This window comes from Fringilla coelebs (genome assembly GCF_963513975.1).
Source record: "Fringilla coelebs genome assembly, chromosome: 5".
Classification (NCBI taxonomy): domain Eukaryota; kingdom Metazoa; phylum Chordata; class Aves; order Passeriformes; family Fringillidae; genus Fringilla; species Fringilla coelebs.
Genome location: NC_140033.1, coordinates 41,771,665 through 41,915,843, shown reverse-complemented (window position 1 = coordinate 41,915,843; position 144,179 = coordinate 41,771,665). Strand labels below are relative to the sequence as shown.

The 144,179-nt window shown below is 35.8% G+C and overlaps 4 protein-coding genes across 8 annotated transcripts; 2 read left to right on the top strand and 2 right to left on the bottom strand.

The window, feature by feature from the left end:
• Nucleotides 1-28,869: 28,869 nt before the first annotated feature.
• TMTC3 (transmembrane O-mannosyltransferase targeting cadherins 3) lies at nt 28,870-58,678 on the bottom strand. The gene is made up of 15 exons (XM_084206068.1): nt 58,608-58,678; nt 50,976-51,092; nt 50,164-50,380; nt 48,850-49,068; nt 45,036-45,135; nt 44,224-44,339; nt 42,407-42,579; nt 41,318-41,570; nt 38,403-38,551; nt 36,440-36,560; nt 35,721-35,832; nt 34,903-35,006; nt 33,560-33,729; nt 32,495-32,721; nt 28,870-31,033 (listed from the first exon to the last, which is right to left on the bottom strand). Exons 3-15 carry the CDS (start codon nt 50,350-50,352, stop codon nt 30,222-30,224), a joined length of 2,745 nt encoding a protein of 914 aa, XP_084062194.1. The 5' UTR covers nt 50,353-50,380; nt 50,976-51,092; nt 58,608-58,678; the 3' UTR covers nt 28,870-30,221.
• A 186-nt stretch (nt 58,679-58,864) lies between these two features.
• CEP290 (centrosomal protein 290) lies at nt 58,865-104,953 on the top strand. Of its 5 annotated transcripts, none has more exons than XM_084205894.1 (54): nt 58,865-59,031; nt 61,037-61,093; nt 61,594-61,721; nt 61,860-61,937; nt 62,267-62,336; nt 62,540-62,586; nt 62,883-63,026; nt 63,228-63,281; nt 63,954-64,106; nt 64,445-64,627; nt 64,986-65,075; nt 65,151-65,273; nt 67,109-67,232; nt 67,762-67,934; nt 68,349-68,511; nt 69,159-69,259; nt 69,352-69,439; nt 69,909-70,021; nt 70,770-70,854; nt 71,975-72,117; nt 72,286-72,450; nt 73,364-73,513; nt 74,519-74,634; nt 76,089-76,191; nt 77,514-77,744; nt 78,890-79,063; nt 80,222-80,333; nt 81,113-81,318; nt 81,850-82,001; nt 83,011-83,122; nt 83,894-84,349; nt 85,428-85,592; nt 85,816-85,923; nt 86,002-86,136; nt 86,749-87,012; nt 88,125-88,232; nt 88,814-89,004; nt 89,647-89,860; nt 90,051-90,188; nt 90,303-90,524; nt 91,071-91,187; nt 92,300-92,445; nt 93,287-93,442; nt 94,043-94,166; nt 96,421-96,549; nt 96,827-96,913; nt 98,592-98,756; nt 99,082-99,204; nt 99,489-99,649; nt 101,295-101,436; nt 103,078-103,151; nt 103,293-103,396; nt 103,786-103,889; nt 104,187-104,953. In XM_084205894.1, exons 3-54 carry the CDS (start codon nt 61,620-61,622, stop codon nt 104,370-104,372), a joined length of 7,374 nt encoding a protein of 2,457 aa, XP_084062020.1. In that variant the 5' UTR covers nt 58,865-59,031; nt 61,037-61,093; nt 61,594-61,619; the 3' UTR covers nt 104,373-104,953. The 5 variants fall into 5 exon arrangements, 3 of the variants coding, with proteins under 3 accessions (XP_084062020.1, XP_084062019.1, XP_084062018.1); XM_084205893.1 differs by lacking the exon at nt 58,865-59,031 and adding an exon at nt 59,778-59,852 and having other exon boundaries at nt 77,535-77,744; XM_084205892.1 differs by lacking the exon at nt 58,865-59,031 and adding an exon at nt 59,778-59,852.
• Nucleotides 104,954-104,989: 36 nt separating this feature from the next.
• On the bottom strand, nt 104,990-111,460 carry RLIG1 (RNA 5'-phosphate and 3'-OH ligase 1). Its single transcript, XM_084206650.1, has 7 exons — nt 111,330-111,460; nt 109,488-109,605; nt 108,786-108,881; nt 108,319-108,435; nt 107,755-107,949; nt 106,469-106,638; nt 104,990-105,915 (listed from the first exon to the last, which is right to left on the bottom strand). Exons 1-7 carry the CDS (start codon nt 111,417-111,419, stop codon nt 105,727-105,729), a joined length of 975 nt encoding a protein of 324 aa, XP_084062776.1. The 5' UTR covers nt 111,420-111,460; the 3' UTR covers nt 104,990-105,726.
• Nucleotides 111,461-112,296: 836 nt separating this feature from the next.
• LOC311153511 (uncharacterized protein C12orf50 homolog) lies at nt 112,297-124,952 on the top strand (the record flags this gene model as incomplete). Its single annotated transcript, XM_084205442.1, has 10 exons — nt 112,297-112,305; nt 113,735-113,858; nt 115,955-116,131; nt 117,320-117,397; nt 118,912-119,031; nt 120,204-120,311; nt 121,565-121,672; nt 121,898-122,095; nt 124,206-124,297; nt 124,890-124,952. The coding sequence occupies 10 exons, from the start codon at nt 112,297-112,299 to the stop codon at nt 124,950-124,952; spliced, it is 1,077 nt and encodes a 358-aa protein (XP_084061568.1).
• Nucleotides 124,953-144,179: the final 19,227 nt, after the last annotated feature.

Below are 144,179 nucleotides of genomic sequence, written 5' to 3'. Positions count from 1 at the left end.
TATGGATCTGTGTCTGACTGTATTCTTTTTCAGTATGCATTTTATTAGTCTGAGTATTTTCTTTCTGTCAACCTCTGACACTGGGTTATAAGCACTAGCAGTTACATATCCAAATCCATATTTCATTGTAAACTGCTGAAATCATGCCCACATCTCTCAAAAAATAGACCCCTGTGAATATAGCATGACTGAAAAAAACAAAAACTGAAACACATTATCTACTGTTTATCTAATACAAGGAAAATAATTAAAGTAAATTAATAATTAAGTGAATTCAAACCTGTTTATACATATTTACTTTATTTACTCACAGTTTGGTGTATACATAAAAGACAAAATTCCCTCAACATTTCTGGTTTTAGGGGTGAATACACTACTGAAAGATGTGATAAAAAAAAGAACATGGCATGCAGAGAGACTAGAAAACCTTGCAACCTCTCTTCACAACCAACCAAGAATGCTTAGTGCTGTATGTTAACTGGTGTGCAGGGAAGGTCAGATTTTCTAATAACTAAGGAGTTGTGATCTTGAAGCTGTCAAGTAAACCACTCCAGTGAACTTTAGCCTTCTTCTGGCCTGCACAGGGGTCTGTTTGGAAGACTCTTCTGGAAAACTGTCCTGTAGAGGAGAGAGTTTCAGGAGAGCTGGTGATTTTCAGGGATCATCCCCTACAGGAACAAGAAGGATCGATCTTGACGAGTCAGAAATCAGGCAAGGGTGGCTGGAGGCCTTCATAGATACCCAAGTAACCTCTAAAAATCCCAACTTGAAAAGCAGACACACAAGAAATGGAAGCAGGATCACATGACACAAAAGGAATACAAAACCACTGCCCAGCTGTGCAGAGGTGGTGTTATGAAATACCCAAAAGGAGCTGAATCTGGTAAGGGTCATGAAGGAAAACATGAAAGGCTTCCACGGACAGACAAGCAGTAGAGTAGGACAAAGGAAAACAGACCTACAGCTGACATGGGTAGGACACCTGGTGACAAAGAACATGGAATAGGCTGAGGTATGCCGTGTTTTCTTTGCCTTGGTCTTTACCAGTTAGACTAACCTTCAGTAATCCAAATTTCCTGAGACAAGTGAGAAAATCGGGAACAAAGACCCTTGGTGAAGTAACAACAGTTTTAGGGGGTGCTTAAACAAGCAGCACATCCTTAAGTCCATTGAGCCAGGTGGGATGCACATTCTAAACCATTCAACACCATAAATCCAATCACATTCAGTAAGATCCCAGATGCACCCAGTAGTGTGTATTATGCTATATATGTTTGCTCTCATTCATGACCACAGGTTCACATATATAGTGTGGTTTACCAATTCAACACTTTAAGTCTGGTTGAGTTCAACAGGAATTTTCATAAGCACAGATACACAGATGGTAGGAGCAACAGATCATAGATTCTTTTAGACTGATGATGATAAATTCACTAGACTTGCAAAATATAAATGTATAGTGCTGTGTACAATTGTTCCTGAGTACAATATTCTGTTACTGCCATCAGAAGTGTTAGAAATATTAGAAAAAGAAAGATTACAAAGGCTGTGGGTCTTGTGCAAGGGTGGAACAGAACTGTGACATCTTAGCATCACTGCCTCATCCAGCTGGCTGATTGCACCACCAGGGTTGTCCAGCCTCCACCTGGCAACCTCTCAGACCACCACATCCATGGGAATCCTATCACCACATATCTCACAGCATATCACATGGCTGTAGGCCCCATTCCCACGGGGCTGTGGAGTGTCCACCTCCATTTTACTACATGCTGCTGTGAAAATTACCTTTGTACTTTGTTTAATTGCATTTTTGCGAGTTTTTTTAGAGATTGCGTCAGCGACATGCATTTATTTTCTATCTGGCTTTAAACAGCAGGATTGGTTTATAATCTGATCCATACAGACTTAGTTAAAAACATGAAACTTTCTCACATACATTGAGTCATCTGTTCAAAATAATTTTTTTATATATATATATATATATATATATATATATATATATATATATGTATGTATGTATTTGGAGGCACTTAAAGTAGGTGGAATATGACCAAATCCTAATAAACAAAAAATAAAGAAGAATAATCAGGCCTGTTCTTTTCCATTTTCTCAAAGGCCATCTTGTTCAGCACAGATAAAAAGAATTGCAGTGTGGAGGTTTCAAAGTACAATAATAAATACCTTAGGATGAATTATATTTTCAATTGTCATTAGTGCTCAGAATTCCTAAATCTCTACATTTGCTCCTAATTCTTTAGAAGAGAACTATATCTCTCCATGGAAGTACCTGTGGGGAACTAAATTTCATAATTCTGTCTGACTGGGAATTTTGAACCTTTGTAAGTTTTCATTTTTTCAGTCTTTTATCTTCACTGCATGTCTGTGGAGAAACATTGCTCAGCAGCATTTGCAAGACACCAGGTTAAGTAACAAAACTGAATAAAGATTTTCAAGAATAATCTGTGTCATGGACACTCTCCTCACCAGTAAAGGCAGACACGTTGGTGGTGATCTCAGCTGTGCTGTGATCTGTGTATACATGTCCTGCCTTAATTTCTTTCAGCTCCCTTTTGTCTGTATTAAGGGTTTCTCTGTTCTCTGGGAGACATTTTTTAACTACTTAATTGTCCTGAACCCCTGAACCCACAGTGAGGATATCCTTCTGACAATAGCACAGACCTTGGTGCTTGGCCAGTCCAATAGGAGTCAGCAGCTATTTTTCTTTGTACTACAATATATCTCTTTAAATGCATTATTCACCAATGTACATATTTCACATGCTCCTTTGGGAGGAATGTGCACATTTCAGCTTCTATTGTTTTAATCTTTAAATATATCAGTAACTCAAGCTGCTGTATTCATTCACTCATTATGATTTTCATAGTTTGGAAACTTTATTTTTTTTATTTTAGGAATTAGTTTCAAGTCTTGCAGCAATCCTCCCCTCTCTAAATTTGTCTAGACTGACAGCTGCCAAGAAAAACCAAAACAGGAGAAACTAAGACTCTCTGGAGAGGTTGTCTATATAAAGGTGTGGTGGGTGAATATCTACTCCACAGTGGATCTCCACAGCTGCCTCACCATGGCATTCACCACGGGCTGCAGGGAATCTCTGCTCTGGCACCCATAAGCAGTGACCTTGCTGTCTGCAGGGCTGTTTCTCTCAAATACTTTTACTCCTTTCTCTCACCCGCTGTTGTGCAGTGTGTTTTTACCCCCTCTTTGGAATGCTATCACGGAGATGTTCCCTGCATCACTGACAGGATCAGTTTGGACAGCTGGCTGCATCCGGCTCCGTCCAATATGGGAGCATCTTCTGACGTCTTCTCACAGAAGCCACCCTTTCAGCTCCTTCACCATCAAAACCTTGTCACATAAACCAAATACATTTTGGCATGATCCAGCACCTCAATGCCCTGTTAATTCACAGAGGGTCCTACCTTGAAAGTACTTGTACTTAGTCAGATGCAAGTCATAGTTTTGTCTTCCATAAGCCTTGGTGAGTACGCCTTGGTTTTGCCAAATCTAGCATACTCAAATCATGAGTGTTTTCTACTGAGTTAGCTAAAACTTTGAGAACTGAGTAAGGGTTACATGACAGTCAAAAGTAGAGCTGCCTCTTTCAGCTGGCCAGCCATGATCTGTTGGACATCTCTTACAACTTCCAATAAAATCAGTGTTGATGTTTAAGTCACTGTATGCCATGATTCATACAAATTACTCCTTCTTTGTTCTTAAAAAAAGTTTTTGTATCTATTTTCACAGTTCACAAACATTCATACACACACACACAAATATATACATACATATATATTTTCTTTATAACCAGATTATGCTTCGCTAGGAGAAAAGCTTTCACTCAAGAGAATTATAATATATATATATTTGTATATATATATATACATATGCTGAATTAGTTCTGGCTTAGCCTTAAGCTCTTTAGAAATTGAACATGTTTTAAAATAAGAGTTAAGTATATGGTTAAAGTATGAAATGTGTGTGAATTAAGTCAAACACCCCAGACAAATTCTCAGTCAATTATCTTCTATTGCACCTTCTGTTTCAGGCCCATCTTTTTATGCCTGAGTGAATGATTATGGAAAAGGTAAAGAAGTATTTGTAAAGTTAATTGCAAGCACATCTTAAAGGCTAAAGATAGAATTAAAACTGCAAGGCACAAAAGGGGCATTGACATAATATTGCAAAGGCAAATTTATTTCCAGTGTTTCCTAAATTTTAAGAGCATCCCTTTGCAATCTAATGATGATGTATGAATGAAGCTGCATATAGGTCAATGAAATATAAGGTAAAGATGACCCTTTGATGCAGTTAGATGTGAAAGACCTACTTGTCCCAGAATTCAAACTGTTTAAATTCTCTGACCAGCTTAAATTGAAATTGGAAGTGACAACAGGGACATGTTTTGTGTTTAAAGAACAAAGGCAATGTTAGCTTTTAGAACAGAGGACAAGGTACTGACTACACTAACTGCGTCTTTAAAGATGCCAGACAATTCTAGGAAGTTTATCAAAAGTATCCATTTTTAAAGAACAATAATATATAGAACATCAAAGAAAAAAATCTTGCCAAGATTTTAATTAACTTCTGGAAACAACAAAACCTGCATTTAATTCAGATATTTTTAATTTGTCTGTTGGTCTGCTATTACCCCAAACAAATATATTCACATATATACACTTGCCTGTGTAATTGCTTCTGCATAAGTAATGGAATATCTGGCCATGGAATATCTGCATGTAATTTCAAAATAGAAGTCCTACCATCTCAATTATTTGTATTAATTTTCACATGAGAGCTATACTTGCTTTTCAGTTTTCCCATAAATAGAAATTTGTTCTTTAAAGGGGAAAACATTAGAAATGCTTCAATTTCTGCAATTAGTCTGTTCTCCATTCTCTAAAAAGATGTCCTTTCCTGTTGACAGTAATGGAATCCTGCTAACACAGCTTCTAGACAAATTTGTGAAAGAAAATTAGTGTTATATTTGATGTAACCAAAGAATGATTAAACACAGAATGGTCTATGTGACTTGATAGCTTGACAGGTTACAAGCAGGGCAGCTTGTAGATGTACATCCTTTCTTAGCACAGAACATTGAGGGGAAAATTACTTTTCTTGAAGTGAAATTTAGACAACTGTTGACTCAAACTCAAACAGACACCTTGGACAGCAATGTTTAGCCACCAAATTTTGCCTCATTCAGGTAAACTGCGGGCTTTGATCACTTCTCAAATGACACCTGTCTGATTTAATTGCTTTGACATAACTCACCTGTACATTGCTTCTTATGTTCAAAACATATCAGGTCTACCATCCACTTCTCATACCACCTTCCCATTAAAAAACCCAAACATCAGTAACACAGAGGTTCACAGAATCCTAGAATGCCTTGGATTGAAAAAGGCCTTGAATATAATCTGCAATGGGCAGGGACACCTTCTGCTAGACCAGGTTACTCAAAGCCCCATCCAACCTGGTCTTGAACACTGTGAAGAATGGGGCACCCGTGGCTTCTCCAGACTGAAGAGCCCCAGCTCTCTGTTCCAGATTGCAAGGCAAGATGTATTCTATTGCCATCTGCATGGCAGTTGTCTGGTGTCAAGTCGGCAATGCTCCTTATCTCTCTTCCTGAGTGATTGTAATCAGGGCCCCTCAGCAGGGGACATCTACTGATAAGGGGCTATTGAATGTCACCTCATGACTGATAAGAACTAGAGCATCCCATGTGAGATGCTCCGCCCAGAAGGAGGAGCCAAGCATTCCTACCCAGATATAACCTGGAGGATTCTGACACACCAACACGGCTCCTCTCCACTGGACTCCCCAGAGGAACAGCAGCTGCTTCTACTTCCACGGATCTGCGGAGGAAGAAGACACCCTTTTCCTACAGGACTGCCCTGCTCCAACAGAACCACGCCTGACACTCCAGGAGGACTGCAGCCCCTTTTCCAACTGGACTGCCACCAACACCCTGACCCACAGGGTGTCAGGTTGTGTTCTGACTCTGTCAGTGTTGTTCTAGTGTATTGCATTGCTTTTATTTTATCATTTTACTTTTTTTCCTTCCCTATTAAAGAGCTGTTATTTCCTGCTCCCATATTTTTGCCTGAGAGCCCCTTATTTAAAATTCATAGCAATTCAGAGGGGTGGGAGGGTTTGCAATCTCCATTTCAGGGGAGGCTCCTGTCTCCTTTAGCAGGCACCTGACTTTCCAAACCAAGACACTCTCTCAGCCGGTCTGCATAGGAGACGTGCTCCAGCCCTCTGATGAGCTTCATGGCCCTCCTCTGCACCTGCTCAAGCAGGTCCATGTCCTCCCTCTGCTGCAGGCCCGAGAGCTGGACACACTATTCCAGGCAGGGACTCATAAGTGCAGAGAAGAAGGGGAGAATTACCTGCCTTGACCTACTGATCACTAATTCTAGTTCTACCACTTACTACTAACAATATTCTATAAACCTGGCTGTCATGTTAAGTTTTGTTTTGTTTGTTTGGATTTTTCTGAGTGAAACAGAGCCTTAATTTTATTTAAAGACTGACCCAGTAACCAAATTAAAAACCAGTACAACCAATAACTAGAGCTTAATGCAAGTATTAAATTATCATTAATTTAATTTAATATTAATTTAATTTAATATTAATTTAATTTAACCTCATTAAGGTTTTCTAAGGAGGGGATCAAATTGTAATTCTTAGGCAAAGATCATTTAAAAATCAAATATTATGAAGGAGATAAAGCTCTCATTACCAGGGCTAATGCAGTCTGCTTTTGACTCAGTCATGGCAGTGCATCTTCATCCATCTAATCCTCTAAAATCTTTCACAGGAACACCTACATTAAAAACAGCGATGAATCTTTAAGTTCACAAATTCCTAATTTCATAGAATCATATTGCTTCAATAATTCTTAAGTCTTGTTTTTTTAAAACAAAATCTGTATTTTTCTTTTCCTGGAAAACATGCAAACAAACAAAAGAACTGTAATGTGTCTTCATACAGAAACATTTATTATTATAAAGAACAGTGCATATTTTATTAAAAAATTAATAAAGACCTCTGAGTGCAAGAGATAAGAATTTAGCAGTGTCAGAAACAGTAATTGATGTCCTTGTTAAAAAATTAACCAATAATAAGTAAAGCCGGTATGGGTTTTTAAAGGATTTTCAAATTATTTCCTTTTGGTAATAGTTAGTGAAAATCCTGACAAGAATTTTTTCTCACATCTCTTCCATCTTATTTCCATTTATTCTGTTCTCATAATATTCATTAAGGCAGCACTTGAATGTGAAAAGGCAATTTAAAGCCTTGCTTCCTCTCATCTGCACAGCTACCTATGATTTTTCTTTTGTCAAGAAATGAGTGTGTCAGAGTGCAGCTTTTCTGAAAAAGTCATATATCTTCTCTGAGTTCAGGAGAATGGAGCTTATGTGATAAGCAGTCCTAACATTTTAAATTAATTCAGAATACTGTTCAGAAAAACATATAGTCTGTTTTTAAAATGTCTTATTAATTTACAGCATAATATTTTTTAACGAGATCATCAGATACAATTTTGATAAAATCCATTATATTTCACGTGATTACTTCTTTTTTCAACACATCAAGTCATCAGTGTTTACAGGGAGGAGCAGCAGGCGAGAATAAGGTAAAAGACATAGAAAATAAAAGGAAAAATAAAATGCAAGAACCTAAAATAAGAAATTGTGTCATTGTATTTAATAAAGTACAGTGTTTAAGATTAGAAGTACAAACCCCATTTTTATTTCATAGCATGGAAAAGCAAAATTTATCTTTCATTTTCTAAAAATAAGGAACGGCATCAACTGCATAATTAACATGTAATGCAAAGCAGTCTCAGCTCTGTTGTCAATCTGCTCATCTCTGGGAGGTCATTGTGTGCAAGCCCACTACAGTCTGCTGTAAGAATTTAGTCTCAACATACTGGGAGTACTGAGGTTCCCTGTGGGGGTCCCAGTTATTGGTTTCCCTGGGTCTGGGTTGAAGGCACTGGAGACTGTAATTCATGTTTGGACTCGGGTGTTTATTATTCCTTATCAGAAAACAGTCTCACTACTGTGAGTTTGGCAGCTTTTCATTAGAAGGCACAAAATGGCTCACAATCTCTTGTCACAAGGTCTTTTAAGACTAAACTGTCCAGTTAAGAGCTAACACCTGGATTATTTTCCCTTTTAACCCAATAACTGATCCCAAAGAGCTGCAATGTGGGCTTTTCTGCCCAATTACACAATGCCACCCAAACCCACGGAGAAGAAGGAAGAAGAAGCTTGAAGAAGAAACCCAGGACAACACCCAGTGCCCTCCATCTGTGCCTTCCATCCACAACAAACTAAAAATCCCAAGACCTAAGTTTCTCTCCAAGTGATACATCTCTCTATAATCTATTTCACACTTTTGTGGATTCTAGTCTGTCTTGAAGTCCAGGAAACTTTCTCCATGGATGAGGGTCAAAGTCAGTGCTCCCCTGGGGGTCAGGGCACCCCAGAGCACACAGAGAAATATTCCCAGTGCCCTGGGTTTCCACAGTTCTCACATTTTCTTAGTGAAGAAAATTATAAACCTGAAGTATTGTTTGTAATGCAGCCACAGTGCCAGCCTTTGCCAGTTTGTGCTTAGTGAGGGGTTTTCTGCACCTTCTGAAACTGTGGCCTACAGGAAGTAGCTCTCATTAGAACTATACAGCAGATTTCTTTTTTTTTTTTTTTTTAAATTCAGGCTTAATTAATTGTTCAGTAAAATAAGCACTCTTAAATGACCTTTCTAAGAATCAGATAAATTTCTGATTCCTTTAGAATATAAAATTCAGAGGGATTGGGTAGTTTTGTAATACTGCTTTTCTTTAAAATTTCCTTGAAACTAACTTATCTTAAGAGTCTTAACCCAATTTGGTAATAATATGCTGCATGAATGAACTCCTTATTGACAGCTGATTGTGAAAGGTGATTTCTAATCCTCTTTCCACTGATTGCTTATGCTGAAATACTGAAGCATTCCCTAGAAGCAAGCATTGGTCTAGTTTATGGTAAGTGAATGTACTGACCAGCTGAATCATCATGGTTCAACCTAATACTGTCACACACGAGACACAATGCAAGAAAATATAGACATTTTTTCCTATTCCACCAATTCCCTCAGTTTGCAGGCCTTAGTGGTGTATTGCACTAAATAGTTTATTTAGTTATTGCACCTTAGTGTTTTAAATCTGTCAGGGCTGAAATTTGGGTTTGTTGGTGAAAGGGGAAAAGGCTGTGAAAGGTTAAAATCTAGCTGGAATGAGGATGTCCACGTGTTGGCCATAGCACTAGAGCGGAGTAAGCCATCAAAAGAACCTGTATTGGCTCTAAGACTGGAGGAAATTAGATATTTGCTCCTCTTTATCCCTTGTACACAGACACACTCCTTGGAATTTGACCTCAAAGTGAGGATCTTGAACTAGTATCTGCACAATACTTAATATTATTTGGTATTTGACTGAGAATTTTTGTTTGCATCCTTCATACCAGATGAATGTGGAACACTGAACTCATCAATTTATTTCAACTTTTTTATTTTGAACATTATCTTCTGATATTAGAAAATTATGCCTGCTGGACTCACATCATTAATTTCGATTTTGCAGAGGAAGTACTTTGTTTCCCTAATAATCTTGCAAAAAATATTAGTCATGGTTAAAAGCACAATGAAATGCTGCCAGGAAAACTCAGGCAATTTAGATTTCTAGCAGGGCTAGATATACAGTACATGGCATTGAGAAAGTTGTCTAAACTCTACCTGCACTTTTTAGATCAATAAGACAGATTTTACATACATACAAACCACAAAAAGTAAGTTGGTGAATTGCATAATTACTGCTTTTGGTATGAACTGAAGGGTGTTCAGTTAGAACTTCTGATCCATATTTCAGTCAGAGCTCAAACTCTGTTAACAGAACATTAGGAAGTGCTTTGTAGTAAATGTAAATACTATATTCTGATTTGGTTTAGCATCAACATAAATTACACAGCTTGATTTAATGGCTGTGCAGGAAGGTCACCTTATCTCAAAAGTCTATCAAACCCATTTGTCTATTTGAAGTAGAAATTATTAGCTTCAGTCAATAATAATCAATAGGCCTAATATATGTTGCAAAAGTTTAAAAACTGCAGAGAATTGAAGCTGTACAGAACACAGAGAAGAGAGTAGAAATCCAGATGGATGACCTCTGATGTTTGGTATACTTACTTTGTTCAGTGCCCAAAACCCAAATACATTAAAATAAATAAAAGTTCAAAGATATTGAGAGGTACTTCTGGAAATTAAAACAGACCAGGACATTTAAGAGAGAAGCAGAATTAAATTAAATATACCACATGCAGAATTGGTAGAAAAAGCAAGATCAGAAAACAATATCATGCATTTGCTCAACTGAGACATAGGATTCTCACCAAAAAAAAAAATTATAGTTAGTTAAAAGAAAGGTTATATCCAGAAGGTGAGATAGGATAAGAACGGCCAAAGAAATGGACATATTCTAAATTCATATAACAAAATCTTTTGAAGAATGAAACTGAAATTCTCTAATTTCTAAATCTCCTCTGAAAGAGGGTAGAAATACATGGCCTAAAGTGACTCAAAAGATAAATATTTATCAAAACCAGAAAAGAGCTTCATCTGCAAAACTTGGGAGTTCACATCTGTTGGGAGATGAATCAAAACAAATCCTGTCATGCTCTGAGTGTTTCCTGTAAAAGTGGAGTATGAGCCAGGTTCTCTCTTACAAATATCATTGCTACATGCTACCCATGGCTACAGCTTCCTCTCAGGTCTGCCTCATCAGTCACTTATCAGAAAGTGCTGTAGAAAGAGACTTTTTGCTGATAAGCACCAGGTAATTTTGTCCCCCTAATTATTTCTAATACATAGTCTACAGGAAAAGAAAAGGCAGGCCATCCAAATATTTCCTGAAAATAGTTTGGGAGTTGGAACAACTGGGAGCAGGTCAGGGAGTTTTCACTCTGAGAGGAATAGCAGATTTGTCTTTACAAACAAGCTGTGGGTCTGCTGGTAGATAAAACTAGCACTGGGAGATAAAAGAAACAACGGGAAGGATTCCACTGATTGATGAATGGATAAAGATATTTGTTTTTACAAATAAACTTCAGGTTTGCTGGTAGATGAAATTAGACATTGAAAGATGAAAGAAACAATGGGGAAGAAAAACCCCTAAATTCCATATAAATTAAAAATTAAAAGGGAGGGTTATACGTTAGAGGGAAATCTTTGGTATCAGGCATATCAGGGAGTCTGTACCTCTCAGGTACCTCAGCCAGTGGGGAAAGAGAGAAGGGAATGCAGCTGGGAAATTGGATAAAAAGGAGGCTGCATCCTCAAAAAATTTGAAAGATCGTAGGGGAATGCCCTGTGGCCTCTCCCTTTATTCAAATAAAGTAAAAGGACTCCTCTGTCTCCTTTTTGGACATGAACCTCTGATGTCTGTGGGTTTATTTTCCTAACAACTCACCTACACTGATTTAAGAGAGGCAGCACAAAGACAGGTAAGCTACATACCCCTCTTAAAAATAGCTACCTTACTCATAAAAATAATTAAGAAAAGGAAATTATCTAAATAAATGCAATAAAATTGGAACATAGAAAAAAACTTCCTAAATTCTTAGTTAACACTTCTATGATAATTTCTGATTTTCCAATTCACATAGATCAACAGACATTACAGTTTCAGGATGTTAGAACAATAATTAATCTGATTTCCTACAAAAGAGAGAAGATCAAAATTTATTTCTCCATGACTCACAGCAGGTCTTACCTAAGTGCAGCAATTAAAAGGTTTGAGCATTAAAACTAACTTCAGGCTTGTTTAAGAATTATTGATAGAAAAATTAAAATTAGTATCTCTGTAACAGCACTAAGCTGAACATTGTATCACTAATAGGAAAGCCTCAGTAAATTTAGTATGTTCCAGAAGCTCCATTAAACTAAATGCTGATTTTTGGTACTGTACCATGGCTTCTTTCTTCCTTTCTGTTGTTTTGCTACTGCTTATAGTTTGCTAATGAAGACTGATCTCAGCGCTGAAAGAGGACAAGAAAAAATTGTACAGTAGAGAAATCTGGAAATCAGGAAGCAAAACCAGATTAATTATTCATCTTTCTCCAGGTCTCACCAAAGATGGAGGAGGTTTCTCAACTTAGTTGTACACAGCTAATAGCCTTCAATGTTCTTCAGTTTTCAAAACTGTAATCAAAATAAGCTTTTGTGTATCCTTGACTTCAGTTTTCTTAATACAAAATCCTCTACTTCATTGCTCTTTTTTTGTTGTTGTTTTGTTTTATTAAATATCCTTAATGTTCTAGCTATATTTGTTTCATTGGTGTTCTTGTAATTCTATTGGGAGGTCATACTAATAAAAACTTTCTTTGGATCAAGAAATAAATATATTTTAATGCAAAAAAATGTAAAAGTCTTTATGTTTTTCTTAGTGATAATTAAATAGAGAACCTAAGTATCTTCCTATCTTTGCACATCAGCCACTAATTTGCACTTAAAAGAGCTATCAGGCTTGCATTGCACAAAGATTTACATTTAAATACTTGTAAATAAATATAATTATATCGATTTGGAGAGAGAGGTAATCAAATACTGGTAAATGTCATGATCTTTGACTCTGTACTTAGATAGTATTGCAGGGTATTATGGGTTTATTTCAGAAGAAAGTGGGCCATAATTTCCTATGACTACTAAAATCAAAACATCATAAACAGAACAAGAGAAGTGATGCAGGTTTGTTACCTCTATTCACAGACAGAAATTTGTTTATCTATTTAAACCTAATTTTTGAAATGGAAATATATTTCCCAAACATTTTTTTAATCCTTACTAGCCACACAATTGATGATTTTTTTTTTCTTCTTCTTTTATTAAATTTTTTTTTTCCAGATTTGGGTCACAATGAATGACTGTACTTTTATATATATATATTCATAGCATACTTAGATTACTAGATAAACCTTGCAAATGGCCCAATTCAGTGTAACTCAACTTACTTCTTTTGGGATTTTTCAGACTAACAGGCTTTAGAAGAAGGTGGTAGAATGTAACCCAGACTAATGAACCTTTTACAAAGACAACAAGTATTTCCATTTGCAAGCAGAAGGTGGGCTGGACATTACCAAGATATCATGTAAAATACTTCAGTCATGAATGTTTTACTGCACAGCAGTGAGAGCTTGTGTGCCTTCACAAAGAACCTTTGTGCACTGAGAAGCACGTGTGCCTTCAAACTACACTCCAGTCTAAGTACCTTTAGAATCCAGATTTATAACCAAGGGCTATCTCTCAGAGAAGGCAAAAAATATTCACACATGGTATTTCTAATAAACATACAACACCCCTGAAGACTAGGATTCTGCTTTGACAGAATTTGTTTACTTTTTGAAAGTACTTTCCAGTAAATTGGAAGATTTTGGCCCTGACTCTCCTTCTATGTTCTTGGCTACCTCACTGCTAAGAGAATTGGCAAATCTCCTAAGACCTAATTCACAAGGTCATTTACAAGATTACTCACAAGGTCAATTACCAGGTCATTACAAGATTGGTGGACACTGCTGCTTCCAGCAATGCAGCTTTTCTCAACCTGCTGCTCATCCACCAAACATCCTGGCAGATTTTTCCTATCCCAAAGAGACTGCTGTGTCAACATTGCCCAGAATTTATTGGATCCTCAAAAGTTCATTTGAGCAATACACAATGAAGCTCTATAAATTTGCTTTTTCAACAATGCTTTACTTAAGGATATTTATTACCCAGTATACTGTTGAACCACTCAAATATGACTCTCAGGAGTAGCATAAATGATTTTCCTACGACCCTTGATAAAATTAACTCTCCTTTTAATCATAAATTTTCTGAAGCATGGGAATAATTACTAAACAATTTATATACAAATATCTATTTTATATGGGAATATTTATTACAATTTAGATTATTTATTTTTATTTACTTATTTATTTATTTTATTTATTTTGATTTGCCTAAATTATTCTTTCCTAAGTTTATCTGCCAGCTCTTGTATGATGGCAGTGGTCCACTAATAATCTTGGTGTCTTGGGTTGGAAACAGAGTATTTTAAAACCTGACTTTAGAATACATGCATAGTATCTGTCCTGTGAGATAGAAGCATACATCACGACCACCAAGAAAGAAAGACCAGTGGTAACTGATGCCACAGAGATTTCTTTGGAATTTAATTATTTGATCCTTATTCCATTGTGAGTTGAAAAATTCTAATCTCTGAAAATTCATTGAAACAAAAGTCACAAGAACTTCATTTTTTGTACAAGTTTTGAAGTGTTCAATGGAAGTTCATACTTAATGTGTACATGGAATTGATTTCTGCTCAGAATATATAGACATTTGTACTTCATTCAGTTCACTACCCAGCATTTCAAGGAGAAGTGTACTGGAAAATATTCCACCAAAATTTTCATGGAGGGCAGTATTTCAGACTAATTTTTAATATATTTTTCACCTCAAAAGCTAAGAATTTTAATTTTAGTCATATAAAAATGCAAAAAGAAAGTAAACCAAAAGTCACATCTTCAGTGTTTTCTTCTGATCACTCAAAAAAAGAAAGCCAAGAGTTTATTCCAAAAGCATGAGATCTTATAGACCTACTAGAAAAAATGGTCTGGTATGCAATCAGAAGAGCTGGCCTCTACAAATGTAAAATAAAAGCTGAATCTCCAGTAAGGTCAAATAAACATAGGGATTATTGGCATAGTCTGAGGAGTTCAACATTTTGCATACTGTTAAATACCTATTATTTGCAGCATTAATTAAAGTTATTTAATAAGTTATTAACCAGCTAACTGCAACAAATTATTAACCAACAGGTTTTCAGCATTCATCTTTCAGGTCACTTTGAAAACTATTCCTCAGATTCTCAGTCTGTTAGGTTTGATTTCTGATATGTACCTTCTAATACACAGAAAAGTGTGTATATTATTATTAAAGGCTTTACAAATATTCTCTTTTTAAAATATTGCTGTCATCAAAAATCCCACATCCTGAAGTACAGGTCTACAGAATTTGTGATTAGCCTTCTCAAAATTATATTCCCTCCACCAACATTACTTATGTTTTTAAAATCTCAGGACAAATTTAATCTTTAATCAGGATTTTACATCAAAGTTAAATGAATTCATTGCTGACTCTAACACTCAGGTACCTGCAGAGTCAGAATGTATTAAACCCACATGAATTTCTCTGGAGTTAATGTGCTTTTTCATGTATTTAATTCATTAGAGATTTAAAAATCCAAACAAACACTATGGTTGGTTTAAGAGCAGAACAGTTTATAAGCACTTCAGAGTTATGAAAGAGAAGATTTAACCCCAGGATCTCCTTTTCTTTCAAGTCCTCTTGCTCTAGATCCCACACAGTTTTCTTCCACATCTGATCTCACTTATCTCTCTCTGTGTGATGTACTTACACAGATTACCTGAAAATGTGTGTAAAAATTTCTGTTATTAAAGGAGTTCTTCTATTTAGATAGCATTATTTCCAAATGTAATTGCTCAAGAGGAATAAAAGAGGAACTAAAGTGTAAGCAGAAGCACAGCTTCCATTTTGAATGTTTTCAATGTGTTTACATAATAAACAACATCTGTGAGAATAGCTGTGATAATGACTTAAGAAATCTTTCTGGAAATACTATTTGAATAGGGAATACAGTGAAAAGTCCACATTCATTATACAAAATTCCACTTAATCAAAGTAATATCTTGCACAACAAATCTACTGAAATATTAGGACAACATATTTTTTAGTTTATTTACTTACTAATTTGAGTGATATGGCAGGCTGACAGTACTGTTGGAGTCCTGTCCTCCCAGATTTCTCTCCTCAATTCACTGTTGTTTATACTTTTTGTGGCTGAAGCTGCAATGCTGTCCTTGGTTCTCAGGCTGGAATAGGATTGTTTTGTCTAACTAAACTGTGAAGAGAATTTGCTAACACTCTATATGAAGTTCAGAGTTATATACTATATGCAGTACAGAATCTGGAAAACACAAAAGCCAAAATTCAAGGCATCACTGTAATCAAAACTGTTTTGGCTCTCACTCCCTTGTGAGAAAAAGGCAGGCTATGAATCTGTAATCCATTAGTTGATTGGAAACTGCCACCTTCAGCCTAGTGTTACATTCCTTTCATTTACTGTGGAAAGAAGACATGGGCACAATTGATTAGGATGGGGTGAGCACACTACAAAAATTTCTTCAGTCACACTAGATTTCCTACTTCAGTCATACAATAGCTTATCCATGTGGCCAATTAAAATCTTTCTGAAAATTTCAAACATCCCCCCACCCCCTCCACCCAGGATCTGATCAAATGTGCTTTCTGCCTTAAAAATAGGATTCAGAAAAGGATACAGAGCTATGAAAAATAACATACAGGCATAGCCTCTCCTAAGAAACTCATTAAAATGTATGAATAACAATGTGGTAAAACAGCCAGGAAACTTTTAAGAACATATAAATTATATAATATATAATGTTTAGTAGACAGTATTATATACCAACAGGTAATAGCATGTGTAGGTACATACAAATATTGCATATACATATATAATATATATGTATAATTTCCCCACTTCCTTACTCTCATGGGTCTTCTCAACATATTCCTTTTAAATTACACTCCAATTATATTTTGGAAGTAAAACTGGCTCAATAGATTAATGAGAGTTTCTTTTGCCTGAGACTTATTTGCCCTATTATCATTATCCTTGTATTACCTTTAACATTTCCTATTGATGCTAACCTTAATAAAATGTTCAGTGTTCAGTGATAATGGCTGACCATATCCAATCCATCTCTCTCTCTACTTCATATGTTTTTCTATAGTTATAGAAGAATGCAAATTCTTCTTTACACATTGAATCAGTTTATTCCTGAATTAATTGAATATGTCTTCTACATTATGAGATAACTTACAAGCATTGATCTAAACAGACATTTTTCCTGAAATGAAAATGAAAGCAAAACAATTTTTCTTCGCCAGATTCATAGTACAGAACAAAGAAACAAACAAAAAAAAAACCCCAAAAAAACCAAACCAAAACAAAACAAAACAAAAAAAAAACCAAAAACCAAAAAAAAACCCCAAAAAACAAAAAACAAAAAACAAAAAAAAAACTACTCTGGAATAGAAGTGACAAGAGGAGGGGGAAACATTTTTTTCCATAACTAGCCTCATTTATCCTAGATTGGGGAAAAATCTAATCAAGATTCTTTTCATGTATGAGACATACCTGGGGTCTGAGTACAAAGCAGAATAATTTAGCACTTTGTTGTAGGTCAGAACTCAGAGATATTTAAAAAGCAAAATCCTTATAGTTTTCCATTAGATAGTTTAAACATTACTTTTCCTTTCCTTTACAAAATAGATCATTCTAGCTAGAAAAAAAATCCACACAAACAAGATTTTCTCTGTGAATACAGCAGAGAATTAAATTTAAAAAAAAATAAAAAAAAACCCCAAACCTCAAACTGTCATTTTCAATAAAGATGAGCTAAAGCAGTATGAAAGATGATGCAAGAATTCTGATGTACTGTGAATAGGTCCAGTGTCAGGGGAATTCCTGACTCCTAGCAGCTTGTGTCCTAATGAAGAACCAAACTAAATCCCTATTTCTCTCAAAGGGATATTCTCAGGCAGAGAGTATGAGAAGCTTGCCTTAGAACAGAGCCCCTCTGCAGGCTGAGGCCAGTCTCCAATCAAGAGTCTACCTTTATACCCCAGACTTCTGCATACAGAGCAAACCTGTACTAACAGTTGCTAGATGCAAAAATAAAAACAACCCCTACCCCCCCAAAAAAACCCAAAAAACCCCAACACCAACCAAAGAAAAAAAGAAACAACCCAACATTTAAAAAGAATTAGATGTAAAAAAATTAAATGCATTTTTCTTGACTTATGTTTTGGGCAAAGCTGAATCTTCCTAATGCATTTTAAGAATGGCCAAGAGAGTAAGTGTCCATAGGAACGTGAGCTCACGTGTTTCCCCTTCCTGCAGGCTGAGAACTGAGCACCTGGGTGCCTTCAAGGACATGGGAACACACAAGCATGTAGTGACAGAAACATCACCCCAAAAGATCTTGACAAGCAGGAGCTGAAGGTGCTCTTGAGGTGCGTGTATGAGGATACCTGTGCAGGGCAGCAGAGCAGGGTTACTGAGGACTGGCACTTCAGCCTTGTACCCCCCAGGACAGACATTTAGGCACCTCACAGGTCTAGCACATGAATGTACAGAATTGCTCAGAAACAGGTGAAACCATGCATCTTCTAAGAAATAAAAGTTTTGAAGGCAGCCAAGAGTAGCTGGAGTGATTGAAGCTAAGAGAAGAATATGATCCTCAAGGAAGGAAAAAAGTGGGAAAAGCTACAATATCAGAGTAAACACCAAAAATGCCTCTTTAGGTTGTTGAATTAACTGTGTAGTTAACTGTTTTTGTGCAATAAGAATCTGAAATGAAGCTATATTTACTTCTAAGAATTTGTTGAATAGGCATGGATGACAAAGTGCCTGTATCCTTTTTTTTTTAGAATACAGACACACGAGGATTTGACTCTAGCACAGCAGGTAGAGACACAGAGGGACCTGTGCCCAGAGGGAAGTAAACTCTGGAAAAGAGACTTTTATACACCAAGAAGGCACCGAGGGATGAATACTGGGACACGTTCCTAGGTTTTGGATTAAACCTCTGCTGCTCAGGAAGATTATTTTAAACGAGGCATAACGTTTTATATTCAAGGATACATTCTCTGTGTTCTTTGGGATTGTCATTCCTGACTTCTGAACTTAGCCTTGCTTTCACTGCTCTTTTTCTTCTTTTTTTTTTTATTTTTGTTTTTTTTTTTTTTAATTTAACAAATTATTTTAGCAACCATTTCTTCCTTATTTCTTGAATAACAAAATACAGTAAATTCTACTATTGCATTGTAATTATTTTTTACCTCAAATAGTTAAAATGTTTCTGGGAAACAATTCTGTGCCTATAATTTACTTTTCATATAAAGTCAGAATTGTAGATTATATTAGAAATCAAGAATATAATCCAGTACTAATATTTTCTTTTTTTAATTTACAACCAGTTTTGCATCATCATAATCATATTCTTATTGTTATTATTATTGATATTATACTATATTATTTAGAATAAATAACTTTCATTATATAAATATTTTTAGCAAACTAGCCTACCAGGTAGAAGGTGTGGAAGCAAAAAAAGGAGAGCAGAGAACTGCATATTCTTCTCTACCTTCACAATACTGATTCACTCCAATCTTTTGTAAGGCTTTCACTACCATCTCCAACACATATAAAAAGGCAATTATTTGCACCTTCAGAAAAAACTGAATTCTACTGCAAATTTTCAGTTAACCTCTTGTTCTACCCCATGAATTGCACCAGTAATTTGGCACACACAACTGTGGGACTTGTACATCAAGGGATTTGTCTTAACATGATTGAGTTGGCTCTTTAAAAGGTCATTTATTTAACCTGTAGAGAGAGCATCTCAGTACAAAGGAGTAAGATGGCAAAATAATTCCAGAAGACAATAAACATGCAAGTTTAGACAACTCTTCACTGCTACATTAATATTTCAGTAAAATTATAACCACTGAAAACAAAACATTTTAATGTGATCTATTTCTGTATTGTTCTGTGCAGAATGATTTCACATGTCAAATACATCAGTTTGCAATAGGCATTGTTGCTTTCACAAGAGTACCTCCAATTTAAACATATGCTTTAAAACAAAAAGAGGCTAGGATGCAAATTCCTATCATTTCTTAGCTTAGAAGGCTTCAAGGAAGGACAAAATTAGAATAAACTTCCTGGATCACAAAATTTACTTTATTATTACAGGTAGCATTTGATGAATTCACTTTCAAAACTGTTCGTAGCCTCAGCTTAAAATAACTTTTTTTCCTTCCCCAACCATTCTCCTTCAAAGACAGTCCCAAAATATATTGTTCCAGTAGACTGGGCCTTTTGCCTCATTTCCAGCTTGAGTGTATTTATAATTGTTTTCTCCCTTTTTGTTCTTGTACAAACATTGGCTTTTAGCCTAAATGGCAATATTTCTTCCAGTTTAACCCTCCTACTGAATATCTTAACAAAGACATGCCCTTTTGACTTGTTTAGCCTCAGATAACAAGCTCTGGCTCTTTGCAGAAGACATTCCTCCTTCTTTACTTATCCATCCAGCAGAGATTTTGTGTAATTATTTTAGTTTTAATTTATTGATCTTGGACACAGACAATCAAAACTAAGAAAGTATTCCAGATAAGCATCACTGGAGTCTTTGTTTCTATTCTTTGTTTCTATTGTGCCTTTCTGACACAGTCATATCATTTTTGGGCCAAATTAATTCACTAATTTTTAATCTTGACAGCCAAGTACATTTCCACCTTATTTCTTTGCTAAATTCTAGCTTTCAACAGAAGTGGGATACCAGTAGCAGGGTTGTGATGACCCACCCTCTAGGGGAAGGGTGCATCACTTTATATTATCTATCATTGAATTTAATTTGATTTCTATTAACCCAGTTGAAGTAAGTGATTTTTATACAATACCATACCCTATATTGACAATGCTTACATATTTGTATCATCAACAAACACAATCAGTGTTTTTACTGTATTTCCACCATGGTCATGACTGACATTATTAAACAAGTTCAGTGACAAATTATTTTTGGAACATCTCTAGTAACCACTGTGCTACCAGATATTGCAGAGCTGTCTTTCCTTCTTGGAAAGCTCTCATCCATCTTCTAATAATTCCATTAATTCTTGTCATTTGTAGTTTAAGTCTTAGTTTCTCCTGAGCTCAATTTCAGGAAGATTGTATCAAGGGTTTTACTCATCTGTTAAATCAACCAAAAAATAGCATCTCAATTTACATGGATTGAGAACTTGGTGTTTTACTTCCACATTTTTCTGTGGTTCATTGAATTGTCTCAGTATATCTGTGCATAAAATCTGCCTTTGCAGATCCAGACATGGATTACAGTAATTTAATTTTAAATAACTTCTTTTTTTTTGGTATTTTTTTCATGAAAGCCTGGTTATAATATGCTGGGATTTTTTTATAGCCATAATGTTGTTTTATCAAAAATCATTTTAAATAATGCTACTTTCTTCAGGTTCATAACTTAACTAAAAAACGGCTGGTCAGCATGCATACAAATATCCAGGTCTTATCCTCAGCATTTTTCCCCAGTCTGTACCTGCAAAGTCAAAGTTCCCAAACATTTCTCTGGTCAAAAATATTACAGACAAGACCTTCATTTATATTGATATAGCCAAAGCTCAGTTACAACAGATAACTGTTCATTCTGTGTTGCTCCAAGTGAAACATTTCTACTTTTTTTCTCTAATGGTTTTGTATTTAAGAATAATATATTTTTATGGCATAGGACAGATCTAAAGTCCATTTATCTTTATGGAATCCCTGACTGCTTCTAATGCCAAGTGGTCAGGGGAAGAGTCTAGGAACAAGTTTTGGAGCTGTGCATGGTGGATTCCTCTCTTGGTACGTCCTGTGATGTTTTGGGAGTTTGCACACAAATACCTTCCTGAATCAAAAGTTGCATGGCATTTTACAGATCCTCATTCTCATGAATGTAGCTATGTGGCTCTTGTCATCTTTTATACCTCACCAACCCTAACAACAAACAACAAAACCAACAACAAAATTTGCAACAAACAACAAAATTTGTGTTCTGTAAAGATATTATTTTTACCAACAAAATTTTCATCCATTTAAGTCATTCAGCCTTCTGTTAAGAGAAACAGTGTGTCACTTCCTACTCACCTGTACTGCAAGTTGCATGATTCTTCCCTGGAAAAATCCTTATATAAGTAATGCATGACTTTGCAATGCCCCTGCATTAATTTAATTGCTGTTATCTTTCTCTGTACATTTTTGAATTCTAAGACATACACCAGGAGTCAACTCCAGTGGTATCTGTCATGCCAAATATCTCACTCTGGCTCTGCTGAAGTGGTTGGTCAGCACAGTGCTGTCCTCACCAGGGCATGACTGCTGAGAGGAGCCTGAAAAAGGCAATATGCCAAGGGGTGACGAGCCTCTGAATGGCAGGATCATGTGCAAATGGGAATGCTGAGAACAATTATTTTCTTGCATTTATTTAGAACTACCCTTGCTGCAGCTTGTGTTCATTACCTTTCAAATTATTTGCTTCTGTGCAAATACCATCCCAGAGTTGAAGATGGCAGTAAGAAGCCCCTGTAAGTCCTGTCTCTTGAGGCAAAAATGAATCAGCTGCTTCAGCGTCTCTTCACACATCACACCCCACAGCCCCTGACCCCTTGGATACGCTGCAGAACTCCTTCTCATATAGCCACACCAAATGAAACCAGCCTATGTAACCCACCTTCAGTATCAGAAAGCAAACGCTTAGAAAAAGTGTAAAGCAAGCTGGAAGTGATATTAATCTAGTGTTTACTCAAGCATCCAGTAATCTGTGGAGTATACATGTCTTGACTCATTGGTGGTACCTTTGTGTGCAAAAATCATATTCATTTTTTATTATTCCTCTTAAGCCTTTCTAGTCACGTTGTACCTGCAGTATTCAAAACATGGTCTCCACAGCAGTCTCACTATTTGGTGCTATTGTATGTACATATTCTTCAGGATCTACGTATAATCATCTTGAATTAAAACTAGAAAACTTTGATATGGAAATTGACTATAATATTTAAAAGCAAATTATATTTTCTCTTTAATTAAGCAGTTGAAGAAAAGCATTAAGTTCTTCAGAGGAAAATCACAGGCTTGGAGGAAGGTTAACAAACAATACTATGAAGACTGTCATATTTCAGTAGAATTAAGAAGCTTTGTAAGATCCTAGATGCATTTTTGCTAGTCCCAAATATATAACACAAATGCCATTTTTATTTATTTCCTGGTTTAGATCATCACATTCTTCCATGATGATAAGCTTCGCAGGTCAGAGGCCACATCTTACAGTGGTGTTATTTAGAGCACTGCAATTTATCCTGTCACATGGAGAACATGGGTTGGATTGCTGCTTAAGATTTATAGTTACTGGCCTAAGGTATACAAAAGTTGCTACTAGGACTATGAAGAAAACATTCTGTAAATAGGTGAATTCAGGACAGAAACACAGAACAATTCTGTTTAATTTTGTCCTCATCTGTAGAGTGATACAATCACGATCTTCTGCAAATCGTGTTCTAGTTCAGCCTGTTGAATGAACCCTCTGTTTCACATTTTAACGAGATCCTTACCAAGAAGTACAAAGATAGCAGCCTTCACCTCTGAAGTGATAATGAACAGCAGATAACAACATTTTGAACAGCTGCTGCCCTTGGAAGCAGAAACTCCCACCTTCTCAAAACCCTGCCAGATCACGAGCAAAAGAAATCCAATCGCAATGCACAACAGCGAAAATCAGCCACACGGTGTTATGCTCTATATATTATACAACTATACTGATTTATTTATGTAAGTCTCTGCTTTTAGCTGATCATTTGTGTGATTTATGCAGCTGCCTCACAATGGGTAATAACCTGAAGCAGTTACTTGGTCATCAGTCCCTGCAGGTATTTTTCTACACTGCTGTTCCAAGTACAACAATGAAAGTTTTGAATAATAAAGCAAAATGAGCACTTTTCATAGTGAATGTTGAAATATTTGTGTTCCACTTTTTTAGGAGACTTACATATGCAATTTATATACATTTATAAATACATATATTCATATGTATTTAACGAAAAACAAAGAACAGAACACTGAAGATGCTCATTAGTTATATGTAAAGGCTTTAATCCTTCAGTTACCATCTCTTTCCAGGCCTCTGTCCTGGAACATTAGCAGTGTGAGAAAGTATCACTGCCACAGAAATAAAACAAAAAAGACAAGAGAACAAAGGAAAGAGATCATAAAGACATCAAAAACAATACATAGACCGTGCTATTGAAATTCAATCTCACTTCCAATCCCTTTATGTAGGTTCATCTAGAGCGGGAGAAGGAGCAGCATAAGTACTAAAAACAGCCAAATGACACAGCTTTAAACTCCAAAGTTGAGATTGTCAGTAAATGATGAGTTAAAAGTTTGCTTTATTTCCTCATAAACCAAAAGGCTCTTAAGACACCGAGACACAAAATAGCCTAAGATAACAGTGTTTGTTTTTCTGTTATTAATTTTTAAACTAAACTCCCCCATTTGCTTTCTTGTATTTCAGTTGCTGTTCTATGTGGTTTTCTCTTTTTCTAGTCACAATACGTCTTGTGTTTGTAAGCTGAAGGATCATCAGTCAATTTTATACTCAGAATTTTTAATAAAGCTGTTACTTAGAGGAAAAAGCCTTACAGTCAAATAATCAAAATATAAAGGAAATAAATGGAAAGAAGGATCCTTTTTAGTACAAAATAAACCATTGCAGATAATTGGAAAATCTTTGAAAAATCTTTATGCATCTTTGTAATGTCAGTGGCACTTTTATCTTCATGCAATACATCTATTTTTTGGTCAAACACATAATTTTTCATGTATATTAATCAGAAGGAAAAACTCCATAAACTCAATTATACTTATTTTTGCTTTTCCAGAACATGCAAAGTAGCTCCTTTGCAATATCTGTTAAACCGTCTGAAGGATTATCTTTGGAATGGTAAATTTAAACCTAAATATTTGTACTAAAACTTTGACTATGTTCATCCAAGTAAGGGGCAGAAATACAGTGTGAATTATATAAATAGTAGTCAATGTTACAGATCATACTGTAACTTCATGAAAACCTTCCCATATAAATACATCTAAAGAAGTAGTACAGAATTCAGCTTCTTTTATGTTTTTGCCCAGTATTTGAATTTCATGAGATTTAAGCTGTCACATTCCTTCCTATTATTTTTTTTTATGTGTTTGCAGCTATTTATACTGGAAAACTGATAAAAGTATATGCATAGACTTGAAGAAAACCCAGTACTCCAAACCTGTTCAAAATTTGTTCACGGAATGGAAAGGGAGTTCAGAAGCTCCCTTTAAGCCTCTTTTATCAACAGAAAAATTACTGCATCTTTCAAATTCAGATAATCATCCCTAATGTCTGATATTCCTGTACACGAAATGAGCAGTGCACCCAAACAAACAAGCAAGCCTTGATTATTCAGCTGGAGGCTGAGGAGTGGTAACAACTAATCCCCCAATCTGTTAGCTCCCGTAGTCACAATCTCCTGCCAGCTCTCAGTGCTGGGGAGCCGGCGCCACAGATCGTGCTCCAATGATGCTCACGTACAACTAAAGTGTAAGGCTGGGTTAACAACTGCAAATGAAATCAAGGTGAGTGCATGTTCTAGATGGTATTTTAAAAAATCAAGATTTATGACTTCTGCTTTTGGTAAGACATCCTGTAATTGTTATATTTTCCTCCTCCACCTACTCTCATTGTGAGCAGATGAATACTCATGTAATTAAAAATACCTTGCCATGCCTATTTAAAAAGACAATACCCTGATAATTACATGTGAGCAACAAACATAAATGCTAAATAGGGGTAGGATATCTGAACAACATGCTTTATTCCAGTGCTTTATTCCAATGCATAGAGTACTATGTGGAGTCCTTCAGGGCTTCACATTCACTACAGTTACAGAATTCACAGCCTCATATAAATCTTCTAAGTTGTATCACCGGAAAACTATCAAATAACCAAATGGCCTGCTACAGCGATCTATTGTAACTTAAAATTTTGGTAACTAAAATTTTGGAAAGTATATATACATTTTTCCTCAATGCCAGGGTGTAGTCATGCATGCAACACCCGAAGCCAAGCTTTTAATTTCTTTGTTTCTGTCCATAACCACAAAAGACTGAACTCACCCATGCAAGTAAGTAACCCCTAAATTTGCTGTAATGTTAGTGCCTCTGTATGAGTACTTAGCAAAAGACATTTACAGCTCTGTAAGCACTGGTGAAGACACAAGCTGAACAAGGAATTTTTACTCCCTTTTTTTTGGTAGTGCCTTTCTTATACTGGTAGAGATGTAGCAGCTAACAGTTCTTTGCATTATGCTGGAGTAATAACATGATACTAATTTTATTCTAAACAGAATTCCTTAGTTGATGGTATCTATAAATTCCAATTCTCTTTCCAGCAATCTTTTAAATTATTACCATGCCAGAGAAGGTTAAATGTGTTTTTCTGGGATGATTTCCTCGCCCAGGAAAATTATGCAGTTTATTATGTTGCTCCCAGGATAATTATGCATTAAATTCTCTGATTTGTTTGCTTGGGTTTTTTTTTTCTTTTTCTGGTTTGGTTTTGTCATTATTGTTTTTAGTTAGCTGATATCTGTATGTGATTTCTTCTGGCTGTTTGCAAGGGACATATAACCCACATGAAGAACCACTAGTTTGTAGACAGGCACTAGACTGTAGAAAGTAGTTTTAAAGTTTTTCTAAGAATATTAACTGCACTACCACTCAGAGCTGTAAAAATGTCATATCTATCTAAGATTATTTAAAACAAAGCATAGCATTGCAATATTTGTAACATGCTATGTTATTTTGAATTAAAGAAGCAATGTCTTATCTTTTTATAAGCTCTGTTGGATATTTGGGGGACAGATTCTTCTTGCTGGAGTTGAAACACTGCACAGTGTTTGTTTTTGTATGGGAAGGAAGTGAGGAAAAGGATGGGTGGAAGGTGTATTACAGCCTTTCTGTTCTCAAGGTTTCTGTCTAACAAAGCAGGATTCCTAGGCTCAAAGTCCAAGCATAGTTTTGGTTACATAGCAGGTGAAGCAGGACTTTCCTGGGACAGCAGGTTCTGCTGCAATTCCAGACATTGTGCCAGGCAGAAGTGAATTACAGAACTTGCAAGGAAAAGCCTAGCCATGTACACTCACCCAAACAAGGACCCTTCCTGGAGATTTTGTGTAATGCAGTTTCCAAGAGACTGGGATGGGCTGAAAACTTCCCTGAATTGCTTTGATCTTCACTGAGTCTTTCTATAAGAAACTTCACGAAGGCACAAATACCCACATTCTGAGCCCAAAGGTCCACACCCCTGAAGAAGGCATGTGAGCTACAAGGCTGTCATAGTTTGACACAGGAGGAATTGAAGTGAAGGAAAAAGTTTCTGTGTAACAAAAGTACTTTTTTGTGCCCCTCTGCAACTGCACAACCTCTAGGTATCAGAGTGCCCAACTATATGCATACATATCCAATTAATCCATATGTTTAAGACTCTATCTATGTATATACTCACCTGCAAAAGATCCAAAAAATCATCTGGCAAATGTATGCATCTGTACTCAAATCACATGCACAGATTTGTGTAATACTTAAAATGCTTACTCTGCACCTGTATGTGTAAGTAGGAAAAATTTTGCATATGGATGCAAAGATGATATATGACATCCATTCAATTTTTCAGCAACCACAGTAATTGCACTGTATGAATAGAGAGCTACAAATTATTTTAGAATGCCTGTCCCACTCTTAGAAATTCCTACTTCTTGCATGTTTAGTGAAATTGGGGAATTCTGAAAAGGGATGATATTTATGGCATTTTGCACATCATGATGGCAGGAAGAGAAAAGAGGGGTTGAACAAGAAGGGGGAAAATGCCTGTTGATTATTCTGTTCTACCTGCAAGCAGAAAAAGCTAAAATTACTCTTTTTGATAGTTTTCCTATGTGTAAATGCTATTTTGATAGTTTTTCACAAGCTATGTCACTTCAATTTAATGAACCATTTTTCTTGTGAAAGCCTAATTTTAAAATGGCTGAGCCATCCTAACAGGATAAATACAACTTGTTAGTCAAAATACTTGTTTTTACTAACATTTCTTTGAGAGAGACAAAGGGGGAATAGAACTTGAGAGCAGACTTGAAAGACATCCAGCAACATTCAGTTTCCATCCATCTGGTGATTTTAGTTAAACCTGATGGCACTTCTTAGCACCCATAAATCTAACAGTTCTTGCTAGTACCTAGAGCTACTTGGATGGTCAAGATGAGCCATGACAGAGGCTCAGATGCAGAAATTGAGACTGCGTCTTTACTCCCCTCTTCAATTTACACACGAAATAAAAATGGTGGGGCAATGGAAATAATAGGAGATGTTCATATAGGAGAGTGGAGAATCCTGACCTTCTCTATCAGAATACCTTTTCATACTATCTAGTTCCTGCCATTTTCACTTGAATGCTCCTTCATCTTGCCCAGAACAATGGCTAATCCTTTTCTAAAACAAAGATTTGGAGGAAGACTTAATATGCAAGTTAATGTTTCTATAAAAGTCAACGTACTCTCTATTTTAGGTGCAAGTATCTGAGTTATTCACAGACAAGTGATTTTCAAGGTGTGGTCAACAGATTCCTGTGAGCACTTCTTTAAAAACAGCACTTAAATATTCTTTTGTATGATGAACAGCTGCACACCATATACTTGTTCCTGTCAGCTGCTCGTAAATAACGTTTTTAAAAACACACTTCCCACCACCCCCCCCCCCAGTTATTACCATGCAAGCAATTGTTGTGCTAACATTAAGAATGATAAGCAATAAATAAAAGGTCTGTGCAAGGAAGCCGTTTACCCATTTAAGATCTCTCCCACAGAGAAAATTATTACACCTTACACCTGGATTACTGCCTGAGGCAGAAAGTTGAGCAGGTACGGAAAGGATTAAGTTTAAATGGTAGAATTGTTAAGGAATACTTCTACATCATGAAATAAGACAAAACATAAAGAGTAAGAGTTAGATTTAATGATCAGTGAAAATTATGAGTGAACTCATCTCTTACACTTATCTTTCTGAGGATTAAGGAAAACATCAGATTTAGGTAATCAGTAGCATATTTAAACAAAAATATATGCATTGCATAAGGATAAAAGCAATACTGAAATTTGAAAGATTTTTGTTTTGTGTAAGAAATTAAAATGATGCACTAGTGAAAAAGTGTAAAGGGGAATATTTTAGTAGTCAAAATAAATATTTAATAAAAACCACACACCCAAGACAAAGTATCAAAACAACAGAACTTAGTATTTGAAAGGATACTACCTACATTGTCTTGTGTTAAACATGACTAAATTCAGTGGTTTAATTATTATCGTACTGCATTGAGCAAACATTGCTAATATTAGTGTTGTAAAAAGTCATGAGAATAGAAATACTGTTGCAATGACAGAAATAGTAAAACCAGATTTCTATAAACAAGGAAGAATTTACTACACCAAGGAGTCAATCCACAGCCATTGATACAAAGTCAACAAAATGGACTACTGCATAGCATACTGGTTACTGTACCAAAGTGCATTTATCAGCATTCAATGAACTGGGGAAGAAACCACCCTTTATAATATAATTTTTAAAAACAATCAGATGATTGACAGTTGAAGAAACCCTACACATTTCCTTTAAAATAAAAAAGCAGAGTCTAAAGATCTTAAGAGCACCGTAAGACTTCTTACCAGGTAAAAGAGTAGAAACCATTAGCATTGTGAATAAAGAACATCTAAAAGTTAATGTATCATTCCATTTTAGAATGCAACTGAAAATTTTAGTGTGTTGTTGCATCCTCCTATACTACATCTGGTGGCATTTTGATGAATTTGTTAAGTTCTGGAAACAAATAATGCAAAAAAACCCTGTTTTTCTTTTACAGCAGAGGTCTAGAAAAATTTCAGCTCATGTTTAAACTGAAATGTAGATAATGAGAATACAAATGGATTTTTTGGGGGAATGGAGGAGTGTCTGGCTTATCCCACTAATTCACCATTCCGTTCTTCCACTGAATCTTTGAAAGTAGCATTACTTAATATCCCTGACTACCAACCACTTTTATGAGTGCTATTTTCTCATTATTAAGGATTCTGCATTGAAGATTTTTCTCAACCCTTTATCCTTCAATTCCCACCCATCCCTCCATCGTATTTAAAAGCTGTGGTTTTCTCACATAGAGCATTGTAATGCCTTCTGCTGCTTGATAAGTGATATGCAGTCAACATTATTTCTATTTTCAAAGCACTGAGAACACTTTCCAGTTGGCTCACAAATTAAACAATAATTAAAAATAGTATTCTCCCCTTATTCTTTTGTGACATGGTAAAGACTATTCACCATTTAATATACGCTCAATTTCTTCCAGTCTTTTCAAAGCAGCAACTCTCTTTTTCTCAATGTCTTTGATTTCTTTTGTAGATTTTTTGGGAGTCTCTTTGTCCACACTGCTTTTCTCTGTTGGTTTCTTGTTTTTTGAGTGCTCTTTATTATCAAGTGTTGATTGGGTGGTTGTCTTCTCACTTTTTGCTTCTTTCAAATTCTGAAATGAATTTTTTTTTGCTTCTGTAGCTGCAGTCCCATCTGATGGAAGTGATGACTGTTCCACAGCACCAAGTGATGCAATTTTACTTCTAACTATGTTTAGATGACGCTGAATATACTCTTCATGAGGTGCCAGCGCTAGTGTTTCAACCAGACATTTTTCTGCCTTTATTAAATCTTTTTCTTCAAAATAAACCACACAAAGATTATGTTTTCCTTGTACATTGTTGGGATCCAGTTCCAAAATTTTTTCAAAACACATTTTTGCTCCAACAATATCCTTCTTTTGGTTCATAAGGATATCACCTTTCAAAATCAGGCCTTTGGTATGATCAGGGTAGTATCTCAGTAAGTCTTCCAAGACAGGCAAAGCCATCAATTCTTTTCCTGTCTGAGAATAAAGCAGGGCCAAATTGAACAAAGCACTTCGGAAGTTGGGTTGTAGCTTTATAGCTTTCTTCATCCATGCCTCTGCTTCCATGTCTTTTTTGTCATCCATTGCTAGCATACCCAAATTGAAGTATCCATTTGAATCCTGCGGTTCCTCTTTCACATAATGTAGCAGTCTTTGCTTAGCTTCAGGTCGAAGTCGAGCATCACCTAAGTGAAGAAAATGCAGATATTTCCTGAAACATTTATTATGAAGGATTTTTAGACTGTAAAATGCTAATCTTTATACAATTTAAAATGCAACTGTAAAAGTGAAAGGGTTTAAAATGCTATTTTTCATCGTAGCTGTGTAACAGCAAAACCAAATGTTATCTACCTCCTTTATAGAATAAAACTATATACAGTTGACTTCTAGCCAAAGTCAGCATCATTACTCTATTAGATGCTGAATGATATTTAGGTTTGGTATAACAGATACAAGAGGTGTCTCTACAAGCATAAGAGAAATTATTTTCATGCACAGTTGAGCAAATGGAATGCAGAACAGACATCAGTTCTGACAAACCAGCTCTTACAGAGGCAAACTTTGAGTGGAAAATCTCATTTTATTAAAAATAGATTGAAAGAGTTTAGACAGAGAACACATAGGGTGACTTCTAATGCAGCAAGGCTAAGATATCTTTTAACTCCACAACAATAAAATCTGTAACCCCTATATTTTAATTTGCATCAAAGTTTAAAAAAGATTTAGTAAAACAATTTTATCTGATAATACCAGGATTAGCTAGACATGCTTGTGGTCTGTGCTATTTTACTGAATAATATGGTGAACATATTTTAGTAACAAATTCTAGACACAGACTTACTGAAGGATAGGGGAGCTGCTTTCATCTGCCCTTTCTCACCCCCTGAAACAATACTGCACCTTCTAGTATGAATGAGTACTAAATAATTGATACTTCTGCTTGTTTGAAGCTGCTTGTACTTCTACAGACAAGGAACAAGTCATGTCTTGAAGTACCTAATTTACAATGTGATAAGAGATGGAAAATTATTAAGTGTCTTCAGCTTCAACCAACTGTTTTGTCTTTCTTAGGGGCAGTTTACCATCTTAGCAAAACAGAAACAAATCTTAGCAGCTCACCTGCCAAATATTCTCTGCAACAGCCTTAATTCACTAAGGGCTCACCCTTACCCATAGAGCTATACATATGAAAAAACAAACTCAACTGAATTCATCCTTATTAGCAGTATCACAGAAAAACCTATGAAAACATTTATATTTCTAGAGCAGGATTTAAACCCATAGACATTAGCAAGATTTTTGAGTCAATAATTAAATCAAGCAGTATAAATGCAAACCAGGCATTAAATGTATTTTGCTAACTATTATTAAAGATTATACAGGCATTATTTTGAAGATGTTTGACTAACACTATTCTTTATACATGTGAGATATATTGCAAAATCGCGCTTGTATTGAAGATGCTGATCAGCTAAGGTGTATGTACTTCGCACCAATTCCATACACTACAAATTACAAAGCTATAATAGTTTCCTTTTTGGTGATGCTATGCAATTCTCCTTTCCAAAAACAAAAGAGTTAATAAAAAAAGTATGGATCCTGTAAATGCAAATATACAACATGCACAGGAGGGACAATTAACGTACCAGATTCCTGCATTAGCAGCGCTGAGTTGAATAACGCCAGTTTATGCGTTGGGTTGAGTTCTAGTGCTCGGTTGAAATTCTTCAGGGCTTCTGTTGGATCTTTCAGTTCAATGTAAACAATTGCCAAGTTGTACCACAGGTCTGCATTGGTTCTGTCTAGTTCGAGAGCTCTAAGGTAAGCTTCCTTAGCTTTCAGAGGTTTGTTCATTTTTAAAAGTAATTCTCCCCTGTTGAAGAACCATACTTTTTTGGTCACCCATATGAAAATTGACAGGTTTTTTTAAAGTTTGTCTTCCTACAGACAGTAGGTGTCAGATAACAGTGTTTTTTTAAATTTAGTTTTAAGCACAAAACAAAGACCCTATTCTACATTCTATTCCTAAAGCTTTCTGTTCTCAAAAACCTGCAGGGCAAGAACAAAAAAGGAACTGATCAAGGGTGCCTGATTTGGCTCTGCAACTACACAGCAAAGCTTTAGTTCAGACATCTTTGAACATCCCAGTGGGAATCACAACAAACAAACAGTGGACAGAAGCCTCAATACCCACATACACATTACTCTAAACTAAAATGCAATAATGTCAACTGTAAAATGCTAATCTTTACACAATTTAAAATGCAACTGTAAAAGTGAAAGGTTTTAAAATGCAAGTCCAAAGTAACCATAAAAATGGTTACTTTGGACTTGCATTTTCTGGACCATCTTTAACAAAAATTATAAAGAAAGCTCCATGATTCATACTAACCAAAAGCTTTTTAGTTCAAAACTAAACTATGAGGTTGGAAATTAAGAGTTAGAGATTCATAAAGAAATCTAATGGAAGGGTCTTTCTATATGATGTTTGAATACAGAATCTACATGGAAAAACGCGATTTGAAGCAGGAATTTAAAAGAACAGGATTTGTAATGAATAACTGATTATTGGCCCAAATCCCCATCTTCTTACTCGTAAATAAAACAATTTCAGAAGCTAATTGAACTGTACAAACTAAATAGTGCTCATAGTACTACAAATATAAAAACGTTAATTCAAGGACATGTATCTCTAAAATTAGAAGATGTACCTGCTGATGTAAGCCTGCTTGAAATCCGGCCTCATACTAATTGCTTGTCGATATAACTGATCCGCTTCTTCAAGGCGAGATTCGTTTGCTCGAATTAAGTTTGCAAGATTGATATAAACATTTAGATGGTTAGGAGCAACTCTTGCTGCATACTTTTTCCCTGGAATAATCTGTCAAAGACAATATATGTATCAAACACAGATGAGGAAAAATATGAAAGATGATCAGTATGGAACTCCTTCTCACTCTGCCACATTTGTTTGGGGTACTACTGGACATTATTGTGTAGGCTCTTGAAAATGACAAAGAACAGTAATTCTTTTCTAGAAAAATCATATCAGAAAATAAATAGAATATTATCTAGATTTTCACAGAAATAAAGAATAAAAATCTAGTACAATATTTAAGCTCTGCAACTACTTAACTTGGTTCATGTAGATAGCCAACTGAAAGCAAACAGACCTGGTAAAACTTTCCCCAGCCAGACAAAAATATTTCCTAAAGCCTAAACTGACATTCTGTCAGACATTTTAATTCCTTTTTATGATCCTTCAGCCTAAGAAAAGTGCAAATAAGATTTTATAGCCAATGATTTACCAACTGATATAGAAAATGAAAAGTAGTGAGGAGAGATGAAAATGCTATGACATTGCAACTGCTGCACTGTTTATACTTTATCCATTTAGAATCTTCATACTGTTTCACAGAACAAACTTCTAAATGCCATGCTTCTACTCAACAGGCTTCTCATTTTTGTTGTCAGTCTCATTTTCACCACAGCTTTTATTACCTTCACATATTCTTCAAAATACTATTCTCTTTTTCTCTAAACAGCTTGAACAAGTAAAATTTCCTAGGTAGAAATATAATTTAACAAATGGAAAAGGAAACAAAACACATGTTTATAAAAGTATGCTCAGGCAAAATTTTTTTGTTGCTGCTGTGGCTACCTTCTCCAACCTCCAATGCTGTATTTAAGCCTTCTCTGAAGGGCTCAGAAACTCAGTCATCATCAATGTAGTAGCTGTGAGTGAAAATAAACCAATTGTGACTAGAAACTGTATGTTTTGGCTGTTGCTTTCTTTTACAACCTCAATTTCAAAAAGAAACCAAACCCCAAACACAACACAGCATTATAAAAAGTAAATTAAAACAGTTGTAGCAGAGTTTCAAGTTAGCATTTTTTTAACAGCCATGAGTGTATACAGCCTGTTTTTTTCATAGACAGCTTTTAAAAGAACACTAATAAACTATAAATATACAGATCCACAGGGAAAAAAAAATAAAAATGTATCACAAATATAGGTGTTGTGCTGTGGTGATGAGATAAAGTTGCTAATTACCTGTGGCATCAGTGATTTAGCAATCATATATGATTCTTCAGCTTCTTTCGTTTTGTTTAGGTTCTTGTAAGTTCTTCCTACATTCATGTGGGCACCAATATCATCTAAATAAAGAAATAATGAAATTGAAAACATTTCCATCCACTGAGTATCATGAAATTAAACCCTTCTGCTTTCAGAGTAGCATGAAGTACAGATGTTTCTGATGAAACATCGCCATCACCAAAAGAAGAAAGCAATTCTATCAGTTCTCATCTCACTTATGAAGCTAATAACTTAACCAAGAACTTCTTAAAGAGGGATTATAAAATTAAAACTGTAAAAAGTTTAAGGTCCTATCATACTTCTCTGTATCTAGTTTCTTGCTATAATGGAGGCATATAAATGGAAGGTTATTTATTAATCTTTGAAAAGGAAAGATTGTCCAGTAGTACCTAGAACTTCTTTTGGAACAATATGTAAAATGGATTAAATATGCATTTTGATATTATCGAGATTTTTAAATTTTCTTTCACACTTCCTTAGTTTTGAATAAAAAAAGAAGCCATTTTTATACTCCGTAAGAAATCACAGTTCAAGTTAATACATAAAGAATGTCATACAAGGAACAGTTTTGGAAGTATTTGCAGCTTTTTATAGATAAAAACCCTCTTCTGGAGGACTTTTTTAGTTTATTTTCAAAAACCCTGGATCAATTAACTTACTATGTGACTTTGTTTGATGTTCAGTTGAAGCAAAACAGTCCACTGAGAAGCTGTTAGTAAGCCAAGTATATTGAAATACCAGGAGTGAAGAGATGGCAACTAGTCAAACTTTACCTGGTTGCACTTGTGTGGCCTGTATGAAAAACTGCAGAGCTCTTTCAAAATTTTTTTCATTTTCTAATGCATGCCCCACATTGTTCCATAATTTTGCATTGTTCTTATTTACCTAAAACCAGGAAAAGATATCAAAGCATCAGGTATTACGTTGAAATTACTTAACAATTGAGTTTTTCTTAACAGTATCTTAAGACATAAAAATGTATTGCAAATGAGAAATTTCATCAAGCTTCTATATGCAAGGAATAACAGAATACTACATACAGAATGATTACATTGATCCTTTTGTGCAACATCAATTTGTTAGAGTCATTTGCTCCTAGAAATACCAAACATCTTGAAATTAATTTTAACTGTTACAGGATATTTTGCAAACTGCCTTATCATGCAATATGAACTGAGAAGAAATAATTCTATGCCTCAAATGTTTTCTAGATTTTTGTGCTGAAACGGCTTTTATACAGACAAGAGAATAAATTCAACTGCTCTGACATAAAAAAAAATATCATCTATTTTCTGCATATGAATTTCTATGTGTGCATTACACTGCTTTTAAAGCGTTCCCAAAAGTAACTAATTAGATGCCAATACTCTCAATATAGAAATTAACGTGCTGAAAAAGGCATCATTTTTTCAGTTTTTATCATGTTCCACTACATCTTCTTAAGAAAAGCAACAAGAACTTCCCATTAGCCTTTCCAAACAGAATACAGTACCTTTAAAGCAGACATAAACAAAGTGTACTCCGACTCCCAATCCCAGTTTCTGTGCAGTGTTTTCAAGGCATGAGTGAATAGCACCGCAGCCAAACAAATCCAAGAAATTTTTCTTAGCACACTATTAAATAAAACAAAGACAAACTGTTGTTGTAAGCACACCAAGAATTCTTATTTTTATTAGAATAAGTATCTCATATGCTAAAAGGCAAACAAAGCACCACACATTTGTGATTAGCACACTCCGGAGTCTGAAAGGAAATAATGTTCAATTTCAAATTAATTTTGTTTACCTGCTTTTGTTGTCATGCCCACGCAAGTCCTTTAGTAAGAACAAGCCCAATTCACACAACACAACAGAATTTGTATAGAATGTTTACAGAAATTTTACTTCTCTTAAAACTTATCTGTAATTTAGGACAATAAATATGATGCCAAAAAGTTAGGTTCTCCAAAACACTATACAAAATGCCAAAAAATGAAAAAAGCAACTAAAAAATCCTCTCATACTTTTGTTTCACATCAGACATTTCCACAGATACTCTTTACTGCACATAACGCAAATTTTTCCCACACTGCAGAACACACCTTAACAGAGAGGTCAGTGGAGACTACACAAATGTAATCCTAGTGCTACTGTAATATCTAAGTAGGGAAAAGGCTTAGTGCCTTTCTAGCAATTTTATTTATAAAGCTGCAAACTGAAGCAAAGGTCACTCTGACGAGTTTGTCAGGAATAAACTTCATTTTGTGCAGTTTATTTTTCTGGAGCTTAAACATGACAGATATAAAACATACACATTAACATGCTGATCATTTGGTTTTTGGATTCTAATTCAATTATGAAAAAAATGTCAAATATTCAAAAGCCTTCCCATAATTATGAATACAACTTGTTTAAAAAAAAAATCTCATTCTTGAGTGGACATACAGGTGTTCATGCTTAATCGCTATTTATCACATTTGACTTATGGAACAGTTGTTCACTCTGCTACCTACTTCACAAGGGTTTACTAAAAACTGCAAGGTTTTTTCCCCATCCACTTCTAAGATAAATAAAATGCATGCTTTGTCTACCACATTTGGCTTTAAAAATGCTAAAAAAGAGGAACTGTAAAATTAAGAGTAATTTTAAAACACTACCAAAGTGTTCAATAAGAACTGGCATAAACACTAATCTGTAAACACAGCAGGCTTTTATGAATGTTTTCTTCTTTCTACTTATTTCTAAAGCAAGAAACCTTTTCTTTCTCATTTCAGAGAACTGATTTCCAGTATTATTGTAGTAAATGACACTAGAGCCACCTAATTTTTCTCCCCAGCCATCCTCTTCTGGTTCCTCGCTTTCTTTCACATCACTTCTATTTTTACTGCCTCATAGTGGGATTTGTGAGAAATCCACACTCCCACAATATATCACTAATTTCTCTTTATCCAGTGCTGTCAGCTTCAGCAGCACCAGTTAGTGTAAATTTTACTGCAAGGCCTCATCTCTAACAATAGCAGACAACGCAGACTGCAAATTGCTGCCTTTCCATTTGTCTGAACTGGCATTAGGATACCAGTGGGCTAAGGGTAAAGCATCCACATCAGAGGGAGGTATGTCCAAATCAATGCAGAAGATATCAGAAAACACAAAAGCATGTGCAAAACATGCTTTTAGAGAAGAATTTTTAAGGAGAAATTGTTAAGCAAAAAATTGTTTTGTTTAACAAATACTGAATGGCTTTGATATCCACTCCTAGCATGGCATTTCTAAAAATTTAATTTTTTACTGATTAAATTTTCAGCAACTTTAACTGGCTGACCCACATGAATTGTATAAACTTCAGTCAGTAATCAACTTTGAATAAAGTAAGAACAGTTTTGATTTATACTCATCTATTATTTTCATAGAAGATAACCATATTTATGGCTATGCAAGCTTTCCCATTGGGGCTTTTATCAATTTGAATTTATTTACCTTTTAGTTGATAATTTCTTCCATCCATGTGCTACTAAAATGCAGAATCCCATGCTAGGAACATATAACACTCGCTCTGCTACTACAAATCCAACAGGAAAAAACAGGTTTGATGCAGGAATGAATGGTAGCACTATTAAGCAGAGAGCCTGGAAAGGAAATACAAATTAGTAATCAAGATATTGGCGACAAACTGTACCCAAGAAACAAGTTACAAATTACAAAAATAATCCCATAAAACCAGACATAAATAGCAGATGTTTGGTTTTTTTTAATATTCAGATCTGTTTTACATTGAGATCGCTCTGAATATGGCAAGTAGTAACCTGCAAATGATTCTATTCTTTACTGAAGGGCTTGGTAGTCTATTTGCTTTACTATACTACAAAAAGAGGACAAATAAATAGGATCAACAGATTAATTAAATTCAAAACAATGTTTTAGTAAGAGTTCCAGATACAGAAACAAGACAGTGTAAAAACCTTGGACGTTATCTGACAATTAAAAATTTGTATCAGCTCATTTGAGGCATAAAGCAGCTATTTTAACAGTACAACAGAGTCAATTGTGTGTTTCTGCAAGAAATGTGAATAACAAAATCAGAATCAGTCACCAAATAAACACCAGTTTTTGGACAGAGTGCTAAGAGTCCCCCAAAGTATCTGAAATTACACTGAACTTAAGAAATGCACAATAATAGTACTTAGGTTGAGGACGGACTTCTTATCAAAAATTGTGTTTAGTAAGTGACAAAGAAATCCATCTGTTGCAAAGAAAGTGGACATGACCAGTTGCTTTAAGTCCTGGATGACTGTTAAGTAGCAGATTTCCCATCTCTGGTTCCAGGAAAGCCATGAATAATTATTTCAAAATATCTGGCCTCCAAGTTTCAAAAAAAACCCACAAAAACATACCTACAGAAATGTGATTTTTCTTTGAAGAAAGAGGAATTTTCTAGAAACTTTCAGTACAACTAGTTGTCTAGAGTTAAGCATGACATTAACTGCCTCTTCCATGCTAAAACAGTTAAATAACCCAGTTTGAAAATCAACCCAGGATTACGTACATAAAAATGCAACACATTTAAAACTTCAAGTAAGATTTTATCTCGTATTTCAAGGATATTTCAGGAATATGCACATGGATCTTTAACACAGCTCAGCTGATGATCCACAGGATTCCATTAAGCTCCATGAAAACAAAAACACAACTGAGCCTTGCAACATACAGAATACATTGATTATTGGGGATATTAATGGCTTGCTGGAATGCAGCAACAGGCTTTGGCCTATCATATTGTTTCATTGTGCAGCACATAATTAATATTGAATATAACATATTGCATTCCTATTTCCTATGAAATTTGCTTCCAGGCACTTCAATGCTGAAGAAAATCACCATAATATTGAAAGTTATATACACAGCATAGATATAAAGGAAAACAAATTGCATTAAGCCAGGACTATACTGTGTCAGGTGACATTGAGGCTTGTGTGCTGGAGTGAATGATCTCAGAAAATCCTTCCAATAAAACTCACTTGGAATAAAAACACATGAAAAAATACCACCCTCAAACAAAAACTAACTGATTTACATCAATATATGCTAACAAACCCATTAACCCTTTCCTCTTGTAAACTTCACCAGGTAGGGAATAAACAGAAATGCAGGGAAATAAACAGCCTTAAAATTCAGGAGCTGTCCTGTAAAAAAAGTCAACCACACCCCACACACATTTTTCCTGCTAACAGTGCAGTAGAGAAAAAATGATGCCTCAGCTCATGTAAGGAGGAAAATGCAACTACTCTGCATATTTGAAGTGCTGCAAAACTTATTTTCCAAGCATGTCGCCTTGCACATTTATGATATCAATAATTTCTTCTCTTCATACACAGTTTCCAAATTCAGGACAAGAAATTTCATCAGCAATACTAGATATCATTTTCACTGGTCTTCTAGGGAAATATACTGCCTTTCTCCAGTGACAAGACAAGAAAAAACATATGAGTCAGAACTATAATGCTAGGTCTTTTAGAAGATCATCAAAATTTGTCAGCTGCTTAGCAAAGAACTTCTTAAATCTTAGGTTATGCATAAATATTTCCACCCATCTGAAACTTTTGTTCACTGATCAACATAATAAAAATGCATTATTTCTGAAGCAGACTAAGATAAATGCATGGAGGTTTGTTGTACACATAACTTCACCATTGAACTAATAAAAAGTATGGTATCAGGTTTTCACCTTGTAAAAATTTGTAATGGAATCAATAATTGATGACTATTTTTTTTTCAAAAATACCAGCTCCTTGGATGCTTTCCATTTCTTCCAAAATATTCTTTTCTGTTAATCCAGCTCAGTTTTAAGATCATATATAACAGTGAATAGACACAGGAACTGATCTTACAGCTTGACAAAACTAGTTTTTTCATAATATGAAAACAACTTACAGAAGAAAAACAAAACAACGGTAACAAAAGTGGAAACATTCCTAAATGCAAAAATATGTCCTTTCTTTTACACCTATGAGAAAGAGAATCAAATCTCTTGCTAAATACACATCACGACTACTGACATTTAAATAAAGTAGACAGCTTGCAGGATGAAAATGCATTCTGGTCCTTGAAGCATATTTAAATTCTATTGAAAGCCCCCATGTGCCAGTTGAGCTCTGAATGTCTGAGAAAGGCTGCAATACAGTTTACAAATACATAAGGGGCATGTTTATTCTCATCTCTAACAGAATCACATACTTAATTGCAATTTAGCAGTTTTGTTGCTAGACAATTTTCCTCTTACGTGCTCATTCTAGCCTAAAAGGAGACACACATAGTATCTCTGGGTCACAGCACATTACAGGTGTGACCATACAACCTGAGGCACTCTTAGCAAAAGGACAAAAACAGATTCATACCATCAATACTGTCTTGGAGGAGTCTCCGGGGTATCGGAGACTGAAGACCATCAAAGATCCCAGAAAGCAAAAGAAGGTAAGGGTGGCAATATTTCTAACATCTAACAAAGACTCCACAAGAGGAATAGTTCCCATCGTCCAGTCACAGCATAATTCTGAGGGATTGAGAAGAAGCCAAGCATTTACAGGGAGGAGGTAGTTGAAAGTCAGCTGTCTTGCTGGGGATGGACTAACTGCGGCTGGGTTATCAAACCTAAAGCAAAAGAAAGGAGAAAAAAGAGCTTTTAATGAGGAAAGATGTGATCTTGATTCACTTTGTGGCAAACTTTAGAGTCATAGCTAGAACTACTAATTACAGACATGTATAATATCCTAATCTTTCTGCATTTGTCAGGTGTGAAACCATGCACAGTGATTCATTGAGGAGAGGGACAGAGCCTCCCCCATGTTTATGAAACTCTTTTGGGATATAATCAACATAAGTTTGAAGAAACAGAATGATTTACACCTCAAGTTGAGTTCAGTGGTCCTTGTTCATGTTTTTAATAGTTCATCTCATTTTTTCAGGGACAATTTTAGATTCTTGTATTTCTACATTGCTCAAGTTTAAGATAAATTAGTTTTTCAGTTCTAAAATCATTCATATACATCTTCAAGTAGTCTATCTGAAGACAACCATGTTTTCTGCATAGTACATCCCAAAAATGTAAAAAATATTCTGTATGTAGAAGAGGAAAAATTTAAGAGGCTTGTAGAATTCAGACAAGGTTCAAATAAAGAGACAATAAAAAATACTACAGCAATAAGACATAAAATTTCTGAATTAATAGGATGAACTATCAACTGTTAACTTTTTTAAATGGCTGCCTGCTCAGATACCTCAATATTTTGAAAACTTTATTCAACAGTTGCTGAAATATATAATTTAGCAATTTCACAAAAAAATGCAATATTGTACAGACACTGAATAATAATATTAAAACAGGTGAATAACACTAAAGTTCATATATTTTTGGCAATTTCATTCCAACTTCATTAAGTCACATCTTATTTATAAACAACTATAAATAAGAAGCACTTTACAATTACCTTGTAAACACTGGAAGCTGAGACTGGATAACCTGGACTCTGACAACTACAAGCAGGAGTGTACTGAACATTAGGACTATGAGTTTCAACAGTGTTTGGAGCATAGAGAAAGGAATACTGCCCTTTCCTCGAAGAATCTGTACAGCTGTGTCCAATAATGCTGGCAAGGTGTACTGCAAATTAAAAAATGGTTTATAATCAGACAGGGTACTCATTAGTTCCTTAGATAAATATGAGCTATCTAATACTTTTTTCCTTGGTTTTCTGTAAATGTCTGCTCCCAACAGTTAATTAATTCAGCTTCTTAGTGCCTTCATGACAAGTCCCCAAAATAAGGTCTCCATTCTAATAAATTAGTCAAGTATTCTTGCTAACACTATCACAGCTGAACCTGTACACCTGTAGCTATTTTGTGCTGACAGATCAAAAAATTGTACCATCTTCAGCGGCTTGAACGAAAACCATGAAAGGAAGTCTCAATAAGAAAAATCACTATTTTCAGAATTATCAGCCCCTCTGAAAACTTGCCCTATAAACAAAATTCCTTATGAATGACAGAAATACTATTTGCTTCCTGATTAGCACTGGCTTTCTATTTTATGCCTCTACTGCAGAAAGTCATCCCTCCTTGCCTCTTGAACATCATAATCCTGCACAGTTTCCCATTACATAAGCTAATTTCTTCTCAGTGTACCTCTTTCCCTTTACCTTCATGACTTCTGCTGGTGATGATTTATGGCTTCACGTATACTGGCTGGCTAAACGACAGAAACTGAAAGGTTTTTGAGGACTGGTACTCTAAGTTCATGTGACACCTGTGCTTTCAGAAGAAGCCTCAGTTTGCATTTTATCTTTCCTACTTAACTGACTTACATAATCTTATTAAACTTCAGGGAAATTGAAGAGCAGATCAAAAGTTACTAAAAGAAAAGAAGAGTGGGCTAAAAACCAGTCACGTACTGGTGATTTCCTTAAAAATCCAGCTAGAAAATTGTATTTTAATTCACTAGACCTGCAAAGGCAATAGTTACAACGACATCTATGTCATTTTGGTATTTCAGCCTTGGTTATACGTCCCCAGGATAGACAATCTTTTGGCTTTTATTGGTGCATTTTTTGCAAAATTTTCCTGCAAGCAACTAAGGAATAATAACTATAAAATTTTCTTAAAATATGGAATGCTAAATTTTTAATTGCTACATTTTAATTTTTAATTTATTTTGGTTTTTAAAAAGTCTAGAATTATTCAATTGCAGGAAACTCTTGTTTCTTTAAGGAAAAGTTACTATTAATTTAAAGGCTTATCAATGCTTAAAATGAAATATAACAGATAACAGTATTCTTAGAACAACAAATTTCTTAAGAATATTACGTATTCAAATAGGACTACTCTAAAGCATTTGGTTACTCAACAGAAAATGATGAAATGAATTTGTATATAATATGTTCTCTATTTTTACTACAGGGATTAAAACCAAATAATCCTCCACCTTTATGCACCTCAAACTTTAATCAAGACTGTTACAAGTTAGGATTTGCAAATCTCAGTCAGCTTAAACCATAGGCTTCCATTAAGACCTGTCAAGTCTTTATTGAGTGTATTTGCTAACATCTCTGCATGGCATGTAATGGACAACTTGGAAGTTATTTGATTCCCTCACTGTCAACTGTCAAAAGAGAACTGACTCAAAAAAATCTGAAAAATATAACAGAACTATTGAGTTAACCTTAACTGAGAAAGATCAGTGCTGAAATATGATGCTTCAAAGTACTTAATGTCTCATAACAGAAATTCACTTTATTTTTCAACAGCTTACCCCTTGAGCAATAAAGACTTCATACACACAGCATATCCCCACCACTGTTATTCCTTGTTCTTTACACAGTGTTGCAACAGCTACTAGAAATACAGTCACTGCAATTGGTGTCCACACTGCAAATAAAGAAGATATTACTGAAAATATTCCATCTTACAAAAAACACATTTAATAGAGTAAATTACTTTAAAAAGTGAAGGCTTTGGCTCCTCACATCTTAATATGCCATGTTCTGTAAACTTGTTTAGTACATGTAATGTCTTATGAAAGATGACCACATTTACTCTACAGAAAATAATACACATGCATCAATGTTAAAATCGCCTCCCTTAAATTGAATAAAATAAATGAAGGGTAAAAGACTAATTTATAATAAGTAAAACAAAATATCTCAGTATTTCCTAAACCACCAGAGCACTTTTTTGAATGGAATACTTTACAGGGGTCATGACTTTTATGTCAATCTGACTCTGGCAAAGATGGAAGCCTCCTTTATCTGCACTGAAACTTTGGCGTTTACTTGTGACTGATCATCTGAGGCACCTCAGCACACTTCCACTTAAATTGCAGTAATAAAAGTCAGTGCAAGCATATCCTAGGGTAGGTGTTATAAAACTAATCAAAGAAATGCCTAAGTCTTGGGGGAAAAAATGCAATTTATAATGGAAAGTAGTACTACAATTGGTATCTTGGCTCTGAAGAAGTTTTGGTACGCACTTGCTGAATAACCAGTTCACCTCTATTATGGTTTTAAGAGCGTTTATTTCAGTGGTAAAGAAACTAACTTATATCTCTATTTGTCAATCATTTACCTATGGTATTATCTGGACCTTTAGACTTTGTGTATGACAAAAAAGCAGCTAAGAAAAAAATAGATGATAAAAGCTCTGCTCTGCCCACAACTCCAGTTACCTGCAAAATAAAAGAAGAAAAACCTTAATTAATATTAAGTATGTATTATAATTTGGTATTTTAAGATACCATTTGTTGAATTTTTATTAATAATCTAGGTATGCCATTTATATGTTACTAGATATTTATTATTATATAGATAGCAGATCTCTGAGGAAGTATCCCATAGAGCACAGGAATTACCAATCCCCAGGAGCAAGAAAATGGGTAAGGAAAGCAAGAGGTCAGGGTTGCTGAGCAGAGAACTAAAGTTGGTCAAACTTAAGTAAAAGAAGCAAATGCCCAGGCAGTGGAAACAAGGACTGGTAACCTGGGGAAAAAAAACCTGGGATAAAGCTCAGTTGTGCAGAGATGGGGTGTGGAAGGCCAAGGCAAAGCTGGAACTGAATGTAGCAATGGACATAAAGAATAACAAGAAAGGTTTACTACAGACAGGTTAACCAGAAAAGGAATGTCAGAGATATACCTCACCACACCAACAGTGCTGAACAACTGGTAACAATGGACAAGGAGAAGGCTGAGGTACTCTTAACCTCACTTCCCTTGATGAGACACAGAGGAGTGGATTTTATGAAATTCAGAAAAGAGTTAAAATGCATATGGCAAAGGGTTGTTTCAAAATCCCCGAAGAAATACAGACTCATTCCCATTTCAAGAACTGTTTTTAAAAAATGCTTAAGTGAAACCAACAATCGGATATGCAAGACAGGTCATTGTGCTCATGGTTATTGCAGTAGGTGCTGCGTTGCCTACAGTACCTTCTAGGACTACCATTCTTCCTCACTTGTCCTCTTCTGCAGTGCCTCTGACTGCTTCCAAATTTTTACAAGTAACATGGCTGAAAAATAGCATGCTGTCCTGAGGTAGATGGTTGCGTTTACCTAAGGAAACCGCATAGCTCATGATTTAACTATGACAATGCTGAAAACTGACTTTTTACCATATGGACCCAGGTAGAAAGTTTTATTGCTAGCACATTCTTGGTCAAGCATGATTGATCCAGCACAGCATAAAATGAGAAAGTAACTCAGTATCCAAGGTCACAGTGTAAAGAAAAGCATTCTAATCTGAATCTGAAATCATACTCTAGTATTTCTCTTGGGACTACTGCATGTTTACCAAAGGATTCACTGAATCACGCACAAAGCATGTTTCACAGTTGGTAAGCCACCACAGGTTTGTGTTAATATTTTAAAGAGCATCTAAGTATTTGTTTCCAAAATATCTTAAGATGTTTCAAACATTCCTGGTCGGGATTCCAAAATCGTCTAGCATTAAGACATTAAAGAGAACTTTATCTGCAGATCAGTTGAAAGAGAACATGAATAAAGCATGTTGGTGTGCCTCCACAGTTGACTGCCAACAAAAAAGAGGTTCTATTTCTGGATGCAAACGTGACTTATGAGGGAAAATTCCAGCACTCACAAGGTTAGTTGACATCCTGTAGTAATAAAGGTGGTTTACATACTTCTGGCCAGAACAGTAGCAAAGTAGCGAAGAAGACTGAACGGGAATTGTAAAGACAGGGACAAATGCAATTATGATGCTATTATTCGACTCATTTCCTAAAAAACGTATTTCTCAGAAAAACAGATATCACTGCAATAGCCTAGCTTCTTTCTGAACTGAAGCAGAAAATGATCTACTTATCCTGCTCTGATAACTCTTCCAGGAAAAATCTGTATATCTTAAGACAGGCAAAGGTTGAAATATTTATGGATTGTATCTGCTGCTTCAAACTCTTGTACAAGTGATTAATAAGTAATAAGTAGGAGATCAATTTGAAGGAATTAGGACAAGAGACCTTTTTAATTATAGTTATAAAAAATATAAAAATTCCTAGTCCTAATATACATCTCATTATTACCTTCTCTTATCTGTGTAAGGAAACTTCCACTTGTTCTTTTTACACACTGGAAGAGCTGAGGGTAAGAAAGCAAGCCCTTATCTGACTCTTCATTGAGTACCCGAGTACAGCAGCAGGAGGATGTAACTAGAATTGCAGTTTCGCAGCGTTTCCAGGCCAGTACCAGATTGCGGTGATCCTTGTGTTGCAGTGCCCTCACGTGGCGACACCAGGCCTTACACACGCTCTGCCAAATCGCTCCAGAACATTGCCTTACACAATTAGCTTCTGTTACACAACGGGCTGTTGATTTGCAGGTACTTCTTACTAACTCTGATGCACAGTACTAAAAGCATCTGTGCTACTTGCCATTTCGGGCAGAATCTGGAAGTTCAGGCATAGTAAAGAATCACTGAAATTTGGAATGAAAGTGATAAAATTACACGGGCTGATCTAACCTGTGAGCTACTAACCTAAGTCACTGGCGACTTGTGAACACTGCTGCAAAGATCCTATCACATTTACTACAAAGAGGTAAAGCCAAGTTTGGCAATTTAAAGCAAGCTTTTTCAAAGAACCAGAAAGCCAAATTAAATAAAGAATTTCAATTTTTTAAACTCATATTTTACCCAAGTTTTTATAGGTACTTGTGCTTTGGAGCAAGCAGGAATTTTAAGTGCTGAACTTCCTCATTTTAAACATTCCATTAACCTCTAGCAAGGGCATATTAGTAGCTTAAGTAACAGCCAACTTTATCCACTCAATTCCTGTAAAATCTGCTCAAAATACAAGGATGCAGGCTTCTTAATTATTGCTCAAAGGGATCTGTACTACTAGTGAATAAGAGATAGATGCAAACTCATTACCCCCAAAATCAGGACCAAAAAAATTAGAACATAAAGCCCCTCATTTTATCAAAATCAAAAGACTCTACTCTCCCTCTCCCACGCAAAAAAACTCCTTTTACTCAATGAAGTGGTATAATCTCCAAAGCAGCAAAAGACTGAAATGTTTTCAGTTTTCTGAAAATAAGCTAATACTATTAAAAAAAAAAAAAAAGAGGGCTCTGCAATACCTGTGTACTGAAATCCAGGAAAGCAAATTGAAGTGGAACAGAAATAACAGCAGAAAATGCCACAAATCTGCTTTATCAGATTTTCTGGCAGAAAGAAATCTAATGAATGGTGATCACAAGACTTCATTTCCTCCACAACATTGCAAGCCTGGTTGGCCATTAAAAAGTATATAATCAGACACTTGTACAAACAAAGCTTTTTTAAAGAGCAGTGAAGAAGTCCTTCAGAATCAAAGAAAAGAAGAGAGGACAGAAATGTATTTCTTCCTTGTATGCTATCAGTTAAAAAAGTGGAAGGTTCAAACAGAATTGGGCCTAAGCTGGCTATAGTGTAGGAACAACAATCATAGAGAAAGTTCCACTGAGACCGACAATTGACAAAAAAGAAAGCAGACAGAACAGACACAGTCATCAGCCACAAGGGATTCTGGAAATGCATTAAGAGGCATTCATAATATTTGCAAAATAGGATACTGTATGAATCACACAGAACACAAATTCTACGTAAACTGAAGTCATAAAAGCCAATGTGCATAGCAGAGGCCTAAATTATTTAGCAACTAAATTCATGTTTCTTTAATTATTTTCCAGTAGCTGCATGTAATATAAAACAACTCTTGAGCACGGAAATTTGTCCACCACTCACTTCCACCACTCACTGCAAAGGAAAGAGTAAGTATGAATAAAATCATACTTTCTGAAGTTATATATATACAAGCAGATACAAACAGCAGGAAATTTAAGTTTAATTAACACAGCTCAAACAAATTAAGCACATCACAGCTGTACCTACCGCTTCAGTATGTATTGGGTGCACTGCAAAGAGCAAGGATGCAACTACACTGCTCCTGTTGTCCAGGAAGAGCTTACAGACCTTGAGGAAGACTATGCAAACCACCACATGAAAGACCAGATTTAGAAAGTGGTAAGAAACTGCATTTAACTCGCTGAACAAGTAGTTTAAGCGAAACGTTAGAACTGTAAGGGGGCGATAAGATTTATGACTCCTCTCCTGAAAGAAAACAAATAAAATCAGTCACCAATAACTTACAAAATTACTTTCACTCTAAAATACCTTCCTAAACACCTATCCATACCTGAATCCCCTTCTACTGTCAGGCATCTACCTTCAAAACAAAGATATAAAAATCAGTGGCCCAACAAAAGGAAAAAAAAAAAAAAAAGCTCTTTTCCACTGGACATGGTTAAGGATTTTTTTCAGTAAAAACTGTAAAAATAAAAAATATACTATTTGAAACTTCTCTAGGGGAATTTGGGAACCTGTTTAACCCTCAATGAATACAGAACTAAATGGCATCTGGAAACTTTGGTTACAGGGTTATATGAAAATTATATATCAGAGTCTATTTGCAGAGCTATCAAATAGTATGTCACAAGGAACTAACCCTGTAGGTTATGAACATAAGAAAAGATTTATAAAGTGGAATGCCTTGATAAGCAGAGAATGTATGAATGGGAGATAATTTTTATTGATTTGCTCAACAATAACACCACATGTGACTTTTAAAATTGTACAAAATACTTTAGCTATTGCCATTTAACAATGTTTATCAAGAGCTTCAATACCAATGCAGCTTTTCAGAAAATAGACAGCCACTTTATATGGGCTACAAATCAGAAACTCTGAATTCATATCTATCTATCTATCTATCTATCTATCTACACACTTAAATAAATTTAAAGGAATCAATATCCTAATTCCAAGCTATGTTGTTTAAGTGTTATTTTTCCTTCCAGGTTGCATCCAGAAATAAATGTCCTTGCATGGCAATATCTATTTTTTGCAGGAGAAAAGAAACTGGTCAAAGTTGTTCAATTCTGATATTGCGACTACATAGGAAATAACATCATGCAGATGTGTGCTGTCAGTACAATTCATTTTCTTACCAGTGCTTTTATTGAACAAAGGGAAAGAATATAAGCTATGTGTATTCCTTATATTATTGTACAAAACACTAACACCACCAAAATTCCATCAAATCACAGATATTCTGTTAAAACCACACTAGAAAAAAGAAGTGTAAATACACTCTGCAAGGTTTTTTCAATTTCCTAAACGTTTCAAAGTGTTTCACAAACCATTTACCTCAGACATTGGAGTGCCCCAGAAGTCATTCTGAAACAGATTTCTTAATGGAGTAGAAGGATGCAAATCTTTATTGTCCAAAATTGCTGAAACATCATCAAAAACAAACCCACAAAAGAGACTGTTCCAGTAGCAGGCTGCCACCACACCAACAATAAGTGCTGCTTCCTTCAGGCTTACGTCAGCCATCTTCTCAAGGAGGTTTCATGGACAAAAGCTGAAATATACAAAGAGAAACTTGAGTAGTTTTACTTACTAAACTTGATTTAAAAAGTCAAATTAAGACATCAAATACTTTAAAAGTTAATGACGCTCCATACCTATAACTCAGTGAGATAGAAAAGTTTCCTCAAGTCACACATGTAACATGGTTTAGTGTTTAAAGCAAATACTCTCATTAAAATATCTTACCCTTAAAAAGACTTACAAAAGGTGGATACACTGCTACTTTTCATGTTTTATTTGCAGGCAAAGAAAAAAAAGCATTGATAATAAATTGTGATATTGCTTTCAGCAGACAGCTATTGCAGTTCAAGAGAACGCTGTGAACTGATAAGCTATGAAAAATAAGTTCTCTCGAATCCTGAATAATTTAACATACAGAAAATTCTAAGTTAGCAAAGAGGCAGATACTGTGTCAATTACTTATGGGGTTTACATTTAAAGGTGTTTCTCAAAATATTTCAAAATCAATTAAAACTAAAACAAACTTCAAACATTCTGATGAAAAAATGGGAAACTTGTAGAACTTCATAAATACAGGGGTTCAAGGACAGGTAAAGGACATTAATAATAAAAAAAGTTAAACTTACCATTGAAAGTCACACTAGCCTCATTTGCATTCTTTGTAGAAGTTCATGAAAAGGTCATTTTTTTTGCTCAACTCTGCCAGTTGTTCTGATGTCATTGACTGTTCATGAGATTACTGTCTAAAAAAAATAGTATGCAAAAAAAACCAAAATTAACTTTATCTTATTTTTTCTCATCTTGCTTAACTTCCTAAGCCTTAGAAATTATTATTCAACAGTTTTATGATTATTTACATAACATTATATGGGTGAACTGATCAAAAGGTGAAATCACAGTGTACTGGATTGCTCGAGAATACTGTTCTGCCTTGGAAAAATAAGAAGGTAACTTACAGGTGAAAGGTATTTCTTTTGACCACTAGTTGACTCTGCATAGATCACTGACAACTGCTGGGACTGAAGAGACTGAAAAGTTACAGACAGTTGAACACTGACTTCATTTTGAGAATACGGACATGACTGAATAAGAGTATTTTCCCCCTGAACTGTAGAGGGGGAGCATCTGTAAGGACACAGAGCAGCTAATACTAGCTAGATAATGTGGATGCATGAATACATAATGACTGCAGCCTTATGTTTATCACAGTTCACACCTCAAAGCTGATGAGCTATTTCAAAGCTATTTGAGTCTGCTTTATTGTCCTAAACCCTGAAATCCTCATGATTTTTTTTTTTTTTTTGGCCTACTGGGCTTTTTAAAAATTGTGTTCAGATTTATCATAAAACATGCTGAGCTGGAAAGGACTCACAAGGATCACTGAGTCCAGCTTCTGGCACTGCACAGGACAACCCCAAGAATCACACAACGTGCATGAGAGTGTTGTGCAAATGCTTCTTCAACACTTAATACTCCACACTTGAACTCTTAATACTCCACTCTTGAACCCTTAATACAGGCCAGAAAGATCCAGATAGGTGATCTTGTTTGTAGTTTGCAGCATGAACCTGAGAGCTCACAATCACTCACCACCACAACTAGTGGCAAAGGAGCAGTAGGTACAGGAAGGAATACACGTGCAAAAAGATGCAGGTGCAGCTAAACTGAAAATGAGGACACATATCATTTCAAAGAAACCAAACCAAACCATTTGGTGTTCTTGACATAATGTCATTTAAGGGCTTTTGTAGTACTTGGAGCACTGGCTATTGATGCTACTTCAACAAAGAAAGCCGTTTTTAAAGCTGCCACCACCTTTGTAATTAACAAAAACAAGTAAAAAAACCCACCACAATGTTGAAGGATGTTGCTACACCTTTTCATAGAATCACACAATGGTGTGGGTTGGAAGGGACCTTAAAGATCATCTAGTTCTTATCCCCTTGCCATGGACTTGATCTGAGTACTTTAAAGCTCTACTGAAATATCTACAGTCCTCTTGGCAGCCAGAGAAATCCTATTAAGAAAACAAAGCATGCTACAGGAATACACTTTGGAACTTGAACTCATCACTTTTTTAGATCCCCCTTCAAAGAAGGTGGATATGAAACATATGCTTCTACCCTGCCAGAATTTGAAATTCCTTTTTTTGCAACAGCTTATAAAGAGTCCCCTTTCTTCTTCTTGAAGTTCACCAATTCTACTGAAAAGCAGTGATATCTCAAAAGGATCTACAAGAAACATGTCAGGATTTTCCAACATACAAGCCTTTATTATTTTAAATACTGCAACATAATAATATTACCACACAGAATCAACTGTAAAATTTATGTAAATTCAACCATTAAGAAAAGGCTTTGTTAGGTGACTAGGGTTTTGGTGGCTTCTAATTATTTAACAACACTTATTCAGAAACAGCTACTGTTACCCAACTAGCAAAAAACCCAAAATTGATTCCTAAAGTAGTGCATCTTATCAAAATGAAAAAGCTTAACCAGCCTTAATTATTAGCTTTTTCAAATTTTAGTAGGTATTCACTTTTCCACACGTGAAAAAGTATGTCAAAACATCTACTATACTTATCCCTTAATCCCAGGTGATTCTGATGCTTTTCACAAGCCTTTCATTTTGCTCTGAATTTCTAGTATTCCTTTCACTCAGAACTCCACAGTCTACACCACTATTGACCACGCTGCTCCCTGACAGAGCTCCACTTACCTACATGACAGCTGTAGGAAAAAAACTGATTTCATTTGAATGAAAGGGACCTCTTAAGCATAAATAAATTCAGATAGTAGATAAATCCAAAGTTCATGTTTTAGTGGCTAGCCCACCATCAGAGAACTCCAGAAAATATCCACATTTAACACTGAAAGCTTTTATTGCAGTTCACCTACTCCTTCATATGCACATTTCAATCACAGATAAAATCACAACATGCAAATACATGGCTATACCTTGGTCTTTCAAGGCAAGTATTTGAGTCACAGACACTGCAGACAATCCTGAACAGTTTTGCTAAAATTACTGTAAGCAATGAATAAATGCAACAAAATGCACTGTTCTGGTTTTAGCAGCAAGTCACCCAACACACTGCTTGAACTGTATCAAACTTGGTAACCTCTAAAGCATCACACCCTACCCTTACCAAATTTTAGCTGTGTGCTAAAGCACTAGATCTTGAAAACAGAGAGGCATAATGGAAGTCTGGTAAAGCCCCCATATTCAAGCACAATGCTTCCTGGCTAAGTACAAAGAGAAAAATGAACCTGTAGACTGCAAAAAGTGCAGTACAGGTACTTTACTACTTCTGACTTGCACTGTGGCATTCTAAGGTCTTATTTTGCTGAAATGCACTGGGAAGATACACAGAGTTAGGAAAATTACTTTTTTTCACCTGGTCTGATTACAGGGTACTTTTAATGTTCTTGCTGACCTAAAGCATAAATATAGAATATTTATGGAATTCCATAAATATGGACTATATATGGAATTATTTATATTATGTCCTTTATGTTAGCATAACAATGCAGATTTTGAGCAAGTCTGTTGTATTTACACAAGTCTTGCCATCAGAACTACTACTTCCTATCTGCTACTGTAGCTGGGTCCACCCTCACACCCCAAGCTCCAAACCTGCAATGATGATCAACATGTTGAGAATGCAAAACTAAGGCAGAGATCTTATAAAAGATGATCTGTACTTGGTAAGGCAGGCAAAAGTATGACTGCCCTTAAACTCAGTGGAAAACAGCAACAGCTTCTTGATAACCAAACTAATCTATTATCAGTTTGATGTCCATGAATCCATGTAAGGAGTATGTAAGACTGAGAACCTTGCAAATCACAGACACGCAAGAGGCTGCTGAAGCCTTGATATGACTGGGCTGCTCACATGAGTGGATGTATTCTCCTTCTTACCCAAATGACATGTTCATCAACCCAAGTATGGTATTGCAAGTGCCAGTACTTCACTTCCAGTGATGGATGTATTTGATGCTGTCTAACAACTTCTTTGTTAAAACAGACTTGCTGTGAGGGAGAACCACATCACTGCCTAGTCGTAAAGATGCAAACAGACTGACCATCCCTCAGGTTATTTTTTCATCTCACCTACCTGCTACTTTCATAGCTAGTAAGACTGCCCCTGAGACACCTTAACCAACACTTGGGCTGTATGACTGCCAGCTTGTGGTTTAGTGCACAGCCACAGAGCTACCATTTGACTGGATGAAATCGGGACAGACATGTACTTCACATACTTTATTACAAAGACTTCTGTTGGATGCTTTAATTTGTTACAATATCTGACCATGTCATGAAGAATATACAGCTGAAAACAATGAGCAGCAAGGTAAACCTTGAGTCAGAAAATTCACAGTAGTCATCAGAGACAACTGTAAAAAAAAAGAATAACCAGGCTGTGCAAAACAGCCTATCGTTGGACTAAATCTCTTAGGCTGTTTGGCACAGAAATCTGCACTTGGCACTGCACCGTTTTCACATTTGTATGGAGACATTAAATGGAAAGGACAGGAGAGAACCAGAACTCTCAAGCCCATTTGGCTCAAAGTGCATAGTTTTCCTGTTCCAGCTTTTTGAGATGACTCTAACAGTTCATCCAGTCTTCAAGTATAACAGACAACAGTAAAACATAAAGTCTTACAAAACTGAAAAAAATGCATGGACAAAAAAAACAAGTAACAAACACCAAAGCACTTTTAGAAGGTAAGAAAACACAATATTTCTCAAGGATTGCTACTAAACCCATGACACTACAGATGGTTTAGCACACCACATGTTGCTAGATGCGGTAGTCTGCATAAGAAAACCTCTGTCACAAATAAAAAATGCATAATGATGTTCTAGGAGTATCCTCAGTTGGGAAATTTGGGAGTGCAGAAGCTATTTTCTGTCCATCAGAACTTAAAAAAAATTGGCAAGTGTGTATCTTGGCAAGAACATAAATGCAATCCCAAATACATGCAAAAGCTATTTAGCATTCCATAATTAGCTCTCTGCCACCTTACATTAAAAGACCCTTGTTGGAACAAATTTGTTTTTGTCTGCTAGACACATCTGACTATCAAACTTTAGAAACTTAAACATTTAAATTTTTTTCTTCTACTGAATAATGGCACTTGCACAGATTGAAAGGCATTAATAACAACGTGTTATGCCAATTTACTAAAAAATAACCAGGCAATACTAGAGATTTATTCACTAGAGACAGAAACATTATTTATCACTGAAGGTTCTGAACTGTTTAGAACATTATTTACAGTTCACAGAGAAAACCTTCAAATTATAAAAGGTGGAAGAAAGTGAAAAGCTGTTAAAACCACTCCTAGGGTTATTTTTATTTTTAAACAGGTGAGCAACTAGTTAATCTAAGAGCTGGTAACTGAACTGATGAATATCAGCACATATATACAAACCAATAGCACTTAATAGTCACTTAAAAATAGCATTTTTAATTCACCTTTTGAGTCTCTGCTAATGTCCTAATTTGTATTGCCTACTTGCTAACCTTTATTTATTTTTAATCTGAGTAAAACTGAACATTCTTTCTGCTGATTTAGTACAAGTGTTTACTAACAGAGAGAGATCATAATTTTTTGTTTTGCCTTTCCAACAAAGCCTTAAACTTTATCTACTCATGCCACTCCAAGGTACAACTCCAATATGAAATAACTTAGATGCACAGCTGAGATTTAAATGATTGGGCTTGAATCTGATATAGAAAGCAAGAAGTAATTGGAAAGATGAGAGGATAAATAATACAAAACAAACCTGAATTTCCCTTTCGTCTTGCTGAAATCCTAGACCAGGAAAAGTTTTATTGTGAAAACTTTCTGCAAGGTTTTCACTACCAGCTCAAGAGGCATGGGACTACTAAGAAATACTCTTCACCACTCAGGAAAGCCATTAGGCCTCCAGCCCTCTCTTCACATGGTTCTAAAGGATTAACTAGAGGAGCACTGGCAGTTCCGATACAGAGTCAGAACACGTGTTGCAGGCCAGATGGAAGATCTCCCATGGGGAAAGGACTTGCTGGCAACTAGGTGGCTGGACTAACACTGGGGACATTTTAGGTTACTCTGATACAAACAAGCACCAAAATGTAACAAAATTTAAAATGGGTGAGAAGAAGATCCTGGTTTAGCCGGTGGTTCAGCTTCAATTTGTTCAATGCAACTGGTACATGCCAGTTGAAATACAAACCACGCAGGTCTAGCTTGTACTTTATAACTTAGAAATTTAAATCAGTAACAGAATCTCACATTCCAATGTCAAACCTTTAGGGGTTTTTGCTACATTTAAACAGCAGCAAAATAATACCTGTTCTATTTAGAGCAACTACATAAAACATCTTTTGTGGCCTCACTGATGCAAAAATAGGGTCTCTAAAATAACTCTTATCACCACTTTCAGTGTTCCAGAAATGCAACAGCAGAAACTGTATGCTTGTTTACTCCAAATAATAAATGAACAAAAGCTACATGTGAGGTAAAAGCTGAAAACACAGCTTTAGACTCTGCTACTCTGTCCTTACTTAGTATGCTGGGTCTGCATAAGATCTCTTGTGCACTTGAAATAACATCCCATTAGGCTTTTCATGGTGCAGTTTTTCTATTAGGTCTTTGCAAGGGCACACTGTTATCAAAGCTGTGATTTAACATGTATGCCTAACTCTTCTATCAGAGTAGGTCAAACCATTCACTATGGAGCTGAATTGATTTCTTGGCTCCAGAACTGTAAGTATCTACTCCCACTAAAAGAAGATTCACTTACACCAAGTTCATCACGTGAGGTGATGCAAAACATACTAATTCATTTGGGCCAAGCCATGCTGTATTTTAAATGTTTTCTCACTTTGTGTGGGGTGAATACTTCAATTCCCTTTACTCTTTTTTCACTTTTGGAGTTTCCATGCCCACTTCAAATCCAAATACCTTTTACTTCTGCACCAATGGTCTTTACTAGCTGCACTACACATTAGAATCCAGATATGGTTTCACAACCAGTAAATGTAATAACGTGTTCTCTGCTGATTCTGCAACACAACACTCAAAAATGCTGATGCATATTAAATAAAGCACAGTAAATAGCTATACTGGCATTAACAGCTGGTTTAAATGATGAAGATGATTTTAAAAAAGCCTCCTATACAGCAGCATTGTAGCATCAATGGATTATTTTCTCTACCACAGAAGGATTCATTTTGTGGAGGCTTAGTTTGTGGCTAAAGTGCCATTATTCTCTGTGTCATTTCCTACACCTAAAAAAGTCCCTGCTACTAATAAATCATTGTTTTACACCTAACCATAATTAATTTTATTTTTAGTAACATTACCCATTCATTAAATATAACCCAGTCTCCTTCCCTTCCCTAACTACACAGTTTTCCTTTTGCACCCAATATGGAACTATAATTAACCAACCCCTGGCTGAGATACAGAAGTCTTTGGAGTTGTGCTATGAGTGGAACAAGCTGCATAACTATAAGGAGTGCAAGGCATCTTGTATCTTGTCAGTCTCCATTATATATCAACACTGATCAAGACATAGCAAAATATTGAAATCAATTATTAATCCAAAAAAAGGACCAAACTACAAAGATAATGTTATCACCACCTTTCTTTTACCATTAAAAACAAAACAAAACAAAACAAAACAAATCCACTTCAACTCTCCAGAGTTGTTGAACAAATACAAAGAGATAAACACGCCTGGAATGGTTACTAGTTTTCTTTTTTTATTTGAAAAGATGCCTTCACACCCATTTAACCAAAACACAGGATCCCAAACTTTCTCGGCTATCAGACCTTTACCAAAACTCAGACTTGCTGGCTAGCAGTACCCAAGGGATGCAGGTAGTTTATAGGTGTGATTTTCCCCGTGCCTTCTGGCCCCCCACTACCTCCAAAGCACACGCGTACCCGGGCAGTCCCGCAGCCCTCCGGCCGGCCGGGCAGGACCCAGGACGCTGCCCGGGCAGCCGGGCCGGCGGAGGCGGCAGAGCCAGGGCGCGGTCCCGTACACCGCTCAAGCGCTGCAGTCAGCGGGCGAGGCCGCACGGCAGCCCGGCAGCCGCGGGGGGCTCACCGACGGGGCACGGCAGGCACGGCCAGCGGACCGACACGACCGGGGGCAGCAGCTACACCAGACCCACTCCTTCCTTCCTTCCTCCCTTCCCCACCACCCCGGCAAGGCCCGCCGCGGGGCGCGGCCGCAGCGCGCCGTGCCCGCCCTACCTGAGGCCGGCACCAAGGCTGGAGCCGCGGCCCCGCCACCGGAGCCGCCACCCACCGCGCGCTCCGCCGCCGCCGCACACGGCGCACGCGCACTGCCCCGCTCTCAGCGCCGCAGGGGCTGTCGGGAAAGAAAGTCTCAGGGCGGCCAGCCCAGATGCATGCCGGGAGCTGTAGTCCCGGGGAGCCCGCCCGGCGGCGGAGGTGGTACTCGGGGCCGTTGCCCCGGAGAAGCGGCGCTCTCGGGCGGGATCGCGCCCTGCCCGCCTAGCTGCCCTTCGGGATTGGGAGAGCCCGCTTGGCACCGTGGGGCTTTGTCTGTGGGTGCCACGGAAGCGCTGGCTTTCCCTGCGCCCACGAGTATCCGGGTCCGCGGGAGAGTCTGATGGCGTCGCCTGGCAGCGGCCGCCGTCATCCTCCGGGAGCGGTGAGGCCACGGGGCGGGGGGTGCTCCGGGCGAGGAGACCAAAAGCTGCCCCCGGCCGGAGCGGCCCGCGCTCCCCGGCAGCAGCCGGGCTGGCGGAGGCGGCGGGGCCGATCCGCTGCTGCGGGCCGGCCGCGGGTCCCGGGCAGGCGCGTCCGGGGGCGGCGCAGGCTGAGCCCGGGGATGGAGCGCCCCGCTGGGTCTGCGCCTCTGCTGCGCCTCGTTGGGAAGGCGGCTGCAACATAAGGCAGATTGTTAGTTCAGCTGAGCTGGAATGAAACGGGGACAAAATTGTCTCAGCAGCATCCTGGAGGGATCCCGGGCTGTCACTATATCCTGTGCCTAGGATATGCCAGAGAGGAGAGAATGGAAACCTGCGAAGATCCTCTCTTGATTGAGGCTTTGTAATTAAGATCTTGTGCTTCTCGGAGCTACTCCGGGTAAATGCAATTTGAAAGTCAAAAGTAGTTTAAACTGGATTACGCCAAGTAAACAAATGCGGAGTTAGCAGAGCGCATCTCCCGTGTGACTGTGGTGCTTCTTGATGTTAAATCTTCCTCGTGCGCTCTCTGTTGCCCATTATACACACACTGGGGGAAAAGATCAGCTCTTCCCAGTGGTGCTTGATCGCACTGTGATGGTAAGGTGTCAGCATGTGAGCTTGGCTGCCTCTGCATGGTTTTGTGTAGTCAGACCGGGGTATTGTTGTTTTTGGTACTACTTTTCCAGTATGATTGTTCTGTAAGTACTCCAGACTTCCTTTTCCAGCTGAGACTGCTGAACTTTACAACATCTGGCCGTTTTATGTATGCTTGATTCTCTGAGTAAGTCCCGAAAATCTTGTGCTAACTAATACCAAATTGCCATCTATTTCAAACATTTTGTAGACCATGAGCTCAGCATCTTGCCTCATGGATGATCTATTTACTAAAACCATGGCTTTTAGTTAAGCAGATGAGCGAAGATGAAAAACTTTTCAATTAAATAAATTCTCTCCAGTATGTACATACTTTGGAACATACTCTATGCATAGGTTGTGACTCCCGTTGGATTAAGTTGTTTTTGTACAATCCAATTATATTTTATCTTTTTGAATAAAATTTTAGGACTGTTTTTTTCTTAGGACATTATTTTGTAAGTTAAGGGAAAAAGATATATGAGAGATGGAAGGGGGAAAGGATTGACAGTAGTAATGTATTTGCTTTCAGAATAGTTTTGACTGTTGAGCATTTAAAACTTCTAACAATTCATTGCTTAAGAAAAAATAAATATGTTTAAGAACTCTGATCCTTAGACAAGTATGTTACCGAAATCAAGTAGTATTCCGTTGACTAAGTCAAAGAGCCAGTATTGTCCTTGTATTATCCTTTGCCATTACAACAAAACAGAAAAGCAATCATGCATATAAGGTGTCATCCTTGTGAAGTCATGGATTCAATGTAATGCTTATTTATTGTTAGCAAACATTGAAGAAATATAATAAATATAGGGCACCTTTTGAGTAGTTCACCTATTCAGAAAGGATGAAGGTAATTTTTATCCTCCCTTAAGCGTACAATTGTATTTCTGAGTCTGACAGCTCTTCTTTCAGAGTGCTTGGGCATATTAGCTTTGGAAAGTAATATGAGTTTCAGCCTTTTATTAACGAAGGAGATTTCAGTTGTTGAGTCTTTAAACTGCTGAATGAGGAACAGGGTGCATGATGGATCAGATCTCAAAATATTGTGCTCAGCATACAACATTGATTTTTCTTCTATAAAATACATACCCCTGCTGTGTCATTAGTTTTTTGAGTAATACTGCATTTACTATTCTAGTTAGCTTTATTTCCTTCTTAGTTTTTCTTAACCATTTGTGCTATGTTCATAATTTAGGGCAATAGGTAGATTAAAAATGTTCTGTTCTAAACTTGGCAGAATTTACTTTTTGAAATATTGATCAGAAAGTCTAGAGACAGCTCCAAAGAACAGAATAATCCAAGATTTCCAATCCCTTCTGCCTTTTTCAGATATTGCATTGACTTTCAGGTATGTGAGAAATCACCGTGGCCCACAACAACCAGTAGGTAAGCAGTAGAAAAAACTTTCCACCACTTTCTTTTTTTCTCAGTTTCCAGGTTGATTAATGTCCTTTGTCAATTCTAGTATTCTAATCAAAAAGAGATGATGTTTCATACAATGTCAAGAAGTTGGTGCTCATAGTATGAAAGTGTTGGTTGTGTTTTAAATGTTAGAAATTATGATTTTTGTGTTTGTTCATTGGCATAAACATACCCCATTAAGAGATGGGGAAGAAAACGAGGATATTGAAATTAAAATAACAGGTTTCATGAGTGTCCTGATCTTCACTGATAGTTCTAAGAATTCATTGAGTATGCATGGTGTAATTCTTAAGATAAAGAAAAAATGGTTTTATTATAGCCTGCTAGTTTGCAGCAGATCAAAATGTGTTACAGTTGTTAGAATCATCTGGTGTGTTCAGTGGCCAGCCTCCATTAAATCATTTGACCTAAAATTGGTTTGCACTGGTAATACCTGATAACTGTTATTTTAATCTTTGTTCTAGGAAAAAAAAAAAGTCATACAATCAATATGGCACCTGTTTTAGATTGGAAGAAGCTCATGAAAGTTGATCCAGATACTCTGCCTCGTCAAGAGGAGCTAGCGGACAGTTTGCTGGATATCATGATCAAGGTGCTTGAGAAGAAGGGAACATGAGGGTTCTGTCATTCCTTCTTCCGTAAATTGTCCCTGGTCCTTCACATACGTGAAAGATTTATTTTGTGTATTTCATTGATATTGGTGTAAAACCACTTTTGTCTCTTTTGTTAGATTGATGGGAAAGACTTAAAAGCTGAAACTCCAGAAAAAATGATACAGCTTTTTAGAATTACTCAATCACTACTGAAGGTTTGTATGAAGGCTTAGTTTCTTCAATTTTGCAGATGCATTTGTTTTGCTTTGTGTTTTTTTTTTTTTCCCTGTTCCTGAAAATACTGCTTGCTCCTAAGGTAATTTATGTGCCAAATGTGTGCTTGCACCAGGGTACTTTCTTGTGTAGCTGTTGGAATTTAGCAGTGGGAAGTGAAGTGAAATGGAATAACATAGTTATATTGATGGAAAATGGAAATAAATTTCTCAAAATAAATATGCTTTAAGCATAAGGTCTATGGAACAATCTTTTAATTTATGGTAGTAGTAAATATTTCTTCTTTGCTTGCTGTGTTTTTTTTTCTCAGATGAAAACTCAAGAGGTGGAATTGGCACTAGAAGAAGTTGAAAAAGCTGGGGAGGAGCAAGCCAAATATGGTAAGCAAGCTTTTGTATGCTGCTCTTAAAAGATTTGTTAAATGTGTTTTTAGGTTTTTGTTCTTGCTGTTTGGTGGCCTTTTTTGTAAGGTTTAGAGAGCTGGACAAAATACCAACTGCTCTGAAGTCAGTTGCTTTAATCTATTGTTTTATGTGTTTTTTACCTTATTGGGTAATTCACTGTATCTGTTCTATTTTAACAGAAAATAATTTTAAAACCAGGCTGTTGAAACTTCAAAATGAATTAGAGGTATGTTTGAAAATTTTGTTAGTGCATAGACTGAGGTCCTTTGTTAGTGCATAAGGTGGGGTCCTTTAATTATTTTATTTTAGACTAGTATTTAGCTTGGACTTGGAAAGTCATGAAATAGCCCTACATTTTAAAAATGCTTTTTATTGTTTTTTGAATATGCACCAGTCTTGGATGAAAAAATGAGTTTTTTACAGTTGAAATCCCATTTGTTTTAGTCTTAGCATCTGCTTTGGTTTTTTAGTTGTTTCTACTTTGAATATCTACTATATTTATGTTATTTTAATGCTCATAAGATGGCACAAAAATCTGCTGGTGGTCGTGATACTCGTTTTTTGCGTGATGAGATCCGCCAACTGGAAAAGCAATTGGAACAAAAAGAGAGACAGTTAACAGATACAGAAAAAGAGTTGGAAAAGGAGAAGAAAGTGAATGAACAGGTATGAAGGACTTGAGCTTGATGTCTCTAGAAGCTGTTCTGTCAAATATTTTGAAGAGTTGATGTTCTGAAAAAAACACCTGAAAAGTTAAAAAAAAAAAAAAGAAAGCACTGATGACATAGGATTGCTGTGCATTTGTTTTTTTGTTTCTGGAGTTCTTTGTGGTGTCAGTGATGCTTATAAAGGCTTTCTGTCTTGTAGCTTGCTCAGCGAATTGAAGATGCTGAAAATGAAAACATCAGATTCAGGAGAGAGGTTAGCAAAAATTATTGCTGATTTACTGTATTTTCAACTTTTTAAATAAATATACTACTGTATTTCTGTATTTATAATTTTTGGTGTGATGTTTAATTTTGGAACATTTCCTGTGTACTAGTGTAAAGTAAATATGTGGTATATCTGCTCCAATGAAATATAGTTAATTGAGGTCAGGAAGTCTCTACATTTCAATTTGAATAGTCCTACTGTGCATTAGCTTGGCCTGGATTTTGGGCTTTGAGTTCTTAACATTTTTGTTAAATATTATTTCCAAGTAAATTTGTTTAATTATTGTCCTGGGGTAAAACCTTGATAATCATTTGTCAAAATACCCTTCTATATATGTGTGTGTATGTTTGTATATGCCTGCAGAGGTATAACGAAAGCTATTTTATTTTGTCTCTATATTGATTCATATTTAGTCTTCCAAAAGCAAAACTAATTCCTAATATTTTTCATGCTTTGTTCTCTTGGTCTTGTTTTCTCCTTTTTAATATGAAGAAAAAGCGCATAAAGAAAAAGGTGAGGCTTCTAAGACTTCTAAAAGCAGACTGTAGGCATTTGGATGGGTTTTGCGTGTCTTAGCTCTTTGTGTTAGCTTGCTAGAAATGCAACAACTTTTTCTTCAACTCTTAGAAATGGATTTAAGTTTTGATTATTTTTATGCAGAATGAGCAATTGCGTCAGGATGTGGTTGACTATCAGAGGCAAATAGATTCTCAAAAAGAAGCAGTTCCATTACGGAGAGGAGAGGTGTCTGATTACACATCACAGCTGTCCAAAAGAAGCTCTGAGCTTGTCCAGTATTTGGATGAAATTCAGGTAAAAGTCTATGCATTGTATTGAGCAGCCATTGGAGTTTTATGGGCCATAGTGTCTTTCATGACATTATGTCAATTTACAGATAAAGTCATGTGGTGTAAGGGAATGCATAGTAAGGATTCAGTCATACACAGAGTTTGCATCTCTGAATTTGGTAAAGGTAATGAAGTTACTGGCAGGGAGAGAGATATGTCTTTCTTGCTGTTTGGCTTTGTTGAAATTGATAACCTAGAGGGGAAATACTCTATTCTGTGCAAATTTTGTATAAGACTTTCAAGTTCTTATGCAGATATTAAGACAGGCACTTTCTAAAAGCAGTTTTATCTTTATTTTTGCAGAATTTGACTGAAGCTAATGAGAAGTTAGAGATTCAAAACCAAGAAATGAGGAAAAACCTTGAGGAATCAGTGCAAGAAATGGAGAAGATGACTGATGAATATAACAAAATGAAACTAATTGTGCAGCAGTCTGATATTATTATGGATGAGTTAAGAAAAGAGAAAGATCAATACAAATTTCAAGTAAGAAATTACTCATAATTTAGTATAATTCTTTTTTAGGTTTCTATTTTGTTTTCATATTTTAGCTTAAGTTAAAACCTTCTGTCTATGCAGTTAAAACCACACACTCCTCTAAAGTAATGCTCTTTAAAAGTAGTGTGATCTTTGAATGTGGTACAGATTTTAAAATTTTACTGCAGATCACAAAAATTTTTTTTGTATAGAATGTTAGTCATGCACTGTTCTCAAAAGTCATTCCCTTGCTGCTGTAATACTAATCTGTTAAGTATTATGTCCTTGATGTAGTGTGTTTGTACATATATATTGGTTAGGTCCAAACCTTTTTGTAATGTGATGTTCATCCAAATGGCATGTCTAGGTTCAGGATCTTTCAGACCAGCTGAAAGCGAAGAACGAGGAAGATGATCCACTCATGGCAGCTGTAAATGCAAAAGTTGAAGAATGGAAGGTATTTTTTAGTACTTTTAAAGTCCTTTTTAGGAATTATTTCAAGTGTTCTGATGTTATTTTATCTTCTTTTCAGAAAATCTTAGCTTCAAAAGATAATGAACTCCTCGAGTATCAGCAAATGTTACTTAACTTGGAAGAGAAAATGAAAATGGTCCAACTTGACGTAGACAGAAACAGTATACTGTCCCTTCAGCAGGTACAGTTCATGTGAGACATGGCACACATAGAAATCACCATTAACTACATATGCTGTTGACCAAATATATATTTAGTCTTTCATAGTTTGCAAATACAAAATACTTAGTTTTGAGAATTAAGAGATAGGTCGATTCATTCCACTGCAAGTTAGCTTAATAGACAATGTACAAAGGAAACTTCTCAGTATGTATGTGTGTATGAACTGAACTCTTGGTAGCTGGCTCTTTTACTTTCATATTTATCTTTTCTAACTATCATGTAGTGTTTCTAAAATATGGCTTTAGCTTCCACTAAATTTGTTAGTTAAGGAACAGTCTTACCTATTAAATTATTTTTTATGTTCATTTGTCTCATTAACTCTGTGGTTCATGATATGATAGAACTGTCTGAATTCGTGTATCTCTCATATTCAGGCAAAATTACATAGTTCTTCATCATTTTGAATGTCTCCACTTTCTTTAAAAACATAACACCCTCCCCATCCCCCCCCAAATAATATGGCCCATTAGGAATCCTGAAATAGTCTCTATGGAAAGAATTCTCTCTGGTTCCAGGATGATTTCCTCCCTTGCTTCAAGTTTTTTAAGCAAATGTGTAATGACATTTATGTTACATTTTGGGTTCTTGTAAACTGAGCAGTATGGTGAGATATATTTTTGCAGTCTTCCAAACTTAGAGACAGATAGTTTCTCAAGAGAAAAACACGCTAAATTACAAATCAGCCTTAAGATTCAGAAGAGGAAAGCTGCTGAAAGTAACTTTGATAAGCAGTTTTTTGGTTTTAGCTGATTAGATGGCTATAGAGTTTGCTTTTTTGGGGGGGCTAGGGGAAGGAGGGGGCATTCTTAGCATGGCATTTTGTAATGTTTTGTGTAAGTAAGCATGTATTTTAAGTAGACATTTAAAAATTAATCAAGTTACTGCTCAGGTTTTTACTCAAAATGGACTAAGCTTGCTATCCTTCAATGTGTGTTCATATTCTAAAGGATTGTATCTAAGATTTTTTGAATTGCTCAGCTCTGTACTTTTATGTTTCAAATGTGGCTATATTTGTAAGAAATCCTGTAAGTTGTTCTTCAGAACATTGATATGAAGTAAGGATCTTGAGATTTTTTGTATTTTTATTATTACAGTATTATTATTATTTTATATTTTATTATTACTAATGCCTGTAAATTTTTTCAAGTCTCCTTTTTATCTTTTACCACTTTTTATTAATCACAGAAAAAATAACATTAAGATTTCTATGTTGTTTCTGAAGTTCATGTAAAAGGACAGAAATAGGAGTGTATGCACAAAGTCACTTCCACAGTCTGTGTGTGCCTGTGAATGTATATGCATCCAAAACAAGACAGGATACGAATTTTGAAAAGTTAGATGGCTTGCTGAAAGGCTGTCTGCAATTCATGCGTCATGTATGATGGATTGTTAGTCCTAGCTATCTTGAACTTGTATCTCTCAGTTCCCAATGGCAGTTGTTTATGAGGAAGCTGCCAAGAAATCTGTATTATCCAAAACTTTTCATCTAAGACTGGCAAACTCTGAGAGTACAGTTTTAATTTAAAGTCATGATACTAAAATGCTGCTCATTTTTCTGTGTTTGAGTGCTTTATTTTTACTTTCTTTTTTTTTCCTGCTTTGCATTTTTTACCAAACTTCTAGATAATATCTGACCTCTCTGTTGTAAGTATAGTATACTTGATGTTCTGTAAGTTGTTTTGTATTAGCTACATGTAATTTCTTCATTTCCCATGTGGTTTGTATTGCTAGTTTGCCTATCAGTCAAGAAGGATCCTTTAATGGAGTTTCTTTTTTTTTTGCATGCATGCATAGGGTGTGCAAGAGCGAGATGCTCAGATAAGATTGCTCACTGAGCAAGTTGAACAGTATACCAAAGAAATGGAGAAAAATGCATTCGTTATTGAGAAATTAAAAGATGATCTTCAAAAAGATAAAGGTAATATGACTGTTTTGTATTCATGTCAAAATCAGGAAAATCAGAAACCACAAATTTACTTAGCATTCTTTATTTTTTTAGAAATACAGGGAAAAAAACCTGCAGTATTTGAGTAATTTTAGTCTCTAATATGTTTTCTTAATTTTCTTTTATTAATGATGAGTTTAAATTTATCCAGATTATCTCAATGGGTTTTATGGGCAATAAAATTATACCTGATCTGGAAAAGTTAGACCATAAAATATAAGGTCTCAGCTCCATGAAGAATTGAAAGGGAGTAATAGCTTGCAATTCCAAATAAATTCTGATGTCCTTTCTATGCACTCACTTATGATAAATACTGTTTGAAGGAAATGTTAGGGGGAAGAGAACCCAACCTCTTATATGTAGTGTCTTGTAATTTCCTAATTAAAAAGAGCAGGAAATGAAAATCTCCTTTAAAATGTTTTCTGAAGTGTTTCTGACTTGATTAATGGCAGATAGCAAGAATTCCTAGTTGAATTGTAAACATCAAAGTTTTTCTTTCCAGGCCACTCATCTGTTGCTCAGCAGAACCAAATTGGGGAAATGCAAGAAAAGTTTAAAATGCTAGAAGAGAGAACTATGGAGGCTGAGAAGTCAGCAGAATTGGCAGAAGCACATGCTAGAGAAAAAGACAAAGAGCTTGTTGAGACTTTGAAAAGAATGAGAGACTATGAACTGGTAAACAGTTTTTAAGAGTGGACAGGGTATTCATCATATTTTTAGGAGATTGTTTTGTCTTCCCATGTTGATTTAGTTGTTCTAATTAAAAATTAAATAAATTACTTTGGTACCCTTCCCCTTTGTTCTTCCCTTCCCTATTGAACAGTAATTGAATGCTCAAGATACAATTCTTCCAAGGATCATGTATTTGGAGGACTCACTTTTGAAATATGCAGGCTCCTCTGTAGTCAAGGACAGATTTAAAGATCTACTTTTTATTCAGTAACCATTTCCACTAAGCATAGTGTGGAAGAGTGATAGAGGTTGAAAAACATTTTTTCTTGTCTGTGTAATAATGAAAGAAAGATTCATGGTCTATTTTACTAAGTCTTCTATTGGTTGTTTTGTTCTTCTTGTGTGGGGTTTTTACAGGGAATATATGGTTTGGAAGAAGCTGTTACTGAAATCAAAGATTTAAGGAAGCAAGTCAAAATACGAGAACGTGAGATTGAGTCATTAATTAAGGAAGTCAATAAACTTGAACTTAAAATAAATGACCTTCTTGATGAAAATGAAGAACTCAGAGAGCGCTTAGGTATGTTATATCCAGTACATGTTCAATTATTTGTTGTGTAAAAATTCAAATATGATTCTGCAATGGAAATTTTTTACTCTACCAAGTCACTGGAAATAATTTGTTATATTCTGCTAATATTTCCAAGTAGTTTTAATTAGTTTGGACAAACTGCATGAATGAACTTGGCTTACTGTTCCTTTGAGGGAACAAAGTAGGAGAATAGGTTCTCTACTCTTTTTTGGCTTTGATTCCTCTTCAGTCATGCATTGCCTAATAAACGTCATAAAATGGTATCTGGAAACCATAACATCCTGAAGTTGTAATGCTAGATGAAACACACAGAGAAAACTTCAGCTAGGCTTATTTTTAAATAGAAGAATTTAAGTGTAAATAAATTTAATTTGAGGTGCCACTTTATTTTATTTTGGGTTTTGACTAACTGAGGTAAAATTAAGCTTTCTTCTGCTCTTAATACATGGAGTATAAGATGTGTGTTTATGTTATATAGATAGTTACATATTTTTATAGATAGTTGAAATACAATCAACCAGCAACAAATTATTTTTTTAACTCTGCTTCTTTAGTTATGTTCTTACATAAATTAACTGCATTAACTAACATTAATTTTCCTCCTTAATAAATTACTGTGATCTATTTTGTTTTAGGTCTTGAGCCAAAGACAATGATTGATTTAAATGAATTCAGAAACAGCAAAGCACTGAAGCAGCAGCAATATAGAGCTGAAAACCAGATTCTTTTGCAAGAGGTAGGTGATAAATTCTACTTTTATGTAAAAGCTACGTAATAAAAATGCATTTGAATGAAAAGGAATACTGATCTGTGAATAACAATATGCAGATTGAAAGACTAGAAGAGGAAAGAATCGAACTGAAAAAACACATTCGTAAGTTGGCTCAGGAGAAAGGAAGAAGAGTTGCAACAATAGGTAGGATGTTTTTGATAAAACTGTCCTTTCAAAAACATTCTGTTTATACTTATGCATAAAAATTCTGTTTATAGTTAATGTAGCTATGTTATGCTTACTCATTTGTTTAAATTAATGGGCTTAATATATTGCATTGAATCTCTAGGAAGAAGTGAGTGGTTTTGGATTTCCAGATCTTACAGCCCAGTATCTTCTTGAGTTGTGATGACTTGTAATGCATCTCTGGGCCTTCTGTCTTTGCCTTGCAATAGGTGTAGGAGGGTCTTCCCAAAATTTCCAGTAAATCTACATCATTCATGTGTTTCAAAATTCTTAAAATTTCAGTTCCGTGCCACTGATGGTACCATATTGCTCAGATGGAAAGGTAGAAGACTAGAACTCAGATATAATAAATGGAGTGTATTCTTTTGATTGAAGACCAGTTCAAATTTCCTAATAATTTCTTACTTTTACATCTGCTTGCACTTAGGATTGGATGCTGATAATATGCAGATGACTGATAGCTTTACTGAAGAGAAGGGAAAGAGTACGAGGAAGTTGGATTTCTTGAACAGACAAGACATTGCTGAAGTAGAAGCAAAAGTAGGTTCATAAAGCAAGTTTATGAACATTTCTTGTATTTCTCTTTCAAAAACTAAAACCACCTATTTTGTTAATATTTGTCTAAATACTTATCTAGGGGCTTTTATTAACTGCTTTTAAAAAATCCCAAAATGAATAATTTGTAATATTTTTTAGAAGACAAGTGAAGATTCTGTATTTGTTGTAAATACATCCTAGCAGCTCATGTAATGTGGAATGGAGAAACACACTTGCAGATAGAATAGCACCAGCTGAAATTCTGAAGACAGAATTCTGAAAACAGAAAGGCTGTGGGAAATCTTCTTAGAAAAACTTGTGGCATACATGAGAATTCAGATCACTCGTAAAAAACTACTTTTTTAGTTCATTTAGATTCTAAACCTATGAGATAGAGTGGCAACTAGTTAAACACAAGTGTAATTTTGAAGCTTTTGGTGTTTTCATATCACTAGAGCTACAACTTACAAGGCCCCACAGACTTCTGGTTTGTACCAGACCACTATTCCAGCTGCTACATGACCCAAGAGTTGTATTTTGCTATGGACAGTGTTAAATGGGATACACCTCATGTAACTATTCCAGTGAATCCATTTCTGTTCCTATTAAGGCAAGAAGTCAGTATGTGGATGGGGAAATTTTCATGAATGCCTATTTCAAATTTGAAAAAGTCTGGGACTAAAATATTAAACTGCTAAAATTAGATTCTGCATATTTTTTTGTCTAGGAGAAACTTTGTTTTTTTCTTTAGAATGAATATCTTGCAACTGAATTACGTGAGAGAGAGAGAGATTTGGAGAAGAGCAGGACTGTAATGGCCAAATTTCAATCTAAATGTAAGTTGCAGCCTCTTTTAAAACTAGGGAACATTATCAGGTACCTGTAGATAGTTTGCTTATTTAATTGTTCTGTTTCTGTAATTGTGATCATAAATATGACTTGTAAAAAAATATTGTGTTGATATTATTGTATATCCTTGTATCTATGTGTAAATATACATTTATGATGATACCAAACCAGTGATAGTACATGAAACATGGTTTATTCACACTAAATACATTAAAATATTAGCTCATGTTTTTCCTTCTTGATTCAGACCTAGAAAAGTCTTTAAGTGTGTGAGTAATCCAACTTATAACAATTATACAACGTGTGTAGTTGTAGGGCTTTTCTGGATAAAAGGAAGTAGTGGGGAATTAGAGCCACTTGCTGCTTACATATATATATATGTTAGTTGAAGTGCACTCAGAAATAAAAATAATTCTAATTTCTCTGGACAAGAAGCTTATTTTTTTTCCCCAGAAAATGTGAATTCTTAAAATTCTTTTTGAATTTTCAAAATAGACTTGGTGAAACTACTGAATTTTTTGCAGCTCACTCCTGGGTGTTCAGGATGATTAGTGATTTTGTTTGAATGCAGAGAATGTCCTGACAGGTTGCAGTTTTTTCAGTTCTCAGACTTCTCATTTTGGCTGGAAATTGGAATTTCATTGAGAAACTACAGGTGGTAGGAGTCTTGAGACTCCTTGACAGCCACATAATTTAATTGCTCTTTTTTCTTATTCTGGAGAAGGAATTCAGGCAATTCCTAGATACCTCAGGAATTGTTACACCCAGACATTTCCACCACGGCCATGTTTCTGAACTGGTAAAGGTCAGACAGGCTACTAAAGAAATTTAAAATGAAGTAAACATTGAAGACTGGAAGGTTCAGTAAAGTCACTTGAGTCCCATGAAGCATTTATTTTTTTTTTTTTAATATTTCATCACTAAGATACATCTCCCAGATATTCCTAGCAGCTCTTGATTTTAATTTTATTATTGCTTATGCCTACATATGTATAATGTGGATATTCTTTTAATTTATCAAATAAACAAGAATCACGATGAAATGTACTAGGAAACCTTAGATCATTTTTTCAGTGTTTTTTAACAGATTTACAACTTCTATTACAGTAAAAGAGTTATCAGTAGAGAATAAACAACTTGAACAAGGAATGAAAGAAATATTGCAAGCCATCAAGGAAATGCAGAAGGATTCTAGTATGAAGGGAGGAGAAACAGCCTTAATAATCCCTAGTCTGGATCGCTTAGTTCATGTAAGCTTGCCTTCTAAATTAATATTTAGCTGTGTAGGATTTACAGGGATAAAATGTCATGCTTTTTGCTAATTTCATGTAGTCTAAACTTGAGAGCTCCAGTTTACTCTGAAAAAATTAAAGCTTTTTTTACACTTTTTTTTTTGTTATCTTAATTAACTGCATTAGGCAATGGAGTCAAAGAATTCAGAGGGGATCTTTGATGCTAGTGTACACTTAAAAGCCCAGGTCGACCAGCTTACAGGACGAAATGAGGAATTGAGACAGGAGCTAAAGGAGACTCAGAAGGAGGCAACAAGTTTGTCTAATCAGCTGGCAAGTGCCAATGAAAAGGTATATAATTTATTTTATATAATTTATTTTCAACTTTAGAAGTGGCTGTTTTGATAATTTAGAACAATTCACATGATCTATAAGACACTGAATTCAGCCTATGTGAATAGTGTCATTGTACAAATCTTACTGAAATTTATGTAATAGACCTACTGATTTGTCCTTTTTAACTTCATATCTTACTCTTCTTATTGTTAATTTATCCTTGCAGTATTCCATCATTCTAAATAAACACCAAGCACTCCTGTCTTATGGGGAGATCTGTGTCCAAAAAAGCTCACAGATCTATTTCTTCAAAAAAGCCAGGAGTCTTACATTTTTTATTTATAAATATGTGACAGAAATTAAGTCTTTACAGCCCTATATCTTGTTTTAAGTTGTACAATTTATTCTGTGGAATGGTTCCTTCCCGGGAAGGAATGATGAATGAAATATTATCTTGAAAGAAGCTAAATTTAAATTAGCCTTTTATCACAGCTTTGGTGATAAACTAATCCTCTAAAATAGTGTTAGAAAACCAGAGAGCTTTTAAATTAAATGGAAATGCAAAGATTTATTTAGAAAAAACTGTCAAATAACCACTGCAATAATTCTTTCCAAAAGTTTATCTTACTAAAGGAGTAGGAATGCACCCTGTTTTAAACAGTTGGAATAAAACTGTGATGATATGTCTAGTTGCCCTGATTGCTGGGGTAATTTGGTAAATTTAGATTAATTTATTATGCATTTATTGATTTATGAAATCATAACATTTTTAAAAGGATATTTTAAGGAGTATTAGAGCATTTTAGAATATAAATGAAAATTATTAGGTGTTAATAACAACTGTGATGTAGCAATATATTTTTCATCAGTTTTTTTAATCTAATAGCAAGAGCTACTTCTTTATGAGAGTTTTGTGTCTTGTCTTTAGATTGAACAAATGAAAAGTGAAATTTGCTTACTACATCAGTCAGAAGGTGCGAATATTGTCTTCCAAACAGTGAATCTTCCAGAAGGAATGGCTCCTTCAAGTGTTAATACAATTAATTCACTGAACGAATATTTAATACATCTTACACAGGTAACTCATATATTCATTGAAATAAAGAGTATTTGTAACATGTATCTAATTCCTTTCAAGTCCAGTAGAATGCCATGTATGGACATGAGAGATGTCTCCAAAATTATTTTGGTGTTCTAACATCTACTAAATTCTCTGGGATATTCTGTAATTTAAAGCTGTAATTTTGATGTGCTGTAAACCTGATAGCTAACTAAATTTTGGACAGCAATTCAGATTTTTTATGTTTTAAATCTGAATTTTGATCTAAATATTTGCCCACTCTTCCTTCTACTTCCACAGTTACACTCTTTCTATGAGAACCTCTCTTACTGCTGTCTGGATTCCACACCTGAGTCTGCATGTGCAAATCCTACTTGAACAGTTTTTCCCTATAGAGCCAAGGTCTCTAGTAATTTACTGTATGATTTTTCATTCCGTTATTTCTCAAAATTGCATCAACAATTATAAATAAAGGCATAAATACATTGAAACCAATTCCAGTAATTCCCATGGGAAGCATAGCAAACAGGCATATAGTAATGAAGAACTATTTCAGAATTGGAGTAAAAAAAAAAAAAAGTTACCTTTTAATATTATTAATTTATCTTTTTCTGTCTTTGATAATTTTTTCACTTTTTTATTAAAAAATATTTTTTCAACTATTATAAAGTAGAAAGAGTATTTGAGAAAATGAGAAGAAAATGCCACTTGCCAGTTAGACATTCACTTAGTATTCTTTGTGAGCTAGGTATGGGTCATAGTGTTTTGAACTTTAGGGGCTGAAACCTGCAGTGCAATTGAGCTCTCTTTCACACTGAATAATGTGAATGCTGAAGCTCATTGGATTTTTTCTTCTATTGCTTCTAAAGAAAATGCATATTTCATATTCATAGTTCACACAGTTCATGGCAGAAGCATCTATCATGAAAACACAAAGGACTGCCATTTTGATTAAATTGCTAGTTTCATGTTTAAAACCTACATTAATAATTTCTGTATTTTTATTTGGAAAATAATAATTAGGAACTGGAAAACAAAGAAAAGTTGCTTAAACAATTAGAAGATGCAGTGGAGGACTACAAGCGAAAATTTGCAGTAATTCGTCATCAACAAGGCTTGCTGTATAAAGAATATCAAAGGTATTGCTCTCTTTTCTGATTTATGAAAGTTCAATTATCTAAATATTTAACAGTCTTGAAACAAGATTTGCTGCTGTGTTGAAGTAGTTTTTTGGTTAATGTCATAAGTGCTGCCATGTTTGGATATGGACTCCATACATTTTCTGTAGTCCTGTAAAGTCTCAGAAAACTCCTACAAAACCTTCTTCTGCTGGACTCTTCTCATTTTGCATGTTTTATCATGATGATTTCGTTGTGCTTTCTGCATCTGATATCTTGCACTTTACTAGAACCTGGTATGATGGTTATTAGCCTCATTTTCTTTTGCTTTCAAGTATGGGTTCTAATAGGTTTTGGGGAAAAAAGCAAACTGCTGTCCAAATACAGTCAGAGATCTCTGAAAATTTCAGGTTGTTGGGATTTTGTAGTTTCTTTTCTTTTGGACTCCTAGTTCTTTTATATGCTTCATTGAACCTAAATTCCATAAAATTAAAAATCCTATAGTAAAAAAAAATTAAAAATGTGTTTTCATCTGTTGGGAGGATAGGGATGAATATGACAATTTTAATTTTTCAATTAACAAACTATTAGTTGGATACTCTCTGGATTGGGATGAACAGGCACCCAGATGGCTTCTGGAATAAAGGTTTAACCTTTCAGAAACTTCTGTTTGTTCTTTGAATCAATTAAGATTCCCAGACAATGTTATCTCTGTTTTAGGCATTAAAGAGACAGTTTTTATTGAAGGCTATAATATACTGCCTCATTTACTACTAGGTGAGATATCTCCAATATCCAATGGGGATAAAATGATGATTCAAGATTCCTTCTCTAAACCTGGTACAGACTGAAGTTACAGAAGGAGATTCTTTGACCTGGCATCCCATTAAAGCCACTTTCAAAGAATTTTCTTTATTTCTCCTCCATTTTACTCCATTATTTAAGAAACTTAGATACCTCTTTGGAGAGAAAATACCACTTCTAAATTACCTGTGATGAACCATTTTTTAAACTATCCTAAACTGTGCCATATAGTCTATAGGAACTTCCTTATTAGACATGTATGAAAGATCAAAATTTTTTTTCTCCCAAATAAATAAATAAAAATAGACAGAGGAGAGTAGTTTGGGCCAAAGTGAAGCTGAATGAGCTGAATCTTTTTATGTTTTGGGTGTGGTTTTCACTGAAATAACAAAACAAGTGTGGGAAGTTACATCCTTTAAGTATCTATAATATACATTTGAAGAACAAATAAGACACTGAAGAATTATTTGCATCATTTATCCGGCTGTAGGCTAAACAGAGGATATTGTTTTTGAGTAATCAATCTACAACTTATCATGTGCTTTTCAAATTATTTTCCTGCTAAAATTAAGTGCCTTGGTTTGCAACATTTCAGAATTTCTTTTGAAGTTACAGTTTTAAACATCATCAGCTCTTTCCTTATAATAAATGAAAATTCGGTATTGTTTTAGTCAAAAGGAAAGCTGGCAAAAAGAATCAGAAAATATAAAAAAGGAAGTGAAAAAACTGGAAGAGCAAAAAGAAGAGGATGCTGCAAAAATAAAGGCATATTCTGTAAGTAATTTTGTTACTTTCAATTTTCAGAAAGATTTTAGGACATATAACTGAGGTTTTAATACACTGCTCTAGTTTGTTAGATGTGTAAAATGTGTGCACACACCTCTTGTGCCTGTCCCAGGGTGCTGGGAATGCATGGGGGTGCTCCAGTGTTATGTGTGCCTGTTGGCCTTCCTGCAGTCTGCTAATCCATGCCCTGGGGACAAACCACCCCAAGAGGTCACATCACACACCTGATGAGGTGTGGGTCCCTAATTGTTGCTTTTAATACCCCCAGACCATTATCTGGAGTGCTGAGGCGTGATGTCCAGCAGGGAAGAGTCACTCACAAATGTGTAGAAGATACAGGGACAGTGGAGAGGCTTCTGAAGCTGAACTAGGTTATGGGTGCTGCATTATAACCCTTTCTGCCATTGCTATTAGAAGACTTTATGCGTTTTTAATGCCAGTTTTCAAGCTGACAACTACAAATAAATTTTGAGCTGACAACTTCAAATAAAGGAGTCTCTAATTTTATGGTTGCTCTTCAGTCTGGTTAATGTTTCTCTTCAACATTATCAGTTTTGAGCAAATGCCATCTAAGGCAGGGATTCTGTTCACACACACTCTTTACAGCCACTCTGCTCTCTGAACAGCAGTTGTTACCTAGGCTGTTTGATTGGGAGGAAGAACATGCAAACAAACCCTTGGAAAACACATTAGCTTACACTAAGAATTAAGCTTATTACTTTCAGTTGTGTCTTATTATATGTAGCTGTTAATGTGTATGAATCAGTGTTTCAGAAGAACAGGAAACAATTCATCTTTTTACACGTGCGTGCAAACGTGTGTGCGCACATACACATAAATGTTACTATGGAAGGAATCCTCTAATTTATTACTTTACAAGTACACGTTTGATCTTCAAAGTGGGAGATTATTAGGGTTTGTTTGGAACCACAGGACTTCTGTTTTGTTTAGAAAATTGTTCCAATGCATTTTTTTTTATTCTAGTATAAATGGGAAGACTGATGACAGTGAATGCAGAGAGCCATTCTTGTTCTAAATTTTGAAAGTGTCAGCATTAATTAAAATTTCAGTTAGTAAGTCAAATGTACTTAGCTACTGGTTTTGAAAATTCATCTTTTTCTTAGAAAACTGTATGTTTATGTTTAAACATGTGTTGATTGTGTGCATATATTTTATTAGCAAAAAGAAATTATTTCAGACAAATTAATGGAATTTTTCCACCTAGACTAAAAAATATACAAGAAATCTTGTATGTAGTTGTGCTTTACCATATTTCTGTACAAGGGTTTTGTTAAAAAAATGTTTTACAGAATTTACTCGATGCACTTCAGATGGATCCTGATGAAACAAAGAAAATACTTGCAGAAAATAGTAGAAAAATAACTGTTTTGCGAGTTAATGAAAAATCACTAACAAGGCAGTGTGCCACATTACTTGAAATGGAACGGCACCTCAGAAAAGAAAATGATAAATTAAAGGGTGAAATAACACATATGGAGACTGCAGTTACAGGGAAGATTGGAAACTTGCAGCGATTCAAGGTATACTTTATAGTAATAATAGCACACATTTTTTATTTTTATAGTTGGGAAAGAAATGACTTTTGTTTTTAAATGGGGTTATTACTAGTTTCTTGAATGCATTTTCCAAAAGCTTTCTAATTGCTGTTACAAATCTTCTAGAAATATTCTTCATATTTATATAAGTACTGTGATTGGACTAGCTCAGTAAGTGGGTCCATGTGAATCTCATATGGTTTAATAAGACCAAGTGTAAGGTGCTGCACTTGGGTTTGGGAAACCCCTGGTACCAACCCAGGCTGGGGGATGAACAGATGGAGACATCTCTGCTGAGAAGGACTTGGGGGTGCTGGTGGATGGGAGGCTGGACATGACCCGCCCATGTGCACTTGCACCTCAGAAAGCCAAATGCGTCCTGGACTACATCAAAAGCAGTGTGACTGCTATGAGGAAAGGCTGAGAGAATTGGGATTATTCAGACTGGAAATGAGGAAGCCTCTGTGGTGACCTAAATCTGGCCTTCCAGTATTTGGAGGGAGCCTACAAGAAATATGGAGAGAGACTTTTGACAATGGTATAAGGTGACAGGACAAGGGGGACAGGCTTCAAAGGAAGGAGAGTAGCTTTAGATGAGATATTAGGAAGAAATTCTTAGCTGTGAGGGTGGTGAGGCACTGGCACAGGTTGCCCAGAGAAGTTGTCAATGCCCTGTCCCTAGAAGCATTCAAGGCCAGGTTGAATGGGGCTCTGAACAACCTAGTCTAGTGGAAGGTGTCCCTGCCCATGGCAGAGTGGTTTGGAACTAGATGATGGAACTAGGTGCCCTTCCTACCCAAGCCATTCTATGATTCCATGATCATCGTATGAAACTGAATCTTACCTTTTGGTCTTGCAGGTTGCTAGGGCCTGTATTCATTTTACAAGTAATGTTTTGACATTTGACAGTGCCTTGAGAAGCAACTATTGATAAAATTACCAGAGAGTTGGAATATCAGAGAAGTTTTGTCAATGTTTATTGCAGGTGCTTTTTGAAGATGGACAGTAATTTAGAAAAATAAACTAATATCTAAAGCACTGTATTAAGTATTATTCTTTTTGCGTGGAGTAGTTTAATGTTTAAATTTCTAGGTGACCTTAGTAACCTATTGTGTTGTTTATTTTCATAGGAAATGGCTTGCTTTAAGATTGCAGCTCTGCAAAAAGTGCTGGACAGTAGTGTGCCATTGTCTGAGCTAGAAGTGGCCAATAAGCAGTACAATGCATTAACTGCTAAATACAGAGAGATGTTACAAAAAGATAATTTGCTTGTGCAGCGGACAACAAACATGGAACACATGGAGGTAATGTTTGTGTTACATTTTAACCCTAAGGGAAAAAAAATGGGCAGACAGAAAAGCATTTCGTTTTGGTTCTTTGTTTATTTGTTTGTTTGCTCTTTAAACTAAGGTTTGGATATGTTCTCTCAGAAATTCTTAGTTCTTTGATTACTAAAACGAGACCAGCAGAAGGAATATTTGCTATCATCTTCAGTTTTGAAGGTCATAAGGAAAGTAGAATGAATGTAAGCACTTTGAAAGCTTTCTCTTAAAGTATGTGCTCTTAGTAATTCCCAGCTTTCACAGGAATGAAATGTTTAGTTCCAAAAAGAGTAAAGCTTTGGAATTTTACTTCCATAAAAAAAGCCAAAGATTGTTCGTAATGTGCTTCAAAATGTTGTAGGTGCTGCAAATATTTAACTCTTTTAATGAAACTTTTATTCTGAAGTAGAAGGGAGTTTCTTCTCAAGAACTATGAAGTTGGCTTCAAAGATATGTTACTACCTCCCGCTTTTCATGGGTGGTAAAGAATGAAGGACTCCTATGTCTATTTAGTGGTATTTTGTGAGTATGAAAACTTGCATTGCCTATTTCGGCAACTTCATAGAGCTAGAGAATAATATATCAACTAAAAATGTGTCCAGAAAACTAAAATTGAAAATTAATATAAAGTATTCAATTTGTTTTATTGGTTAATGTGGAAATTTGTATTTCTATTTGGAGGAGTGAAGGAACATTTACAAAAGTAACATTTGGCATCATATTAGATGCCTAAAAGAACTAAAAGAAATGTGATCTGTCTCAAAGAGGTATATATGTGCAAGATGAAGTATTCTTTGTGGATGAAGTACTCCAGAAGTACTTCTTTCCCAGAATTAATGAGGTGCTCAGTATGGCAAAGATTTTCTCATCTAATTCTAGCTGCTGTAGGAATCACAGTTGCTGGTAATAAATATTCACAGTATTCACTAGCTTTGACAGTAAGATGCAGAGGACAAAGACTATTATTTTTACACTTTACAAACATATATACTTTACAAACATATAGTTTCCTGTTGCCATATATGTAGGTTATGGGTCACACACGAGTAAAGTCTGTTCATCTAAAAGATTTCCTAGATACTAAAGATGATGCTACAATTAAATAGTTTGCTGCTATGTTGCAACTTTTCTGTCATATAGCGTGAGAATGAGTCCTTGAAAGCACAGATAACTTCGTTGAATAAGGAACTGGAGATCACAAAAGAAAAACTTCATACTGTAGAACAAGCTTGGGAGCAGATGACTAAACTGGGCAAGTATGAAAGTTATATTGCAGCATTAAACACCAAATTGTATAGCCTGTATAAAAGTAATACTTTAAAATATTTTAAAATTGATGTGTCTTAAAATAATGAAAATTTAAAAAATCATAGCTATTTTATATCTTTCAGTAGTGATGTCCATTTTTGTGTTGAATTTTTTGTTTGTAAGTTTCATTTGACTAAAAGCAAGTTTAGTATTTTTCTCATGAAACTCTTCCACTTTGAATTTCTTGGGTTACTGGGTCAAGGGTTTAAAAGCTTTTAATGCACCATCACCTGAATTTTTTTTCTTAATATGTTCAAACTTGATTGTCAATCATAGTGTTTCAGAGTTTGTTAAGAAAGTGAGTTAATTTTGCTGGTTTCATGCCTTGTAACTAAGTATTCTTTCTTAATGGGTGGGGTTTCTTTGTATAGATTTCATTCCCATTATTCAGCCCTGTTTCTTTTCCAGATTTAAATTAAATTTTCTGAAGGTTTGCCAGTTGTATTAAGCATAAGGTGAAAGGCTACGTTAAAAATAGCTATCAGTCTGAGTAACCATGGTTGCAGATACATGCATTCATAATTGATAGTAGTATTTTATTCAAATTACATACTTTTCAAACATGTAGTAAGGCAAGATAGCCATGCATCCAGATGCACAGATGTTAAGTTAAAGTTTACTTTACACAGATAAAGCAAAACTCCTGTTCGATTTCATGGTGGAAATAATTTTCATAGTTGAATCAGTTTGTGTATTTCTTACTTTAAATATTTTTTCTTGTAGGGGATGACAATGCCATGGACAAAGCCACAAAAGCAATAACCAACAGTGAGATTTTATCCATTTCTAAGAAAATCACAATGCTGGAAATGAAGGAACTAAATGAAAGACAGAGAGCAGAGCATTCACAACGAATGTATGAACACTTAAGGAATACTGTAAAGCAAATAGAAGAACGTAATTTTGAATTGGAAACAAAATTTGCTGAGGTAAATCTGCTGAGATTTTACAACCTAATTTGATACATCTTAGAAACATATTTTTGAGCTTTTCAAAAATTATTTATATCAATGATATCAACTTGTGTCAATAAATAAGTGTATAAATAAACTTCATTGTTTTGTAGCCTTTAAAAGCTGCAATTTAGCATATGAAAGACTTTGGTAAAAATAGAACTAATTAATTCATCAGTAGTTTATTTTAAAAGTTAGTTGATAGTAAAACACATGATGAGCGTCTTGACAGATAGTTTCCTAGTTTTGTCAGCAGACTGCAAGAAAAAGGTCTGTTACAGACTTGTTATTTCTTTTTTCTAATCTATATGATCTCTTTTTCGTATATTTTTTTCATTATAATTACCAATTATTCAAAAAAAAGTTAGAACTTTACATCCCTTGTGCAAATGATAGTGTTGTAATTCTGTTACAGACTGGCTACGTCCTATGCCACACATTGTCTCTAGTACAGAAATAGAAGTCATGTGCCATTGTTTGATTGTTTCTGGTTTTAATTTCTTTAAGCTCACCAAAATCAATCTTGAGGCTCAGAAAGTGGAACAGGAATTAAGAGATGAACTGTCAAAGAGTGTAAGTAAGGCAGTAAGTGATGCAGATAGACGACAAATTATGGACCTAGAGAAGCGTGAGATGGAGCTCAAGATTGAAGTATCAAAGTAAGTCTTGAATTTATAAATTTTGAATTAAGTATGTTCAGAAATGTGTGAAAATTCAGGCATACTGGTCTTACATAAGACACTACTTGTGTATCACTAACATACTATTTTCAATGCCTGTATTTTTGAGCATATATACATGCCAAATTGGGCATTGAAAATGAAGCATTTAATTCCTGACTATAAAGAATGCAATTTGTTTCATTTTAATTTGAACAAGGAATTAAGTGCTGGCTGGGGATAGATAGGGTAAGTGTGCAATTAGATACTTATACTAGTATTTATACACTAATTAAGGTTGATTTTGTTTCTGTGCCACAACCCCTGTTCTGTGTATGAAAATCTCATAGAACTAATTGGAAAGCAGTTCTTTCTGTGAACGACTCATATCTCAAACATTAAGATCCAGTAGGAGGGAGGATTTCCATTTACTTAGAAGAGATTAACTTTGCAGAAATTGGAAAATGGAGCTTTTTAGCTATGTTGGTATGAACATTTGTCTTTGAGTAATTAATGTAATCCTGTTATATGCCTAAACCAGCAAAATCTATAGGGATGCTTGCACTGATTTTTGGCATTACAAGTAAGTTATTAGATTTGGGGAAGCAGAGAAGGGAAATGAGAATGAAATGTTTTGAGTATTTAGAAAGTGTTGTAGTAGCATTTAGAAAATGTTTAGAAAATCCTGAAGTAGGAGAGAAATAGAAGACAGAGATGATTAGGTCAGGTAAAAAACCCATGGCATTGTTTTCCTGGAGTAGGTTACTGCTAGCAAACTTCTGTATAATGTATACGAAAATGTCCTGTGAAAAAGTTGAGAGGCAATATAGAAGAATTTTCTTAAACAGAACTCTAAGTAGTAGAGAATTATTCTGAAAAGAATGAAATCCAAATGTTTTGATATGAGGAAACATACCTAGATATCTTTTCTTAGTATCTTCTATGTAGAAAAGCTTAACAGGTTATTCGCTGGTTTCAAGTGACACAATACTCTTGTTTTCCCTGGAAGGTTAAGAGAACTGTCTGATGTAGCACAAACACAAGTTGAAGCTCTGGAGGCACGCCAGCAATACAGAGATAAAGAAGTGGAATATCTTAGAATGCAAATTTTAGATTATCAGGTAAAATTTAGCCTTTATTAAAACTACGGTTTGGATTCTTTTCTTCCCTGGAGTGAGAAGAAATGAAGTAATTTTTCAATGAATTAGAAAACGGCAAAAGTATTTCAGAAGAATCTTGACAAGCTAGTCTTTGTAGTGCCCATACCCTTCCAAAAGTTTCATATTACATTAATTATTCCCTTCTCTATTTATTCCATTTCTAGCTATGCAACTATTACAGATCCTGACCTTTTTTCATATTGTTTACATAATCATCATTCTTGTATCATCAATAGCTCATGGTCAAAGAAAAACTCACGGTGAGGAAAGTCTGATCATTTTTCACAAGGCAGAAATTACCTGTAAATATTGAAGATTTGCAATAGGTTTACTATTTTGTTTTGTTGTTAGCTAAAGCAATTTATTGGAATTTGGTTTCACATTATAGAACGGTTTGAGACCTTAAATCCATTCCGTGTGTTAGCTTTTACATTATCATATTTTCTAAGTTTAGGTACATATTTCTTCCTCAGTTTCTGGTATTTTGGAAAGAGACCATTTTAAGATCAATGTCTGAAAAGGTGTACTTCTAAAATGTGGCTGCAGAAACAATAGTGGAAAAATTAAAAGCCTGTTAAAGGCTGATCCTTAGTCCTCTCTGTGGAATAAAATGCATGCAATATATAACACATATATATAAAAAATAGCTTGTTTATATTTACATATAAACTGTGTTAATGTATTCTACATTAAAATGAAAAAATAAATGTGTCCTATCAATTTTGTTCTTAGGCACAGTCCGATGAAAAAGCAATTATCGCAAAACTGCATCAAGATATCCTTGCCCTTCAAGGTAGTGAATCTGCTGCTGTAGACCAATTGGAGAAGTTTAAGTTGAAACTACAGAAGATGGAGATCCATAATCTACGTTTGGAGCAGAAGCTTGATGAGAGAGATCAAGCCTTATATTTTGCCCGACTTGAAGGAAGAAATAGAGCCAAACATCTACAACAGACGATTCAGTCTTTGCGGCGACAGTTTAGTGGTGCTCTGCCTTTAGCACAGCAAGAAAAATTCTCTAAAACAATGATTCAGCTACAGAATGACAAACTGAAGATCTTGGAAGAAGTTCAGTATGCCCAGCAAGAGCGTAGAAATGCAGAAAACAGAGCATTAGAGCTGGAGTTGAAACTGAAAAGTTTAGAAGAATTATTAAGTGCATTGAAGGATACAAGAGGAGCTCAAAAGGTTTGTGATTTTATAACTTTGAATAGCTTTGCTTATCTGATCTGCATTTAAGTTTCAGTTCAGTTTGTTTTCTAGATATATGTTTTACTGTAAAACGTACTGATTGCAAAATACACTGTTAGAATATGACAGCTATCATATTTTGTTTTCTGTAAAAGTCAGTGCAGTCATATGTACTAATTATCTTCTTTTGTGCCCAATTAAGGCACACAGGAACTAGACCCTAACTATAAATGCAGTTATATTAAATTGAATTAAATTATAAATCTAATTAAATAATGAAATAAGTTAAATTAAATACAGAGTAGCATTCTGAAGTTTTATTCCATGAGCTTGCAGTGAAATCTTCACTCCAAATCCATGTATTTTAAAAAAAATCCAGGGGCAGTAATTTAGACAGTATGGTTAGAAATGTTACTATGCTCATGTAAATTCTGCTTAAGCATATTTTGCAACTGTAAGCAATGTCACCCTGAAATCCTGAAATCTTAAGAATGCTTTCTCACTTCTCTTCAAGATCACTGTATGTTAGATAATATGATTGTATCTGTTGTGACTGAAGTTGTCTGCATGTAAGCAATGCTTGTAATGCTCTAGGCATATTATAGTTTTAAGTCTATTTTCAAATATTTTTCTAGAGCATTTTGACATAAGCATGTCTGTTTTTCTTAGTACATGTGGTTTTTTTTGAATACATACAGTTTTTAATGGTTTTGAATTCTCTTGCTCTTTTATAAAATAGGAACCAAACTTCTTGCATGCTTTTTTTTTGTTCAGTCTGGACAGATACATAAGGTATAACTTGAATAATTTGAAAATTGTTTGCAATGCACTTTTATCAGTGTAAGGGAAACCTGTTGCCTCTCCAGTTGGCTGCAGTACTTATCAGTAATTCCCCTTACAGTTTCATACTCTTGTCATGCTTCCTCTCTCAAGAAAAGTGAAGAAGCTTAAAAAGGCAGAACATGTATCTTCCAGGTATTTTGAGAAGTTCCATACTGTCTCAGAGCCAAAGAGTGAAGCCGAATATAGTTGGCCTGTGGTAAATTAAAATATACTGTGTGTTATCCATTGCAAGGTAATTGTATGGCACATGAAAATGGAGGAACTCCATCTGCAGGAACTTAAACTCAGTCGAGAATTAGCCAAGCTAAAAGAAGAGGTGAAGTATTTGCGTAATATAATTTCTGAATATGAATGTACAATCAGTAACCTGGAAGAAGAAATTGTACAGCAGAACAAGGTATGTATCCCTGCATGCTCTTGAAAAAATATACTATTCCTTATTTTACCTCTTGATTTTCTAATAGCTTTTTAACACAAGTGTTTATATCTTGGTTTTATAATCCTTTTTAATAGCTCGTTTGAGTGTTTTACTTTTTGATAACTGTTTTTTCAGTTGAAGCTTTCTATAAAATTCCCATGGCCTTCAATAAATAAACTACCTTATCAAACATTTGTTACAGTTTCATGAAGAAAGGCAAATGTCTTGGGACCAGAGAGAAGTAGAACTGCAGCGCCAGTTAGACCAGTATGATCATCAACAAGCTGAAATACTTAGCACAGCTTTAAAGGTACGTGCACTCAAAGTAAGCGCATAAGCATGTTTTTCAGAGCTGTCAGATTACATGGATATGAATCTTTCTGTGCAGTTTGAAGATGCTACAGGCTCAGTTCCAGACCCTAGTTTGCCAATCCCACAGCAACTTGAGTTGGCTTTAAGAAAGATTCAGGAACATACTCGAACAATCCTGGAAATTAGGGGAACCTGCAGATCGCTGGAGGAGGTAATTTAATGTATAAATTATAACTTAACTTGACAAAGTTTGTGTTTCCATATGTTTTACTTTTTTTACCCATGAAAAATATCATTTTTAAAATGTCATTTAGACATGCTTAACACTTGGAAAAAGTAAATAATATAATCACACCATGAGTAAAATGAAGTATTTTTTCCATTGGAAAAAAATCATACCGGAAAACTTTATAATTCATTTAGTAGCTTAAGATATCTCTTGCTGTACAAAATTCAGTTGACTATGCATAGTTAAATTTAGCAAGTGCTACAAAATACTTTTATCTTTGGTTGTTAAATTGGTACTCTGCTACAGTAGGGACTTTGTCTTTCTTAAATAATTTGTAAAACATCAGCTTCTTCATTTGGTAGGACAAAATAAGTTGTTTAAGTGTCATGTGCCAAGCAAATAATACATAAAGGCATAGTAATGATATTCTAGAAAATTTTCATCTAATAGTAATCCCATACAGACAGAACCCAGTACAAAGTGTTTTGTGTTTATAAGTACCTTTAAACAAATCTTTCTGATACATTTCTTGAAAAGTAAGATCTTTTTGCAGTGTTTGAATTCTGGAAATGCAGAAATTGCCTTTTATTGTAGAAATTAGAAGAAAAGGAGACCGCTCTGTGGAAAGCTGAACAAAATGTTATATCAAGAGACAAAGTTATAAATGAATTAAGACTTCGATTACCTGCAACATCAGGAGAGAAAATAATGGCAGAATTAAGCCAACAAGAAGATGACTCAGAGTACCGTCATGCCATTAAAATTGCTCATCAAACCATTGCAAATATGCAAGCAAGATTAAATCAAAAGGAGGAAGTGTTAAAAAGATACCAATATATGCTTGCTAAAGCAAGAGAGGTAGTTAAACCTTTTTTTCTGAAATTTCTTCCATTTTCAAGTTGTTTTAGTTGATTCTTTGTGTTCTCATTGTTAGTGAAATCTAAAAATAAAAGTTTCTGATCTCACACAGAACAGAGACAATTGCTTACTTTATATGGGGAAAGTTCACATAGAATTTTTTAACTTTTTTAGAATAGTAGGTTTACTTAGTCGAGTGGTTATGTATATAATGTCTGTTTAGGAAATTAAGTAGTGTGACATGAAGAAAATTAAAATTCTGCTGAAGTGGTCTCAGTCTATTTTGTATATTTCTTTGGGATTTTTCAGTATTTGCAGCAGATCTCTGGATTGCATCTGGTAGTGAATTTGGGAAGTACAAGAAAGACATACATTTATGGATAACATTCTTCTCAAAGCATATTTTATACTGAAGCATTTTTTAAGCATAAACAGTGTATATAAGCATACTTTATATTATTTAGGCATAATTCATATTGTTTTTTCTTTATATCCATAAAGTGTATTTTAAAGCATAAATGTTTTGTCAAAGAGGTACTTCAAGACCAAACATGCATTGGTTTTAGATCAGAAGCACATTTTCAAAGCAGACTTTCTATCATCTTCACTTAGTGCACTTTGGTCAATACATGGAGCTATTTCTTTTGGGAGAAATCAAAGGGGTTTTGTTTGGAAAACACCCAGAAGATGCAGTCTTAGAATGAGCCTGTTGTGCTCTGTGTTCTAGCATTCCATCCATGGGATCACACTGTAGTCCAAGGTACATAAACTTGGAATGTTCCTGGTGTGGATATCACTGTCCATACTGATAGTCGCAGTTGGTGAAGACCAGCACCAACTGTTTTGTTCTCCAGCTTCTGTGCTGTTACACCACACTACTTGCTACATAGTTTAAAAATGCAAGAGTTGATTTTTTTTCCCCAAAAGTGTAAAAAGGAAAAAAGAAAATCATTGATTATAGCTAGAAGAAAAGAATTTTAAAAGCTTACAGAATTAGAGGAAAATCCAGGGAGCATTATTGAGCAATGAGTGAGCAAACAACTTGAAGGCACTGCAGTTTCATGACTTTCTGTGATAATGTACATCACTAGAGTTTTATTTTGAACTACCAGGAGCAAGAGGAAATAGCGAAGAAGCATGAGGAAGACATAAGAATTCTACACCAGAAGTTAGATTTGTACACTGAAAATTCCCTTAATAACTTCAAAGCAACTGCTTTGGTGAGTCATGTATTTGTCGAATTTGTGAATTTTTCCTATATTTTTTGCTTTGTTGCTGAAAAGAACAGTTTGGCAGTCAAAAGTGAGTAATAACTGGTGACAGGAAATATAAAATGGTGATTGATTTATAATTGTTGCATTGTTTTTGAGAGATTTCACATCAGAGGCATTAGAAATCAACTGTAAAAAACCAGAGTTACTACCTCAGTATATATGGGCATTTTGCATATCATCCTAATTTATGGAGAATTCTAGTGGAGAAAGTTATGTATTGCTTTCTATTCTTCTCATTCAGTGTATGGTTATATTAAGTTAATCCATTTCAATTCAAAATTTCTCTCTGCACCTTATGAAAAGGTTAAGCTTGTATTCTACTGTATTCTGTTGATCATTAGATGTACAAAGCTCTTTTCAAACCAGCCTGATCCATTTCTCTGTGAACTAATAATCACATCCCAGTAAATAAATGGTAGCTATTAATGCTTGATTATATTTAGAAATGAGTTAAAAATGCATCACTAATGCTTATCTTTTGCATAAAGCTTAAAATGTTTATCACTTGCATTTGTTGTGTTTTACAGGAATTAGGGAAAAAGACTTCCATGTCCCTATCCAACAGCAAATATTATCATCACTTAGAGCAAACTGTAGCAGAACAGGACAATTCTCTTGCTACACTTGTTGGAAAATTAAAGAAAACATCATCTGATTTGGAGAAACAAAAACAAATTACTATGTTGAAAATCAATGAGTTTGAAACAATCAGAGCCCAGTAAGTTTTTAAACTATTAATATAAGGCACATTGGAGTGGTTCAAGTAAATTATGTATTATTGCTACAGGACTGATCTGTCAAATTGAACATGTTTTTGCTGACTTTAGGATTTAGCTGAAAAAAAAATCTTAAAAGCATTAGTAGAGTTGGCAATTGTGAGTTATTTTTAATCTCTGGCCCTTCACTGGGGCTAATACTGTGGCTTGGAAAAATGATGTTTAGTTGTTAGCTTTGTGCCATTTAATGAAAAAGAAAGTTTAAGTTACTGCATTACTTGCTGGCTTCTGTTCTGTCATTTTTCTCCCCATGACACATCCATTTGGGTTTACTGCTGAACAAGTTTAAACTCATGAAAGTTTAACCTATGTTTAAAAGGGAAAAATATGATGCTTTCTTTACCTGTAAGGGCCGGGGATGAAAATTAACAATGCTCTAATGTCATTTTGCTAACCTTCATGAGTAATTCTCTTATTAAATGGGGGCTGCCTTTGTTGAGTGAGTCTTTCTTTGCTGTTTCAAAATAGAAGTGTCTTTTTCTTTATTAATAATAAAATTAATATATTGTGTCCTTTGTGATTTATTTAGAGTTTGCTAACTTAATTATTACACTGTACCCTATTAATGCTTATTTTTTTATTAGGCTTCAAGAAAAGCACACAGTTGATGTGGAGCAAATCAAAGAAGAAGCAAATGAACTAAGGAACATATTATCTCAGAAGGAGAAGGAATTAGCAAACGTTAAAGCTGAACTAGAGATCCAAAAAGAAGCAAATAATAGAGCACCCACAGCAACACTGAAAAACCTGGTGGAACAGTTGAAGAGCCAGTTAACCATAAAAGAGAACCAGCACAAAGTTAGTCAACAATAATTAATCTCTGTGTCACTTAAAGACTAAATTTTTTGTAATGCATAAGAATTCTTAGTATATCTGAGCAGGAGATACAATATAACTGCATAACATGCCAAAGTAAAATATAACTGTCTTTTCTTGTATTGTAACAGCATCTTCACTTACAAAAAAAAATTGAATTAATTATTTTCAGGCTTTGAGTAGAGCACTTCTAGAGCTCCGAGCAGAAATGACTGCCAATGCTGAACAGCAAATTATTTCTGCTGCGTCCCGAAAAGAGGCATATATGAATGTCCAGGAGGTGGTTGACAGAGAAACCAAGGGGCTGACGGTGAGTACTCGGTAATGTCATTGTACTGCTCTGTTGTGTTTTGCAGCAGTTAGGGAAAAAGACTTCAACCTGATTTGGTGCCTTTGCTGACTTTTTTTTTAAATTTCCTTCTAGACACAGATAGAGGAATTGAATAATCAGATTACAAAACTTACAGAGAACCTTAAAATAAGTAAAAACAAGGAAGCTTTGTTGTCTGATGAAAGGAATGAGTTAAACCAAGAGTTTCAGAAGAAAGAAAAAGCGCTTGCTAAAATATTGAGGGAAAAAAATGAAATAGAAAAAGAAAATGAAGAACTGAAGAACCGGATTAGGAGGCTAAACAGTAGCATTCAGGTAGAAGTAACTTTTCAGACTATGTTTGATCTTGGTCAAGTTTCTGTGTAGGTGAGCTGGTTTGGGGGGATGAAAGATTTAAGTATCTTACACTTCATTAAATAATTTATTTTTTCCTCATCAGCTGGGTTACACGTGAGCTATTAGCTTGTTTCTTTGCCTCAGCTTAAAAAAAAAAAAGAAATTACATACTTCTTGAAATGTGTTTGAAAGAGTCTGAGAAGTTGAATAACCACTTTCATAGCTTCTTGGATAAATGGTATTTTGTCTTCTTCCTGGCTCTCCTTATTTCTCCTTTTAGAAGAAAAGTAAGGGATTTACAGAAGAATCATCTATCTGTTTTTTAAAACTCAGCTACTCACTGCTGATTATTCAGTTCAGAGAGAAAAGTTGCATTCCAATATTTTAATAATTTAAAAATAATTTTTAAAAGATGACTTAAGTTTTAAACTAATTTTACTAATTGAGAAATAAAATTATTTTTTGACTAGAGAAAAAACTCAGTGGTCGCTAAACTTGAAGCTGTAAAAACTTGTAATTTTTCAGAGCAAAGCTGATGAACAAAATCTGACAGATGTGCTTCAGAAAAAAATTAAAAAGTTGGAAAGTGAACTTGAGAAAAAGTGTGAAGAAACAGAAAAAAAGAGTCTAAGAGAAGATAAGGTATGTGATATTTATATCATGACTTTGAAAGAGGTCATCAGCTGAGGTCAAAGTTGTTCACTTCTCCCTGTTTTTTTCTGAAACCTACCAGCCAAACTTGATCAGAAAAAAGCAGCTTCATGGCTGCAACTTCTTATGTTAATCACTCAGATTAATTTATGTTAATGTTAATTCATAAGTTTTTTGCTGTTTTCTTGCTTCTTACTGTGTCAGTAACTAATTAGTGGCTGCTCATATGAATTATAAAGTATGCTGGAATGTTATAGCATACTTGTGTAATGAGAGACTATTGATGAATGATGTGAAATATTATTCTGCAACTGCATGTATGCTTTCAATTAGTTTGAAATGTTTAAATACCTGTTGCTTTGTGTCTAGGGGTGTTTTTCTCACACTTGGCGTGCATTTTTTCTGTTTTCTAAGATTTTCCTTTCATTCCATCACTTCATAGCAGTAACTGTTTAGAATTAAACCAGAAAATGAAGTGCAGGGAATAACCAGAGAAGGAGAAATTCCAACTAAAAATAAACAAAGAAAACCCCAAACCAAAGCGAAAATTCCATACAGGAATATTGTCTGTGATTTTTCAGTAGCCATTTGTGATCCTATATGTACAGGTTTTAACCAATGTATAATTTATAGTTAGTGAGTTATTAACTCTAAGTAGAGATTCCATTTCTTGTAGGAAAAAAAGCTGTGCAGCAGGGGCAAGCAAGCCCCTGCTGAGTTGTAGAAGACAGATCTGTCGTAAATTGCCATACAAAAACCTACTTTGTCTAAAATCTAATGTGTCATTTGAAGTAAAAGGACACATTGCACTAGTACCTCTAATTTAATGAAATGCTGAACTTCTTTTTTTGTAAAATTAATATTAAAATCTAAGGAAGAATTTGGTAGGAGCAGTCAACTGCATTAGCTTCATACCAATCACAGCAGTGTATCCAGCTGAACCTGCTACTTAACTATGGCAAATAATATATGCCTGCTGTGGCTTCCGGGTTTAAATTGATGAATGAAGAAGATATCATTCCTAGTTTTCTAATGTGTTTGCTTGTTTTACTGTAAGAGAAGAAATCAAAGGGAAATACAGAATCTATTTATGTTCTTCACAGGCCTCCAAGGAGGAAATAATTAGATGGGATGAAGGTAAAAAATGGCAAATCAAAATGGAAGGATTGCGTAACAAACTAAGGGAAAAGGAAAAAGAAGCAGATGCTTTATCCAAACAGTTGAATACAATGAAGGAAATTTATTCAAAGTGAGTTGGTTTTAATTGATTCAGCTACAGAATGATGACATAAGGGAAATCCAAATATGTTTGACATACAGTAATTATTGCAGTTTGTTATGTTTATAAGATTGATGGCGAGAATTTGACATTGCTGTTGAGACTAAAAGGATTAGTTAATTTTCAAGAGCAGGTTGCTGACTCTTCTGATATCCTTTCTGTTGTGGAAGCCAACTATTTTTATTAGAATAAAGTATCTCAAGATAAAATTAAGTCCTTTATTAAGCTTCTTAGTTTATCATTCTATGATTCTCATAAAGGAAATAACAGCTTTATGAAGACAGGCTGTTTCTCACAGTGGTGTTATTTAACTAGGTTGCTAGGACTGGATACCTGTAATGTCACTGCAGTTATGACAGTTCTAGGATTATGAGTTGGAAGCTTTTCAGGAAGTAACTATACGTCCATACACTCTGCAGATGTTTATTTCAGTGAAGTAATGGCAAGATTTTACTGATAAAAGATATGGTGGTGATTGTAGGTGTTACTAAATTGTGATTTGAAACTGCTTCAAAATGGCTCTTATTCTTAGCAAGCCTTGCCTGAATTTCACATAGAACAAGGCAAGACCAACAAGTGGTGTATGATGTGCATGATGCTGACTTAATATCCCTTGGTTTTTTTTGGGCTTTGAGTTGAGATTTTGGTAAGGCTTTAATGTCTATAAAGTAACCGTATTAAATAGGAAAGGGGGTGTGATTCAGTTGGCAGATAAAATGCAAATGTGATTCTTTAAGACAGAAAATATTTTCTACTCAAGGAAGCAGTTTAGCAAATAAGTTTTAAATTGTAAATTTACTGGATGTTACAGGAGTGAAAAAGAGAAAATTGCTCTGCAGAAGAAACTGAAAACTACTGGTGTCACTGTTGACCGTGTTGTTGGAGTAAGAGCCACAGAAACTGAAAAAGAAGTGGAAGAACTAAGAAAACGGAATCTAGAGTTAGAAAATGAAGTTGCACACTTGAGGTGGGAGACTTTTAAAAAGAATATAAAAAATGAGAAATCTAAATTAGTAAAAAATATGTGGAATGAGATAGTCTTTAATAAGCAAACTGTAATTCAAGAAGGAAAAAAAGAAACAGGAATTAAAAAAATTCTTCTTAGAGTCCATGATGAGCAAACTTAAAAGTATTTGGAGCAGTTGTGCATGTTCAGAGAATATGCAGCATTGGTTCATTATTCTAAAAAGCTAAATAATATGAAAAACATATGGCTTTTATTGTGAAAAACTGTAACTACAGTTTAGAGTTGGTGAAAGTTACTGGAACTGCTAAGTGCAGTTAGGAAGTGCTTGACCAGTTGTCCACTATCACAGTGTATAATGTACCTCAGTAATAGAAACTGTATTCATCTGAAAAGAGTGGATTCCTTTTGCCAAAGCAAGTATCTTCCATTCATTGGGATTAGTTGAAATATGGCCAATGTTGATTCAGAATAACTAGCCTAGAAACAGAGGGAAAATCCAGTGTAGAAATCCAGAATTTCACAGTGCTTTTACATTAAGGGATTTTTTTCTGCATTAATAGCCATTTGTTTGTTTTGGCTTGATTCATTTTTTTTATGTAGAACACTGCAAGCAATCCCACGAGACTCTGTTGTAGAAGATTTACACTTCAAAAATCAATACCTCCAGGAAAAGCTCCATGCATTGCAGAAACAATGTTCAAGAGACACGTTTTCGAAACCCTCGGTAAGTTGATTATGTAACCACAGTACATAGAATGCTACTTTGGAAAAGTATTTATTTTCTATTTGGTATTCTATGTCATTTAGCTGGTTTTATTTAAATGACAGTATCCTATAGCAGGATATGATATACTCAACTTGTAGTGGTTTTAAAAAAAAACTGAACAAACCAAACACAAAAAAAACCCAAATCCCCAAAATTTAAAGTTTCTGTGTCCTACAGGTAGAAGATGGAATATTCAGCATCCTAGCATATGTGGAGAAATAAGGGAAATAGTTTTTTAAACATGAGTCTGCAACTGAGAGACTACTTTTATATTACATAGTGATTAAAAAAATTAATGATGCACAGAGTTTGGGGAAATACTGAGTTTCATTTCAGTTACATTAGGTGTCCCACTTTGATTTTTACAAGGCTGCTTACATTACAAATTTTGCATTATTTAGTTTTCTTAATCTTTCAAGAATAGACTTAACAGCACATTCTAGTTTCCTTTATTTCCTGTTTTCTTTTACTGTGTTCTGCTTTTCTTTCATGCTTCACTCTATCTTCAACTTGACTCAGAGTACATGTGACCAGACTGAACTGACCAAGTCTGTTCCCATCACTGTCAGTAAACAAAAGTATCTCAATTTCTTTGGCAAGAAATCTCTTTCAAATAGGGCTGAAATGAAACATCAGACTAATAATAGAGTCACTGATAGCAGTGAAGTAGATGGGGATGCAGACATGCAAGCATGCATCATGCCTAATGAAGTCCAGGAGGCTGCTGCAGTTGTAAGCGGAGAAGTGTCTCCTGAAGAGCACCCTGAAGATGGTGAAAAATGCAAGGACACAGAGATTTCTAGGGAAGGACTGAAAACCAAAATTATAGCTGAAGCTGGTAAAGAGAACTCTGGGGAAAAAGAAGAAAATATAACCCAGCCTGAAAATGGAAAAGTTAATGAGAGATGTGAAGAAGAAGAGAGGAAGCAAGAAATCTTCAAGCAGTCAAATGTCGATGAAGAAGAATGTCTAGAGGAGCCTGATGCTGACAAAATGAGCTGCAATCAGTCTGATTCAGGGCAACCTCCTAATCAAGCTAATGACTGTGAAGCAGAGAAAATAAATATGAATAATGAAATGAATCAACACATTGCAGAGAGTAAACAGGAAGATGACCGAAGCTGTACAGAAGGAATTGAAACTACCCTAGAATTTTGTGAAATGCCTGAGGTTTGATACTGTAGTGGCCCTCTAGCATTTCTTCAGTACAAATGATGTAGAAATAAAATAGTTTGATCTTGATAAAGCAGTGCTTTCCTATGCATGGTCTGAAGGGATATTGAAGTACTAACCAAGTGGTCCATAAAGCAAACTTTATACTTTCATGATAGCATGTATGTCAGCTTGCAAGTAAGCTTTCAATTCTGAAATTTTGATCAAGAGAGTTTACAAATAACCCTAAAAATACATGGAGCTAATTGATATATTTCATTCTTTAAGAGACTTATGATATGTTATTATTTACACTACAAATAAACCACTTTAATGAAGCAAATACTTGATTGCTCTAGTTAGTGATAAAGTAATGAATCATACAGGTAATTCCCAAATGACATAAATAAAAAACACTGATTATTAAATTATTAAAAGGTTTTACTCTTTACTAGTCAGGCATAATAATTTACTGTGTCACTGATTTCAGTTGGCACTATTAAGTATGCAAAGCTGTCTTTGTGTAGTTGAAATCACTATCCTCCATGGATGAAGACTTAAGATTTTGGGAACTAACAGATTCAATGAGAGTTACATACTACTATACATACTACTATTCCTGGCTTGCTCTCTGATCCATTTGACATAATTGAAATTTCTTATAATGTATGTGCTGCTTAAAAAACTATCAGAGGATGCTCTTAAAATTAGGTGTTATTTCCAGGTACAGTGTCACAGCTTACTTCATTCAGTAGCTTCTTTATCTTTTAGTCTTTGAGGTTTACTTCTACAGAATAGTTTGAGAAGTAATTTTAGTTTGGTGAAATGTTTACTGGTTCATACTGATCTGTAAACTTCCCTTAAAGGTTAAGTAAGTTTAAGAAATTTAGGAGAAGTTGTTAAATCAAAGCAGATTAGGTCAAGACTGGTAATAATGCTTTCTTTTTTAATTTCTGTGAAAAATACTAGTTTTTGGTTGCTCTTGATCAGCTACAAATGATAGTTGTATTGAATTAGTACATTACCACTTAATAATAATTTTCCCCCCTCTTTTCTCAAGACCTCAGGAACAGGGTCAAGTGATCAGTATCGAAGAGAACAAGAAAAGGAGAATATAAGATTGTCATCTGAGAACATTGAACTAAGATTCCAACTAGAGCAGGCCACTAAAGATTTGCCAAGACTAAAGGTAACATCTTCTTACTTTAGTCCCCTTTACCCTCACACTGGTCAGGAAATTGCTTAAAAATAAATGGATATTTTTTCTGTACATACTGTAAATGTTTCATATTTTTAGAGAAGATGAGAAGGTTGAATAACTGGTAGAAATAGTGGAAAATGTCATTGAGATGGGAAATTGCTTTCTCTTAAATTTTTCCAAGTAAAACCACTGCAATTTTGTTCACCAGTCTTTCACCTCAATTTGAGATCTGAGTTGTTTATTACTTTTTTTTTTTTGCTTGTAGGACCAAGTAGAGGACTTAAAAGAAATGTGTGAACTTCTCAAAAGAGAGAAAGCAGAAACTGAACGAAAGCTGAACAGCATTAGAGGGGTGAGTATTCTAACAGCACTTTCATCATAAGTAAATGAAAAAAAAATGCAAAAAAAAGCTAAGTATTATTGAAGCAAAATCAGTTGGAATCAGCCAAAATCAAACATGAATTGTTCTTGTTTATTTTATTGAAAAAATGCAATAATGAATTAATGACATTAAGTTAACAGGACCATTAGAATGACTGTTAAATATTTTCACTGTCATGGCCTTATTTTGTCATTTGGATTAGTTACCTTCAGAAACATATTTGTACAATAAATAGCAGTTACAGCCATAATAATGAAAATTATATTCATGTATTTATGTAAATTATTTGATGCAGATGTAGAAAGGGTAAGTTACTGTTAGTGAAGGTTTTTGTTTGTTGCACTATGGAAGGTGACACAGCTAAATTTTACCTTAGCAATTGTCAACTACCTTGATAGAACAGTATTTCCAAAGCTACAAGGAAAAAAGTGCTCAGCAGTGTGTTTCCTGTGGCTCACTCATCAAACTATTTTTGTGACCTTTTAGAGAAAGCTGAACTAATAAAATCTCCTTAGTGACTTTGTACTTCTTTGGAGCTTAGTGTGCAAGGAGAATTGGGTTCTGCTTCTGCATACCTGGAAAAAATCAGATCTTTTTCTTTTTTTTTTTTTATTCATGCTTTGCATGGACTGCTTGTGTACCTGTCTCTCTTATGCAATATTCTTGGACAAGAAAATTCAGTTTAGACAACTGTTTCACTCAAAGGTTCTGAGGAGAAAGCAAATTCTGAATCTTTCTCCATTCACAGGCAGCGAGATGTTACAGGTTTTTCTTTAACTCTGCTGTGTACTGACACTAATGTCCTAATCCCTCCAATTATTTTAAAGAAAAATAAATACTTCAAAATCATGACATTTGGTCTCTATATACCTTTATGTAGAAGTCCAGGGAGTAAAATCCTCCCCATTTTTCTTATGAGATACGTTATGGCCCCAGAACTAGAATCAGCAGTATCTTTAAGTTATGATTGCTGAGGAAATTGCTACAAAGAGGATAAGAAAATAAATGGATTTGAAGACTCCCTAACAGATTTTTTTTACTCATTAATTAATGTAGTGAAAGAAGAAAAATAGAGAAATTACAATATTTTCCCCCACATTTATTTATTTATCATTTTGCAAGAAGAATATTTTTGGAAAGGGAGATCTGTTTATGCTTTAATGTACAGTTCTTCTGTGACTTTAATTCAGCAGAAGAAGGGTTGCTGAAAAGGGGCCCTCTTTTCTTCCCTCAAGCTTCCAGCCCAGCATTTTCCCCCAATGCCCCCAACAGCAATTGCATGGTCTGTTGGATTGGGGAATTTTTCTACAAGAAAAGCTAAATAAATGAAGTAGTTCTTTGATTTCCTAATGTTTCAGTTTAGTTCACAAGTACAGCAGATTTTGAGATTTAACTGCAGGCCTTTAGGGTAATGTAGAAAATGAAGGAGTTGATTTTTTGACTTGGGGAATTAATAAATCATTAGATGTTTTGGAGAGATAAGTATGCTAGAAATTCTAGGGTTCAAGTCATATCAAAATAAAGCATATTTTTTCCATTAATTAGAAATGCAATGGGAAAGTAAGCAATAAAGTAAGATTTGGAGTATCTCAGAACGTTAAGATAAACTATTTGCTCACTTCTACTTTTTTCCTTCCCCCCTCTGTAGGGTGGTAGAAGTGGAAAGACAGTCCCAGAACTGGAAAAAACAATTGGCTTGATGAAAAAGGTTGTAGAGAGAGTCCAAAGAGAAAATGAAGAACTGAAAAAAACTCCAGCTGTGGTTTCTAATGAGAAATTACTTGGTCTTGAGCAGGAAAACGAGAGGCTAAAGGTACAGATTTATCTCCGGTAACTATATTTAGGTAGCAGTTTATATGCAAGTTGGTAGCAGAATGGAATAGCAAGCCTGTTGATACTGATTGGCACAAAACTGTTGTGAAAATGCCAGATATGAAATATATAGAACAGAAAGACAAAACTTCATTTTAGCAAAATATACTACACAGTTTAAGGTACTTTGTACCTTAAGGATATATTTAACTATGTGTTAAAATGTTCACTGTGCTAAGTAGCTGAGCTATGCTTTGCTTTAAAAATGGAAATCTGAAATCTACTAAGCAATGTAAATGTGTTTTAACAAACTGTTTGATCTTTAGTCTGAAATGGAAAAAGCGAAACTTGATCTGGAGGGCCAGCTGAGTGTGCGTTTTGAATCTAAAACCAAAGGAATGGAAAAACTCATTACTGAAAATGAGAGACTGCGTAAAGAACTGAAAAAGGTATGATCGTTTTAATGCATCCCTTTATTTCCACTAGGCGCTGCTTTTGGTAAGTATATGGTTTTTATTTTTTTAATGGTTGAAGTAACACTGATATTGCCATGAAAGTTTTGTTTCACTGTATGCGGAGAGGAGATATCCAAGGACCAGCCCAAGGCCAAATCTGGAAGTGCTAGTAGTCTTTGATGCAGTTTTACATCAGCACTGACCCTCTCTCACCATCGCTTGAGATGCTTCCTGTGAGGTTAAGTATTCCATAAAGCTTTGCTTTTATTGAATAATAGGAAGCTGACAGTGGAGAGAAGCTACGAATAGAGAAGAATAACTTGGAGATATTAAATGGGAAGTTAAATGTTCAGCTGGAAGAAACCATTAAGAAGCTAAATTTGGCTGAGAGCCAATTTGATGGAGCTGACTGCAGAAACTGGAAGTCTATTGTAACAAGGTAGGAATTGAGACTGTAATAAGAGGACAGAAAAATGATACAATGTTTATGCTATTAAGAGAAGTAAACAACTTGTGTCCTGTGTAAGGATGGCAGAGAGCAAATTCTTGGTAAGGAATACTTAATCCTGGACTCCTGATGACTTCAGGGTGAAGTAAGTTGATGTGTTGCAAAGTACTCTTTTATAACAGAAATGGAAGGTATCTACAAAATCAGAACCCCTGACAGTAAACTTGGTAGGGCATAAAAGCAGCTGGACAGGAGAAAGATTTGTCTAATTTCATCTTAGGTCAGATCACTGTTGATGTCCAAGATTTTACTCCCTTCCTGGTCTTGCACTCCCACTGGATCTTTTGGAGGGTCTAGTGCTACTCTGACATATTGCTGAGCTATTTCTTCATTGAGACTTCAAAAAGCCATTTGGTTGTGTTTAACCTTCCCCTGACTATCCAGTGAGGTAAAATGTCTCTATGCAAGGCCACATGACAACCATAATTTGTCTAAGGAAGTAGGGCAAAACCAACTGCAGGACAGGACAGAAGTAGCTAATGGCTACAGCAGAGAGAGGATATGAGCATGCAGTGAGGATCATAGGCCCTTAACAGCTGGCATATTGGCACAGCAATATTCATACATTTATTCTTTTTGTTCTTCACCTCTTTGGAAAAGCATTTCTACTTGGTTCTATTTGGTTGAGAGATACATAGTTATGTACAAGTACAAAATACATGGTCATGTTTAATTGTTCTTCCCTATTTCAACTCGTGAATAAAGCCTTCTATTTGCATTTACTTTAATATTAATTTAAAGTAAGGTAATAACATAATGACCTTACTAACCTAGAGAAGCTGCTTGGGGAACTTTAACATACAATCCACAGCACATCTACCAATGCATATACATGGTAACAGTAAGTGTTTCTTAGGGCGGACAAAGGGGTGTCATCCCAGTGACCCTTCAGAAGACTCTGGCAGGTAGCAAGGTGTTGGAGACTGTATTGCTATCTGAAAATCCAGATGGATTCAGATGGGTGACTGGGCTACCTGTCCTCTAGAGGTACCTTGCAACATTTCAAATTCTACACAAACTTTTTTGTAGCCTAGTAAAGCTCAAAGCAAAATAGACTCTTCCTCAGATTGCTCTTCCTTCAGGGTAAACAATTTACTGCAGAATAGTTTTGGCCTTGGAGTCTTCATCTTCTCCATCTGTATTAGCCCTTTTCTCAGTATATTTTCCATAAATTACTAAATCAAAAAATACTTTCAAAAGTATAACACTGAAGTAAGATCCAACTAGTGTAGATACCGCACCAGTATGTACGCTTTTAGCAGCAGGTGTTTGGGGTTTATGTGCAATAGCATAAAAAGATTCCTGTCCCCTTTTAATAAAGTGTAGGCATAAAAAGAGAACTACGGAAGTGTAATATCTAGAAAAGCTTTTATTTATTCAAGGATTAAAGATGTGTTTCTCATAATGCTTCTTTCAGCAAACTGTATTTATAAGGCCAGTGGTTATTTCAAGGCCAGTGCCCCAAACATATTTTAGGGTGTATTTTACAGCATTTATTCTCCTAAAGATATTTTAATCTCTGTTTCTGCATAAGTATTAACTTTTGCTTATTTTTTCTAAATAAAAATGCTGCCAGAATGCAGGAAACTAAGTTGAAGGAAATGGAAATAGATATTGCTAAAAAAACCCAAAGCATTGCTAACCTTAAGCGGCTGCTTCAGGAAGCAACAGAACGTGAACACAGTGCTGATAAAAATTTACAAGATCTAAAACAACAAGTGAGTAAAATTTAGCTAGATAACTCTGAAAGTAAAATGCTTAATTTATCTTTGTAATGTCTGTAGTGGCAGAATACTTGCTTTTTCTCCAGTCCTTTACTTTTTAGGTCTTATTCAGTCATAGTTGCTAATTTACATATTTTAGCCAATTAATGAGGTTTACCGCATATTATCAATATATATTCTTGACTTGCAGTCTGAGGAAGACAATTATTTTTCTACTGTGTTCTTCTGTAGGGTTTTTTACTATAGTTTCAGTGATCACATGAACTCCTGTAGATAGATGCTTCAAAAGGCCTTACAATCTTTCCAGCTTGTTCTGCAGTGAGGTTTCTGTAGAGATTTCCCTATTCCCTTGTTTGGTTTTTTTGGTGGGGGGCAGGAGCATATTGAGTTCGCTATCCCAAACAGGCTCCTCATTTCTGTTTTCAGTCTGACCTCTTATGTGCAGTCTCCAGTAGTCTTACAAGTACTATTGTACATGTGGAAGAGTTAATGAATTAACTCAGGTACCTTTGAAAAGATAGATCATGTTTTGGCTTTTAAGTACAGAGGTGCAGTCCTAGAACTGCCCCACATCAGCTTTCATCTTCTCATTTATTCATATGCAGATGATTTTCTTCCCCAGGCACCTGGTACTGGCCCTTCTCAGTGTAAGGTATCAAATACAAAACTTCCAATTTGCAAAGTCATATATATATATATTACCTAAGGAAGTAGATGTGTTCAATAAATAGAACTTGGAATTGATTTCTGTAAAACAATTACTTTGTTTTCCTGTTTTTTCTTTTCTAACAATAGTGTTATTAACATGAAGCATATACCAGCAGCAAATTTAACACAGAGATAGAAGTCTTTCATTTTGTGGTATTACTCTGGGAGCAACACACAGTTTCTTTCATGTCTCAAGTACTGATGAAGGGATGAGATCAAAGTTAACTACATTTCAAAAACCTGAGCCTGATGGTGTAAAAAAACAAAACAAAACAAATCCTTACCACGTTAGGTAGTAACAGAACAAAAACCTATCATTGCCAGTAGCCTCATGCAAGTTCCTGAACTGTCTCTGTATTTATTATGTGTATATAATCACTTATTTAAACCACTGTTGTGCTCCTGCATCTTTACCAGGCATCTCTTTCAGAGGCTCCCTCCCTCTCTGGTCAGGGACCTCTTCTAACTTAACTGCAGGTCACCCCTAGTCAGTGTAACCCTCCTTGGGATTGTCATTGCAAATCACAGGGTTTTCATACAATCTTTCAGAATCAACTGGGACAACAAGCAAATAAGCACATGCATAATATTTTTAAAGCATTTAAATTATTTAGGCATATCAATTCCTTATGCATATGAATACAGTATGCTGGTGTAGCTATGTGTCCAACTTTCTAAGTCTAATTCTAAATACTTATTTCTTCACCCTTCGTGAAATATGAACTAAGTTCAGAAAGGCTGTCAAAAATGAGCCTTGTGTGTAGAAAATATACAGGAACAATTTATTTTTTTCTGATAGCTTAATGTTTGGTTACATCCTTAGTATTATTTTCGTTCTTTTTTAATCTTGTATTCAAGAGAACTCTATGTGAACTGCATGGCCATGGATATTTTCAAGAATAAAATTTCTTTAATTTTTCTTTTAAGATTGAGCATCTTAAACATCTTCCTGAAGGTGCAGGCACAGAGCAAAACATCATGAAGGAGCTTCAGCTTTTAAGGTAATGTACTTCTAAACTAAGTAAACACCTCAGCCAATATACATGAAATAAGAAGATCAGGAAATGGCAATTTTTAGTTAAATATTTTATGTTTTAAAATATTTTAATAATAAAAAAATCTAATTTTTTTTTATATTACAGATTAACTAATAGTCAATTAGAGAAAGAAAAAGCAGAACTAGTGCATCTGATGAAGGCTTATAAGAATAAAAGACACACCTCTACAAGTGAAGGTCCTGCAGCTGGTAATAATTTTCAATACCTTAAAATAATGATCTCATTTTTAGGGGCTGAAACTACTTAACATGTGTGTGCAAAGTGATAATAAATGTACAGAATTATTTGAAGTAGATTAATACTGAAGTCGTGTAAACTCAAGCAGATTAAGGTGTTGGATTTTTGAGTACATGTACAAGCTTTTTGAAGAGAATTTTCAGTAGAAATCTCTATAATCAATTATTTTGAGCAACAGGCTGTAAATTTTGTATGATTTTTCCCCAGGTGACTTGTTTGGTGATCTCAGCTGGTTTTATTTACCTGTTTTAGCTTTCAGGAGATGCAGAATTATTGAAACAAGATTATTTGTGCCATGGGCTTTCACCAAATATTTCATTAAAAATCTTTATTTTTGCAGAACATAATGAAACTATGGAGGATAAAATTGACAAACTATTGAAAGAAATGGATGACCTCCAGTCACAGCTGGTGGCCTCAGAGCTCGAAAAACAGAAATTAAAGGTGAGCTGCAAGGATCATCCTAGGCAAGATACCAGGCAAAACTATGGTTAGCTAGAAAGAGCTGTTTAATAGCTGAACTAATATTTAATGACAAAGTCAAATTTTAAACATTGTTTACAAAGCCTATTTTGTTTTTATGAAGGTAGTGTTTATGGGTAGACTTTTTTGCTTCAAGACAAGATTGTTATTCTCTTATCATATATCATTTTTTGCCCTCAAGAAAAAGGCAAAAAAAGGTGTTGTGTGGTATTAACAAAGTTCTGGATAAAGGTGGTACTCCTTCATTCTTTTCTACAGGAAGAGACAAAAGAGCTGAGAAGAGAACTAGAAACCTATAATCCTTCCTTTTTTGAAGAACTTGAGGATCTAAAATATAACTACAAAGAAGAAGTAAAAAAAAATGTTATCTTGGAAGAGAGATTGAAGCAGCTTTGTGAAGAGTTTGGCATTCAGGATAGTCCAGGCAATATTTCTGTTGATTAGGGTAGTGTTCAGTATCCTCATCATTGGTACCAAAAATAAAAGTGTCTGTGTTTTTCTTGGAATTACACAAGTCTCTTAAAGTTATGTTAGTTTGCACACACCTAAGAGGGCAGAACTGGACTATTTAACAGTTCATTGTCAGTATTTATATAGAACAGTCAAAACAGAAGTGAGTTTTACCTCTCCCAGCTCTTGTGCAATAATATATTTTAATTCAGAACAGTTAATTTGGGTAATGAGGTGTCAGGTGAAATTGAAACTTTGGGCTTCTCTTAAAAGTCAATAAACATTTAAACTGTCAGCATACAAAGTATGCTAAGTCCCAGATCAGTAACAATTTGTAATTTGCTCTTGTCTTGTGCAACCATAATGTTTAACTCTGAACTCAGGGTGAATGTGCTGGATGTCCGTTCTTATATTCCTGGTTATTTTTACCTAAATGTTAAAAAATCCAAAAAGAGAGAACTGAAAATGAAGCTATAGTATCTCAGCCAAACCACTAGTATTTTTGTACATAATTGATTTTTCATTTTGTTTATTTTATATTGCTGGATGTATACTTTTATAGCAGAGATGAAATAAAGCCAACTCAAATGATCATTCAGTCTCACCTTTATTATTTATATACCTTATCTTACTTAATGTGACAGGGGTAAGTTTCCTAATTGAGACACCTTTCCCATTTACAACTACTAAGCCGAGTCATGTTTCTCTCTACTTATTAGGCTCTCCAAAATAAAACTATTTTATATTATTTACTCTTTTTGTCCCAAAATAGTGCAAGTGCCTGTAAGATAGAGTTGAACTGGGTTTTAAAATAATAGCGTAATGCTGCAGATGTACAGTTAAAGTGATACCAGGAATTTTTCCCCCGTAAGAAACAGTTTCAACTTCAAAAAAATTATCAGATTTTAGGACTAATTCTGGTCCCAACTGAAATATATCTTTTTATTGTTAAGAAGCTTTAAGCTAAGTCTCAAATCTACTTACAACAGTGTCAAAATAATTAGTAGAAACACAACCAATGTAACTTTCCCAGTTGATTGCATTCATTAGTAAAGCTTTTAGGACCAGCCAGTGTTAGAAAACATACTTCCTTACACTTAATGCTAACAGTTTCCAGGAATGTGTTCAAAAGTTAGGGATATTTTTATAAAATAAACATGCTGGAAGCTAGATCTTTGCTCTGGCTGTCATATCTCTGTTATTTAGTCATTTAAGATAAACTTAAAATGATAAAGTAGTACTTAGGCTGTTTCCAAAGCTAGAAGAGTATTCATGAAGAATTCTGTGATAGACACAAGTAAGAGGAATGCAGAACATACAACAGTTCACTTAAAAGAAAAAAATAATTTCAAGCATCAAACTTGATATCTTTGAGTCTGTCAAATTTCTGTCCATCCAACATTGAAAAATGGTGAAATAAACTCTTTGGTTCAAAGTCATAGTCACATTTAGTTCCATTAAAAGAAATTACAACAGGCTGAGAATTCAGGTACGTCTCTGCAAGTGGCCAGGGTAAACCAAGATGATGGCGATGGAGCTAAAAGAAAAGGAAAGAAGATCAGTTTAGCCATTTTGATAGAGTAGTGCAAAAATTCCCAGCTTGGGAAGTGTGTGGGTGTCTGTGGATTCCAAGATCTTCTGCATCAGGGCACTTAAAAACCATGAATAAGTTATCTCTATAACATGAACAACAACAAAGCGCAAAAGGCAAAGCAGAACCAAGGTCATCCACAGTTTCAGAAATAATACAAACCTGCAAATTAATCAGAAATCACATTCTTATTAATAGTACTTGTTCTATTAGTCAATATAACGAGAGCTTAATTTTTAAATAGAGGAATTTAAGCTTAAAAACTATTTCTATACAGAGAGGCAAGAAAATGTTCTCAATTACTTCATAAGCATGTTGGGAATGAAAAAGTTCACTATGTTATGTTGTCATTGTAGAGATTCAGTGGCTTTACTGTCATCTCATTTGCTGGAGAACATTTACTATTAAAGAATTTGGAAAAAAAGACGAAAAATGAATACAGTACATCACATTTAAGGAATTCTTACAGTGCTTTCCACACGTTCATCCACATACTTACCTTGATTAAACACCCATCATGGCAGTGCCACACAATTCCTTCAACTTTACCCTCCGTACAGCTTTCAAACCAAGACAGTATGTCATTTTGCTTCAAGGCAGGTGGATTCTTTATTTCAAAAGCTCCATGCGGGACCAGAAGATGTACAGGGTGTTTCTTGCTTCCCAATCCTACATTTAAAGAAACAAATACCTTCCTCCTATAAAAGTGTTTCCTCACTTTTGTTATTGCAGACATCTTAAAAGCACTCTATAAAGGTAAACTTCTGTTAGATTCTACAATATTGTCCTGCCTTTAACAGAACAGTTAATTAAATGTTTGAGTACCAAATGCAGCTGTCTCTCCTCACATTTTAATTTATATTTGTTAAAACCTCATCCTCCTTTGTATAAAACAAACATGACACAGATTTATACAGTTGTCTGTTTTCCATTGTGTCACTTCCTCAGTCACCATACAGCTACCGGCTAAATCCTTCACACTTCAGATCACAATCAATGGCATGCACACCTTAGTTCCAGAAAATATGGCATATCTCCTCATGAATACTTAAAACTGGGCTGTTAACAACTGCATTGCCTTTTCCTGTTAACATAAATCTTCATTTAAGAACACAGCTATTAGAACTTTTTGTTGCAATTCTTGTACATACTGAGGAAATGCTTAGGACCAGGTAGGACTATTTTTCCCATCCATCCTTGCAAGTTATCTTAACAGCAAAGCACAAAAGTCAGAACTCACTTGTCTCATCTGTAATTGGTTTCTCATTATAAGGCCTTTAAAGGAAGAACCCACAACTGAAATTTAGCCTAAATTACATTTCCTTAAAAAAATCCCTATTTCATCATTTAAAAGTTGCAGCTTGTGGGGGCTCCAAAAACTAACTTTAGGGGCTCCAAAAAATGGCTGAATAAAGTTTTCTGCTTCAATTCATCAAAAGATTATGCAAAAAAGTGAAGGCTCCAAGAAAAAAACTTAAAACATTCTACTAGTATTTTAGCAGTAATATTTACAACAGTTTTTCCAGTCAAAATATTTTTTGAAAGACAAAAGCAATGCATTTTTATAGTAAATGAGGTTTATAGACATAACTAGTCCCATGACAACTCAGCTTTCTAAGGTAAGTATTTTTGGGTGAGAGTTCCTTCAGCTAGCCCTTTCTCTCCTTTCTAAGAAGGTTGCTACTGGAAAACTTTTTAAAAAATTAACACAAAAAAAAAGCATGGATTTCACTCAAAAATACCACTTAAGAAAAAAGTACTTAAGAACAGACCATATAAACTTACCATATGGATTTGCATTGATATTAGTTCCAATAAGCTCCAATGTTTGTTCTAAAATTTCTGATAATGGCACGGGACTGATTTCCAGAAGCCCTGGGTCAGCATGGTGCTTCAATACCAGTGCTACTCCAGCCTCATAATTTACAACAGATGAGTGCCAGCAATACTGCTTACTGTTCTTCTCCACGGGCACCCAACCTATGAGTAAACACATTTTACCAAAGTAAATATCTGAAGTTATTAAATGCAACTAGAAGCTGTTACAGGCATTATAAAAAACCCCTACAGTTAATTAGAAACAGAAAGAGTAAAAACTGTTGTATCTTAGAAGAATGCAAATGTGACAATTATGCCTTCAGCTGAAGGCCTGTAAGTTTGTACAGCAAACTGCAATTATTTCCATGTGTCAGAAGAACAAAGCCTTTCTGGATAGTGAATGAGTGACATTCCAATTTTCTTTTTTCTGAATATGTAAACTACTATTTTTAACTTTGGAATTAATTCTAATTCACTTCAGACATTCACACACACCTTTCCCCAGTTTTACCTGTGCTGCATCATAGGTACCTGGCATATGTCCATTTTCATCAGGCAAAGGATTGCCATTAGAGAACTCTATGTCCTTCGCTGGAATCCAGGTATCCGGAACAGGCTTGAAATCCTCTTCAATATTCCAAACAAATTCTAGACATATAAATGCAACACTTTGATTCTGGTAAGCTGTTAACCAACTTTGCTTTAGTAATCTTTCAATGCAATTATCAAAATATGATTGATTTAAACCTTGTTTGTTACAGACATTAGTCCCAGTTACTTTGTACAAACACCAACATCTGTCACACTCAAGTGGTTTTCCATTAGGATAGCATTTAGTCTTAATGAAGTTTAAAAGTTAAAAAATTAGGATAAAAATTTCAATGTAAATGGTGATGTCAAAAAAACTGGAGCAGGATAACTGGTTATTTGTTAGCCTAGTTGTTTTTCTAACTGGATAACTTACATTGTCAAAAAGAAGGAAAGAAATCTTCACTAACCTTTGCAATCTTCCAAAGAATACAAGAATCGTTTAAACCTTTTTTCACCTTGTTTGGAGGGTTTTCGATCCAACCTGGCCCACAGGTAGGGTTGTCCTAGGAGTTTCCAAAGACAAAACCAGCACTTTACTGAGCTGACCATACCCCGCAGAGTACTAAAATCAACTACATTACAGGCACGATAGGAATTCCCATTTGCCTCTACTGAAATTTTATAAGCAAAGCCATCCACTATTTAAATTCAAAGTATACCATGTGAATTTCCAAATCTATTTTAGATTCTATATACAGTCCTGCCTAGCATAATACAGAAGGTGAAGGCATGAGCCCCTGAGTGAGTTAATGAACCACAGTCTTCTCATTTCCTCCCAACCTCTGTACTTCTATAAATCTTCCCCAAGGAAATTAGGCATCTATTATACATGACCCAGTTTGCAAGGAAGACTTACTAATAGGAAGCTAAAAAACTGGAATAGTTCCTGAATAGTCATATTCACTTAAATCGTACTTCAGATATTTTACAGAACAAATGCTAGATAGAACAACTTTAGAAACACCTTCTAAGTCTATGGTAACTATTACTTTGTGGTGAAGACACTTGAATTCACAACAGCTGTAAATAAACTATACAAAAAAAGAGAAAACTAAGCAAACCGTGTTCTAGTCAGCATGACAAATCTGCAAATGGATCTTCCTTATTACCTTTATACGTTGTTACATAACAGCAGGTTCCATCCACCTTTTCAGTAGGAACTGCATTGTGTACGTCTGCCTCTAATGCCTTTCCAGTAATAGTGTCAGTTGCCAAAACTTTAAATGGCTGAAAAGAAGACAAGTGGCTATGTTACTGCCTTGCTCTCATACAGATTCTTGCTCCTTTTACAGGTGGCCTCTATAAATCCAGCTCTTTAAGTATTACACATTATAGGGCTGATTTCTAATAATTTCCTCAAAACTTGATAGTTTGCAAAGTACTCTAAGACAGAAGAACTAGGACAATCTGTTTGTAAAATCTCTCCCTCTTTCCAATTCTTGATTATTATTTAGAGACTATTTTGCTTTCCAGTTTAAACAGGGCATATAAACTACAAGGGTTGCCATCCAGCACTGCAGCATTTTGAGATCTACCTTCGTGAATTAGCGTTGCAATAGAAATTCCTCCTGACTAGCACTCCCCAGCTTTCAGTTTGGAAAGACAATAGCACCATGTTAGTGCAATACACAGAGTAGGTGTGCTTTTGCAAGGCAGCAAAAGCATCCTGATATTAAACACTTAGTATCAGCAATGTCAGTTAAACATTTTCACACTTCAAAAGAGCAAATACATGATCTGTGGATCTTAAACAAACAGCCAACTAGTACAAATTTCTATAACTTCTGTACAGCTTCTCTAACAGTTTCACTGCAAACATACAATCAGTGATGTTTGGATTGAAATCTTTTTCTCTATATTTATCATACCTCCCTCTTCTCTCCCCAGTCAACTTTGTCTTTTAATCTGAACTCGCTCTGCTAGCAAAACATAAAGCAAGTCCCTGTCTTGCAAAAGTCTTGAAACAGAATGTGGAATTCATAAAACGAGAACTTGTGTTACATGACATAACTGTTTCATATTATAAGATGTGTAACCATAACAAACAGCATATATGAAGATTACATTAAAAATTTCAGGGTAGTGACAAAACATTCCCATTGGTTTTACCACCAGTACCACCCCCTTTCTTCCCTACCACCCTACCAGTCATAACCACGTCTTATTCTCGCCTGAACTTTAAAAAACCAAAACAAATCAAAGCAACAACCAAAAAAAAAAAAAAAAAAAAAAAAAAAAAAAATCCCAAGCCAAAACCAGCCAAACAAAAACAGCACAGGCCAGTTCCAGATCTATTACCCTGTTAGGTTTTTCTGTGCAAACTATCACCAGTGTAGGGAGGTACCCATATATTACCATTATTGAGATGGTTTAACTCTAAGTCGAACAATTATGTTACTGTTGTTTTGGCAACCATTTCAGCTCTTTCATCCACAAGCCAATCACCAAGGGGAGGTCACCCACAGCTGCATTCAACCTCACCAAACAGCTGCTACTAAAATCAGGGAACACAAGCTGGAGGTCTGCAGCTAGACAGGTGAGTGTGCCACCCCAATCTGTCCTCATCTCACAGCCTCATTTTTCTTCCTACGAGGCTCACAGGCGGCAATGGCAGGACGCTTTCACACAGGCTGCCCGTGCGGCCATGCTGGAGTGGCCTTCACATAGTAAAAGCAAACACAGCATCAGGGCGAACACCTGTACGCACTTGCCAGGAAAGCGTGGGGCTGAGCTGACACGGCACTCAGACGAGCCTTCTCTGCATTTCAGCGGGAGACGCCTATACAAGCCTGTCCCGCGAGGTTCCCTTAAATCTGCAGCCTCAGCCTGGGGGCTCTGACACGGTCCGTGCTGTTACAAGCCGCGGCCCAGCAGTTTCCCCTGTGCTCGGCCACGGGCCCGGCCCCACCTGCCTGCCCCCCGTCCTCCCGTCCCGGTGCTGCCCCAGCCACCTGTCGCTCCCGCTTGGCCGAGGGCTCGTCCTTCACCTCGGTGACGAACAGACACGGCACCTTGCGCTGCACCGCACCCCGCCGCCTCATGGCCCCGGCCGGCCGCCCGTGCCCGCCGCCGCCGTGCCTGCGCCCGCCCCCCGCGCTGCGCCACGGGAAATGGAGTCCGCCGCGGCCGCCGCCGGGGCGCTGCTGCTGCGCGGGGCGGGGCCGCCTCCCTCCCTCGCACATCAGGCCTGGCGGCGCCGGGGCTCCGCTCGCCCGGCCCAGCCCGGTCCGGCCCGGAGGCAGCTGCGCTTTCTCCAGCGCCGGCTCCTGCGAGAGCAGACTCCTATGGACTCCTGGGTCTATAGATTCTGCCAGGAACTTACTGCAGCCCGGGCTTCTCATGGTGTCACAGCCTCCTTTGGGTGCACCTACCTGCCCTGGCGTCAGGCCCTGCACAGGCTGCGGGGCCATCTCTGCTGCACCGTGGATCTTCATGGGCTACAGGGCCACAGCTGCCTCACCATGGCCTTCACCACGGGCTGCAGGAGACACTCTCTGCCCCGGCTTCTGGAGCACCTTCTCCCCCTTCTTCCCTGACCTTGGTGGCCAAGGGTTCTTTCTCTCACACATGTTCTCACTCCTCCCCTTACTGTTGTTGCCAAGCAGGCTGTGGTATCTTTGTGGTATCAGAGATTTGTTTTTAAGACCACAGTTGCATCAGCAAGAAGTTTAGCTTTGCTAAATTGATTTGTTCCATTTCACATTAAAGAAGCACCAGAATGGGCGACTCTTTGAAACGCTGTGATATTCTATATTTTACTTGGATGCAGTAGAGAGAAAGGAAGGTGTTCAGCCTGGACAGGTCATGTAGCAGCATCATGCTGGTGTCCCAAGCTGGAAGAGCAGTTGGCAACTGTTAAAATGTAACATTCCATCCTGGCTAACAACTGCTCTCCGTTCAGTTCAACAGTTCAGCCACATGGAGAAGGTACCACATGCTTCCTTCAACTCTTTTTTGTTTTAGCTACACTATCCACTGAGTTTTATGTCGTCTGAAGGTTTGGCATTTGGAAGAAAACTGCTTTCAGGATTAGATGGTTAGCCTGACTGCTGATAACTTTAATTCAAAGCAGTACTTACATTCCACCTGGTAAAAATCCAGGGATGGTTTTAGGGCTCTTGGTTATTCCATCCATTTTTAAGGGTCAGGGAGTTAGGTGTTAATGCCTGGGAGATGGGCATTGTGTCTCGGGGGGTGGCCCAATTGTACTGACTACAATCCAAAAGCTTTTGGAGATGGTGCTCTTAGACATAGCTGTTAATGTCTAGAACTGGGAGAAACCTGCTTTCAAATATTCCAGTATTTTCAAGTATTTGGCCTTGTTTTCATTTAAAAAATTTCTCAGAAACTCATTCTGAAATAACCCCCAACCTGGCATTTACAGTTATTAGGTGGAATGCCGTTCACATCCAGGATATAAGCCTGAGTTTACATAGGCAGGGTAAATCTTGTGAGCTCTTACCTCTTTGGAATTACAAGTTTATCATATCTTTGAGAAGGATACCTCAGGTTATAAGGATAAGTGAATTGCATCATCAGAGATGGTGCTAAAATCTGCAAGCTCTGATAAGATGGAGATGTGGAACAGCAATTGTACTTATGACTAACAGAAGTGACTCATGCTGTGAAAGTGCCATCTCTGCAATATTGTGCAGACTTTTTAGCTGGTGCCACATTGATCAACAGAGGGACAGCAGCAGTATATGTATGAGTAAAGAAGCAATAATTAAACAAATCCATGTAGACAGTCTATTATTCCCATTAGGTTTTTGTTTGTCATCTTTAAAAACAGCTGAAGCTGAAAGATGGTGTGGGCAGTGTAATAGCAGTAGTGTCAACATCAAGTCCCAAATTTTTTTTAGTTTTTGTTGGGAATCTTTCTGGATTTGTTTCTGATCACATGTTTTCCCATAGATTCCTGTCCTTTTATAGTAAGGCAGTACAAGCGCAAGATTTGCACTTGTACAGCACATTTCATTGAAGATTGATCTGATTTTTCCATTGTACAGAAAAATAAACTCAGCCACATGTCAGTTAAATGACTTAAGAGATTTTCTTTTTCCTTCCCACCAGTAGACTGTCTTACCCCTATTCTAATCTTGAAACAATTTTACTTCACCAAACACCATTGACTTAACTCAGTAACTTTAGAGCTATCTAGAGCTTATAACAAAAGTCATGAAAGATAACTTGAAATGTTGTAAACTATAAGAATGTGGTCCCACAAAATCTTTGTCATGCATTTATAGCAGTGTGAACTGTCATTTATTCAATCCTATGTTCACAGATGTACTAATCCATTTATTCCATTTTGATTGTTATATTTACAACACCTGAAAACTGTTTTCTCCTGCAGCAAAACTACAGCAAGTTTTCCTGTTTCTGGGAGACAGAGCCCGTAGGCTGTAGAAGGATAAGCTGTGACTTCTTTCACAGAAAACCCCGTAATATAAATGGACTTTACTTGCCTCCTAGTAACAGTGAGTAAAAATATTTTCTAAACTATTTGTTCACTAGAGTAGTGAAATAGACAAAAATGTCATTCCTGTGCTTATGTAATATATAGTGAGGTTAAGAAATGCACCATGACAAATCAATCAGGTATGATCTGCTAGCCCAGCAAGTTTAAGGGAATGAAAGGAATTTGAATAAGATTGCCACATGAATTATTTTAGCTGTCATATTATGAATCTTCATACTTATTAGTGATATAAAAAAATGAAGTCACATTTAGGTTTCTGAGATCCATGGAATGAAAATGTTGCTTAGCTTAAATTTCTGATTAAATCTCTCTAGTAGTTCAAATGGTTAGTATGCAGGTAATAATTTAAGAGAAATCAAAAGCAATGTGTGTGGTGGTGGGAGGAGGAGGTTGGTAGGGACACCAATATCTGTTGATAGAGCACAACATGTATGGATGAGACGCCCCTTGTAGAGATAACATCAGATTACAGAGCTGTTTGTGCAGATGTATTCCTAGTTTGTTGTTTTGAATAAAAATCTGGGGCTTGAACATTGGTTAAATATTACTGAAGTGCAGTAATAGTGTATAAAGCAGCACTCTTATTGGTGGAAAACTCCACCATTACAAGTCGAGTTTTTTCCTCATCCATTTCTAAGAGGAGCTCTTGAATACCAGAAATCCAGGTAGGCAGCTGGAACCTGGAGCAGGATAAGAGTCTAGGGGCAAACAACAAACACAGCTGTCAGAAGCAGGAGTGAGGAAAGCAAGTCACCATGAAACCTGAGGTTCCTGAAATTCCCCCAGGAAAATGTAGCCTCTCATATCTGGATATGTGGAGCCTAACTAAGCACACAGGATCAAGGCAAGACCTGGAGTGCTGTTTTTCCAAGTGCCCATTCTGCCTTCAGCACAGCTCCTTCTTGCAGAGCACACTTTTGGCTGTGGTGGAAGTCAGAGACTGTACCCAAAAGACACTGTGGGCAAGGGTATCCTGTGCAAGAGCAATGTTTGACAATCACAACTGGAAAACAGACCAAAGCCTTTTACTTTTTACTGAAATATGTACAAGTTTAAAGCCTGTGTGTGCCACAATAGCAGATACCAAGCCTGCCTTTTTTGTTTGGTTGGTTTTTTTTTTGTTCTCACGCATAAAAATCTTGTTAAACTAATTTAAGTTTATTTTGGCTTATTCTTAAAAATAGCCTATTCTGAACACTGAAAAAGGCTCCATCAGGTTAGTGTTGTATCTTACACATCTCTTACATGAGGTACAACAAATCTAATTTGCAATCATGTTATGAGAATAGGTTTGACATTATATACATGCTGCTCATAAGCAAGCAAGAGGTGCACAAGAATAAAAACAACTGGAATAATAGAAAAACACCCACACTTTCTTTTAGACTGGAAAATATATCAAACTTCAATATTTTTAATGTAATGTGCAGAATACTGTGTTTGAAAATCAGTCAGCTTGAACCATACTCATAGACTCACCATCTTTTATAATTTTTCTTTTTAGTCCATTGTATTTCCCGGCTCTTGGAATGTGTAACCCCAGTACTAAAGCCATTTTGATGAAAATATTATGTGTGGAGATAAATTCCTGAGGAAATTAATATATACATTCCTTAGGAAAATAATATATTTTTCTAATTTTTTTTCTGATTAAGTGTAAATTATTTTTGTGTACTTCACATTCCTTCACAAAATCTGCATTTTTGTACCTAGTAATGAAAGTTGAAATTTACTTTGCTATAAAAAAAAGTATTCAAATTTAAAATGAGCAATCCTGTGCTTAGCATTGCTAAATTCTTCAAAACAGATGCTGTAGGGATTGATACAGCATGTTTGCAACTTTTTAAAATAGTGCAGTGATGAAAATGTTCCACTTTTCAAAAGTCTCTATACAGCAGTGCCCATGTCCATTCAGAGGAGCCGGCACCTGTGTTTTTCATACTTTCTGGAGTTGGAAGGTGCTCTCTTGCCAGCCTCTGCACAAGATAATGTCTAATCTTCATAATGTTTTCAGAAGTATGCCTGCTGCTGTCAACCTGGATGTGATACTTTAGCTTCCTTCTAACAAAAGAAGTTTAATGTTCTTGTCTGCAGATGTCCCATTGAAACAGGATGTCCAAGGAGGCATTTTGCATCCCGCCCATCGTCAGGACTCACTCAGAAATCAAGACAATGTTTTAGTACCAATTCATCCTCCACTGATTATAAACCTCAGTGATGAAGAGGATGATGAAGAGGATGATGATGAGGATGATGACGAGGAAGACAACTGTAAACAGTTTTTTTACTTTATAAGCAAGTTGTATGGGTTTTGTCAGCTCTTGCAATGTACCTCACAACTGGGTTATTACAATAACCAGGAAATTTTTAGAAAAGAGTTGTTGAAAAGTTTTTTGAGGTAGTTTTCAGTTAGTCTTTTAAATGTTGGAACTGTAGTCACCAGATGTGAGCAGGACAGTATTTTCTAAAGCCTGCAATCCAATTAAAATGGCCATCAAAAACTCTTCAAAATTTTGGGATGAAATTACAAGCTTAGGAGATACTTTGTTTCTGAGAAATAAATTTTTGAACAAGGGCTGTATGCACTCATCAGTGAAGGTGAAGTCACAAGTTTTTTACAAAAGATAATTATGTGACTTTAACTTAAGTAATTTTTTCAGCTGATTTACTAAACTCTGTAGGCAGTCATTTTTGAGAGAAATTTATTCTTAAATCTAGCAAAGAGAATTAATGCAAACCTTCCAGTAGTTGAACTGAATGTTTTTACATATATATGTACATATATGTTAATACAGTTAAACCATTGACTGTTTTACTTAGAGATAAGAGTCTCATAGGGATGGAACAAATGACATATTCCTGGAGAGTGAACAGTGAAAGAATGACTTACTTTCAGGGATACATTCAGCAAATTACTGTGCTGCCCCAACCCACTTTTCACTTTCCCACTGCCCATCAGGTTGGCTGGTAGACCAGCCTGTTAGTGCTTCCTAACTTGGTCTCAGCCTGAGTATGCCACTTAAACACTATAGAAAGCAGGGCTTTGCTAATCTTTATAGCCTTAATTGAGAGAGATCCAGAGCACTCATTTCATGCTCTGCCAGCAGGCATTACAGGGCTTTGTAACTTTGGGCAGAGGTTTTGTGACAAACACACTCTGGTGACACATTGAATCTGATTTCCTTGTGCGTATAAATGAAAGATTATTTTGAAACTGCATATTGGAGATATGTTTGAATTAACAAATGTTTATTTTTAAAAATATGTTTTGACTGCAATCCCATTCCACATGGAAATACCTAATATTAAGTAATAAGATTTCAGTCTAGAAGCACAGGTTGCAGTCAAAACTTAAAATAACCAATGACAAAATTAAAGTCATTATCATATTTTATTATTAAGAATAATTGAAGGTCTTTGTATGGTTACCTTGTAATCTTTTACAAATATTTCCTGCAGATGTTTCTAGCTGGATGCCTAAGACTGTTATAGATATTGAAGAGGAAAGAGCAATAAGGGATATATGCTATAAATCTGGTAAATATGAAATTAATATTTCTTTCCTTAAAAGAAATGCTTCCAACACAGTAAACTTTAGCGCTTTTTTTTTCCATCTCTTGGGGCATGTGTAGGAGAGTATTATGGGATTCAGAATCCTTACAAACACCAATCAACAAAAACTGTGTCTTCACCATGGCAAGATGAGTTGTTACCCTTGGAAACTACTGAACAAAACTTGCAGAAAGGCAAGTATTTTGATTTCTTTGGATTGTATTTACCACTTCTAAAACTGCTGTAACAGGGAGAAACTGTTACATAGTTTGCACTTCCTCCCTGCTTTTTAAATTTAGTGAAAATGAAATATTGCAGAAACATATTTGTATTTGTCAGCAAATTACACAAACGCTTCACTCTTTTTTGCCATATATATAGTCACACTTGTGCTGATGACCTGCATCAGTTGTGGATGGAAAAGGCAGAAATGGGCTATTAGCCCAATCTTTTCTGACATAAACAACATAGATTTTTCATATAATTTCATTATAAAGATTTATGTAGTCTAATTTTAACCATCCTAAGGTTAGGAATGTAGTTTAAAATTCTCATCTAGGCTCTCTGGTGAAAATGAAGAGAGACAGGAACTCCATTGAATCTCCTTTTTATTGAGTCACCAGGCAGTGCCAAAGGGTGAGATGAGCCACTTTTCCAGAGGTGCTCCATGACCTCTGCTGGCTATCTTGGGTGTCTTGATGTCAAAATGTAGTGTTAAATCAAACTTTTCTATTAAACTAAATTTAGATTAAATGCCTCCTTCAATTATCTTGTAAAAGAGAAGAAGAACAAAAGAGTTACATTTTTTTGTTTTGAATTTTGGACTATCGAACATAATTAGGGTCAAAGGAATACAAATTTATAAACATTGACCCCGGTTCTTTTTGTTCATCGTTTATTATTCTCTTCTAATTTCTAAATTTGGATGTTTGTTATTAAAATAGTTTTGATTAATTCTTTCTAACAAATACACAGATATATTTAGTCTATAGATGAGAGGCTCAGTGACAGATGTGGGAACATACCTTTTAAGAAGTGTCTTTATTTAGTGTCATCTATCATTAGATGCTATAATAGAAAAAGATTGATATGCTTCTCTAAAACAGTTTTTCAATTGAGTTCTCTGAGGCTTCAGGTACTATGATGGCATGTATTTTGAAAATGCCATAAATTCCATTAGATAGAATTAAGAAATATAATTCATGGGTAGTGAGAAGCTCATGAATAAGCAGGTAGTTTATAGATAGGTCTTTACTTTGGAGCCATAGTCTTATTTAGTCTATGAATTATGATATTTTCCTATTGAGCATGAAAGAGAGACATCAGTTACACTAGACAGGATTAAAATAATTAATAAAAGAGAAAGAAGGTTATGAAATGAGAGGTTAAGAGAAATTGCACTAAACTAATCAATGTCTCATAGGGGTGGGAGAAAGAGAATGTCAGTGCCATTATCTGTGCTTACACACAGCTAAACATTCTTTCTGTTACCTTTCCAGGTGATGGTAACACGATTCCTACAAGATTTAATAATACAAGAAAAGAAAAGGAGAATTCAGAAAGAAGAGTATCAATAGAGAGTATTCCCAGAATTGATCATAAATCCTTTGACAGTGGAGGTAATATACTGTAGCATCAGCTTCTTATTGCTGAATGTCATGTGGTAAATAAAATAACTAAATATGCATGCATTAAACTTCTCAATTTTGCATTTGAGTTATTATATGTTTATGTTCTAGACACTCTTTCTCATGCTGAACCATTAATGCTAACAACAAACCATTAGTTATAACATTATATATTATGGTTATTTTAGGATTGCAGTGGAAAAAATACTTTATGCAGGTTACAGTTGATTTTGGGGAAGAAAGGGTTCTGTGGAGTTACAAAAAAGCAGGCATAGAGATGCAGACAAATTGGTTAGAGCCTGGTGCTAGTAACACCAAGGACGTGTGTTTGATCCCTGTATGGGCCATTAATTTAGGAGTTGGACTTGATGATCCTTGTGAGTCCCTTCCTCCTCAGACTATTCTGTGACTGTGATTCTGTGACAGTCTGAAGTCCAAATGCTTTCAAAAACATTATCCATAGTTGAGATGAATAAGCTTTGTATTTTTCAGTTATCCTACAGAAAAATAGCAAAGCTGCAATCCTGCAACTTGTGTAACAGAATCCCATCCCTCTGAGTAAACTTGGTTAAGCAACTGAGTTCAGTACTGAATCATGTCACTGAAGTTGAAGAATGCCCCATTCTCCTTGAATTCGCTTAAAACTGAGTGACATTCATCCTTTTTTCATCAATATTTATTAATGATAAAAATATTAATAATTGTAGTATTCTTTTTTTCCCTTAGTTTGTCAATGCAAAATAGTGCAATACCATGCTAAGGCTTGCTCCATCTTGAAGCAAACTGGTGTGTGTCTTCTAGCTCCAGAACTATTGCACAGTAGAAATGAATCTTATGTTCTACATCTTTTCCTGACACCTTTCTGTACAGAAGTATCTTTCTTTTTAGATATTCTTTATGTCTGTATAAACACTTACCACTGAGCCACAATTCAATAATTGAATCTCTGCTCACAATTATATGTATTTAAAGCTTTTAACAGACTGTTTAACAGCTCTGCTTAGCAGACTATTCTCTCTAATTTTTGTGGGCCTTATTAAATCAGATATTTGGTTTCTACTCACTTCAGCTAAAAAAATGGCATTTAAAAAGCAGACTCTGCATTGTTCACCTTTCTCAGGGTGCTCTCAAGTATAGATAACTATGAGACTCCTTTCCTACAGGAGGTGGTGGTTCTGTGATACAGAGGAGCACATTTGTTGATGGGAACAGATTTGAGGCACTACCTCGGGAAAAGGAACCAATTACATCAAAATATTCCAATGTGAAAGGTACTTCATTATTATATATTTGCAACTTTTTAGATTAGATTACTTTTGTTCCTCTGCAAGTGTGTCGAACATTATATATGTTGTGTAAAACCAATCTGAAGTGAAATTTCCATTAACAGTGTGAATTCTTTCACTGCAAGATGACAGCGGTTGTTGTATGTTATGGTTTAATTCTGCTTCTTTCAGCCAGTTTGCATCCTCTGATAGATTCAATTATGAGTCCCTGAGTTACTAAAGTCTTTGATGCTCATGTTAGATCATGGGGAATGCTGTGCGCTTTCCACTCAGGACAAGTAAAACAGATTTGATTGTAGGTAGTATCTCACAGAACACAGGACTTAATAAAACCAGTAAAAATATAGTTAAGGAAAGAGCATAACACTTGTGATAGAGTATGTTTATCAAAAACTAGTCAGGTACAGCAAATTAAAATACCCACACCAAAGTACCTTAATGATAAGTTTCATCCTTTTCACAGGAGAGTTCCAGAATATATTTGTCAATTTATAAAATGTTATTGTGAGTTGATTGTTATCCAGTTATTTCTTTGCAGTTTTAGAATAAAAGGGAAAAAAAGGACAGATTTTGGTCTTTGAACTACCCCATAAACTGAAGCCTCATTTTGCCTGAAATAACAGGAACCAAAAGTGCTTATTTACATTAGCAGGAAAAAAGGGAGAACAAAGCCCCATCTTCGCAAAGACTAGCAGGGCCAGAAGAATACTGTGATTACTTTAAAATGCAACTTTGTAGTTGCAAACTTTGTTCAGTTTGTAGTTTGAAGTGGGCTTACCTATGCAACCAGTGCTGTTGCAAATTTATCTCCATCATTTGTAGTATTTTGTTATGTTCATGCACTGCACGTGTCCAGGGTGTATCCAGATGCTACAGGCAGAAGTCATTCATGGTTCAGCCAGGCATCCTTTGAAGTGCATGGATTGGCCTCCATGGGTTCAGCTATGGGTGTTCTAGAGGTCCACACCTATGCAGTGTAGAGAAAGGATGATCTGATTTTTGCATTTAATTTTTGAGTTGGTCTTCAAGATTTCTTCCGTTAGAGGAAATATAGACACTTTTGCATTCCTTCTGGGGAATGACACTTTTAGAATAATTAACCTGTGAAACTATGTTCCACCCAAAGGGTGGAACATTATGAATTAGGAGATTATAAAATAAAAATACCACAGTATTTTTGGCTATGAACATTTTTTGTGCTTTCTAAAAAGTGAATACATGTTATTTTAATCCCTCAGAAACAAACTACACTGAAATGGTAAAGAACCACCACTTTAAGGAAGTAAAGGAAAATAAAAGGATTTCTGATCAGCGAAGAAATTCTGCTAATGCAGTAACTGGCAAAGGTATTTTGAAAAAATCATCAGCTTATTAATTTCTATTTACTAAACTGTGAGATGTTTTAGCACTATCTAGTAAATTTTGTTCTTAGTGTCAAATATGGACAGCCCACACTTGGATTGATCTATCTACAAAGGAAATTTTTTTAATCTTGTTTGGTCTCCAGTTGCATGCACTCTGTGAAATTCTGAATAATAGGACAACCTTTTTGATTATATTTTCTCTTCTAGGAATTCACACTCCAGACCCCAAAGTAAAACCAGGTTATCAACAAAGGGGTCAAAGTAAGGAGGATGAAACTGCTTCTTCCAGTCCATATGGGAGAGACACTGGAAGATACACTCATTTAAATTCTCCAGAACCTCGACGATCTGCTTATGTAGTCTACCGGACTGTCACTCAAAAACCAAAATTCAATGGACCTACAGGTGGGTTCCTTTATACACAGAATTCTTATAAAATATATGCCTGTCTATATTGTGCTGCTCTCAGTTGAGTCCCTGCTGCTGAATAATAAGTTATTTGCTGCTGAATAATAAGTTATTTATGCTTAAATACAGGCATGAGTAAATTTGATCAAGCATTATTTTCACAAGTAGATTTCAGCCATATCCATAGACAGAAATGTAAAGATTAATAAAGCTTTAGAGTTCGTCAGACAGAATATTCATGAACAATAATTGAGCCATCTTTAAAGTAGGAATTCATGGATGCAATGAAGTTGGGGTCACAAATATAGTGATCCCCACTTTTTACAGCATGTCTTATGTGATTTATTCTTTTCAAATATTTATTAAACCTTGAAAACTCCACCTTTAAGTTCTTATTTTATTCTAACTACTTATAGTAGAAGTATGTTTTGCAGTAGAATTTCAGTTGTGTCTCGAGAAATATTTCTTGTTCAACCTTATTTTTCCCAGTAGGAAGTATGCTGCTTGCTTTGCAGCATATATTTCCATAACTGGGATTTCACTGGAGATTTCATGATTATGAATTTGTATTTATTTTCATTATTTAGGATTGTTTTTTGTCTTGAATAAACAAGGGTTTGGGTCATATTCACAATTCTGTATCAATTTAAATGCAGTATAAATCTTTGGTTTTTTAACATTAGTATTATTTTTTTCACATTAATTATGTTGGACAGAGGACTGAATCTATTCTTTCTGCTGGTCATAAAGGATGGTACTTTCCTTCATCTTACTCTACTGTCTTCTTGATGGTACATGCTATGTCATTAATTTGACAAGAAGCCTACAGGTGGGATTCTGAGTCTTGCATCTTTCTTTCTGGCAATCTGCTTCAGATTTATTACACCTTTCACTTTTTTTTGTCTTGATAATATATATATAGCCTCATCCAGTCTAGTATATTTGGCCTTTATTTGAATTTTCAGTTTCTCTGTTCATGGTTTCTCTGTCTTATTTATTTTTTCATTTGTCACTTTGTCAACAGATTTAGTAGTAAATAATTTAAATAATCAGAAATCAAAAAAGTGATTTCATCTTGGCAGTTTCAGTCATCTCTCTTAAGCTGGGCTCACTCTCCATTTGAGGTGCCTCCCTGTCTTAATTTCTAATAACAGGGAACTCCTTCAGGCAGAGTAATGCCTACTTTAAGGTGAATAAAGTGAAACAAATTCCAGCATCGGTGCTTTGTCTTGAAGACAAATAGTTGTGTCTTGTTTCTTTTTTCTTTGAATGTTTGCTTTCATTAAATGTGGACAAGGTGGTAGAGAGGTTATATAGAGAGAACATTCTTTATGTGAATAATGCATTTTATTAAATTTACAGGTTAAAAAAGGATAAAACATTTTTGAAATAATGGGAATCAGCATTTTTCTTATAAGAACAATCATTCACATTTTTGCTGCCTTTCTTTTCAGCAGTACCTGAGTCCTATGGTCAGAAAGGCTCCAAACAAAAGAATCAGCCTGACACCAATAGGAGATTTTGGACACAAACAGAAAACTATGGTAACATTTACACATTCTGTATAAACTGAAAATTGTAGTATTATTCCAAAATTAGTAATTTCAATTAATTGTGTTAAGATGGAATTAAAAGAAGGATATTAATAATATTCATTTTTAATGAATTTTTTAGAAAATGGTTTGTGATTAGGCAGCATACTCTGAGGCCCAGTCAAATGTCTAGCAAAAAGCCATATTATAGCCTTGTATATAGAGATTTCACAAGCAGGGATAAAACAGAAGCTGTTGATGTCTGTGGGAAGGTCTTTAGCCCAGGAACATTCCCTTTGTTAAAACCAAGGATGTTCACAGCAGAATCTCCTCTTTTGGAAGATCACATGAGCCTCATAGAAATGCTACAATATTGCAAATTATCTTTAAAGTTCTAGAGAGAGTAGAGAGTCTGCCTTTAACACTAGCTTGTGTTTCAGAGGTGATGTCTGACTCATCTGATACATTAATTGAAACTTCAGCCAATTCAATATTTAGTTCACATATCAGATTAAGGGACTCTTTCCTGAAATTGTGGCTGAAGTTAGGAAACAATGTGTATGTTTTTCCTACAGGCAAATATACTTCAGGATCTTCTAATTCACCAGCTTGGAGGAAAAGAAATCCACAAGCAAAGCCATTCTCTAAATTTAAAATAACCACTCAGGTAACTGATAGAAATGGTTGCAATTCAGCCTTTTTAGGAGAATTGGCATGTCTCTGCCCACCTAGAAAATGTAAAAGTGCTTGTAAAACTTCCTCATTCAAAATCTGCAAGGTTCTGATCAATGTTGAGTAGCTGAAAGAGCACTTAATAGTTTTGTTTTCAGTCATGTACTTTTGCCTGAATAACTAACCTGTGATTTCTATTTTTTTAAACAATAATACTTACATGAAAGCATAGTGTGTACTCTAAAGTAAAGGGCTACAAAAAGCAAGTTTTGGATTCTAGCACCAGACAACCATGGTAGAGACAATATGAGTTTGATCTGTTTCTCTGCTGGATTGTTTGTGAAGCTTCAGCAATGGCTGAACAATAACCAGCTGAGGTCTGAAGCCATGAAAGGACTCAGGCTGCTAAATGTTTGCAAGATACCCTAAAGACTATTCATACATTTTACAGCTGCCTTAAAGCTGAGATTAAAACCCCTATCTCATGTTTCATGTTGAAATTTTACTTCTTAAAATGTTTCTGAAGGAGCATGTAGTTTTACTCTAAGAAATTATGCACAGAATTTTGTGTATATCTGTTTTGACAGCAGAGTAAAGAAGACATGGAAGTGAATAAAAAAGGAGAAAAAGATACATCTAAAGGGAAATAAGGAAATTATCAACTCGGATGTGATAGAAGATGGAGAAAGACGAAGACACTGCAAATTCCAAAAAGAAGGTGCAGGAAGGAAGCACACTATAGTGTTTCAAAACTGGTTAAAAATTCTTAAAAGTATGCTCTGCATGGTGACATATAAAGATCTATATCCACTATGTTTAATCTACTATAAAATTTTGGCACTTGAAGTTATTTTTACAGACTACGGCTCTACACCATAGACTGATAGTTCATAGAGAGAAAAAAATCCCTAAGCAGAGTCTTCCCCTATTTTATTTGATAGATTTTTAAGGCATAATTCCTAATATGAATAAATACTATTAGTTATACTTAGCAGTTTCAGAGGACTTTTAATGTAAACAGCAGTAGTGGAATGCATTCTAGAATGTGGTTTGCTGGCACAAAAGCCAGATTCCTACATGGTTTATCTGCTTTGCCACATGCTTGGGGACTCACTCTGAATTTGATCTGGAGATTTTGCAATTTTAACAGAGCAGCAGTTCATATCTGTGTTATGAACTAAATGAAATTCACAAGAAAACTCAGAATTAACTGAGATATGTATTTAAATGCGTTTCAAACTAAAGTATGAAGAGTTGTATAAAGACTGATAAGAAGGATACATTAATATTGCTCTCTGGGGAAACAAACCTCTCAGTGAAATGTTACATATACATGCTTCATACCTCTTTCTCAGATGTTTCTTCAGTTTTTTGCATTTACATGACTTTTGGTCATTCTTAGAACATAATCAGTTTTTGTAAAGAGCCCTTCAAACTTCTTTCTGTAACACTAGGGTCCAGTAATTATCTCGGTGGCACCTGTAACTGTGAGAATGAAAGCATTTTACCACCTTGGAGCCTTTTCTTCTGTGACTGCTTAGAACATGAGGCTGGATCAGATACCTTCCAGGGTACTTCTGAAAGAATTCTATTGTTGTATGAGAAATATAGTCATATGTTTCTCTGCCCTACTTGATTAACTCAATAGTGGCATAATTTTTATTTTATTTTGAAATTTAATTTTTAATCATTTAAGTTAGAACATGCTGTACTGATTATAGATATGTATGCAGTTATGCATCACTGTTCTTAACTGAGAGAATAGAAAAATGTAGAGGATTTGGTTTAGCTAAGTAATAATGTACAAAACAAGAGGCGTTTTAAAATCAAACACCAGGTGTGTTGGAAATGTTCCCTCCACCTCTAATTAGACATTGGTGTTTCAAATTGTAGCACGTGATGCCTTGAAGCAACACTTCACATGTTGTCTGCCTGAGGCAATTTAAAGTCTCAATTCAGAGGGCTGTTGTATCAAGTTATTTTTTAATATCTCGATAAAGGCTTTTAATTCACTTTTTTTTTTCACATAAAAGAAATAGAAATGTTACATTTGCTATCTGTCTGGTGTCCACAATTTAGAGTTTTAAATTTGATAAGACCAAAAGCAGGCATGGGCAAATGTTGTTATGCTGGTCTGATTTTAGCATTCTGTTAAAAAGGATTTCAATATTCAAGCTGTGCAAGTGTTTAATATTGTTACTGTGTGGATCTATAAGTGCAGGCTGTGCTGTGCTGTGCTGTGCTGCCTGCTGTCACACAGATCCCTTACCACAGGAGAAAATCAGCAGCTCCTGCTTGGTACAGGTGATTACACTCCCTGCTGGGCCTCACCTTTATTTAGCAGTGCAGCAAGTTCTCAGGTGGACATCCTTTCTGTTTGACAGTAGAAATGAGGAATAGAGTTGGCCTCTTTGGGAAAATCCTGTGAGTGACCAAAATAGGGTAATTTCCCATGGGTGAAATCTGTAGGGTGTGCTGGGCTGTAGTCAGAGGCCCCATTTGGCTTGGGGCTCCCAGCATCTGAAGGCTCATATGGTTAATTCTATCTTCCTTTTCTTTTTAGTGCAGTCTCAAAAAATCATGGTCTTAAGAGGTCTTTTATAGAATCTGAACACCTTTCTGGCTGGGATCATAAAGAACAAGGCACCTTCTTACACAATTTAACCCACCTTTCCACCCTGAAAAAGCAATCCAACAAACCGAAGCCAAAAGAAAATAATTTTCTAGCATCTTAAGATGTGAATATCTCAGAAGATGGTTGGGCTAAGTGTCAGACTCTTCTCAAGGGAAACACACAGGGAAATGCAGGAAGAAAAGGATGTGGCCATGAGGGTAATACTGGGCTGATCCTCAATTTTTGTGGAATCACAGCTTCAGTACTCTTTTCATTGGAGCTTCCTGTAGAGAAATTGCAAATACTGTTCTTTTAGTCATAGCTTGCTCAACCCAGGAATTCACAGATACTAAAAAATATCTCAGCATTGCACATTAAATATATGGCTCAACAAGATATTTACAGTTCCTGTGAGATGTTAGCAGCTCTTGACAGAAATGAGAAGATCATTAAGGGATCAAGTGCTTTGCGTGACAAATGCTTAATTAAGATTTCTTTTTCACAGCTTCAAAGACACTAAGATTCTCTAAAATAATAAAAATACTTGTTTGTTTTCCAGATCACAGACACTTTCCCTATTAATTTTTTTAATCTTGTCTGGGTTTCTCTGTCATTAAAACCCCAGAGAGGAGCCAAAGGAAACAGAATATTCAGTATTTCATGCAGTGAGGCCCTAAAGATTGATTGCATTTCTGTACTTCCACATAATCACTGCCTGACAGACCGCCCCCCCCCCCCCCACTGATTTACACTTGTAGTGGTTGAAAATAAGCTCTGAGATAATGAGCCAAAGATCAGAGGCAGAGGGCCACTGTAGCAGAGTTGAACTTGCCCTGATATTAAGTATGCACGGCCAAAATCTGCTGCTGAAGTGGAAGGCCCAGGGAAAATAAGTGATTTGTTTGTTTCACTCTAGACATGCTAAAATATTCTAATGTTTTTCCAAATGGTACTTCTAAAAGCACATCAGACATGTAATCTAGGTGAATCATATTCCTTAGTAAATAGAATAACAGTGCTACCACCTGTATTTTGACAAGAGTTTGCAAAGCTTCCAGTCTGAGATCCTGCATTCCTTAACAAACCTATATGGCTAAATTAATACCATTGACTCCCAGAATTTCAGAAGCACTGATATTTTAAGTATTCTGTTTATTAATTAAGGTAGGAAAGTTCATCTCAAGTTATCACCTGAACAAGAAAAACATTGGTTGCTGTAAAATAAAAATGGAGTAAAATGTCCCTGGGAATTGTAGACGTTGTTTATAAAGAAGGATTCTGACATTTTTCCCCAATAAAGATATTTTCTGATGAAAGCTCCCTTGTACAAAATAAATTTATTAAAAAACCAACCGAGTCTGTCAATTATTAACTGCGCCTGCGGCCACCAGGGGGCGGTGCAGTCCCGGGAATGGCTCTGAACGCCGCCCTGCCGGACCCTCCCTTCCTTGGCGGGCGCTGGGTTCGCTCCCTCCGGGGCCGGAGCCGTTCTGCAAGGGCTTCACAGTCAGAGAAAAGGCCACAATTGTCTTATTGGCCACTTAATGGCCAGCTCGGGGGAGAACTACAACAACCTACATTCAAAATTGCTAAATATTTTTTTTTTTTTTCTCATAAAACAGAGTGGTGATATAACCCTACTCATCTCTCTCTCTACACGCTTTCCAAAAAGTGTCTTCTGTTATCTCCTGTTCTGGACAGTTCTCACCACAAGGTTCTCAGGGAAACTGAGAAGTTTTTGAAAAGAGATGTTTCAGATTGAGTGTCTCCTTTAATCTTTCCTGTCTGGAAACATTTTCCATGTTTTTAAGTGCCTTTCATTTCATATTTGGGGTACTTTACAAGCGGGAATAACGATAGAAACATGCTACTGTGATATGTAAGATTTGAGGAAGATGGAAGCACAACCATTATGCTTAAAATCCTACTCCCTCTTTCCTTTTTTTACTTCCTAAGAAAAAAGGATGTTAAGCAAAATTACATATTATATTGACAGGGCTATTTGAAAAGGTACTATGGACCAAAGCTTGCCCAATTGACCCTCATTGTAATTGCAAGATTTCATTCCTTCTCCTGAAAGAAAATTCTTGCATCAAAACTGAAATTGAAAAACCCCAAAATTTTGAAATGGAGCGACTACAACCAATTGTACTGAGATGAAACTGGGTGCAGTGAAAAGGACCAAAACTTGCCAAAATTATTCCAATTGAAATCCCTAACATCTGTGAAGCAAGGGAAACAAAGAGACAGAGAAGGGACTGAAAAAATTAAATAAAAAAAAGAAACTCAACCTGATACGACATGAAAACAAGGAAAGCCAGTGGGATGACATGAAATGCAGAGATATGGAGCGAAGCTTGCCCAATTGATCCTCATTGAAATCCCAAGATTTCCTTCCCTTTCCTGAAAGGAAATTCTTGCTTTCAGGCATCCTTCCTTTCAGCAGCCACAAGGTTGTCGAGATTAAAATCTCTTTTGACGGGAGGAAACATGCCAGGAAAACTCCAACCCTGCACTGGTATATGAGGAGAACTGCCTTGAGTCTGCTCAGAGGATTACTGGGTGAAATCCTCTGGGAAAATATTTTTGCTGGTGCTGGCATTCATCAGTGCTGCTCACTTTTTAAACATCATCTCCTAAGATCCCAGGAGAAAGCAATTCCCAAGTGTTGTAAGTCAAGCAGATGAGGCAGAAGGCCAGCTTGGCTGAACAGAGATTTCATTTGGAAATTAAAGAAGGTGTATTCCCAGGGGAACCCAGGTCAGGCGACATGGGAAGAATGCAGAGATGCTGCTTGCCACTGTAGGGAAAAGAATTGCATCGCCAAAGTTCAGTTGGAGATGAAGCTGGCCAGAACTGTGGGGAACAATAAAAATAGGGGTTTTTGCAAATATATTATTGGCAAAAAGCAGTGTAAAAATAATGATGGTGTTACAGGATGGTTGTCTTACAAACAGGGACAGAGACAAGGCCGAGGTGTTTAATGTATTCTTTGCCTCTGTCTTCAACATGGATGATGGACCAAAGGAGTCTCCGTGCCCTGAGCTAAGATTTTTGAGCAGTCTTGGAAATCTGGAAAAGTCCCAGCCAACAGGAAGCTGGAAAATGTTGCCCTGATTTTTAAGAAGGGCAAGAAGAAGGATGTCAGAAATGACAGGCCTGCTAGTCTCATTTCAGTGTCTGGTAAAACCAAGGAAAAATTATTCTGGGAAGTATCGAAAATACACCTGGAGGACAACACAGTCATTGGTCACAGCCAGCACAGCTTCATGAGGTGGAAATCCTGCCTGTTGAACCTGATTTTTTCCTGTGACAGGAAAAAAATAGTTGATTGTTACTCATATATGATGCAATGTCCAACTTGTGGGGCAACATTCTCCTAAGGATGACCTGCAATGAACACAGGCAGACCTTTGGATGTGGAAGGGCACAGTGGAGGCCTTCTGCCAAAAATTAGCCCCATGACTGTCATTGTTCAACCAAAATGCTTTTCAGGAATAACTGTTCAGGATGATGGCCCAGTGCCTGTATACTTTGGTTCTCCTTTTTTCACCACAGAATTATCGTCTGTGTGTACCTCCTGGATTCCTTTATGAAGAGGAGCATGCTAACTCATACTTGTAAAATCCAGAGCGGTTCAGCTTGGGCAGATTTAGGATTTTCTGCCTTTCTATGAGCCCAATGCCATTGCATCTAGAGCTTCCAGAGCACTGGAAACTTTGAGTTTGAAATTCTTGGTTGTCCCTACAGTGGCTTTGCCTTGGAGTCGTGAAGCTAAATTATCATTTGCTCTGTGTCTGAGGAGGTCTGTGACACACATCTGCCACAGTAAGTTGGGATCCCAGATAGCACACTTGGATAAAACAAATCAGTTTTCTAAAGGGAGAAAAGCCCTTGACAAGAAGTAATCTGGGCTGTTATTCCTTTGAAATGTTTTTTTTTTTTAATGGTACATTATGACAGAACGCTTCTGTTTTGGCAAATTCATATTTTCTACCAGAACCAGGTAGTTAGAAAATTCCCAGCCCTATGTAAATTCAATTTAGTGAATGTGTTATTCATGGCACCCTAAAGAGTACCCCTCAAAGCTGAACTGTCCCAGTCATTTAGTTCACTACATAATAGATGTTTACCCAAGCATCTCTTCATTTTTATTGTCTGTTTGTAAACTGTTTGCCACATGCCTTTTTGATGAAGTGGTCAGCACTGAACAGTGGTTCGGAGGAAGCTCTCTCATTGATTTTTATGATGGTGTTCATTTTCAATACCGTTTTTAACATTACTCTGTTTGCATCCTAACATTTGTTCTTTTGATCAATGCCATGTATTGAGCAGAGACTGTCATTGACTGGTTCACATAAGTATCCAAGTCCTTTATTCCCCTCTGCATTTGCAGATAATTTGGAGTCCTGCAGGGTGCATTAGTTGGTCAGATTATTCTTCCCAATGCCTATCACTAGCTTCTCTTTTTGAGCCCTGCAAGGCAGACAGACTGCTGCAATCAGGCTTCCCCCCAAGGTGCACAGCTTGAAATTTGGTCTGGGACTCTGCAAGCACACTGCACCAGCTGCTGCTGTCCAGCACAGGCATGGAAAGCCTTCCCCACAGAGACCTGTCCTCTGTATTGTCAGTGTGACCCCCACCTCCTGCTCTCACAATTACTCATTCCAGCTGCAGATTATCAGAGGAGAAAATGCTATGGAGAAGGTGACATGTCCTTTGCTCTCTCAAAGACCTGTGCCTCAGAAGCCTAGCTTTTTGCAGATTATGGTGTATGAAGAAATGATTACATGAAGTAATATTAGTATTACCCTAAAAATCATCAGATACATAGCTGGTGAGCACTATGATTTAGGATGAGAATTGGCAGGATAACTGCCTTAATTTATGTTGCTAATCTCAGTCTGATAAAATTGTCTGTGGCCTTTGCTTAAATATTCTATTTTTAAGGGAACTGAAGGCTTCCTGAAAACTAACCTTATGACTGTTGTCAAAATGCTCTATGTTTTGGGATTTTGTTATTCTTTAATATGTGCTTTTAATTGGTGCTTTTAATTGGTGTTCCTCTCTGCAAACTATCCTGTGAGTTGAGCACACCATGCTGGGGGAGCTGAGCACACTGAACAACCAGCACAGGCTATCTGTTATGGGCAAATACAAAAGGAAAATAACACAGGGGGGAAAAAGCAAAATGTATGGTAAAATGGAGATTTTAAATTTTTTTTCCACCAAAATGAAGAGAAAGTTTAATATTAGAGTGGTCAGCTTGGAAAGCTATTTAAATGAATAAATTATCTAAATTTCATGGATGAATGTTTTCTACCTTTAGTAGGCAACTAAGAGATCATTTTCCCCTCTTGGGCTTTTGCAGTGTAACATTTTCCTGCTTGTAAAATAAATAACAAGGATTAAACTAGATTCTTTTTCTTTCTGGCAGATTAAGCACCTGCCTTCTGTCAGGTTCCCTGCTCAATACTTCTTGCCAGTACTTGCTTGTAAAAGAAATTTGTCAGCTACTAAAACATTGAGCTAGAAATTATTCTTTGCATACATTTATAACTCAATAGCAACACAAGTTATATCTGCAATTTAACTTTCAATTACTTCCTGGAGAAGTACTGTCCAGGAGAGAGCCTGCTCATCATAACTTGCTCAGTCATGCCCTATAAGGATGATTAAAAGCAAGTGTCACAAGAGACTCTTCATCCTGATTGCACATCCTTCTGGTTACCTTTGCAAAATGATTGCAAATTAAATAAAACTGTTACCACTGAATAATCTAACAATAATGGTCAGCCCCATTAAAAAAAACAAACTCCCCCTTGCCCAGTCTTACAAGCTGTTGGCACTAAATTGTCAGTCAGGCCTCCAGAAATATGAAATTTTTTTGGTTTTATTTTACTTTCCCAGGGAATGATCAATATTAAAAACTGAGAAGGAATCAAATTAACTTCCCTATTACTCCTGCTCAAACTTCACTCTTCTGATTAATTTATTGACAGCACCATGTCTAATCCAAGGCATACAGATTGTTGAGGTGCACCTTAGCAGAGTTTAAAAAATAAGCTTGTTAATGAAACCTGAGGAGTGGCAGCATCCTGCTCAGCCTCTCTGCTGTGTTGGGGGTAAATGCACAAGACTTTATTATTTATTTTGCATAAGGTTTTCTCTATCTAATGGAATTTAACTGTGGAAATGTGAAGCTGATAGGATAAATGGTAGCTTCCCTGTAAGGTCACACTTTACTCTCTGGTTTCTCCTCTCTCACCTGGCCCCAGGAATTTCCCTTAGAATTGTAGAAAAGCTAAATGAGTCTCAGGGGTAACAGGGAGGGCAGTTGTTTTTGTCCACGTCTTAAGAGTTTTGTTCTCAGTGTGAGCTGTAAATTAGACACAGAGAAAACTCAAGGTAGGGCAAAAGGGTTCAGCATCCGACAGTCACCCTCCAAGGCATAATCCAAGGATGGTGATGTGGAGCCACCCTACAGTGCTGTTCAGGCTGACAGAAGTTATATCTCAGTGTAACCTCCCACAAACTATGAGGACTGAGAAGTCATGAAAATTCAGCCTCATTTCTGAAAAAAAACACAGCATTGTCCTGTTAATGGAAGCGCAACCAAGATAACCAAAATGCCAGGTGTGGGGCAGGTAGAGACAAAGCACAAAGCACAGAAGTTGTTTGGGAAATGCTGGAGTCAAAGTAGCTGAAGGAGACTCACCTTGGGGGAAAAATCCACAGGATAACCCAAATCATATTGAGTTATGTACTGCCTGACCCTTTGGCAATGTCTGCCTTATACATACCCCAAGCATGAACAGGCATGTGAGATGTCATGCAGATGCAGTGAAAATGTGTTGGGAAGAGTCCTCAGGTACAGCTGGATGGGGATCTGGTTGGGCATGGAATGCCCAGAAAGCACAGAGCTTCTGTACTATTACAGAAGATGGAAGTGTCTTCTCTTTCTTAGTATGGTGGATTGCCTTTTGTATTCAGCTTTTGGATCAACTTGAGGTTTAAAGAGCTTTTCCTGGAAGTGCATTCTGAGATTGAGGATCTCTGTGAGTTCTTTGAAAATAATAAGTATTATAACTTAGGAACAGGAGGCAGAATTAGGCAAAGGAGTTGGTGTCTTCTTCCCCTTATAGTCGCTTGCCTATTTTTTCACAGTGCTTACAGGAGCTTTGATATTTTGTCAGACTCTTGTTCTTCCCTTGTTCTACAACTTTCTTGGCAGTCAAAACAGTATTTTACACAAGATTTTTTATACAAAAATAGATGCGTCCATTTCTTTTGGGAGTTGGTTTCTTTCTGAAAGAAGATTAAAAGCTAGAACAAGTCGTAGAGAGTAGCTATCAAATTAAACAGAATAAACAGAATATAAATTTATTTATAATTTTTGGTCACTGAATGCAAACAAATCCTGCTATTATAATCTCTTACTTTGAGATGCTAAGTGGTCAAAATTTTACTCTGTCTCAGTATGCTTTGCCCTTGATAATCTGTACTGAAGCAGAGAAAGCATTATTGTACCCAACTTTTGGCAAATTTCTGCTGTCACCATCACTTCAGAACGTAATAAATGAGAAATAATCTTCATTTTGCCAAAAGATAACTGTTAAATAACAATCAAGACATTTCTTTTGTGGCCAGTCCTCTCTGGCCTTGCCTGATCTTCTCCTGCGAGATTCAGCTATAGCTTTTATGAGTTTAAAATCTCAGGTCTTGTGAGGTTCTGCCTCTTGAGGTCTTGCAGGCAGTCATTGCAGTTATATTACTTTCTGTCCAGCCAGCCTTTGCACTATGAATGAATCACTCATGAGGAGAATGCCATTAAATCCTGTCAGCTTGAGAGTTTAAGATTAAGACTCTAATTTTCATTGCATGGTATCCACAGTGGACAAAGGAATGTGCTGGAAATAAAAGTGTTAGCATTAATGAATTATGGGGAAATAAAAACCAGGATGCTTGTGTTTGACCTGTTGCAAAATACAGATGAAGAGAAAATAGAAGTGAAAATGGGTCAGGATGAAGAAAACCAAAAACATCTAGTGAATAGGTGATGAACACAATACATCCTCCTGGTGAAATAGAGACAGCTCAGACAAAGGATTCGGTTCCTGCTGTACCAGGTAGGGACAGCCCACATATTCCTGTGAACCAGGGTGTAGATCTACAACAGAGTGACCTTTCCTCATCAAGAAATAGTAGCTGTGGAGGGATGCCAGCAGGAACTCCACTGTCAAATCCTGCCTCTTAAGTGCATTGACGCATTGAACATCTTAGTGTGCTCTTTTCTCCGTCAGTATTGATGGTGAATTAGGGTAGGCCACAGACTGTGGCTTTCCTGAATAATCAGTGTTAGAGCCATCCTGTACCACTGCTGTAATATGACCAGGATTGATTTTTCTTTCTATCCAGCTGCTTTAGTTTAGCTCTATTTTCTCTTCTTCTTCCTCCTATTAAATACACAGGATGAACCTATGCCAGATACTATAGTTAATTGCATTCATTTCTTAACTAAACATGGCAGACTACAGCATGCAGTCTAAATTATATGCCCATTTATTAACATATTACAAATTTTCATGAAGAAATGTAGATAAACTCCAAATGTTAAGTGTAAATTGAAACTACTGAGGTGTAACAGTATCTGGTAGAGAAAAATGCTTTTGCCTTTTCCTCTTGCAAGCAAAGAAGTGATATATAAAATTGCATGTTTTTGTAGGAAGATATGTTTTGATAGTAATGAGTTTTTTTGGCTACTGAATAAAGTGACAAATAGAATGAATTGTCCAGGTTAGAATAGATGCCCAGACTTCAGTTTCTCTGCACTTCGCTGCACTTGTTACCAGCCCCTTTCTGTTCCCCCAGCTGTTTTAATCCTGTTGACTACTGACTGGAGGTGTTTATATGCTGGGATTGATGTACTACACCATTTCTGAGGGTTTCCTTATTGCATGCTGAGTATGTCTGATGTTCCAGGTTTGCTAAGTATGCACAGATCAAAGGTGAACTTAGCACTGAACTTACCACCATGTATGATTTATCTGAGGAATACCTGTCTTTTCAGAAGTCTCATAGCTTATGCTGTTGGATGTCTGAAAAAAATGCAAGTGTCACAAAACACCAGGAAAGTTCTATCTTTGTGTTTTGTTTGACTTGGGATGGAGCATAGGATTTTAATATCTTCTGAGGGATAATTGATGATAATGCCTTTATTTCTTCAGGATCTGTTTGTCATCTGGTTCTGGTGCAAATCAATCTGTTATCCATCCCTGCCGTCACACCTTCACAGGGTTTTTTTCATATTTCTATTATACAAGAAATCACATACTTGACAATGAACTGATTATTTGCAATTTTTTCTCTGTCTTCTGCCAGTGAGAGAGTAATAGGGCTATACATGCTTATTTTTCATGGAAACATGGAATGGTTTGGGTTGGGGACCTTAAAGATTGTTTAGTTTCAATTTTTAATAAAACAAACTTTAGACAAGATTTTCTACTCCAATGTTTGGGGATTTTTGTTTTTCATTATGTAAACATCAATATCAAGAATGGCAACAGAAAATTTCACAGCATTTATCCAGTAGTTGAATTAAAAGGAAAACTTCTATTTTTGCATCGAGTTAAAAAAAGATCTTCATAGGTATACTGTGCTTACAGGACAGATGTTAGAACGAGGGACTCAGTAATACTGTCTAATCTAAATGGGTTTTTTACACCTTTTTTCATAGTTAGAAGTGGCCAACATTGACTTTAAAGTTGAAATAATGGGCTTTTCTTTAAGAATACATGCTGAGGTTTATTGTTGGTTTTTTTCAGTCTCCTGGGATGGAGTGGAGAGGTTTTTAGTTTGAACTTAGTAATACAGAGTTTTATTAATTTGCTCACATAAAATGGTACTTTGGAAATCATTAATATGTTTTCTTGTAAGACTCAAAAGCAAGTTTACTTTCCTATGGCAACTGCTGCCTTCCTTGCTTTGAAGAGCTATTATTGATACTTGAACTGTATATGATCGATATGGGGACATTTCTATGGGTCTGGTTCTGGGTCATTAAAGCTGGCAAAGCTTTGTTGTTAGTTGCAGTGAGCATGAAAAGATCCATGCTGGATCATGCTTTTAGTATTAATCTTCACCGTAACAAGGCTACAGCATAAGATCAAAAAGTATTTGATTCATTTTTGATAATTTTATAGTTCTCAACTTCTTAGCTTGTTTCCACCTCCCACAATGTTTAAAGCCTTCATGATTTCTGCTGATCTGGATTTGTAAAGTAATTATTAAAAGCCTTTGATATTTATAAGATATTTGAAACATTTCTACTAATTAATTATTGATTCCCCAAGTGATTAAATCTTACCAATTTGTAATAAATATTTAAGATTTCTACGAAATAAAGAGGGTTGACTTAGTTGGTTTTTTGGTGTTATTTGTTTGGGGGTTTTTTTTGCGGTGTTTTTTTTGTTTGTTTGTTAATTTTACCTTCATGGTTTTGGAATTCGAAGTAAGAATTTTAATACTTCTCAAGACATTTTTATCTATGTGCATTTTAATATGTACTATATATATTTATCTTAATGTTGATAGTTTGTCCTTGAAACTAGAAAAATCTCTCAGTAATTCTATGTCCAGAAGAGAATCACAGAATGGCAGAATATGCCAAGTTGGAAGCGATCCACAAGGACCCTTGAGTCCAGCTCCTGACTCTGCACAGGACCATCCCCAAGAGTCAACCACACGTCCAAGGGTATTGTCCTAATGCTTCTTGAGCTCTGTCAGGTTGGTGCTGTGAGCAGCAATGTCCCTGGGGAGCCTGTTCCAGTGCCCAGCCACTCTCTGAGAGAAGAACCTTTTCCTCATACCCATCCTAAACCTCCCCTGACACAACTTCAGGCCATTCCCTTGGGTCCTGTCATTGGGCACCACAGAGCAGAGATCAGTGCCTGCCCCTCCTCGTCCTCTCACCAGGAAGATGTAGAAGGAGGGCTCCCCTCAGTCTCCTCTCCTCCAGGCTGAACAGACCCAGTGACCTCAGCCTCTCCTCACAGCACTCCCCATCACAGCCCCAGTGAGCCAGTCTGCACGTGTCAGTAATTTCACACACTCAGAATCCTAAACTGTAGGGTGCATGGTGTTGGATGGATTATGAAGGCTGATGAGTATCTTCCTGCCGTGTGTTGGGAGACTTGGGACTTAACAACTTCAGAAAGTAAATTAATAAAAGTACAACTTTAGTTGGAGCCCAAATCTAGAGCTGGCGGGAAACAATAAATGCATCTAATCTCTGTTGACTCCATGGAGGCTTTGGTGCTGAAGTCAGACCATTCTTCAGAAAAAGACATGATTCTGTTGAAATTTAAGAAAGTAGAATCTTATCTAGAAAGTAATCCACAAACATTTTTCAGCACTCTCTGGAAAGACTGATAAGAGCTAATCAATAAATTTTCAAAGCCTGACTGCTGTAGGACGATATGTAGTGACTTCTTCTCAGATTATTTCCCAACACCTGAAAAAAAAGGATGTGGGCAATATGACTTTATCTCATCTTTTTAAATAACACAGAGTTACCTTAGATTGTGAGAAAATAAGTTATAGCAGGTGACTGCTGAGAGTTCTCTTTCCACCCACTTTGAATCAATTTGGGATCTTTTACCAGTCACAAAGAGGAACTGCAGCAATTGCTTATTCAACGAGAGAGAGCTAGATAGCTAAGATTAATTGGCTAGGAGGCTGACTACTAATATACTCACCACATCCAGTGAGGAGAGTTTGCTAATGCAGCACTTACCTCTCAAGTGGGAAAAGTATCGGCCCTTTTGTACAGCCCAATTCTTTGTGTTGAATTGCTGTCTTTTTCTCTGCTTTTATTTTTTTCTCCCCTTGAATATTTTACCATTTTATCTTAGTATTTTTCTCATAAATTGCTGAGTTCCTTGCTGTCCCCTCTCTGCACTTCTGAAAATTCCTTCATAAGAAGTTCTATCTAGCTCACTTCTAAGTCACTTTTTGAATTCAAAGGTTTGAGAGTTTGAATTTGTAGGTGGCTCATTTGCACTTTCAAAGGTTCTTCACAAAATCAAATATGTCAACCAGGAAGGTTTTTTGCCCAAAATATGAAAATTTTCCCCCTTCAATCCTGTCGCACGGGGCCACCTAAACATTGTCTAGGCTGTTACTGTGAGCTGAATTTGACTTTTGAGAAGTAATATACAGACACATTTTAAACTTGGATAAAAAAATCCTCTTTATTTCAGACAGTCAAGGCATTTTTCAGTGTAATTTTCTTTCATACCACCATCAAGCACAATCCTGTATTTTCGTGTCATCTATTCACGAAGCTGTTCTTTGTCCCCTGCTGCATGGTCCTTGACAGGCTAGGCAAGATGCTACTTTTAACATTGAGGCATTCTAATATTATTAGTGGTTCTCTTTAAAAATCAAAGCTACCCTTTCCTTGAGAGAGAACTTAAATTTATGAAATTCAGCTCAAAAAGGATTGCTAAATCATGTAGTCTTACCTCCTCAGTATGACAGGATATCGGATTTTACATTTAGCTTACATCAAACCCAAGTGCTTTCTGAGTCTTGAAGTCCTACATGGCTTGTGGTAGGATCTTATCTGTAATCCAACTCACTAGGTCACTTTTATTTGAAGTTTTTTACTATGCACAATAAAAACAGAAACAGAACTGAAGAGCTTTATATGCTTTCATGTGAGTATTTTTCCTCCTGAATCCTTGAGCCACTCTCTATCTCAATAAGTACACTCCTTTTTTAATTTTGCTATCTGAAATGACTTTAGCTCACTGACTTTATTTCATCTTAACAACAGTATTCTTGTCAGATCTAAGCCTTGGCCACACAGCTGAGCACTATCAGCTGAAGCTCTGTGCAGAGTCACAGTATCAGAGCTCACCTTGGAGGAACTGACAAGGTAGAGAATCTGAGTAGTGTTGGATTTTACAGAGACATGATGATATCACATGTAAACTCAATATTCTTTTTGCTACCTTTTATAATTGTTGCTACCCCTTTCAGAAGGTGTTTTGGTGAGGCATGAGAAAGTTCCTTATAAGATTGTTGAAACCCTTCTGAGTAAATAAACTTGTAAACTAGGCACGTAACCTGCATCTGAGTTTTTGGACGCAGGTCTCCAGTATTTCTCTGTATTGTAACAAACATTGTAGCCCTGTGATCATTTATTCAGTGATTCATGTTCTTTTTTGACAATAACTTTCTAACTATTTACTGCTGTTTTGTGAAGTTACAGAATGAGTAACATTTGTTTCTGAGATGGTATTGAATACATTTGCTGTATAATTATTTGTTTATACTCTCTTTTGATCCATACTTTCTATAAAGACATATCCATAATTAATGTCACAGGTCTCTATTCATTTCCAGAGATAAAAAAATATGAATTCCCATAGCTCATTTAGACCTCCAGAGGAATAGCAATTTTTTTGTCTAAATAAGCTATTCAGCATTCCCCTTTGGTATTACTAATTTTGTTTTTTCAGAGCAACTGCTTGAATGTGTACCAAATGAACATATTTAGCACTAAAATTAACTACATTCAGATAACTCATCTGTTTAAAAAACCCCTGAGAAACACATGCACATAGATCTTTGCAAGTCTGAATGTAAGGAAAACCAAGGGAAATACAATCACAGAGTATAATATTGTAATAAAACATCAGAACACGTAAAAATCCTCAGCCACCAAGTTATTGGCTTCATATGGACTCATAATTAATTCATAGTCTGCTTCTAATGTGGCTGGGAGAAAGGACATAAACCAAGAATGTGGGGTTTTGTTGTTTTCCCCTCTGTGACTTCTTTTCTGCCAGATTCCAAATGAAAAGAAACCGAGGCTGGCATTAGACAAAATTTAATTCAGATGAAACTTCAGATACTAAAGTCATTGAGTGTGCATTGCCTAAATAAAAAATGAGATGTTTGCAAGCTGCCTTGACGTGGTCTGCAAGGTCTAGTACATAAAAAAGCAGCCCAGTGAATTGTCAAATGCTACTGAAGTAAATAAAAAGAAACCCCCTCTGGCCCTTTATTTCTTCTTTATTCTCTTAAAATTACTTTGAAGATACAATACTCCAGATAAAATAGACAGTTATAAACCAGCGTACTGAAGCAGAATGATTTCTTATATCCCTAAGTCACTGCAATACAATTTGGAAAAAAAAAAAGAGAAGCAATAATTTTATATTTTTGATATATTTACACCATTTCAATTTTTCATACAGCAAATGAAGAACTATGACTCTTGTCTCTTCCCTGCAGATGCTAATGGTAATCATAACTTCTTAAATGTTAAGCCTCTTCATTATGTCCAAGGTGCCCAAACTATGATACTGACAAAGTAACACTGATTGTTTTGGATGTCTTTCTGTTGAGGCATTAGTAGTGCTTTCTGACTGGCATCAGAGACGTGTTCAGAGCATATCAAGGGCAACTTCCAGGGCAAGACAGCTTTCAGTTCATTTCAATTTGCTATATTTCAGCCTGAATATCTACTGAAAATGATTAGGCATATATAAATCAAAGCTCTGGAGAACTACAGGTATGACTGTGACTACTGCTACTATGACTCTGCTCATCTTGTTGGAGTGAATTTTGCTGTTCTTACTCAGCTGTAGTTTATTATCAGATCCCACAGTGTATATGTGGGGCTAGTGATTGGAATTAACATCTAGCTATCCTTATGTTGTAGCCTGAACTCGACTAAAACTCACTGCAGCTGTGTAAATTCCTAAAAATTAGTTGAACTGATACTGCCATGAGATCCATTGCAGTGGCTGAGGGTAGTTGCAGTAACATCCATGGCTCTGCCTGACTTGCCTCATCTATAAGTAACCCACAAAGAATGTTAATAAGACAAGTGGCTAGTGAGCAGACCTTCTCTTAGAAAGTTTTCACTGCAGAAATGACTCAGTCATAGTATCCCTTCTTTCTCTAAGATAATGTGTGCCAGAAATATCTCACTGTGAATGAAATAAAATATAGTATGAAAATGAAAAAGAAGAAAATGTCTTTATCTAGATCGAAGATTAATTCACCTATTTGTGTGGATCTTTAGGGTGGTTTTATTATTTTTATGTAGAAGGTGTTTGAATTTTGAGAAAGCAAGATACAGAATGATACCTTGAATAGCAAAGACTACAAGAGGTACTGTATTATAAAATCTGGTTTTATTTTCAACTGCTTGTATTTTTGTACTTGCTACTTAAAAACTTGACAAAAGCAGACTTCTCAATATAGAAGTGGTAAAAAATCTTTAAATGGAACTTCATTAAGGAAATCTTTAAAAAGAATCCATGTTCTTGCTGTTAAAGCTTTTTAATTTTGATCTTGTACATTTAAAGAGAGAATCTTTTTTCCATCTTATCTGCTCTGTATGAGATATTCTGTGTACTATGCATAAAAAATAAGGAATTTGCATGTCAGACCAAGAATTAGAAAAAAAAATAGAAATGTAGAGACCTAGAATGTCCTGAGCTGGAAGGGACCCATCAGTATCATTGTGTCCAGCTCCTGGCCCTGCACAGGACACCCCAAGAATCACACCATGTGCCTGAGAGCATTGTTCAAACACTTCTTGAAATCCAATCTTCTTGTAACCTGGTCTAAATTGATTTGAATTAAATTGAACTAAAATCTAATCATTTTATAAGGTATATATAATACATATATTTAACTACCATGGGTCCATATCTTACTGCAAAACTCAGGACAAAAATATTTGTGTTTGGTTTTGTAGTTGTTTTATAAATACAAAACCAAAATACAAAATGTTTTATAAATAACTAAGGAGGCTGCAGCTTTAGGTCTGAGACAGAATGATTAGGCTGTTGAATTTACTCACGAAGGCATTGTTTAATCCTACAGGTATTGGTAGCAGTATTCTTGGACTATTGTCAGTGTTAGAGAAATGATCTTTTTTTTGTCTGCTACTTGTCTGATTTACATTAGTTGTTCTGGAAATGATTTAGAGGGCAGGAAGAAATTGATGCACGGACTTATCCAGCTTCAGAATTGGAAAGATTAACATTGGAGAGAGGCAGAAAATTTAAAAATGCAAGACGAGGAAGTTTACATTCACACACGGAAATACATATTGTGAGTAGACACAGAAAATCCTGGATATTGGAAAGATTTATCAAAATCAATGAGAATAGCCAAATACTGTAACTGTAAGCATGTACATAAATCTTTACAGGATCCAAGGCTTTGTTAATAAGCTTTGTTTCATGATGAAATTATATATTTGAACAAAATAAACCATATGACTTGGATAATCAATCAATTTCAAAATCAGTTGAAAACAAAATGAAGTAATCTGTTTTTACTGTTAAAAAAAGAAAAACCCAATGGGTTTGTTTTTTCCTCATAAATGTAATGTTTACTGGGAAAAATAACCACTTATTTTTCCTCACTTCATGCTTCTCTCTTCACCTAAATTAGTGAAAAATATGTTCTAAAGATTACACTTTTTTTCCCTATGGAGCTTTCAAATTAAGGTTATGTGTTTCTCTTTTAACATCTATGAATAATATAATTTAAATTATACTCTAAATGTTTAAACAATGGCATAAATCTGATACTGCATGCACATGTGCAAGTTTAGCTGTATAATTTTCAGTAGTTCTCAGTACTGCAGTTAGGAAAAGCATGTAGGGATGGAGTTCAATGTCAGCAATGAAGGACCCAGGGATCAGTATTTTGCCTTTACTTTCTCGTTGCAGATAACTTCCCTTTACAATCCATCTGAGTGTTTAAGTTTTTGACAAAAACAGATTATAAGCAAGAAATTGGAAGTATGTTCTTCCTCTGTCTGACACATGCACATATTTTTAATGGCTGACTACAGAATTTTCACCTCTGGATGTGAATATGTGTTTTGGCCAACCTGATATTTCTAATCCTCTTCTAGTAAAACATGTCTGTGTCAGTTTTGTAATCTTCCATTGGTCTGCATTTACAAAAACTTCCTTGAGATAGCATCTTTTGTTAGGAGTTTTCATTTTCTACTCCCAGGTTGCACTGTTGAGAGCAGTTTTCTGTGACCCTACCTATTCTCTCACAATGTGCCTAAATCAAAGGGATCTTAGTGCACATTTACTACTTCTTCCCTGAAATAATGCTCCTCTCTCCTTGCAAATTCACTTTCTGCATCTTTCATCCTGCCTTTTCCATACATACACAGTTCCAGAAGGAAAAGAAGCTATAAGAAGACAATGTG

Coding starts and splice junctions, on each gene's coding strand:
- RLIG1 (XM_084206650.1), bottom strand. CDS start 111,419: ATGAGGCGGCGGGGTGCGGTGCAGCGCAAGGTGCCGTGTCTGTTCGTC. Junction 107,950..108,318: donor TGAAAATGGACATATGCCAG/GTACCTATGATG, acceptor GTTTACTCATAG/GTTGGGTGCCCGTGGAGAAG. Junction 106,639..107,754: donor TATCAATGCAAATCCATATG/GTAAGTTTATAT, acceptor CTTTAAATGTAG/GATTGGGAAGCAAGAAACAC.
- TMTC3 (XM_084206068.1), bottom strand. CDS start 50,352: ATGGCTGACGTAAGCCTGAAGGAAGCAGCACTTATTGTTGGTGTGGTG. Junction 45,136..48,849: donor ACCCAATACATACTGAAGCG/GTAGGTACAGCT, acceptor TTTATTTTGCAG/GTAACTGGAGTTGTGGGCAG. Junction 38,552..41,317: donor CCTCCAAGACAGTATTGATG/GTATGAATCTGT, acceptor TTTCCTTTCCAG/GCTCTCTGCTTAATAGTGCT.
- CEP290 (XM_084205892.1), top strand. Junction 65,274..67,108: donor GTATACTGTCCCTTCAGCAG/GTACAGTTCATG, acceptor ATGCATGCATAG/GGTGTGCAAGAGCGAGATGC. Junction 99,650..101,294: donor TGGAAGTCTATTGTAACAAG/GTAGGAATTGAG, acceptor AAATGCTGCCAG/AATGCAGGAAACTAAGTTGA.